Below are 144,179 nucleotides of genomic sequence, written 5' to 3' on the forward strand. Positions count from 1 at the left end.
CTTGGTGTTTATTTCTCTTTCTCTGACATCAAAGTGAGAGAATGTATGTGATAATCCTGCTGAGTACCCATGTGAGAGGAGAGGCTTTAGGATGTTTTCCTCTTGCACACAACAAAAAAATGAACTGTGCTTTTGTTTCAGAATGTATCAGAACTGGTACAAATTAAGCACTTTTTTTGTAATTCGGAAATGTGGTGGAAACAAATAATTAAATGCATGAATTCACATCAATGCACTAGGTTATCATTTGTGTGCAGAAAAACTGTATTGTGGTGCAAATGTAACACAAATTTCAATTGCAAATGTGTTGTCTGTAATGGCAGTGCGCTACCACACCATACATAGTCCACCTTACGCCACTCCACAACACAACATGGCACTCCACTCCATACGCCACCATACCACCACTTCACTCTACCCTACTCCACTTCGCTACAATCTACTCCATTCCAATCTACCCCAGTACACTCCAATATACCCCACCTTATTCTACCTCAACACACTCCAATCTACAACACTTCAATCTAACCGACTCCACTCCAATCAACTCCACCCCAATCTACCTCTCTCCACTCAATCTAACCCAATCAACCCCAACTTACTGTACTCCACTCAAATCTACCTCAGTCTGCATCAATCTGCCCCAGTCTACCCCTACTCCACTCTACTCCATCCACCTCACTCCAATGTACCCCAACCCAGCCTACTCCGCCCCTATCTACTCCAATCTACCCCAGTCCAATGTTCTCCACTCCATACCAATTTACCCCACTCCACTGCCAGCTATCCAACTCCTCTCCACTCCAGTCTACCCAACTCCACCACAATTTACCCTCCCTCAAATCTACCATGATCTACCCACTCCACTCAAATCTACCAAACTCCATTCTTCACCAGCCTACCTCACTCCCTCCAATCTTGACTCCACTCCAATCTATCCAACTCCACTCCAATATACCCTTCTCCAATCCACCAAATCTGCCCCACTCCACCCCAATCTACCACACTCCATTCCAATCTACTCTACTCCAATCTACCGCACCACTCAACTCTATCCCACTCCACCTCAAAATACCCTACTCAAATCTACCACATCCCAATGTGCCCCACTCCAATCTACTCACTTCACTCCAATCTACCCCACTCCACCCCATTCCAATCTACACCACTCCATTCTACCCCACTCCACTACAATCTACTTCTTCCCACTCTACTGCACCCACCCCTATACACCACACTCCAATCTACCTAACTCCATGCCAAACTACCCCATTCTAAACTAACCCATTCCTTTCACCTCCACTCCATTCCAATCTACCCTACTCTAATCCACCCAGTCTACTCCACTCCAATCCACCCTACTCTAATCCACCCAGTCTACTCTACTCCATTCCACCCACTTCACTAATCTAATCTTTCACACTCCACTCTTCCACAATCAATCTCACTCCACTCCAATCTCAACTCCACTCAATATGCCCCACTCCACTCAATCCAATCTACCACACTCCATTGCACTCTACCCCACTCCAAACTACCACACATCACTCCAATCTACCCCACTTCAATCTACCCCTCAGTCAACCCACTCCAATCCACCCCATACTATCCTACTCCAATCTACCCCATCCCAATCCACTCCAGTCTACCCCAGGCCAATCTAACCCACTCCACTACAATCTACCCCATCCCAATCTACCCACACAATTCTATCCAGCTCCACTACAATCTGCCCAACTCCTATCTATCCCACTCCATTCTAATCTAGCCCACTTCACTCCAATCTACCCTAGTGTAACCCACCCATCTACCCCACTCCACCCTAGACCACCCCACTCTAATCTACCCCAATATATCCCACTCCACTTCGATTTACTCTACCCCATCTACTCCACTTCACCTCAATTTAATATACCCCACTCCAAACTGCCACACCAATTCAATCCAAACCCCCACCCCAATCTACTTCACTCAACCCCACTTCACTACAATCTACCTCACTCCACCCCAACTCAATCTACTTCACGCCAATCTACCCAATCGACTCTACTCTAATATGCCCCACTCTACCAGAATTTCCCCCTTTAAGCCACACCACTCCTTCCCAATCTACCCCAGTCCCCAATCTAGTCCACTCCAATCTACCTCACTCCAATCTACCTCACTCCAAATTACCAGAATCTACAATAACCTGCCCAATCTACTCCACACCAATTTGTCCCACCACACTGCAATCTACCCCAAAATATCCCATTCCACTCTACCCTGATCTAGCCTACTTCTACCTACCTCACTGCAACTACCCTACTCCATCCCCAGTGCTTCAAATGGAAATATAGAACTGCAGGTACTCCAGTGCTTAAATTGTGGTTGTTGTTTCTGGTGCGGAGCACCAGCAATTATTTTTGAGAGCCTGCACTTATTTTTCTGCCTCAAGCATTTACTGCCAGCAAAAGACACATATGGGACAGACAGAGGAAGAGAAAAAGTAAAAAAGTGTCAAAAAGGGAAAAAGCAGGAAAGCTGCAGGAGTGAGCTGAAGGGGCAGGGAGAGGCTATAAACAAATTGAGGCTTGAGATGGCTTAAGAATTATGCAGTGTCAGTATTCCATGCTCGCACATTTAATTGCAGCAGCCACGTGTTTCAGGGGAGAGCTCTGAGCACTAGCACATTTCTATTTACAAATTAAGCACTGATGTATTCACTATTTGGAGTAAATGTTAGCTCCAGAGAAGTGCTGGTACTTTACCCATTACATGTATTTAATCAGAGCTGAGAAGTGCAGGTGTTCCCCCTTTCAAATTAAAGAAGTGCAGGTACTCAGTACTGGGCAGTAGCTGCCCATTGAAAGCACTGCCCATCCCAATCTAACCCAGTACACTCAAATTCAATCTACCCTAACTCCAGTCTACCAGGCCAATCTACCCCAATCCCCCCCTCCAACCTACACCAATCCACACCCACTCTACTCTACCCCACCCTAGTAAATTTTAGTCATGCTGAACAGCAGCCACGCTAGTGTACAATATGGCTAAACGCATTGCCGATAGCTTTTGCATAGGAGAGACCCTTTGGTTTCTCCTCTTTTTCACTTGGACTATACCACCCCAGGCAAAACTGAAGGGAGGGCCAAAAACACACCACTTCCCACGAGTAAAACAATGGATTCTTCCACTTCCAACACCACAGAGGCTTGGAAAATCACAGAAAGAAGTTTTAAATAACGATACCACCTGTACGGTTCTGTTCACCAGGAGCAGTTTCATCACAAAGGTCCACCCATCTTACAGGATTACGATGTCTTGTCAAAACTTGTTGCTTCAGTTAGAAGGGGAAATATGTAGCGTCCCTTTAACATTGACTTGAAAATTACTGTTGTACTATTTTGTGTTTATCATTAAACGTTTATCTATTTTCCGTCTGCTTATCGTGATTCTTCCAGACCTCAACAACACAGTGCCACGAGGAACAGACTCTGTCCAGTCAGTCATGCCACAAAATATTAACAACCTGTCTGGAATGCCATAGGGCAGGCTGCATTTGAGGCAGTTTCCAGCGTCCTTTACAAGCCAGTACCCCGTAACAAAAAGAACATCCTGCGTCAATAAATGTTAAAAATCCCATCTTGTTTTAAAGAAATAGCATCCCGTGTGGCCCTGGCCTCGTCGTCCCGTAAGAAAAGCACAGGCCCAGTCACTGGCCAGATCTATCCAGCCACCCACAGGCAGCCTTTAACCCATTCTGTGCCGGGGACATAACGGTTACGTCCACCGGCACAGTGCTCTTGTGCCGAGGACGTAACCATTACATTCCTGGGAACTGAGCTCAGAGGGAGCACTAGCGCTCCCTCTGTGGGCTTCCCTCCCACCCGCCAAAGGCAGGGATGGAAGGGGAAGCCCTTCCCATTCCACATAGCCCCCCCCTTTCCCAATGACGTCAGCGTGCAATTGCGCGCTGACATCATTACAGGATGCCGGTCGCACTGGAAGCCATTTGCTTCCAGTGCGCATCGGAGAAACAGGTGAGTTTCTCCTCCGGCGGGTGGGGGGTTTGAAACAAAGAGGCATCGGAGGAAAGGAAAGGGTTTTCCTTTCCACCAGTGTCTCTTTGAACATTTCTGCTGCCCGAACGCATTGCGATCGGGCAGCAGGAATGCCCACTAGACCCCAGGGATTTTTTTTTTTTCATTGTTTCTGTGTGTTTCTGTGTCAGGGAGCGGCCCCTTGGGCAAGGGTCACCCCCATTTGGGGGCACGTGTACTATGGCCATTTCTGCCCTCCTTGGGGCAGATCAGCCTATTAGTTTTAGGCTGATCCTAAACCACTAGAACGCCAGGGATTTTTTAAATATGTTTATTAATGTGGGGGGTGCCCCTAGGGCAAGGGGCGCCCCCCCCAAGGGGGGCATAGAACTGTTGGCCACTTCTGCTCCCCTTGGGGGCAGATCAGCCCATTTTCTTTAGGCCCTTCTGCCCCCAAGGGGGGGCAGAAGCCACTTAGACAGCAGGGATAGTGTCTGTGTGTTTAGTGGATGTCGGGGGGCGGCCCCTTGGGCAAGGGTCGCCCCCCTTTGGGGGCACATGTACTATGGCCATTTCTGCCCTCCTTGGGGGCAGATCAGCCTATTAGTTTTAGGCTGATCTGCCCCCAAGGGGGGCAGAAACCACTAGAACGCTAGGGATGTTAGTTTATGTTTATTTATGTGGGGGGGCGGCCCCTTGTGTAAGGGGCGCCCCCACAAAGGAGGCATAGAACTGTTGGCCATTTCTGCCCCCCTTGGGGGCAGATCAGCCTATTTATTTTTAAGCCCATTGCCCCCAAGGGGGGCAGAAGCCACTTAGGCACCAGGGATAGTATGTGTGTGTGTGTGTGTTTTTTTGTTTGGGGGGTGACCCCTTGGGCAAGGGTCGCTCTCCATGGGGATACACTACTAAAGGTATTTTCTGCCCCCCTTGGGGCAGATAGCCCTATTTTTTAGTAGGCCCATCTGCCCCTATGGGGGGGCAGAATCCACTTAGGCACCAATTTCTAAATGCTTGACGGTGGGGTGTTTGTCAACTGGCAAATTATTTGCATTTGTGATAAAAAAAATGTTCTCCTTTTTGTTCTAGTTCAAAGCTTTTGCTTTCTTTGCTGTGGCTCCTTGCGGTTTAGGCGGTGGTTGACCTGCGGTTTGCATAGTTGCATGTTTTAGGTAAGTAAAAACAATTTACTCCAAAGGAGTATTGTTACCACGCATGAATGACATGTTTGTAGGTGGTGTACTAAATGCAGGTTTGTGTGTGAAATTGTCCTTAGATTTGTGCACAATGATATTTGTGTTGTCTTATTTCTAATTTGCTTTTCTTTCTTTCTTTTTAGTGGGATATCATTGGTGATTGCTTTGTCTGTGCAGAGTAGTTGCTGGTGAGTCAAGCTTTTTCAGGAAAGTGAGCAGTATAGTTTTTGAGTTTATAACTCTTACTGATAAAGCTACACTTTATTACTTCTCTTACACAGTGCTGGTTGTTGGTGGTGCATTTGTCCATTTACTTTTCGTAGGAAAGATCATGGCTAAACGCAGGATGACCGCTCAGCAGGTGGTTGGTTGTTCTTTTTGAGTCATTGTCTAATCATGATTATGAGACGGACTCTGCATCTGAGGCGGAGGTGGAAGTGAGATATTCTGGCAGTGAAGTTTCTGTCGGAGAGGAATCCTCTGAGGAGAAAGCCACTCTCAGTGCAGATGAAGGGCCTGTTTTAGAAGAGGACACTGATGTGCCACTAGTGCAGCAACCTGGGGCTGAAAGGTTTCCCTTTAGAAGACCTGAACTCTGGGTTGCCCCAAACATGGAGCAGCCAGAGTTGCCTGCCTCTACTGGACTCCCGGGGTGTAGAGTCAATACAGAGAACTTTTTGCCTGTCAATTTCTTTGAGTTATTTCTGGATGATGTGTTTTTGGAAGAGATTGTTGAGCAGACTAATTTGTATGCGGAGCAGTATTTGAGGGACAACGCTGCTAGACTTAGGATACACTCTAGAGCTACCCAGTGGATTCCCACAAATTTGGAGGAGATAAAAAGGTTTTTGGGTTTGACTATTTTGATAAGGTTGACAAGGAAGCCGTCACTGGCTTCTTATTGGTCTAGTAGTCCCTTGATGGCAACAGCTATATTTCCTGCAATCATAAGTCGTATTCCGTATTTGCTTCTTCTTAGGATGCTGCATTTTGTTTACAATGCATTAGCCTTGCCACGAGATCACCCTGATTCTGACCGTCTTTTTAAGATTAGGCCTGTCCTTGATCATTTTGTAGATCGGTTTTCAGAGGTCTATGTTCCAGGCAAAGAAATAGCTGTGGATGAGTCTTTGGTCCTCTTCAAGGTCGTTTGGTTTTTAGGCAGTAAATTTCTAGCAAGAGGGCACAATATGGAATTAAATTGTATATACTGTCTGAACGTAGTACAGGATATGTGTATAGTTTCCATGTCTACACTGGTAGGGATTCCAGTATTGACCCCCCTGGTTGTCCTCCCACTTTTGGAGTTAGCGAGAAAATTGTGTGGGAACGTGGTAGACGACTGTTCAACAAAGGTCACCATTTGAATGTAGATAACTTCTACACTGGAGTGCAGTTATTCAAGGAATTGTTCAGAGTGGACACTGTTGCTTGTGGCACAGTTCGTTGTAACCAGAAAGGCTATCCAAGGGAGCTTGTCTGTAAAACTTGAGAGGGGACAGTGAAGTGCCTTGCGGGATGATGAGCTGCTAGCTTTGAAATTTTCAGACAAGAGGGATGTCTACATGCTAAGTACCATCCATGATGAGAGTACTTCCCCTGTGACTGTTTCGGGCCAGGTTGCTGAAGTGTGCAAACCTGTGTACATTTTAGATTATAATATGCACATGGGAGGTGTAGAAAGAGTTGATCAGAGGTTGGAACCTTATACCAAATGTAAGACTTACGAACAGCAGTATAAGAAGTTAGCAATTCACCTCTTCCACTTGACAACTTTTAATGCTTTTATTGTGTTTACGGATAGGTCTCCAGAGTCAAAGATGACATTGTGAACCTTATTGTGGTGGAACAGGCAAGAGTTCTTAGAGAAGCAGTGATGGAGGATGTGGCTAGATTGAAAGATCGCCACTTTGCTGAGCACATTCCTCCCATGCCTAAAAAAGACTTTCCACCAAAGAAATGTAGAGTCTGTGCTCGAAGAGGTATCCGGAGGGAGACTCGAATGTACTGCCCAGATTGTCCTTCAAAGCCTGGGCTGTGTGTGGGTGGTTGTTTCAAGAATTACCACACCCAGAAGAATTACTGGGAACTACCATGAGTGTAAACTGCCTGTTTTATAGTTTCATGTGTTCAGTTTCATGGTTGGCATTTCTGTCATGTACTTAGTTAGAGATTTTGTGTTTGTAGTTTAGTAATTATTTCTAATTAGTTAGTGGTTTCTTTGTTTTTAAATTTAAAAAAAAGTGAAGCCATTGTGTGTGGAGTGCCGCTTGGCTGACGGTGTACATATTGACTTGTTGTTGGCTACTGCAACAAACTGCCAGCCAAACAACAGTCCACACACTCCCACCACCTGGTATGATTGTTGTATCAGGCATGTGGGCGTGTGTAAGTGATGGGCCCTTGAGTGGCGCTGTCTGTCGATGCGAGTGTTGTAACGTGCTGGGCCTGTGGCTGGCGGTGTGAATGGCGTTGTGCATGTCATGTATGAAATGTGTGTGAATGGACTGTAAAGTGGTTGGTGCCTTGCCGTGGCTTTACAGCTCACGAGCTGTGAGTCATTGGTTCAGTTTTTTGGCCTTTCAGTTATTAACAGTGCATTTCATTTTTGTGAAATCTCTTGTTAATAAAATTTGATCCACTGAACCATCACTCACCCTCGTGCCAAATCCAACCAGTATGTGTGGTAAAAATGACAAAACCTGCTCCGCTGTAATCAGGCGTCGCAGCACACCTGTGACACACTAGGTGTCTCGGGTGGGAACCCGATGATGAAGCATGCCACCAACTTGGTTGGGGGGTGAGGGGTCTTTTAAACATAACCTAAGTGCGTTTCTTTTCACAATTTTAGTGTTTGGAACATCACATAAGTATGTGGACACACCAAAATGATCTATTGCAAAACTACCTGTGTTTGTGGGGGGACCTATGTTTTTGGTCCCGGGTGCGGCCTTCATCTAGGGAAACCTACCAAACCCAGACATGTTTTAAAAATAGAAACCCCAAGGAGTCCAAAGAGGTGTGGCTTGCCTCAATCCCCCAACATTATTTTCTTACCCAGACTCATCTGCAAACCTCAAATTATGCTTAGAAAATCATATTTTCCTCACTTTTCTTTGTAGGATTACCGCTGCAGCGCAAATTTCCTACCTCCCAGCATTCCCCTCAGTCTCCCAAGTAAAATGATACCTCACTTGCGTGGGTCCCCAAAGCAGAGTCAGCCTAAAAGATGTGTAAAAGAAAAATATGTGCCTATCAACTTGCTGTGCTATCCTTTCAATCTCTACAGGTTGTTGGCATTTTTCTGTTGCAGGCACCTGGGCCACCCACGCAAGTGAGGTATCATTTTCATCGGGAGACTTGGGGGAACCCTGGGTGGAAGGAAATTTGTGGCTCTTCTCAGATTCCAGAACTTTCTGTCACGGAAATGACAGGAAAAAGTGTTTTTTGTCCAAATTGTGAGGTTTGCAGAGGATTCTGGGTAACAGAACCTGGTCAGAGCCCCATAAGTCACCCCATCTTGGATTCCCCTAGGTATATAGTTTTAAAAAATGTGTAGGTTTGCTAGGTTTCCCCAGGTGCCGGCTGAGCGAGAGGCCAAAATCCACAGCTAGGCACTTTGTAAAAAACAGCTCTGTTTTCTTTGTGAAAATGTGATGTGTCCACGTTGTGTTTTGAGGCATTTCCTGTTGCGGGCGCTAGGCCTACCCACACAAGTGAGGTACCATTTTTAATGGGAGACTTGGGAGAATGCTGGGCGGAAGAAAATTTGTGGCTCCTCTCAGATTCCAGGACTTTCTGTCACCGAAATGAGAGGAAAACGTGTTTTTTTGGCCACGTTTTGAGGTTTGCAAAGGATTCTGGGTAACAGAACCTGATCAGAGCCCCACAAGTCACCCCATCTTGGATTTCCCGAGGTGTCTAGTTTTAAAAAATGCGCAGGTTTGCTAGGTTTCCTGTGGTATCCTTGTGTTGTGAAGGTGTTCTGTGTGCGTTCTGTGCACGAGTGAGAGAATGAGAGAATGCTGTGGAAGTCAAGAATGGTGGGAGGCGTTTGGAAGAGAAGCGGTTGGAGACAGAGAGTTGACGTGGAGAGATGAGGACGTGGTTGGAGTAGGGCTTTTTACCTAACCTATATCTGAATAAATCTTCACTACTTCAAACATCCGCTGGTGTTCCTCTGACTCTTGCTCGTCGTTCCGCCGACCATCTTACATTGGCGACGAGAGACTGGAGAGAGCGACTAGAGACCTGAGAGAAACGGGCGGACCGTAGCGGAATCTCTGGAGACGAATGTTAGCTCAGCGGTGGAAGAGAAGGTGTGAACTCAGCAGCCCTAACAACACGATCCTTGAGGTTACTTTCATCTAAGGTACTTCATACTTGTACATGTGTGTTTACTTTGGCTCTCCACTCGCCGCGCAACCCTAGTTACGTGTCTAGCACTGTGGCACGAGAATCGCTACGCGCAACCCTAGCAACACCTAGCAACGCGTCTACTCTGTGGCACAAACCTCGCCGCCCACAACCCTAGCAACTGTAACCACGACGGGTTGAGCCTTTGCGTCTTCTACTGAGGCACGAAACTCGCTGCATTCAACCCTAGCAACTGTTACCCTAGCAACTCTTACTTCGCCGCGTTTGATCCAACGCGTGTTTCACCGAGGCTTGAACTCTGCCTTTTGCACACCTTCAACTGGAAGAACCAAATAAATAAAGTGCCTTTACACCGAAAATGCCACATTGAAAGTCAGTTTAAGATGAAAATATCTAAAGACTCACCAAGAATTATTTCATTGTCTTGCAGCTTCAATTTATGTTGTTAACTACATTCCAATTCGAGATTTGAATCAGTGGCAAATCTGTTGTTTTATCTGTAGCTGTATCAACTCAGTTGGTCTTTAACGCTAATAGTCATGCAGAACGTACCTGCTGCACTGTTTTTTTTAACCTCTCCCGGTGATCCACCCATTCCATGGCAAAAATGGAAAAAGGTTTTTAACAACTATGCTAGGGTGTGCAGTACTTCTTTGAGAGCCAAAAGGAAGACATCACTATTAATGCACTGCTTAGGGACCGAGGGCCAAGAAGTCTTTGAAAATCTTCCTGAGCTTTCAGATGCAGACTCAACAGGTCTCAATGAATTTGAGATTTCGTTAAAGAAACTGGATCTGCATTACTTACCAAAAGTAAGTACAGTTCTAGAAAGGTACCAATTAGGAAAAAGGATGCAACGCCAAGGTGAGACGATGGAACAATATATAACAGAGCTCAGAAGACTTGCTTCTACTTGTACTTTGGAAATTCTTATGAGGAACGTTTAAGGGATCAATTCATGCTTGGGTGCTCCTTGGAGAAGGCAAAGGAGAGCATGTGGCAAAAAGATAATCCATCCCTAGATGAAGTCCTAGTATTGGCCAGAACCTGTGAACACTCCAAGAAATGTGTTGAGGTGCTTCGTAAAGACTCCATTGTGTCGGACACAACAAGGGAAGAAGGAGCTTCTGTGAAAGCGATACGATGCAACAATACTGACAATAAAGGTGGTGGAGAATCAGCAATGACGAAAAAAACTTTCGCTGGGAAGTGTTTTAGGTGTGGGAATATCGGCCATATGGCCAATAACAAAGATTGTCCTGCCTGGAAAATACTCTGTAGAAACTGTGGTAGAGTTGGACATCTTGCAAAATGTTGCAGGGTGAAGAATAACACAAAAAAAATAAGAGAAGTGTGGTGTGATAGTAACACAAATGAGGCGGAAGCAGTGAATGTTGTTCAGGTCTTACAAACAGGTGTTGGGTCTTTTGATGGTCCTGTAGAGTCAATCTTGGTTAATGGTAAACCCCTCAAAATTCTCTTTGACTCTGGGGCAAAAATCAAATTAGTACCAAAAATATTTTATGATCGGCATTTAAAAGGGATGGTTGAATTATCAAAACCAGATGCGATACCAAAGGGTTATGGTGGTGAACCAATAAAGCTGTTGGGTTACTTTTGGGGAAGTATAGAATTTAAGGAACACCTTATTCCAGCAAAAGTGTATGTCTCTGTAAAATGGGACTCTTTAATTAGTTGGTTTCATCAACGTGATCTCCGAATTTTGCTTGATCCAAATGAAGACCCTCCTGTTAGACTTAAGGATAACCACACGGTTCAATCTGTTTCAGAAGATGTGTGTGTTTGGGTGAAAGAGTTTCCAGATGTATTTAGCAAGAGATTAGGCTGTCTTAAGGACTATGTACATAGAATCAGGCTTAAGCCTGGAGCACAGCCGAAGGCAGCGAAGGTAAGGAATGTTCCCTTGTTGGTAAGGGACAAAATGAAAGCTGAGATCGAAAAACTCATCGCAAATGGGATCATTCAAGAGGTTGAGGCTTCAGAATGGGTGGTGCCAGTGGTAATGGCAAGGAAGGCCAATGGCGATGCTAGACTCTGTGTTGACCTCAGAGATCTAAACAAGTCTGTCATCATAGATCACTATCCACTCCCAAATATTACAGAGTTGTTGTGTTCGCTCTGTGGGGCAAGGCACTTCTCAACCCTAGATTTGACCTCTGCTTACCTTCAGATTAATTTGCATAGTTCTTTCCAGGAACTTACCACTTTTATTACACCATTCAGCACATTCAAGTTCCTTAGAATGCCGTTTGGGTTGATTTCTGCAGCATCGGTTTTTCAGAGGGCCATGGAAAGAATTTTGAGGGGCATGGAGGGGGTGAAGGTGTATCAGGATGATCTTCTAGTCACAGGGACCAATCTGGTGGAACACAATGAGAGATTGAGGATGGTTTTAGAGAAACTACGAAACAATGGTCTAACGCTCAAGGCTGAGAAGTGCAAGATAAACATTCCCAACTTTGAGTACTTGGGTCATGAAATTTCGGCGAAAGGAATTCGTCCCAAGGCGAGTTTAGTCACCACTATTAAAAATTTGCCTAGTCCACAAAATAAAGAAGAACTTGTAAAGTTTCTAGGGATGGCAGAGTTTTATAATAAATTTGTCCCACGCTTTGCAGAAAGAACCTATTACATGAGACAGTTGTTAAAGAAAAGAGCAGAATTTAAGTGGGATCAGGCATGTGAAAGGGTGTATCAGGACATCAAAGCCAGCCTGGATAAGGCAGCAGATTTAGGGAGTTTTGACGCACATGATGAAATTATTCTGATGACTGACGCCAGCTCAAAGGGTCTTGGGGCGGTCTTATTGCAAAAAAAGCACGGTCAAATGAGGACAATTCTGTTTGCATCTAGATGTTTGAAGGGAGTAGAATTCATTTATTCTGTTGTTGAAAAAGAGGCGCGTAGTGTGTTTTGGGCAGTGAGAAAACTGAGGACATTTTTGTGGGGACATAAATTTCAGATAGTCACTGACCACAAGCCTCTCATAGAGGTATTTACTAAAAAAGGAATAGAGATGATCTCACATAGAATCAGGAAGTGGGTAGTGGCACTGCAAGAATTTGTGTTTGTGATTTCCTACATGCCTGGGACATTAAATGTTCAGGCTGATTGTCTTTCGAGACTTTGCCCAGACACGGGAAAAGATGAGGAGATCATTGAAGGAGGGTGTTTTGCAGACATGGTAGCTGATGAAGAGATAAAACTCTGTATCGTTACGGAGGGAGCGATTTCAGAATCAATGTGGGTGGATGAGTTGTCTAAAGATGTCACGTTGCAGGAAGTGCTAAATAAAATCATAAATGGTTGGGGTGTCAAGGAGAAACTAGGTGAAGAAATGTCAGGTTACTGGCAGGTCAGAAATGAATTGTCTGTGGTGGATGGACTTTTGATGAGAGGCAGCAAGTTGGTTCCTCCAGCTAGCTTGAGAATGGAACTCGTGAATCGTGCTCACTCAAGCCACATGGGCATATCCAAAACAAAGGAGAGATTAAGGAACGCCTACTGGTTGCCTGCCATGGACATGATGGTAGAAAGAGAAGTGAGGAATTGTCATGAGTGCGCGTGTTCTGATAAGGTATTAAAATGTAGGATTCAACCCATGGTCATGCGTGAGGAGTCCTCCGGTCCCTGGGTTGACATAGCTTTGGACATTTCAGGTCCAATTAAACTGAAATCTGCTGACCGATATGTTTTAGTCTGCATTGACATGTTTTCCCGTTGGCCTAAAGTCAAGTTTGTGAATTTGGTCGCATCGAGAGACATAATTAACTTTCTTGATGACTTATTTGAAAGAGAGAGATTCCCCTCTACTTTACTGACTGACAATGGAGTGCAATTTGTCTCTGATGCAACAGAGTCTTTCTTAAAAGAAAGAAATTTGGTACATAAAAGAACAGCTCTTTATCACCCAGAGTCTAATGGAGTTGTTGAGTGCTTTACAAAGGTGCTGAAGCAATGCATGCAATTAGCGCTTGTTAATGGTGTTGAGTGGGAGAGTGATGTAAAGAAAAAGGTTCAAGAATATCGACTAACGCCACATTCCACCACAGGGGTGACTCCTTTTCGGTTGTTCAAAGGTAGGGCACCTTACAGTGAGATGGAACCTAGGTGGGTGAAGGAGAAAAGAAAGGAGGTTAATGATCAGGTAGATAACATTGAAGGTTGGAGAGAGAGAGAGAGAGAGAAGTGAAAAAGAAAAGAAAGTTGAGGTATGATCAGCGGAAAGCTGTAAAAGAAACGGTGTTGTGTGAAGGCGATTATGTTAAAATAAAGTCTCCAAGGAAGGAGGGGAAATCATCTAAATTCAAAAGTCCATTTAAAGTCATAAAACTATTCAAGAATGCCGTGAAAACCACAGAGTATGGAACTTGAATAGGGTGGCTAAATGTTTGGGACCTAATGTAGGTCAAAGCATGTCCCCGGAACTTACTGCTCGAGAGGCTTGAATTGCCTTAAGTGTTCCCAGCATACGAGACCCAACTGAGACTCGGCCAAAAAGAAATGTATCAACGCTGTCATGGTTTAAAGACTATGGGGGTCATTACTACCCTGGCGGATGGCGGAGAACCGGCGGTCAGACCGCCAACAGGCTGGCGATCTTACCTTGGAGTATTATGACCATGGTGGTTACCGCCATGGTCAACCGCCGGTTCTCCATCCCGCCCGCCAGGGCGGAGACGACCGCCGGGCTGAAGACCTGGGTCTCCAGCCCGGCGGCCGTCAGTATACCGCCGGCGGTATTTGGACCCGGCTTACCGCCGTGGATTTCCAGCGGTTTCAACCGCCATGAAATCCATGGCAGTAAGCACTATCAGTGCCAGGGAATTCCTTCCCTGGCACTGATAGGGGTCACCCCCACCCCGACTCCCTCCCCTAAACCCCCACCACCCTTGCCACCCCCCAAAGGTGGCAGGGCCCCCCTCCCCACCCCGACCCCCAACATAACATTACTCACACACACCCGACACGCATGCAGGCACCACCAACACACACACTCACACACCCCGACATACATGCCTACATCCACACACACAGTCAGACACGCACACCCACATTCAAACGTACACGCACACATCCATACAGATATACCCACAGACATACACGCACTCATTCCCATACACACAACACCCCAGCAAACATACATGCACTCACACACCCCCTCTACATACACACACGCACACCCCCATGCACGCACACAACACACAACCCCCCCCACCACCCTCCCCTAACGGACGATCGACTTAAATGGTCCGTCGATCCTCCGGGAGGTGACGGGAGCCATGGGGGCAGCTCCGCCGACACCACACCGCCAACAGAACACCGCCACAGCGAATCACAGGACGTGATTCGCTGGGCGGTGTTCTGTTGGCGTGGCGATGGAGGTGGAGCAACCTCCACTTCCCCGCCGCCCGCAAGTATGGCTGTTGGCGGCTCTCCGTCGGAATAACGACAGAGAGCTACCAACAGTCATAATACGCTGAGCGGCAAACCGCCTGCACAGGCGGTCTTCAGCACGGCGGTCCCTCAGCGGTCTTGCAAAAAGACTGCTGAGGTCGTAATGACCCCCATAGTAACGTGAACCCCAAACTTTGTTCTTTCGTCATGGATTTTGTGATGCTATGTTCAGCCTGTTTTGCTTTGGTTTGTATACAACATAATCTGGTTATTGTTTAAGTGAAATTACCATGTAGTTCTGTTATATGCTATATGGGGAAGATGGTGTGGTATCCTTGTGTTGTGAAGGTGTTCTGTGTGCGTTCTGGGCACGAGTGAGAGAATGAGAGAGAATGAGAGAATGCTGTGGAAGTCTAGAATGGTGGGAGGCATTTGGAAGAGAAGAAGTTGGAGACAGAGAGTTGACGTAGAGAGATGAGGACGTGGTTGGAGTAGGGCTTTTTACCTAACCTATATCTGAGTAAATCTTCACTACTTTAAACATCCGCTGGTGTTCCTCTGACTCTTGCTCATCGTTCCGCCGACCATCTTACATTTCATCAGGTGCCGGCTGAGCTAGAGGCCAAAATCCACAGCTAGGCACTTTGTAAAAAACAGCTCTGTTTTCTTTGTGAAAATGTGTTGTGTCCACATTGTGTTTTGGGGCATTTCCTGTCTCGGGGGCTAGGCCTACCCACACAAGTGAGGTATCATTTTTATTGGGAGACTTGGGGGAACGCTGGGTGGAAGGAGATTTGTGGCTCTTCTCAGATTCCAAAACTTTCTGTCACTGAAATGAGAGGAAAAGGTGTTTTTTGGGCCAAATTTTGAGGTTTGCAAAGGATTCTGGGTAACAGAACCTGGTCAGAGCCCCACAAGTCACCCCATCTTGTATTTCCCTATGTGTCTAGTTTTCAAAATTGCGCAGGTTTGCTAGATTTCCCTAGGTGCCGGCTGGGCTAGAGGCCAAAATCCACAGCTAGGCACTTTGCAAAAAACAGCTCGGTTTTCTTTGTGAAAATGTGATGTGTCCATTTTGTGTTTCCTGTCGCGGGCGCTAGCCCTACCCATGCAAATGAGGTACCATTTTTATCGGGAGACTTGGGGGAACACAGAATAGCAAAACAAGTGTTATTGCCCCTTGTCTTTCTCTACATTTTTTCTTTCCAAAAGTAAGACGGTGTGTAAAAGAGACGTCTATTTAAGAAATGCCTTGTAATTCACATGCTAGTATGGGCAACCCGGAATTCAGAGATGTGCAAATAACCACTGCTTCTCAACACCTTATCTTGTGGCCATTTTGGAAATATAAAGGTTTTCTTGATACCTATTTTTCACTTTTTATATTTCAGCAAATGAATTGCTGTATACCCGGTATAAAATGAAAACCCATTGCAAGGTGCAGCTCATTTATTGGCTCTGGGTACCTAGGGTTCTTGATGAACCTACAAGCCCTATATATACCCGCAACCAGAAGAGTCCAGCTGACGTAATGGTATATTGCTTTAAAATATCTGACATCTCAGGAAAAAGTTACAGAGTAAAATGTGTAGAAAAAAAGCAGTTTTCTTACCTCAATTTCAATATTCTTCTATTTCAGCTGTTATTTTCTGTAGGGAACACTTGTAGGATCTACACAAATGACCCCTTGCTGAAGTCGGAATTTTGTCTACTTTTCAGAAATGTTTAGCTTTCTGGGATCCAGCATTGGTTTCTCACCCATTTCCATCACTAACTGGAAGGAGGCTGAAAGCACAAAAATAGTAAAAATGGGGTATGTACCAGTAAAAGGTCAAAATTGTGTTGAAAAATTGTGTTTTCTAATTAATTCAAGTCTGCCTGTTCCTGAAAGGTGGGAAGATGGTGATTTTACCACTGCAAACCCTTTGTTGATGCCATTTTCAGGGAAGAAACTACAAGCTTTCTTCTGCAGTCCTTTTTTCCCATTTTTAGGTGGAGCATTCGAGGCCTCTTGTATATACTTTAGTATATACTTCTATACTTCTTTGTGGGGTCTCTGCTTTTTCACTGGTTTGTTTCAGTGTCCTTAAAAAATCCTTACTTGCTAGTGGTCAATCCTTGCTCTTTGTCCCACCTTTTCCACAGTTGTACACTCCCCTGGAGCATGGCCCTAGTACTTGCACCCTTCCACTTGTGCCTATGAAGCATGTGCTTAGGGATTACTTTGTTCAAAGGCTAATAGCATTGGACCAGAGCGCTGGATGCTTCAGTGGCCCCAGTCTGTTTCTTTTAACAGGGCTCTAGTCTATTACTTACTTTTCATCTGCAGTGATGTGTGACTTTGTTTATTCCATTCATTACTCTCCCTCGCACATTTTCTGTTCTTGCATTACAAATGCTTGTTGCTTTTGTCTGTCTCTGCGAGTTCAGCAGCGCTTTGAACTGGCTGCTTATGTCAACTGTTTTACTTTTTATTTTCAGTTTGTGGCAAGAAAGTGCTAATAGCTGAAACTCGAGCGAACACGAGAGCTATTGCAGTTCAAATGTTTGTTTTGTTTTCAGTCTGTGTAGAAATAAAAGTCCAGTCAGTAATTTACAACGCTATGAGCTCTAACTCGAGCAAACACGAGACTATTGCATTCCAAATGCTTGTTTCTTCTGTGTCTGCAGGCGGCATGGGAAGCCTGCCTGATTGCACAGCTGTGTCTCCTGCCTTTTGATTTCACGCATGATTGAAAACAGGCCTGTAAATGTTGTCATGGCGCCTGCTTTCATGCTTTATTTTATTAATTTCCTGTTACTGATGTATTTGCGAAGCAAATAATGCTCTCAGGACATTTTAGTCTTCCACATTTGAAAGTACACTCACAGTTACTCAACAACAAACAACTGCGGTTACCAAACTTTTTTACACACTAAACAAAAATTCACTTAATTTAATGCTCCTCTTTCCACTTTGTTGTTCCCCAGAACTGCACGAGAACACATTGTCACCAATTAAAACATCGAAAACTAGGATTCTTTGAGGGAAACAGAGAAGCAACGTTACTTGCAAAAACATATTACTAACTGTAATTGGCACAGCTCCACTGAGAAGTTGTTCATGCTTTCTCTGTGTACTCAGAAGCTGCTTTGGATCGCTTTCCATCCGTGTTTTCATCTTGGTTTGCAGCTGATTTGGGAGTGTAAATTCGTCAGCAGGTTTTCCTCGCTCTGGTGCACATGCCATACATACACAGGCTGCTCAGTAGAGACACACTCCTCTCCCCCCTCCCCGAGTCACCTAATTCCAGCCATCTTGATTGCATCACGCTCAGAAAAGCCCCCACCTCCCCTATCTTTAAAAGCCTTAACTTTCACTTTGAAAGAGGGTCTTTGGGGCATGAATGTAAATGATGCCATGTTCTGTGTGCAGCTCTGTGCATCATTTTTCGTTCTGGCATTACATCGTTTCTAAAGCATTATTTAATTCTGCAGTAGCCTTCTTCCTTGTTTAACAGCGGGTTGAAGTGATTGTGGCCTGACTCGTAGCATGCTTCTGGAGATAAGCGCAATTAAGTTTTATTTTACCAAAATATAGTATTCAGACTGTTGTTTATTCTCTGCCTGTTGTCTATGTAAGTAGGCCTCACCACCATTGGGATATGCAAGGCAAAGTGGAAAGCTGCCTATAACTTGTCATTGAGAACTCTTTATCTGGCTAACCAGACAATAAATATTCAATACAAAATATATGTTCACACACATACTTAGCTTTATTTGAGTTGATCTTTTGTCTATTAAATTGCTACATACATGTTCCTTCCACTGTACCTGATAACATTTTGATTGTGCACAACATCCTTCAAAATAGTTCCCTTTAGTGCCTGTCAAAGTCTGGCTTCAATACAGTCAAGCAGTGCCAAAACAACTGGTCTGAGAGTTCAGTGTGTGGGCCAAATTTTTGCTTGTTCATGGGTCTTTTCTATGGTATGCTTGGGTTTTTACTGTTCGTTTCGAAGATTATAAAGCAAATAATGCCTGCAGCAAGCTCAATGAAGTCTTTTATAAGTCACAAGCAACTTATGCAACAAGTTTGTACAAGTTCAAAACTGCCTCTAATTGCAAACAATGGCTACTTTTGTACCTATCTAATTTGATTAATGGGGTGCACTTTTATTTTGACGCCTGGGCCTATTTACTGTACCTGTCTGACCCTGTGCCAATGCTGGTTCAACAATGTTTTTTTTTAAATGTTGCTTTCCTTTATAAAACTCGCTTTTTGTGAGGACACGAAAGCTCCCCAGAGAATGGTACACTGAAATAGTGCACCCTGACACACACACACACTATAAAGAACAGAATGTAGTAATTGTATAGCTCGTCATTTCCTGCTGGCACAGCACCCTGGATAATCAGTTACATAGCTACAAACGTATAAGGTCCAACAGGCGAGATCTATGGCTATGCCACATACAACACCACACAATTCCACACAACACAATTCACTACTACACAATTCAACACCACCCAACTTAATTAAACTCCACGTAATAATACTGAACTCATTATCAATCAACTCCACATAATTACGTTCTACTCAATACCACATAAATACATTACAGATAAAATCACTCTATGCCACATAGCAACTATCCACATAAATACACTCCACACCATGCCACATAATGCCAACCAGCATAATTTCACTTAACACCACACAGTTACATGCCACACAATTCAACTTCACACATTTCAATTCCTCACCACATAATTCAACACCAAACCACATAATTCAACTCAACAATAAAATTACACAAGATACCCCATACATTCAATCTGCATCACAGAATTGCACATCATGCCACAAAATTCAACAGCATACCACATAATTACACTACACACCACTTCACAGCACAAAACACCATTCCACATAATGACCCTCAATGACACACAATCCCACTCCACATAATTCCAGTGCACTCAATACCACATAATTACTATCCACATAATTCAACTGCACACCTTGCCACATAATTCCTCTACACAACGTCACTCCACACAATTCCATGCCACATAATGCCACAACTAACAATTCAAGTCCATCCCACATAATTCTACTCCACACCACATACATCCACTCCACAACATATGGGTAAAAGACATTGGGCCTGATTTATAACTCTGTGGGGGGAGAATAATGGGATTTAGATTTCAGCAGACATGATATCAGACAGTTGTGACAGAGTAACCCTTCCACTGAGTTCTAAATCAGTCCCATTGTCATTTACAACACCTATAGCTCTGACTCTTGCAAAAGCGAGACCTATTGGCTTTGCCAATGCTTGTTGTTTTTTTTAAACAAAATGTTCGCTGTATTTTGGCTAATTTCTTGGTCTCCTTCAGGGGAACCCCACAAAGTCTGGGTACCTCTAGAATCCCTAGGATGTTGGGAAAAGGGACGCACATTTGGCATGGGTAGCTTATGTGGAGAAAAAGTTATGAGGGCCTCAGTGGGAACTGCCCCAAATAGCCAAAAAAAGGCTCTGCGCAGGAGTAGAAAAGGCCTGGCAGCGAAGGAGTTAAACCTCCAACTAAGCTTCAATGCTCGCCCAAAACGAGGCAGCATCCACTGGCACTGGCTGGCAGACTTCACAGCCAATCAGCAGTTCCAAATTCTCTGACACGTACTAGGATTGGGAGAAGCGGCTCAAATCCTAAATCGCCTTACACATTCGCTGTACCGCCCTTTCCTAAATGACTGACAAAATATGCTTAGCCGTGGGACTGGATGTTATTGACCCGGATGTGCTAAAAGTATGGGCAAATAAGAACCCTTAGAGATCGCGTTTAATTGACGGATTGTTAGTGCAGTTCGCGCGCAGGTAAACAGTGTCTTGTGGTATCTTTCGCTTTTCTTTCATGAAGTTTACAAATATTTCCTGAACCTCCGCTTTAATTTATTTTGTGCGTTTCTTTTTAAAGTTCCCTTTCCTTATGTTCCATGCCTTATTACCCTGCTAGTCTATCAGCAGTTTATGCTATGCCCATCCCCCGTCATAATTTATTTTTATTTATTTATTTCTCATACTTCCAAACGTTCTACTGCTTCGTAGGTCTCTTTTCTCATACGTTTTCATTTTGATATGTTCTATGAAGTAAATAACTTTTGTCAGTCGTCCCGCTTCATTCTGTTACTGTTTTCGCCATGATTTTACAATGGGAAAACACAGAGTTGATGAGATGGTGCACTCATCTGGTGAATGGAACTTTTTTCCTGTTTAAAAGTCAGAGTTGGTCAGTTAGCAGCCATTTCATGGCCTTCGCACACCAACCTGACGCTTCCCAACAAACGTTACGTTATTTATAAACCATAATTCCAGTTGAATGATGTTAGGCACTGCTTGTCCAGCGGCATAAATTCATGGCAAGGTGAATGTGCTGCTACCATGCTTACTTTCCAAAAGGAACCCTGTCTTTCGAGACGTCTCCAGCTGATCATGTTATTTAAGCAAATAGCATGTTGCATTTTGAAACTCGTAGATTTCTGTTCTGAGTTAACCCAACATCACTACCTGTTAAAGATGTCACATATCGAAGCTTCAGTTATGTTAAGAAAATATTTCTGAGTCTTAATTTAAAACCAGCAGCAGTTTGGGAGTTGGGAAGCAGCAGCAGCTCCAACTTTTGTTTTATTTTTGTATATATATATATTTTTTTTAATGTGGGGCTGTTCCAGTTTACCCCACCTCCACTGATTAAAAAATAATGGCAATTAGTACGTAATTCAGTGCTTCTCAGGCCCATCTCCAAGATCTTAGTAATGGCTGTAAACCTTAGACCAGTGGTTCTCAACCCGTGGTCTGGTGATCCCTGTGGGGTCCATGAAGACTCTTCAGGGGGTCCACAACCGCTTGGAAAAATAAATAATACTAAGAGATTAGGCCTCCCAGCTTTCAGTAGTGACTCAGTGAGGGGGTCCTTGGATTCCTATAATGATTCAGTTGGGGGGGGGGTCCCCCGGGTTCCAGTAATCGTAAAGTGGGGGTCCACAGAAGTCAAAATTTGGGAGCCACTGCCTTAGTCTAAAGCCAGCTTCAGTACTTTACCAACACAGACCCCATCTAATGTTTTTTTTGTTAAAACAGCAATCGGATCTGCACTCTTTAGCTATGTAAGTAAGCTAACTGTATATAATTGGAGACGAGTGGATTGGAATGCAGTGAGATGGATTGGATTGGATTGGAGTGGTGTGTATTTGAGTGGGATGGATTTTTGGAGCGGTGGATTGGAGCGGGGTGAATTGGATCTGAGTGGACTGGATTTGACTGGTGGATTGGGCTAGAGTGAATTAGATTGGTGTGGGGTGGATTGGAGTCGGGTAGAATGGAGTGGCATGGATTAAGGTGAATAGGATTTGGGCGGTTTGGAGTGGGGTGGGATGGATTTGATTGGGTTACACTGGATTGGAGTGAGTTAAATTAATATGGATTGGATTGGAGTGGGGTGGACTGGACGAGTGGAATGGATTGTGACAGATTTGGGTGGATTGGATTGGTGTGAGTTGGAGTGGGGTAAATTGGATTTGGCTGTATTGGATTGGTGTGGTGTGGATTGCGGTGAATTGGAGAAGGGTGAAATGGGATGTAGTTGGGGTGGATTTGAGTGAGATGAATTGGATTGAGTGGGGCTGATTGTTTTGGATTGGGTGGGGAAGATTGTTTTTGGAGTTGGGTGGATTGTTTTGGATTGGAGTAGGGCAGGCTGGAGTGGGGCAGATTGTTTGGGACTGGAGTGGGACAGATTGGAGTAAGGCAGATTGTTTTGGATTGGAGTAAGGCAGATTGTTTTGGATTGGAGTAAGGCAGATTGTTTTGGATTGGAGTAAGGCAGATTGTTTTGGATTGGAGTAAGGCAGATTGTTTTGGATTGGAGTAAGGCAGATTGTTTTGGATTGGAGTAAGGCAGATTGTTTTGGATTGGAGTGGGGCAGATTATTTGGGATTGAAGTGGTGCAGATTGTTTTGAATTGGAGTGAGGATCATTGTTTTGGGGTGGGGCAGATTGTTTTGGATTGGGGCAGATTGGAGTGGGGTGATTTGGGAGGATTGGAGTGTGGTGTATTGGAATGGCTAGGTGTGAGAGGTTTGATTTGGAGTGGGTGGATTTGATTGATCTAGGGCCAATTGGATTGAGTGCGGTGGATTTGATTGAGTTGGGGTGTATTGGAGTGGGGTGGATTGGCATGGTTTAGAGTGGGGCAGATTGGATTGGAGTTGGATGGATTGGGGACTACTGCATGAAGCATAATTTCTGAAAACAAGTATAAGAAAGATTTAATGTCTTACTGCAGTATTTAGAACAAGATAATCCTCATCTTTCGAGAAAGGCGCAGAGGAGCAAAAACAAAACATGAGTGCAAAAAGGGAAAAGATTTGGCAAAAGAATTAACTATAGAAAATAAAACTATGAAGTTTTGTTTGCCTTGCCAGGTATGTTTTGCCAGTTGCGTCCCTTCTGTTTGCAGGGCCCTGGAAGTTAAAAAGAAGTGCTTTGATCACGTTGGGAGCAGCAGACAGGCACTGATTAAGTTGAATCAATCTGTGCTCGCTCCATGATCCACAGACAGGAACGGAAATGATGCTAGGCCTGCAGCGACCAATTATGAGGCTGTAAAGAAGAGTGCTAGGCAAGCAAACAAATGGTAAACATCAGATGGGCAAAAAGCTAATTTTAGTTAACAGTCTCAAGCGCGGGTTCCTGGTTTCACCTTGTGCAGTTCAGCCACTAGATGTATATGCTCAATTTCCCCCTACACCCACTTTAGTGTAACCCCACCACCCGGAGCACCCCTCCTACTGTCCGCCCCCCTGCTGGCATCAGTGCAGTCCTTGGTCACATCACACACCAAACGTTTTGGCCCCTGGGAAAATGTTAGCGAGTAACCATGGCCTAAACCTTCCTTCCAACGTTAATCACCTTCGTTTGAGTTCTGATGCTTCTGCTTTTGGGTCTGAGATGATCAGAATCCAACGAAGTTACTGAAGAAAAACACCTTTGGCACTCAAGAAATGTAAATTCAGTGCTGTGATGGCCCACGCACCCCACATGGGTTTCCAGCGCGATTACTCCACTGTGACAGGAAGATGCCTCTAACCGGGTCTAAAAGGCAGCAGTGTAGGTTCCCAAGACCATGCCTGTTATTGATAGAGCATACCTCAAGGTTGGCTCTTTTGTTTGCACTATTTTAATTTTATCAGGTGGTTGTGAGAGACCTGTGGGTGGCATGAATTTGCGTGACAATGTTAATTTTCTGCAGTTGTGCGGTTACATCATGAGAGGTGTGGCACTTGGACGGGATGAGACAGCTCCTTTTGGTCTACTCACTCCCATGCATTTTTGCAAACAAGAGGCCGTACAAGGTCCATTCTACAGTCCTCAGTGTCTTGAAATTTTCACCCATCAGATTTGCAGTACTGGCAATCATACTTTGCCTTAATTGACCAAAGGTTGATCGTTGCGTTTTCCTGCCAGTCCTGGGCGTTCTGCACCTCTCACTGTGGTTAACATTGCCTCGGACTGAGCTGTATCTGCAAAGCTGTTCATTGTCACATAAAGCCAGACAATCCAGCCAAGGCCTTTAATTTCGAGAAGAAGCCTTTAAAATATCTCCAGTTTTTACTTTATCTTCTCAACTTAAGACAGCTCAGAGTTGAACAAATGTGGTGTGGAGCCTTCTACGTAATTGTTGACCTAACTACTCTCATTTATAATTGCCAGTTATATTTTGGCTAGTTAAGTATCTCACAAATCCAATAGACTGCGTTATTTCACAGTTTACACACACTTGAATTGAAATTTCAACATGGCACAGTTTGAAGTTAAAAAAAAAAAAAAAGCAAACGTTTTTCTACATTCACATTGTGTTTAGCACAGCATGAGCCAACACATTTCTAAAACAATGATGAATTCTGTTGTCCTTGTTGCCCACTGAAATTACATGTCCCCTGGATGCTCAGATATATTCTGTACTTTAGGCACAGGTGGCTATGTATGCTTATAGAACCCAACAAAAGGAGATTGTTGGTGCTTACAAATAGATGACATTTATTACCCAACTGAATTGTGCGCCTTATATCTTCCCTAGAAGGCTCAACAGCTTGAGTTGGTCAGGCACATCACATCTAGGTTTAACAGTGGGTACATTACCCTCAAAATTAGATCTGGTTGTGCCATTATACACCTCTTTATCACCTAGATGCACGGATCCCCATCTTAAGATTGAAAGAGACCAAGTTGGTGCCCTCCCTCTTTCCTTCATATTCCCAGAAGGGATCCCTCCGATATACAAACACACTCAACTATTATCTATGCATGGTGTAAACTTTGCTTTTTTTTTTTTTTTTTTTGGGGGGAGGGGGGGAATTCGCTGCTCTTCGAATATACTACTAGTCGACAACCCCCGGTTCCCACTCACTTGGAGGAAACTGGTTCAACTTTTCCTTCACTGCCATGGAGTGAGCACGGTGAGAGATTTTCCCGGATGGCCAAGAGCTCTCACACGCAGATACAGTTCGACTCAGTCGCCTTGTACGTGGACCATTTCATACTTGGGTGTCTCCACCATACGTTACGCTCCGGGTTGCCCTCCCATCCTTTGTCCCCAGCTGATTTCCCACCTCTAACAGTGCTTATATCTGATGATGACGGCGGAGGACTGATCTCTACACCCTATCGTACTTGCCTTGCCTTGAAACCATACTCTTCTGGGTGGGTGGGTGGGTCCTGATGCCCTGGGAGGCCATCTTGAGTAGCCCACTGTTGGTTAAGACCTGGTCATGCTGTTGCTCCCAGCCCAAGCTTGTCTCTATCAACAATAAACATAAACTATTGCATTTTAAATTCCTCCACTGGGCCTGTTCCACACCCAAGGCCCTAGCGCACATCAGCCACACTTGTTCATCCCTGTGCTTCAAATGCCACGCCTCGAATGCAGACTTCGCTCACCATACTTGGACATGCCCTCTCATCAGTCACTACTGGTCCACTATCTTCTCCCTCATCTCCACCACAATCAACACCGCACTCACACCCACTCCCCTGATGGCACTACTATGGTACACGCATGACATCACTAGGCACCCAACGATTTACCTCCCTTGTCCTCCTGCTCACGAAGCAGGAAATAGCGCTCCACTGGGGCAGCAGGCACTGCCCCAGGGAATCTGCCTTGCTGAAGAGCATGTCACAATACGATAAGATTAGCGAAGTGTAATAAAGTGAATCCACACCAGATGAAGATATGTGGTAGGAGGTATTTATTACAGCCTCAACCAACAGCCAGCATATCAACTGTCATGCAGAGAACCCTGCATCACAGAATCCTCAGAACAAGCTGGTTCCATGCCCAGTGTTCTGGCATGGAGCCATGTTACATCATTACACTTCTTCCTCTTTACATTAGAACAGAAGTAACATGAGAACAAAAAACACATTTGAACAGAAAGAAAAAGAGGGTAGAAAGAACTACACAAAATCACGCAAATGTAAAGGAAACCTGCGTGTTCTGACACTCCTACGAGTATTATCAGACCTTAAATCAATGTCCGAGGGAAAACGATAAGAAGTATCATCTCTCCTGTCGGCCACACCACACCCCCCAAAATGTGCTACACGACTATGATTCCAGATGCGACCATCATCCGTCTTGACAGCATTTTTAAACAGCTTAATGATAGTTTTTGGAGAGGTATATTTTGACCAATTTTGACACCCAACAGGAGCTTTGACCTTTACTTTATCTCCAACCTCAAAATTTGTAACTTTCGCATTATTCCTTTTATCAACATAAATCTTCCTTTTGCTTTGCAGAGACACTTCTTTGTCTCTCCATTCCCCAATACCATTGTTTTTCAAACCCTTCCCAGCAACCATCCAGCCAGGACACAAACAAGTATTTGGAGACCTTCCCCTGAGCAGTTCAAAAGGAGTCTTCCCCGTTGATGCATGAGGAGTGTACCTGTAAGCTGTTATACGACCCTGCAGTTCTTTTCTCCAATCTAAACAGTTTACCTTTGCTAATTGTATACTCTCTTTTAAAGTCCTGTTAAATCTCTCCAAAGCACCATTCGCCTCTGGATGATATAACGCAATTTTTTTATGTACAATTCCACATTTTACAAAATACTCCTCCATCTGAGCAGAACAGAACTGCGGACCATTGTCAGAAAGAATAGAGTTAGGAAAACTCTCGCGTTTGAACACAGATTCTAAAAAACTGATCACAGATTGAGAAGTGATCTCTCTCACCAAACTCACCTCCACCCATCGTGAATACAAATCCAGCAACACCAACAGGTAAGGAGTCTGATGTTCTCCATGCAATGGCCCCACAATATCGATAGCTAATTCATCCCATGGACTTTTTGGTAAACTTCTACAAACCATAGGTGAATATCTTGGTTTGAGCACCTTTTCACTAGCTTGACAAGGTGTACACTCCCTAACAGTACGTTCCACCATCAAATCTAATCCAGGCCACCAGAAATCCTGACGGATGCGCTCTTTGGTTTTAGAAATGCCCATATGCCCTTCATGAGCCATGTTCACGATGACTTCTCTCAAACTCAATGGGGGAATCATTCTTGTGCCCCTCATTAGAACACCATTAACAACATCTAACTCATTCGCAACTAACGACCAAGGTTTAACCAGACTTCGAGACTTATGCTGTTCCAAAAGAGACATCACAGAACACAATTCACTATCCTTTTGCAACTCATCCCTCCATTCATCTTCCTTTACAGCCCCCAGCGTAACATCACAAACTCTTATGCCACACTCAGCATCACATTGATCATTTTCATCCTGAGATTTATCATTCTCTACCACCTCCACCAATCTCGACAGACAGTCTGCCGTTACATTTGTCTTTCCAGGAATGTATTCAAACATGAAGTTATACTCCTGTAAGGAAATGACCCATCTCCTGATCCTCGAGGAAATTGAGTCCAAACCCTTCTTCTCAAAAATTTCTTTCAGGGGTTTATGATCAGACCTGACTACGAAAGAAGATCCCCACACAAATTTTCTGAACTTGTTTATGGCCCAGAAAATTGCCAACGCTTCCTTCTCTATAACAGAATACCCTATCTCTGCCCCTTTCAAGCATCTTGAAGCACAAGCTATTAGCACCTCTTGGCCCTTCCTGATCTGAAAAAGAAGAGCACCCAGCCCCTTTATACTCGCATCAGTAACAATGAAAGTGGGATTCCCAGGTACAAAGCTTGTAAGTTTGGTGCATTCCTGAGATCATTTTTTACTTGTTTAAATTCTGTACCACACTCTTCCGTCCAAACAAACTCTGCATTCTTACACATCAACTTCCTTATATTTACTGTCTTATCTGCAAAATTTCGTATAAATTTGTTATAAAATTCTGCCATACCTAAGACTGCCATACCTAAGAATGAAGAAACCTCATCTTTTGTACACGGTTCTTTTAACATTTCGATAGTGTCCACCAAATCCTTTTTAGGACTCACCCCCTGCCGTGAAATATGATGACCCAAATAGTCCAGTTCAGTGACTCCAAATTTACATTTGCTTCGCTTAAGAGATAACCCAGCATCAAGCATCCTTTTAAGCACAGCATGCACCCTCTCATCATGTTCTCTCACGTCTCTCCCACATATTAATACATCGTCCTGGTAGCACTTTACGCCTGAAATGCCTTTAAAAAGATCTTCCATAATCCTCTGGAATACTGAGGCCGCAGAAACCAGCCCAAACGGCATACGCAAAAACTTGAAGGCCCCCATTGGCGTAATAAAAGCCGTTAATTCTTGACACTCTTTACTCAACAGAACCTGATGGTATGCTGATGCCATATCCAGAGTGGTAAAATAACAAGCACCATCCAACGATGATACTAATTCCTCAATATTGGGAAGGGGGAACTTGTCAACCACCACTTCTTTATTTAAGGCACGAAGATCCACACATAGACGGATTTCATTATTTGGTTTACGTGCCACAACAATGGGAGCTAACCACTCCGTTGCCTCTACAGGCTGTATAACACCAGTGGACAACAATTTATCTATCTCTTTTTGTACAGCGTCTTGGACACAAATGGGAATGCGTCTAACTTTTGCCACAACTGGTACTGCGCCCTGTTTCAACTTAATATGGTGATTGTACCCCTTTAAACACCCCAAGGTGTCACTGAACAATTCACCAAAAGCTCTCACAAACTTGTTTTCATCACCCTCAATAGATTGTACCTGAACAGATGGATGCGCATTAGGATTGAGAATGACACCCAAACGTGCTTGATGACTCCAGCTCAACAAATTATCACCCCTCTCAGCAACATAAATCCTAGCATCAGTGAACCTACCATTGTACTCAATGCAGTCATCAAAATAACCTAATAACTTAATTGGCAACCCACCATAATCCGTAGGTTTAATATTAGGTTTGAACAGTTTCTTCCTTCCTTGAAAATTCTTCATAAAAAAATCCTTTGAGAGAAACGTGATGTGAGAGCACAAATCAAATTTCATTTTGACTCTAACATCCCCTACCAAAACCCATTCAGAGGGATGTTCCACCTCACTCTCACTAACTTTAAAACTGACTTCCTTTATTTCTGATCTAGAATCTCTCCTATTCCTCATCCTACAATTTTTCCCAAAATGTCCTCTTTTTCCGCAAACATTACAAGTAATCCTATTAGCAGGACACTCACTTGTATTAGCCATGTGTCCAAATCTTCCACATCTGTAGCAATTTCCTTGAAAAGGTGTTGCAAACCTCCTATTCCCCTGTGTCTTTTCTGCGCTATTTTCTATTACAACACCTTTCTCACGGACACCCACATACTTTTTTTTCTTCTCATCTTTTTGTATGACTTGACACTCCACTTCTTGTGCTTTTACACTGACCTTGTCTTCTTTATGTGCTTTACTTAGTTCTCCAACACACTTTAACATATGCTTTACCCTTTTTGCAATACTAACAACCTCATCCAACGGTGGCTCGTCCTTTAGCCAGAGTTCTTCCCTCACTTTATCACTGCAACACCTCAGCACAAACTGATCTCTAATCCTTTCTTCTACCAACGCCCCAAGTTTACAACTTGAAGCCAACTTCCGTAAAGCCGTAATATATTCTTCAACACTCTCCTCTTTCCCTTGCCCCCGCAAGCCAAAATGGTACCTTTCCATAATAGTACTAATCTTTGGCAAATAATGTAAATCTAGTTGTCTTGCACATATTTCATATTCATTCAACCCCCTCTGATCAGCTTGCGACAATGGAGGTAGATTTTCCAACACCTCCTGTCCTTCACCCCCTAAACAATGTAACAAAAGTGCCTGCTTCCTTTCACCACTCAAATTCGTACCACACACCCTGGCATAATTCTCAAAAATCTTTTTCCATTTCTTCCACTTAATAACCGGTTCTCCTGGATCTGACAAGAAAAACGGCAGCGCCGTAATATTCTGCATACTCACAAGAGGTGTAAAACACTTCTTCCCCACAATATATTCCAAACCCTTCTAGTTGCTAAAAGTACTTAAAGTCCAAAAGGTGTGCCAGTCACCGTATGTCCCAGTACGATGCCGCTATATCAAACACGGGTCTTCAGGTGTGTTTGTCACCGCAGAGACGACCTTTTCAGTTTAATTCATTTTACGACGCCCAATACTTGTATTCCACAAGTGCAATAAAGTTTCCAAAGAAATGTATATTCCCGTGACCACAAACCAATATAGTGATCCTTATCCAGTCTCCGTCTAAGTTTCAACTTCCAATAGACCGTCGATGTTCTTCTTCGATGTCCTCCAACAATTGCGCTGTAAAAAAAAAAATTTTTTTAAAATAAAACAAAATTCCTTCCTCCTCATCTAAGATGGCCGCCACGAAACATTTAGTCAGTTTTCTTCAGGCAGTTGGGCTTGCTTTCTCTTTGAGCAATCTCGGATCGTTTTCCTCACTCAAAATGGCCGAAACCAAACATCCAGTCTATTTTCTTCAGTCAATCTGGCTTGTTTTTCTCCTTTCACCACACTCAAGATGGCCGCCAACAATTCCCACAGCTTACAGTCCTTTTTCAATTGCTCACTGACCTTCTGACGTCGTGAAGCATACAGAGACCACTTTGATCCTTAGTAAATGCTCAAACTGCTTTCCACAAAGCCCCTACAACCACAATTTCACTCTTTTCTCCGCTAGAACATGCTGCAAGATGCTCGATCCTCTCCCAGCACGTCTCTGTAAGTTATCTCCGTTCTTCTCTTAAATAATCCAAGCTCTTCCTTCTTTGTTGTTGTTGAGGCTGTCCCTTCCTCTGGGTTCCTTTCTCCGCCCATCCTCGTCGCCAGTGTAATAAAGTGAATCCACACCAGATGAAGATATGTGGTAGGAGGTATTTATTACAGCCTCAACCAACAGCCAGCATATCAACTGTCATGCAGAGAACCCTGAATCCTCAGAACAAGCTGGTTCCATGCCCAGTGTTCTGGCATGGAGCCATGTTACATCATTACACGAAGATTATGCACAGCTACAACCTCATACCTCTCAGCCCAAAGACAAATGGGTACCGTTGCAGGATTACTTGGTCTCCTAGGAATCCAATGACTCCGATTAGCCTGCCGACCCTGGTCCTTTATACCCACCTCATCTTTGTTTTGGGCCTATAGTCTGGGTCGATAAGCAGCAGTTACCAGTACAGCAGTGGGTGTTATGGAACTTTGCCCCCTCACCCTTTTGGTTTATGTGATGTCTTTTACCTACCGTGTACTATTCCAGCTCTTCCATATGGGAAAGACTGTATGATGTATCTTTCATTACCGCTTACTCATGTATCCTGTCTCTATTGCTTATAACCCTAAGCATCTGTTCTTTTGCATGTTCTGCATTTTTTATATCTCTTAAATAAAGTTAAAAGAAAGAAAAAACAAAATTGGGTTCTACCTGCAGCTCAGGGGTAAATCAATCAATCCACTGAGAAGTCTTCTAGGATTCATTCTTGTGACCTGGAGGTTACATACAGTGTTCCAGAGGAGACGCAAACTACCTGAGATCATGGACTGCTAGCATTAGAAGCAGACCTGCTGGATCCACACACCACTTCGTAGAGGGCAACTTTACTGAGTTATATTATCAGCTGATACCAAGGCTAGCAGATCTCATCATTTAGTTAGTTACGGTTCCTTTTGTGGAAGTTGGTGGGAAACTTGAAGGGGACAGGCCCAAATGTTGTGGCCCTCTCACCTTTTTCATCCTTCCAGTTTTGGATAATATCTCTAGACAGTGCAAGATTGTAGTAAGAATTACCATGAGCATATTTACTGTGTGAAATTAGGTGCTGGCACATGGGTGTTACTTAAAGCAAAGGCTTTGCTTTTAACTCTGGCGGTAACTCTACCCAAAGTAATCCCATGACAGCAGTCCCTGCCTCTGGCTGTGCTTGGACTTGAGCTCTGGAGAAGAAATAATGGTGAATGAAGAGACCGGCTTGTAGTAGAAATGGGCGAAGAGACCCTGGACTGTTCAATAACTTGCCCTTCTTGGTTTTAATCATCTTATCCTTTCAGCTCAAGTCTGTCAGGAGACAGACTGGTTGACTAGTGGAGGTGATGTTGAGATATGCCCTTGCTGATTGCAAATTGTGCAACGCTAACGGTGCGACCAAAATAGCCAGTTAATAAAAATTGAATGTAAAAAGCTAAATTGACAGCATATCACATATTTTTTTGAGTACGGAGGCACCTTGTTTCAATCTAAATAATTTCAAACGGAAGTTCAACTATACCAGCACTAAGTGATAGGACCCTCATTAAAACTTTGAAAGATTAGGGGATTTGCAGCAGACAGTGGCAAGTAAACTGGGGAGAGGATTGCATGGATATGTATTGTCCTAGTGTGGAACTGGCCCTGTGGCACTGGTATTTGCGGAAATACATTCACTTTAACTAGGCTAAGTGTCCTATTTGAATCTTCATATCTTAACTAACTTGCTGGTTTGCTCATTTAAAGGTTTAATTTATTGTTTTTTCGGAAAGTTTAATTTTATTTTTACGCGTTGTTTTTCAACTTAACTTGTTTTACATTATTAACTGCATTTATCCTCCATATCTGCACTATCATTCTGTACCCTCAGCTATGCTCAGCACACAACTAGTCATGCCCTTTGGATCGGATTCTGATCATAGCCAGCATGGCCTGGGCCATGATACTTGATACGATGTTGATTACTCATCTCACTATTATGACAACAACCTCCATATGGATTTAAGACATCAGTGGTCTGGACACTTCTCCTGACACTGGGTTTTGTTAATGCCCCATTGCCTCTCAGTCCCTCGAAAGAAGAAACCGCATAATTTCTTGTAATAATCAGGCCTGCGGCCTAAGTTTTAGACTTGCAGCTAACATTCCAGAAAAGGCAAAATAAATGGCTTCACAGAGGTTCTGCAGCCTGGTCTGACTTTCACAGACATGTTAATGGGCACTTGGCCCAAGCCTTGCTCTTCCTGCCGGTAAACAGACAAGTTACAGATGCCACAGACCTGCCCCAGGTAGGCCTGCCTTCTTCACTTAATGTCTCGTGCCTCAGAGCTTGTGGTTCAGGCATATAGAAGTAGGGTGAACCCTCACTTGTTTCATGAGACTCCATACCATGATTTGATTTGCACCAATGTGGTTTCTCAGGTTTCGCTTTTCTATTAATTTACATGCGTCACTGGGAAAAAATGTGTACGCTTTATATTTGTTAGTGCCCCACTCCAGCTTCATGTAAGGGCCACATACCTTATCTTTTTCTGTGCTAACTTTGGTTAAAGTTTAATATGGAAATCATTATTGGACGTAGATGTTACAGCCTTGTTGCAAGTGCCCTGAAATAATCCTTTGCCCCTAAGATTATTGGTTACTGGTGCCTCTGTAATTCTGGTATGGGGAAATAATTAAGAGTACACGTTTTGGGGAAAAAGAGGCAGAAAACAGTCGCCCTGCATGTTTTTGCTCTGGTGTTTCACATGGAGACCGCAGATACTTCCTGCAGTTGAAATCTGTGTGAAACAACACTGTTTGTAATACTGATGGGACTGGGAACATCTGTTCCTGGCACAATTTCCAAAACCTGGGGATCTCATAAAGAGCGCCCTAATAGATATTCCATTTAGATGGTTCTGCTTAAAATTTTGCACATAAGCAATACCTTTTTATAGAAACTTAATCAAAGCAAATGTTTCCATGAATCTGTTCCTGTACCTGTTTTAAAGCAACTACTCTTAACTTGGGTAGTCTGTCCTTTGTGATGTTGCCTCTTCAAGGCTTTGCAGTAGAAACATGATTTGCTAGTTAAGTCTTTCCTTCGTAAAGCTTTAGTAGGCTAAATAGCAAAATGTAGTTGGGTATTAGGTTTTAGTGACTAGCATGGAGGTTGTTAAAATCAATGTTTAGATGACTAATATTTGGGCCCCTATTATTAAACTGCATATGTTATGGCACCAGCCTGCATTTTGCTGCAGCTCTCAAAATGTTTGTTTTTTATCTTTACAGTGTACTGTAAGCAACATTTAGAAGGGAACAAATAGGTCAACTGATCCAGCATGTCCGAGTCTGGGAGTGTGCCACACTCTGTCATCAGAATTGACCTGAGCTCCCTACAGGAGGCCTCGCAAGATCCAATGCACTTGTTGCCATGTGAAATTGAATATGATGGCAGTGCCGGTGTAGAGAATTACTTTACCCCTGCCATCAGACAGCGTCCAACAGGTAAGTAGTAAGTCTTGTTCTGCTTTTTTTATTTTTTTAAATTTATTTTATGTCAGAGACTAATTTATTGTAATGTAAGTAGTTACTGCCTCTAATCTTATTACGATTTAATATTATTAGTTCACTTAAGTGGTACCTTGCTTCTGTCCTACCCTTCCTCCCTTCTCCTAACTGCTTAGACTATTTGGGTCTGGCGAGGGGAGCTGCCTGAATCTAACAAGTTTGTGATTTTGCAATAAATGGACCCTTTTCTTCAGGCATCTTTCGTGGTCTCTTCTTCACTGGTGATGAGTATTTCCTGCTGGGTGGGGAGGGGGGCAGTTTACTTCACTAGCTCGGACTATTAGTCATTACGTCAGTGTGAAAGCTGCTTACTGTGGCACAGTTGCTGCTCTGGATCTGCAACAGTTCATGGTTAGGAGTCTTCCACCCTTTGTATCATAGTGTTCTGGCTTTCCATTCCCATTTATCAGATCCACTGGTGGGCGTTTGGGACAACTTACTTTTACTCCATGGATCCCATTAGCATTCACATATACACTCTCTCTGCAGTTTGAGGGCTTGCCAGTGATGTTCTGTCTGCATATCAGTCATCAAACCGGCCATCCAACTCTCACTGGCAAAACTATTTCCCTTTTCACACGTTGTCTCAGTGGGATAAATGAAACCGTGTTGACCTCTGAGGAAGCTTCGAGTTGTGAGCGAGGGGAGTGCTTCCTTGCAATTAGAGAGCAATGCAGATGTGTTGGGATGGTAATGTCCCCTGCATGGTGATTGGGTGTGTTCTCCTTCCCCAATCCCACGTATCTGATATCCTGACTTTTTTTTTTTGGGGGGGGGGGGGGGCTTGGCATCACACTGATCTAGTATGCTGGAGGCCTCTGTCCTTCCCAGTTTAAGCAAGATACTAGGCTTGTCCTGTGACTTGGAGTTGGGCCCCAAGGGTGCCACTGTTTGCAAAATGGGATTACTGTCCCTGTCAGTAGTTTTAGTACAGAGTTGTTGTAGCAGGATGCAATATTTTAGTGTGAGCAGATAATTTTAATCTGTGTCACTGGAGTGAAGGCCTACTTGCCCACTTCTGTAAAATTCCTATTCTATGTTCTTACCAGCCATTGCTAATGTCCTGTGGTTGAATGTGTGTTAAGCATGTTGGTGCATGTGTAACCAGTGTGGTATATCAATGGTATTTGAGTGAGCTAGAGTAGTGGAGGCCTGTGGTAAACATTTTCGATACATGTGCAAAGATGGAGGATGATAACTCTGCTTCCAAACTGTGGAAGTGTATTGCTCATATTCCTGCAGGTGGAGGGAGGAGACCTAGACACTGAAGTCAGGAGTATAAAAACAGCACTTACTTAGATGTTCCATGAGGCCTTTTGTTTAGCACGGAGGTACTGTTAATTTCCTAACACTATTGTTAACGCGTCCCTTTATGATAATTTATTACACATCAGGACTTGTTTCAGGCCAATGAATCTTTTGACCCAGTTGAGAGACACCTTAGGACGAGATAGCTAATCAATATGTCAATCAATACGTCAATGTCATCAATATTTATCATAACAATACATTTCACTTTAGTCAAAGTCATCATTTAATTCAAGACACTACCATGAACTTGCAGTCATGAATAACCACACCAGTTTAGTAGAATTTTATGAAGTTTTATTCCCTATTGATTACAATTCCAAAAGCAGATGCGTTAATCTCGAAACCAAGAAACATAATAGCATAGTCATGATATGGCAACTTTGGTAAGATTTCATTAAGGCGAGAATCACAAACATCAGAACATAACACGGTGTGAACATAGATCAATTTAGCAGTGTCAATAACGCGTCAGTTCAACAAAGCATAGTTTCGGTCGTTTGTCTATTTGCGTCAGTTTAGTGAACACCTGTCCTAACCACTGATTAGCATTAGCATGTTGGGCCTCATGCAAAACAATTTTAGAACACCAATTTGAAAAACATATAACTATGGTCTCTGTCAAAAGTAAGCAGTTGGTACCTAGAAAGGAAAAGCAAACAGACAAATCACAAATGCATTGTCATAATTACCCTCAAGTTTAGGTCCGCGCACAGGTTCAGTCTTCGTCTTCAGGACATCAGTCAAATCGCCATCAGTCAGAACTCCGCTCCGGGGCAAAATGGGGGCACTTTCCTCATAAGGAGGTAAAGTGTAAAATGGACAAATCTAAGGACGAGGATGGTTCTAAGCAAACCAATAAGTCACCAAACAGAGTGACAAAGTTTCTGGATAAGATCAATAGCAGTTCCCTAACCCCTCCCCCCCCCACCTCCCCCCCCAAATGGCTCCCCGTGTCATGGGTTTTTATCCCTTTTTCGTTTTACATTCCCCCAAAATCCTATTGGACATTTGTTATACCCCACTATCTTTATCCTATTGGAGAACAGATTATGTCATTATTCTTTCACCCCATTTTATTTTACAAGCTTCTCATTGGTTCTTATGTTCGATGTCTTCAAAGGTAGCACGTCCACTATGATTTCATCTTTCTGTAATTCTTTGCACATCTTTTGGTCAGTAGCTCCATTGTCTTCACTGGTTTGAATGACCTTGTACATTACATTAATCTACACTGTTGCATTTTGTCTAATATAACTCTACAAGCAATGAAGAATTTGTGAGAACGGATCTACTATGGTTACATTCAGCTTCTAGTTTGAAGGAAAAAAAGGGGTCATGTCCTTTTGCGAGTCAGCACACTGCAAGATAGGAAAAATACATTTAATATGAGAGCCGAGCAGCTAAGCTTCGGCTCATGCTAACTTAAGGCCTACAAGGATTTCAGCACAAATTCAATAATACAATTATTAATTATTACTATAAACTTATTCAGTATAATAATTCATAAACATTTTAGTTATCATAATTAGTCAACGTATACATTGGCGGCCACTCCTCGTGGTCACATTTCAAGTGCACGTTTAAGCAAAATTCACTACATCTGTTTCTATGCAGCATTATCACACATTAATTCATAAACATTGCATGTTAATATAGATTATATAAGCTACACTCTCTCACTGCCATTTGGTGGATGATAGTTGGGGAGGGAGTTCAGTGGGGCTTGCCCTTTTGTCTTTCCCATTACTCCTTTATTCGGGCAGATAATAGCCAGATTCGGAAACCTCGCCCTTTTTTGTTCCTCAGCTGTGTATGCTCGATGATGTAGACAGCTCTGCTGTGGTAAGCATCCCTTCACACAAAAGTTTTGACTGGAGAATCGTCTGTGAACGATGCTCAAAGAAGAAGCAACCAAATCGGTTCCGTGGCTTGTCACAGTGGATCCACTTCTCTTGTCTGCCAGATCTGAATAAAAGTGAGATCCAAATGGCCCAATTTTGTTCCAGTTCCAAGTCTATGATAAAGGAAGTACACCTCAGAGTACTCTGAGGGCTGCTGTGCAGTGCATCCAGGGTTGCTGTCTGCCTGACAGTTATTCTCCCAGAGGTGAGGGGAGATTACCTGAAGTCTGGATCTCTTGTTGGACGTTCTGTGTATTGGTCTTGAAGTGACTTGAAGCCTGTCTGCTGGTAGACAGAAGGAGCCTGTCTCCCCTGCAGGAGGAGAGACTCTCCATGAAGAATCGAGGTCCAGCACGTCGTCGATGACTTTATGACATCCACACCGCCTTGTAGAGATTGATCCTGAAGAACACTGGTGTCAGAGGCCTTAACAGACCTTACTGTTTGTTCCAGGTGTGGCTACTTGATAAGTTGATTGCCGAAGGTCCAGTCGGGGCTGTAATCATGTGTTGCCGAAAGGATATGCAGGGCTAATTTTTCTGTGATGCTGAATGAACCCTGTAGGGCTTCACCTGCCAAGATGTCAGAGGTTCATTTGATGCTGTATCTACTGAGGTGCTAATCACCATCCATCCCTACTCAAGCGATCCCCAACAAGGGCATCAACTGCAGATTGTGAGGATCCCCGTGGGTCTTTGTGTACTTAAGGTCCAATTGGGACCATGCCATCTCAGATCTTCAGGCGACTGCACCAGTGCATAGCTAAACGTGGCCTTGTGCCCAGTGCTAAAGAATCTCCACTAATGAATGACGGTGTGCAACTGCTCTCTTGTGCGCAGACATGCTAATAGAGCTCACGTATCCATTTATGGGTTATTGAAATGGTGCCTAAGCCTTATTCTTGGTGCTCTTTGTGTCTCTGGAGAAGACCGTTTCCACCTGTAGGGTGTGAATTTATATCATTTGGGGGGGGGGGCTGGGCTATGGCTAAGATGAGCTTTTAGAGTGCATCTTTGGGGCACATACAGGCATGCTAAAAACAGCACTGTGATTTTACAGAAAGTAAAGATTGTAGATGAACCCCCCTCTCACAATCAGTAAAACAAAAATTCAGTCATGTTCAGGATGAGCTAAAGTGTCAGGGTTCTCCAATTAACATTGCTAGCCACCTCCCTATATTTCTGAGAACTAAGTGCTCTTAGTTGAAAAGCCAGGACTGTCTAGGCGTGTCATACATGATATGGAGCCAGTTGGCAGCTGGGAAGAATATAATGACAAAATAAAAGGAAAAGAAGAACCTCCATTTTTTTTTTTTTTTTCTTTCGTTTTTTTGTCAAAGGTTCTTTGATAGCCTCTCAAGTCCCTTGCATGTTTCAGTTCTTTTATGTACAATATTTTTCAGTTTCTTCTTCCAGTTTTTATACTAAGTAAGACTGAACATAGCATGTGGAAAATTCTCACTTTAAATGTTTTTGCGTATGTTTTTTTACCCTTTATCTAGCATGCAAAGTTGAAAAGCAGTACTGCTAACCCAGTTCTATCTATATTTATTACACCACATGTGCTCAAACACCATAAAATCAATTACCTGGCTTGGAACATTTAACATTTTGTAGAACAACTTTATTTGCAATTTTAGGGGTCATGGTGAAATAATTTAACTGTGGTGAGGGTGCTCAACCCTAAAATGTTTGAAGACCATTTCTCTAGAGAGAGGGGTTAGCTAAGAACCAGCGAAGAGAGGCTAGAGAAATGCGGACAGAGGGAACAGGATAATGTAGCCACTGCCAACTGACTCGTTGATTATTGTCAGATAATATTTTCTTTGTTGCAAAGATAAGGAGTGGGTTGGACATTCATTTTATTGGGTCTTATTATGGAACTCTAAGCTAGAGTACTATCATGCAGGGGTGTGGAATTTATTAAAATATCTACTTGTCCAGGGGACAGGTTGCTTCTCAAATCTACTTGTCCTGTAAAAAGATCTACTTGTCCCTTTGGTGCCATGTAGTGTGGCGCCAAATTATGGCAGCAATCTCATTATGTAAGAGCACTGATAATAGCCTCTCTGATTATGCCAGGGCTACTACCATAGTAGGGCTTGAATACTTGCAGTTTCAATCCCTACTGTAGCAATTTCCTTATTTTGCCACCTTTCTGCAGATCTGCATACTGGGGCTGGAGGAAGCAGTAAGCAATAGTTCCAGGGCTGGAATGCCTTTGAGTCTGCAAACCTACTAACCTGCATGTTTTAAAGATTTTCACCAGCTTCTCTCTAATATTTTCCCATAATAAGAAAGGTTGGACATTTACTCCTGACAATGGCAGAATTAGAACTTCTTCCAGGGTTGGGAAGAAAGTGGCTGGAGGGAAAATGAACTTGCAAATGCTCAATAGATTTTCACATGAGCAAATCTACACATGCGTATTTACCCATGCTAAAATACAGTTCCCAAATATTTTATAGGGTACGACATATACCATGGGTGCACTTTTGTGACTTTCTTCAAGAATTTGGGGCCACATGTAGGTAGGTTCAGATTTGCGACCCGCAAATCCGAATGTAGGATGGTGTCCCTGACAGCATCTGTGATTCGCAAGGGCTTCGCAATTTGCGACCCCCTTGCGAATGGTGGCCCTCACAGGGCTGGTGGCCTGCTGGAGACAGCAGACCACTATGTCGGTGACTGCTTTTCAATAAAGCAGTTTTTTTTTTTTTGTAATGCAGCCTGTTTTCCTTAAAGGAAAACGAGATGCATTACAAAAACGAAAAATGAAATGTTTTCGTTTCACTTTTTCAGAGCAGGCAGTGGTCCGCAGGACCACTGCCTGCTCTGGAAAAAATGTTTACAGTGACATTCACAATGGGGACCCCTTCCCTTTTGCGAAAGTGTTAGCACCCATTTGAAATGGGTGCAAACTGCGATTGGTTTGCGTTCGCAAAACAATCCTACATTGCACTGCGAGTCGCAATTAGGAAGGGAACACCCCTTCCTAATTGCGAGTCGCAAACCCGTTTTTTGCGATTCGGTAACCAGGTTACCGAATCGCAAAACTGGGTTTGCATCGCAATGTGCTTTTGCACGTCGCAAACAGTGAAAGTCGCTGTTTGCGACATGCAAAAAGCTACCGACATGTGGATCTTGGTCCCTAATTAGGTCTGGTGTTAACAAAGACATTTTGTTTTTTTAAACTTCTATTTCTCTCTCTTTCGGCTGGCTTTACTGTGAGTGATCGCATTCTGCTCTTCCACAAGGAGCATATTGGCACACAAAGTAGTTTTTTTCAGTGTCAGGAACTACAGTGGCAATCAGTGACATAACGAAAATGGAGGGTGCCCCTTTGCAAAGAACATGGAGGAGCCCCCTTTCCAGACTCACTCAGGGCAGGTGCTGTGCTGAAGGGCGGCTGCGGGGCCTTTGTTATGCCACTGGTGGCAACGTGTACTTTTAGAGTTCAAAAACGTTTTTTTTTTTTTTTTTGCCAGTGTTTGTTACAATGTTGAGGGCCTGGTAGCTCCCACAACAATAAAGTGTTACAAAAGCCATGTCAAAACAAGACACGCATTGATGAAACTAAAGGACTTATAAAAATATGTCAGATCAGTTGGCTTTGTCAGTGTTTGTTTATTTTCATGCTTCCCATAATCGTGTTGAAAATGGTTACACTGATTTTCCATTAGAAATATTTTTGGGAAATACTAGAATGCATCAAAACATTTTACTAAATGACACTTCATTTGCATCTAATCAGAGAGCATTCTGGGGGCATTATACTTAGCCTCATAGCCTTAACTTTTCAAACATGTGTATACACTTTTTTTTTTTTTTTTTTTTTTGTACTGGAACCAACGTCAGTAGTGAAGTGTGACCTTAAAACATTTATTTACAGCACTCACCCTAATAATGAAGGCTTTCAAATAATGAACCATAAATACAAGTTCGAACAGCATTATCTTTTGGAAACACATTACCTCAACTGCAGAGAGTTCCACTCTCTGTAAACAGGCAGCTAAAGGGTTTGTGCTGCAGAGGGGTGGGCCTACTTGTCCTAAGGACAAAGTAAACATAAAAATTTGTTGCCCTTGACCCCAAACAAGATGTCCCAGGCGTCGGGCGATAGGAATTCCACATCCCTGATGAGTGATTGCGCGGAAAGTCAAGTGCATAAAGGGTTATACTTGGCCTTATTTCCAGTCATAATAAGAATGGCCCTGGATCACCAGAGCCAGCAACATTAAGTCCCATAGTTGTGGCTTACTGGCCCCAGCCTGATCCTGTAAAGAAACCGACTGTTTCACCACACCTGTGGAGTGTGCGCACAGAAGGTAATCTTTTGCACCATGGTCAGCTGAGGGGATCAAAGCACGCCTGAGGTTTCTCTGACTGCTTCCCTGTAGCTTTGATCTACTTTCTACTTTCCTACTGACCCTTCTTGTCTCTCTCCTCTACATGAACTCTGCCTTTCGCTGTGCACGGTACGCATAAGCAGAGTAACTGGATTACCTTCACTCGTCTACCTTCAAACATACTTGTTCTCTGGAACATTCAGCTGCAGCAGTATTCGTGTCAGAGGACTGGACTTGTTACCTTGTACTCTCCATTAATGCCCTACCGCTGGTTTGAAGCATTCCTGTTGATATTCATACTGCTGCGTTGTACGACCACTCTGCGACTACTGATCCATTTTTAGACTTCCTTGTGTATTGACCACCTTCCACATCACTACATCCAGTAACAATTGGCAGGACTCAATCCCCTAATTTCCTTAATTAAGTAGGAGAGCCCGCCTTTCCCTTGGAACAGTTGTTTTTTTTTAATTGTACCTCGTAGCTTGTAAAGGTGAAACATTTTTTCCATTTTGCAAACGTCATTTTACTGCATCACCTTGGTGTTGGGGGAGAGGCAGGGGAAAGATGTACAGATGTTTTCTGGAACGTTACATAGTGGTGTTTCTCTGTTAAACACCTCTGAATTCTAGACCCCCTTGACAGATCAGTTAGTCCGATGCTTGAAAAACCCATATATATACAAGAGAAAAGTGAGTTGTCTACACAGTAAAGCACTGCTCTTCATGTTATCCTCCGTCTAAACCAGAACTGACAGTGTTGTGTTGGGTTTAAAGTGTTATTGTTGTGTGAACTTTAGACAGTAAGATAATGATGTTGTACACCCAGTGAGAAACCCATCATGTGGGAAACGCTATAGGTGGAGATATTTTGCCTGAACCTTCAGGAATTTGGAAACAGAAATGTAAATGTGGTGACGTTGGAGTACATAGAAGATGATAAAAGAATGGACTTGACAGCACAAACCTGCAATTCTGTAATTGTGAGGTTACATTAGACATACTAGTAAATAGTGTACTAGTTGACTCTTGTTGCCCATAAACTTTGATAGTGGTGTTTTCAGGGAGAAATGCAAGATCAAGGAATATATCCTGAAGAAAGCTGTTTTCTAACCCTGGGAATACCAGGGACCTCATTCCTTAGGAGAGCTGAGTGAAACTGAGGATATTTTTCAGGGACCGGTCTAGTTTACTAGGTTTTCATAGCCCAACATTGTTACAAAATATAAGGGAGAGACAATGCAAGGAGCTTGCATTTGAACTGGAGCTCAGCACTTCTGGCATGAAACCCTAAGAATTTGTTTGAAGCCATTACAAATGCCCCTGCATTGTACAGCAGCGAGGAATCAAAATCATTCTTGGGTCCATTCTAATACTGCTCCAAATTCGTTAAAAGATTTGCAAACATAATTGACCCCTAGTGTTCACTTTCCGAAATGGACATGCATTGCTTTTAGAACATGAGCTGCCAGATGGCTTTTAAAAACATTAAAGATGCAATATGCTATGCCTCTCTTTTCTTGACAATATCATTGTTCTGAGACATACACCTGTGACCATAGTTGATTGTCGTTTTAAATCAAGTTCCTTATGAAGCTTGGAACTTGAACATTCTGTGTTGGAGGGATGAGCGGTTCCATTTTATTGTCATTGGTAATTTTAAATTCCTATTTGGCTTACCTTCCATGTTAAGAACTGACCACAAGCCTCTTGACCATATCTGTACATTTAAAGGCTTGGAGCAGGAAACATTGAGGATGGCCTAGCGATCAGAAAATTGTCTGCTGATGCAGGATGATGTTGTACTGAAGTGAGCATGAGGACAACCAGTTATGATTGATCCCTTGTGGTAGAATTGGCAGACCTGGAAAGGAACAAGTGGAAGCTGGTTTAAAGAGTGTTTTTCAATGAGTGATAAGTAAAACCCACGACGGTTGGCAAAACAAATATACAGAGGTTGGCAAAACTTTGAAACGTTTTTGTGAAATAAGAGAGGAGTTAAGTTTGACAGAAGAGGCGAGATCTTCAGAGGAGGTAAAGTAATACTTTCTTTCTCTTTAGGTAGTAAAATTGTAGATCTTGCTCATAAGTCACCTTGAGAGAAGTATAACGAACACTATGATTAGGACTCTTCACTGGTGGCCAGAATTGGACACCTCTGTAGAGTATGTGGTCAAAAGTTGCATATTTTCTGCTATTAACAAAAAAAATCAAAGCAACCAGGTCCTGATAGTAGCGCAGAAAACCATTTGCACAATCTTGTATTGGACACCGTTGGTCCTTTGAGTCAGGCTAGTCTCGCAGGTAAATTCACACCGATTCTGGTCAGTTATTTGACCCATTGGATGATTGCCAGAGTAGTACACTACACCACCACAGGCGTGCTTTTCAAGTTTTTGAGAGACTTGTTTGCTCTTGAAGCTATCCCGTATTTGCTTGTTACAAACAACGTAGATCATTTCACTTAGGGTTAGATGGAGTTTTTAAGGTAAATGCAGACATCGCTTCACAGAATGTCACTGCGTGTTCCCAGAGTCAAACGTTTGTGAAAGAGTAAATTGAAAGCTCAAGAAGACTCTCGAACCTACCTGCATGTCAAGGTTGAAGATGTTAAAGGTAGTCCACGACATATTATGGTTGTATTACACCTCCCACCTACAGTGGTAGGTGAGTCTACTTTTGTCCCCCTCACGACGCTGTCCTAGCACCACTTTCACCCTTATGGTTCAGAATGGGCCTGCTTGGGTAAACAGAAGTAGTAATGGAAAAAAGTGTGTTCCCACCAAGAAAAATATGATCGGAAACCTGGAATAAAAAAAAACGTCATGGCATGCAAGTGATGTTGAATTAAAAAAAAAAATAGTGTTAGACACTGTTTTCATTGCCAGTAAAAATTGTACAAGACGAGCAGAATGTTGTTACAATGTTGGATGGGCAGACATGGGGCATGGGCTCGCCACACAATGTTCATTTGTCTCTGGTAGGCCTACTATATAGACATCCTCTGGAAAAAGAGGTTTGCGCTGCAGAGTATTCTCAATACAGTAAGCCTGAGTTGAGAGAAAAGCCAGTGATCAAGCCTCTAGGCCTGATTGGTTCATTAGTTAACGTTATGTTCGATTCCATAGGACTGATCAGTTTATTATGAAAAGGCTGCAGACCTGACTTATTTCTTGCGAAATGCGTTTGTTAAAGAAATTGGGCCATAAGGGAAAATGTGTTACTTTTTGTTAAAGCTGGTCAGCCAGTATTGTTGCTTGGCTCCACATGCATTCGCATAGTAGGCAAGAGTCTTGGGTCCGTTTTAGCGCCCTCTGACAAACCGGGGGTAGATTTGCATTCTGGGAATGCTTGTTAGTAACACTTAGGAAGGGCTGTATATTGTTTTACGGGCTATAATGTGTACAAATTAGTAATTTCATGCTTCATATTTAATTGTGTGTGTATTAGAGTACTTAGTGTAAATCTGACCTGACCCTTTTAGTTGTCTGTCAGGCTTGTGTAATTAGATGGATGCATAAAAATACACACAAAGGGGGAATTTGGTGAGCCTTTTTCAGCCATTCAAAAGTATCATTTCATTTTGCTTTCACCAACGACAGCACGTAGCACGGCCACTCACAGGACAGACATTAGCAGAAGGTAGCCAGCTTGACCCAGTGCAGCGTGCTACATGCAGTCAGGCTACTTCTGCCATTGTCTCTCTTGTCCTTTGAGTGACTGCCAGGCGCCTGTTGAGGCAGAGGACAGACGAGGGCTGCTGGGCCACAGCTATTATTGAGGATGTTTGCCACTGGTGTCCTGGGGCCTGTCACATAACTGAAAACTAGACCTGGTACTCCACGTTTCCGCACAGGATAGCAAGGGTAAGCAGTCAAATGCTCCTCAGGGAGGTAGTATGGAGAGGTGAAGCAGTCTCCGTAATTAGTAGTTAACCAACAGAAAAAGCAAATCACTGTTCATTCCAATTGTTGTGTTTTTTTTTTTTTGTAAAAGAAAGCAGTTTACAATTACAGCAGAATGGATTAAACGATCTCACTCATGGGCTTTTAACAAAGAACTGCAGCTTCTATTGGTGCCCGCCTTTCACCTCTACAGTGGGCCCCAATGTGTATGTTGACCTCCCTGCAGTCGATGTTTGCAGTGACATCCTGTCCTTCAGGCTCTTCAGTGCTGGCCGCTCAAACTTTCTTGTACACAATTGACCTCTAGAACTACTGACTGGAAGACACTTATGACACAAGTCAGTCTCAATGACACTCCTGCTGGCAGTCGGTTTCTTTTGGATGTTACACGCATCCAGAACACAACTGGGCTTCTCGTTGTGAACAGTGCCTGCCCTGCAGGGTCAGGAGCTCTTGTGTCGCTGAACAGGTAGGCTTCTAGGTTCTAGGAAGACCCACAGCTTCTCCAGCAAGTTCCACAAACTTCAGGTAATGCCCCCTCGCTCTGGTACAGTGGTTGTAATGATTACACCAGCTGTGGTCTCACAGCAGCCATTTGAGTATTCTCAGTAGCACTCCCTTCCTCGCTCAAGAATAACTTTGACCCTGATCAAAGTGGGGCTGTATGGATTACACGTTTATATTTTCTTGACATGAGTTGTTGATTCACTGTCTAAGGTCCTGGTATTGGTTTGAAGTGGTTTCCCTTTAAATGTAATTTTCTGGCTTTAATGAACTGCCCTTGAGCAAGGTGATGGCTCTCAAAGTAGGTAATAATCGGGAGTATTTAAAACACCAGCAAAATGAAATGAGAAGACTTCACCTGACTGTCATCAACCTTCCTGAAATAGCAGTGAGGAACAGACGAAAGGGCTGGCCATGCCTAGCAGAATTGCCACCTTTAAAAACCGAATCTGCTGACTCCCCACCTCTCCCCTACAGGTTTTTCTTTATAGCAGGCTAACCTTATCCACTAATAATAACTATTGCAAGTTCATTTGTTTCACTTCACTACCTTGATAACACTTTAGATTTGAAGCGTTTTTTCGTTCAGAGTAAAACTGTACACTTAAACAAGCTTTCCTCACAGCTTCACCGAAAATGGTGGTCCATTGTCAAAATGCATAAACATAATATTGCATAGCAAATTCTTTTAATGTTAGGACTTACAACAGTGTTAATATTCTGAATCCTTTTTAGACCGCTCTTCTTGGAGGGTACAACTTAATCTTACTAATGCATTCTGTTCAGCAAAAGTTTTACTCATTGCTTGCCTATTACTATAGGCCAAGAGGTTGGTTCATTATTGTATTTCAAGATGAGGAGGAAAAACCAATGCAGAGTAGCCCAACGATTAACAAAAAAATCCACTAACAACACCAGACCTATAGGCTTTCGCATTCCATGTTTAAGAAAAGCAAACCTTTTTGGCTTATTTTATTGTTTTTGTAATTTTTTTTCTTTAGTTCATAGCGCCAGGACATCATTCCACATGCAGTGATAACGGACTACACTTACCACCTATTTCATCTGCTTTATGCCACATCATGCATGGCAATGTTTCTAAACCAGCCAGGTGTCTTAGAATTAATCTGTCCGTATTGTTGCCTTGTTTTACAACTACAAGATTGCTGACAATTCACAACGTGACCACCATGTTTTAACTTTAAAAATGATGCTCTATCCACAGTAACACTTAAAGACGGCTGCCCACTATTACTACTATGTTTAATTCTTTGTTTTGTATGCGAGCATATGCTTGCCATGTTTACGTAGCATCTTTTTCTGCTTTTGTGCCTTTAGGCTTACATATGCTTATGCAGTGTCTGTTGTATTGTGTGAGTGGGTGAATGCGTGAGTGCAGAGGTAAGTAGTAGAGTGTATGTATGATGAATTACCAAATGGGGTGCATACAGCAAGCTGTCTTTGCTACCATGATGTATCGACTTAAAGGAGCCTCATAATGAAAAATATCAAACCCAGCCTGTTGCGTAACCCAATGCATTCCCCAGCTAAAAGGGATGAGGACACCAGGAGAAAAGGCTTGCAAACTCAGTTCAATAACTGATGCTTTCCATTCCCTGATGCTGTCTTGTTAATGCCCAATAACACTTGCTACATCTCAGCTCAGAGATGTAGGTCCTAACTCGTGATAAAACACTGGCTCTTACTTCAGTTTGCTCACCTAGAAGTATTGAAGGTTACACCTTGTAAAATGCCCAAATCCTTTCTAATTCCCACATATTTTCAGCGATTTATAGAAATCGTGCCGACAGCCCTTAGCAAATTAACGGAAAAATCCTTAAATCCAAAATAGAAAAAATGCATAGTATCGTTTTAAAATCCCACAGCTGTAAATATGCAATTTACATTCCTGATGACCTCTTAAGAGGGCCAGAGTCGAGTAATGTTCACCCACAGAACTGCCCTCTATTTGCACACAAACTAACACAATTATGGTGCCAAAGGAATTTAGCCATGTAACCCATAACTCCTACAATAGGTCGGGCCCAAATTTAAAAAAACTGAACAAGATTCACTTTCACTGATCATGGAGAGTCCCCGAGCCTATTCAACCCCAGAATGTTTAACTCTGAGACAAAGAAATTCATATTGACAGAACTCGTGAGTTTAACAACACAATCTGCTGAAATGACAAATTAATCACCAAAATCACAAAATATTTCTGCGCATTCTTTAAGGTGGAGCAAACGAAGGCTACATAGGTCTCCAGTTCTATATTACTTCTGTAAACTTGACAAATTAACATACTTTAAAATGCCAAATTACGATTATGGCCTACAGTGCACGTTCAAGTCGCACAAATTTTAAAGATATCTTTTCAAAGTATCAGATTTTGCACAACCCCTTCAAAGATCTAGCGATGATTTGATTGACATCTTCTTCACATCGTCATTTAATCCACATTGATTTTGACTTAAATTGTGATACTAGCCTTAGATAACATCTTCATATTTTTTTTTTTTTTTGCGATCAGCCTGGGAGCAGGTAACTCAGGTTTAACGTGCTTCCCAGTGAAGCCTGCATAACACTACTTGCCCCTGGTTAGGGACTATTATGAATACTTCATTTGTAGTGTGCTTAGATAGTACACTATTGTTAGTCACTATATTTTCTGCAGTTAATTGCACTTCCTATTATGTATGTGTGTGTAGCTTTCAACCAATATAAACTAACAAGCTGGAGGTAGTTATACTCAAGGGGGTGTTGAAAAAGGAGCCTCTGTGATGAGAATCTTGGATGATGTCTTGGCGCAGCTTCACTGCCTCTTAAGAGGGGCTAAAGCCTTGCGATTAGATGCCATTTAAGGAGTCCACCCTTGCGTGTATGTGCTTTCACACAGGGAACAAGGACACCATGGACACCATGAATACCATTTGTAGTACAGCCCTGTGGGATAGAGTAGTTAGACCAAAAGCTCTGGATGTGAAATGCCTGCCTTGCCATTTGTGAGCAAGAGCTATGGCTGTTTTATGAAGAGAGGAGTGACACTTACACCTCCGTCTGTACCGTGCAGAAAATACCTAGCATTCACATTTAGGTGTCACTATGTGAATTTCCACAAATGGGAATTAGACAGACATAAAACTCATTGTGTTATCAAGAGATTGGGTCTGTGAAGCATAAATCTGTTACCACTAGAATAAAACAGAAAATATCAATATTACACGCCCAGGAACCCAGATAAGTTGGTAAAGAACCTGTGCTGTGCCTTTTAACCAAAATCATGAATACACAATATGATTAAGAAAATGAGGACATTGTCATGACTAGGATCTCAGTCTGCCCAACATTGGAACAACAGATCTATTTCTCCACTCTACTAGAGGCTCTGTTGTTTGCCACATGAAAACTAAAGTCCATCACCAAAATCCTTATGAGTGTCGCCAGTGCTGCCATCTCCAGCCTCAATGAGGCACAGCATAATGGCTCCTTACATTCATAAAGTATGGATACTGTAAACCTCATCCGTATGTGAGTAATACCCTTCACCTGCACAGTACAGTGCATTGTAATTCAGCTGTGGGGCTTAGCCAAGGAAGGTCTCTCTTTTGCCTGAGTTAATTTAGCTGTCCTTAAAATTTGCAAGAAAATACAGCGGAATTGATCATCAGTATAACTTAGCTAAATATTTTTGTGGAAGGACTTTAACCCCAGTGACAGCATCTAAATCTCAATGGGTCTGTACATGATACTCAGCAGACTCGTATGTGCATTTCTGTGAGGTGGTTAGAGTACTGCCAACGTACAATGGGCTTCTGATCAGTATACCAGTGAGTCACAACTATTTGTCTCTGCTGTTGAATTCATCACTCCAGTCCTAGTTTTACTCAGGTCATAAACTTCAGCATTGCAACTGAGGCCCAGCACTCTGGATGTTATTTTGTGACCTGGGACTTTTTCCTCCTGGTGTATTCATGCACTGTTTTCTAGAGGGCATCCAGAAATTCTTTCACTTTCAATGGATTCTTACTGAACCCAGGGTTCTTTAGATTGGTTACAAGTGGGTCCAAATACGAACATTTGGTATGGGTTTTTCTGTACATCAGTTATCTCCTTCTGATGAGATAGGAAATGTAGAACTAAACATAGGTCCATAGTGAGCATCAGTGTAAATCCTTATCAAGATGTAGACGGGTAAGAATGATGCTAAGAATAAGTGGATCAACACTGCCCTCTAGTTTAGCTATCCTATATTGAAAAATTGCCAAAGAAAGATTGTCCAGCCCATTAGCACTGTTGCTGGGGAGTGCAGAGAAAGTGAAAGGGTTGCCCAACCAATGGGAGTAACATGGGAAAACTTGCTCTCCTGATAGTGACTCTTGAAGAAATTAAGATAACACCCAATAAATTGGATTTAGGCTGTGGAAATAGGAAAGTCATTTGGATCATTCTAACAGACTCAGAATGTAACCTTAGTTTAATTCTAGCACCAAATCCTGTTCCGAGGTCAAACCCTAATCAAATCAGGCTGACAAAAAAATGTAATATGTTATTGGCTAAAATGGAAAACCTGACGTACTTGCTTCCAAAATGTCTCCCTTATGGTATTCGTTTACTTATTATGCTCTGCTCTGGTAATAATGCTGTTCTCCAGGCTCTTTGTGGGACCCGAGAATATGAATTGAGTACGAAGCATGGTATGCCTTTGATTAGGCAGAAGTGTTTTGAATCACCACATAGGAAGTTGTTGTCTCTTGCTATGGTCAGTGCAACTCGTGTGGCGTTTGCCTACCATTCAGTCAGGTACAGCCCTGCCTTGATTAGGTGGACGGGCTGGTTCGGTTCTCAACTGTTTCAATGAATTTGAAAATGCTCCTTTAATATATACTTTGGGATCTTTCTTGAAGGACCAAAATCAGTAATGTATTGCTGATTCGAAGCCTAGCATTAACTTGTTCTCCATGTTTTAAAATTGTGTAAGGCAATAGTTAAGTGTTCATAGATATGGATTACAGAAAGTTGCGTTTTTCAGTACGAACTTCCTTAGATAGTGTGGGTCATTTCCCATGAAAGGTTTACCAGTAGTCAACTATTTATCACTCATATGCTTTCCTGGTTTTGGTAATATCACCACAACTTAGTCATGTATGCTTTACTTAAGGCAACAAAATATTACTAACAAAATTAATGTACCAGAGTTGTTTTAAAATCTAAACTAAGAATCTAAATCTGGATTAAAACTGGTTTTAAATCTATCCAAGGATATGCTAAAGGGCTGCAAAGAAAACATTTTAAACTGAATGGCTGCAATATCTTTCCTGTGAAAAAAAGCTGCACTGAAATCATTTCAGAATAGAAGACTATTATATTCTTTCTAACTGCAATGTTTCCCCGTGTCCTGTAACCCACCAGCACTATGTAAATCCCTTAGTCTTGAGCAGGGACGAATTATTTGGGTGAGGAGAACCACAAGGAGTCTTTCTGGTAAATATCTCTTAATAAAAATGGCACCGGATAATATCCAGACTAACTAAATGAATTTATCTGCAGTACTTAAATAATTGCTGTTTAATTGTCTTCAGAAAATCTAGCCAAAGAGGCTTCTGCCCTTTTACAGTTTACATCTGGTAATCTGGCTGAAATATGGAGAAACGTGGTATGAGTGACCAATATTCTTGCCCCCGAGCTTCAATATTCTTTTTTAAGAAAAAAGTAACCACCAATAAAATGTATTTTAATGCTTGTGATGGTATAGAGTCACATGCTTATTTGTATAATTTAGTAGATTGGTTTGTCAATTACAAATTGTTTTCTAAACAAATGTTTTGTGTTGAGGGTGAAAATCAGTCACGAGATGTGTCTGTAATGACATTCAAAGCAGCCCCAAGTGGTCTATTTCAGCATAAACTTTAGATTTGTTTTTCTGCAATAGAATTTGTGTCCTGTGTGTGTGTGTGTGTGTGTGTGTGTGTGTGTGTGTGTGTGTGTGTGTGTCTCAAACGTTTCAGCCTCTGGGTGCTGCTCAGTAAGTTGTATATGATCTCAAGCTGCACAACTATTGTTACAGATAGTGTAAGAAATTGGGTTATTAGTTGCAGAGGATGCGAGTCCTTCAGAAGTAATAGGCCTGCCTTTATAGGGAACCAAGTATTGGCACTTGACTTTCTCAGGGTAGTGAAGCAGCGCAGTCCAAAGCCTACTCAAAGGAGGTTGTCGGCTAGCAGTCCTAATTCACTGGCATGTAGCAGCAATACACAATTCATTGTCTAGTCAGTGCTTTTTCAAAAATGCAAAAGTACTTTTACTACACACACTACTAAATATTATGAATTAAATTGCAAATGTATACAATCGGGTAGATGGAAATACCTTTGACACTGCAGTGTCACATTACAGTTCCAGTGGGTCCTGAACCCCATTATAACAAACCCCCACCTATACCAGACGCAACATCACAATATGCATGTCATTTTAAATAAGGCAAGCCTTTGTTAGGGTTTTACCACATTAATAACAATCGCCAGATGTTATACTTTATCAATGTCAATCTATATAAAGCAGGTCTACTGGCTTTGTCAGGGTGTAACCATATCAATAGAATCGGTCACGTGTCATTTTTCTAAAACTTTAATACTATTAAAAATAAGCACAGCATTAATAACCATTAGCATTCTTTATAATGTTAGCTGTTACTTGTTCAATACCAATATTGTCAAAACATTTGAGTTCCAGTACTTATGTGTCAGTCTTTCCTCACTGTCTACAGGCAAATAATGTAGCCATAGGAGCAATCACTGGGCACTCCATAACCAAAGAACAATAGCTCCAGCTCTAAGTGCTTTAAAACAATGAAAGCCTCTCCTGGTGGTCATCCGTACAATATCCCATAAGATTTAATTATTTTCTAACCCAGAAGACTTGGAGTTAATTTCGGAAAAAAACACTTGCGGGGGAATGCTGCTACGCTCTTTGCACCCGTCTGCCCCCCCCCCCCCCCCCCAACAACACTTGAGAAATGCCCTGGCGGTGCCCTGTCTCTCCTTGAGGCACAACCAGGAGAGATTCGAATTTCAGCCCCCTTTCTGAGTGTTATGGAGCGCTCCCTAGTCTGCAAAATGAATGTTTATGCAGTGGTTTCCCCCACTGTTTGTGTTAGGCTGTGGCCTCGCACTGCAGTTTTCTTTGTTGCATCCTTTTTTTAATGGATTCCCCAGTCGTACTTGGAGCACCCACAGCAGCACAAATTGTTGGAGGTCCTGCTGTATGCAGCACTTCTCTTGGTGCTGTACAAGAGCCAATAACAAATCTCTGCACCTGTTGGGCAGGAATATCTTTTCAGCTTCGCGGTGGGATCCATGCACAGTCTCCTGCCTTCAGGGAGAGGAGAGGCTGGCCTGATGTGCCTCCCCACCCCAAACTGGGCCTCTGACTTCTTGGTCCCTTGAACCACATCCCCTGGGACAGAAACAGTCATGTATTTGGCCGTAGGGGATGGGATCCCAGGGCCAGAAATCCTGTGTGGAAAGGGCATGGACACACCCTTTTCCCATTTAAAACGGAGAAATGGGTTTGTCGCCTGTCTGGCCCTTGCCCACTAAAGGGCGATTTTAAATATATAATGGCGCTCCATGCGCTCAATCTTTGTTGGCACCTTTAAAAGAAGAATCTTCAAGCCCGACCTTCTCTGGCACCACTGGGCCACTTTTCATCATCTCAGGCTCTGTTTGCTACTGGTAAAGGGCAAGTTGTTGGCGAGCTGGGTTTGTAGGCTCTCTGTGTCAGCCTTGTCCTCTGGCAGGCTCCTGGTGCTCATCTCTTGCTAGTGGGGGCATTGTGTGAATCCCCTCCTCTACCAGCCTGCAGAAGACTCCCCTTGCTGCTTTCCCCAGCCCTGAGAGCCTCCTGGCATCTTGGAAGGCGCCCCAAGGAGAAAGGGTGGCAGTGAACTGATACTCAAGTGGCATAAGGGAACCAGCACCACTGGCGAGACCCAGCACCACTGGCGAGACCCATTCTAGTTATGAGGATAAGCTGAATTCAGTCCTCAGTCCAGCCTTGCAGACATAACGTGTCTTCTTCATCCAGCTGGGCATTCTTTTGCTGTCTTCGTTCCCCAGGTCCAGGGTCTTCTCAACTGCCTTCCTTGTGCAGGGGTTTTGAAGTGAAGGTGGACCCCTTTTTTTTTTTTTTTTTTTTCCTTTTAGTGTGCAGGCAACTCTTGCAAATTCTATATCACATCATCACTCCGCCTGTGTCACAACTCTCCTGTGCAGCATTGTGTGCCAATCCAAAATAGCGACTACGTTTTCTCTGGTATGTTTTGCATGAAGGAAGTGCACCTCCCATTTGTGTAATAAACAGTTCCACACATGGAAAAATGGTATGAACTAGGTGTAACTGCAGTGGTTAGGAGTTTTTATGTACACTTTATTGCTTGACAAAAGAGGATACAGTAGTAAGAGTCATTCTATTCATGTTTGTCAGTATAGAACACGTTGTTTTTAGTGTATGAAATATTTTGCATTTTATAATTGTGGGCATGCTGGCAAGCTAATACGGGAGATAGAAATTTAATTTTAAAGTACATCGGATTGTGTTTCTCTGTACTGACTAAACATGTATACAATTCAAAGAGTTCGAAATCAGAATAGTGTACGGTTTAATTAAAAAGCGAATCCTGTAATACCCTTTTTTGTAACTGGTTCAATAGACAAAAGAGCATGCCTGACCTAGAAACTTCCTCACCTAACACGGCTGAAACTGCAGTCCCACCTCCCCTCCCATCAAATAAAAGTCAGTGCTCAAGTGGAACTAATTAGCAGCTGCTTGCTAAAAAAAAAAGTCTAAATGGAATTTCTAAAGCTAAAACTGTTTCCATCTTACCCACTCCAATGTTTGGATCTCCACCCTTCAACCGCAAATTACACACTTCAACTTAGCAGTTATTTCTTAACCATTGCCTCTTGGGAAATGTATTTTCATGAATTAGTTGAGAGATGTTGATTGGGGCCATTGACAGTGACAGTCTTGATCATATTTTATTTTATAAATGCTTTTAACTCCGCCCTAATTTGCCTGCAATCACACAGTTAAGTCACAGTGTGCAAGCCTGGACTGGCACCTGGGTGAGACCAAAGTCGTGAAGTAAGTTTCCAGACACTTCTCCTAGGCTGCAAGAAGGTGGTATGGGGTTGCTGGCATAGAGTGGGGGAAAGCATAGATTTCCTAAAATGCAGCTACCTCTAGAATGACTGATTTGCCTTGTTGTCAGACCCCATTGGGATTTGGAACTCTGGGCAGATGGAGGCCACTGGGCCATAACCATAGTTGTTTGTGAGTAGCATCTTGGAGTCTGTCCGACCATGGCTCTTCAAACTGGGTCAAGTGCAGCGCCTTCTGCACTTCCTTTGCAAAGCGAGGGAAACCAGTCACCGGCTTCTCAGTGAGCACTGTGGAGATGCACAAGCACAAAACACAATTATCTATCAACAAACACAATAACTTCAGTATCCAGTCCAATGTTCCTTTTTACAGAAGGCATTTTGCAAACAAACAGCAGTATTAAATACTGCATAAGTTAAGTACACTCAGAGGTGATCCTGGTCAAGATTCTCCCTTTTGCTACGACACCTACTGATTTAGCTCGTGCTAATCCTAAATAGTGATCATGGACAGCTGGTCCACCGAGCAGCAGTTTAGACAGTAGAATAAATCCGGTGCAGGTAAGGTGTCAATTAACCCACAATCAAATGTGCACTCAGTCCACGTTTCTCAGGGTTCTTACCCCCTGGTGGTATAGAGAGTAATGTGTTTAGTTTCTCAGGCTCCTCCTGAACGGATCCAGAAACTAAACACATTTGGTGCCTCCCCATTCTTTCGCAGGAAGATCCTCCTATTGAGCAAAGAGTGTCTCAGGAGCTGCTGAGGAGGCCAGACAGGTCACCTCTGGCTCAGCTCAGTGGTGAGCAGGAGGCCTGGATGCTGTGGCGGTGTGCAGCTCTGAGATGGGAGTTAGCCCCAACTGAGCTAGTCAGCTGACTCAAGTACATGCTCCTACTGGGCCTATGCAGTCGCCATGGTAGTTATATCCACCTTTGAGCCAATGCACTCATGAAGGTTTGAAGAGGTTTCTGCTAGGAACCTTTTTGAGGGACCACAGCATCCTTTGCAACACAGGTCGCTCTTGGCTTTGATCTCAGATAATCCCCTTCCTCTGGGTGTCCCTCAGTCCCTCTGACCTTCTGGGCTTCTCCTCCTGGAAAGCCAGGCAGACTGCTTCCCTCTCTCAGCAGGCTGACCCTCAAATCTTCAGCAGAAAATGTAGGCTTTAGATGTCTCTTCACCTCTAGGGAAACTGATTTCTTGAAGACACAATCCCTGATAACAGCAGTCCTTTGAGTACTCTGCGGAGCAGTCCCTTCCTTGGTCATGAAGTGGGCTGGTGAACGTCTTACTTTTACACACATTTTCTAGACCAGGGTTGTAGATCAAGTGTCTCCAGCTTCAGAGTTGCTTTGGAGTGGGTTATCCTTCCAAATGTTCTTCTCATGCTGTTACCCAGGCACAGCCTTTCTGTACAGTGATACTAACACCAGGGCTTTCACCAGCCTGGAACACTCACGCAACTGACACAATAAATAGTGAGTTTTCTGCAGCAGCCTGTCAGCCTGTCTGAAGCAGTAATCTGGGAGCACTTGAACGGTCAGGCCAGATACTGCAGCCCATATTTCATGCCTATCATCACCAAATGACAGTGCTCACAAACCACTAATCAGCAGCCTCTTGCTAACAAACGTCATTGTGCAGTTTATAAAGGAAAGCTTGTCCTCATCCTCCTCACTTTAGTATCTGTATATCCACTCTCCAGCCACAGGAATACACTTCTACTGTCCGAGGAAGCTGTCTTCACCCTCTTTCATGTGCTATGCAAAACCAGGGTTATCCAGAATGGATACCTTGGCTTCAGTATTCAGGCTTAACTGCACTCCGCTCTTTACAACTGCACATGTACTGCATGCACACTCCACATGAACTTGACATAGAAACAGGATGCCAGCGCAAGGATCTGGGCATACACATAACAGAAGAACTTTACACCAAAAGGATCTGTAGGTTACAGAGATAGTGGCTTGTTGCTATCAATTTCAAAACATTGTGTGCTGCCACCACCTTTTATCTGCTATACCCAGAGCAGAGACTAGAATCCTCTGTCCACTATGATGGCCCACTAGGTTCACCTCTTTAAGTCACAGGATTGGTCCACAACCTTGCATAATCTGGGACAAGCGCATGCATCTACATACATGCTTGATTGGCATGCTGTGGGGCCCAAATAAGTCTAGACACCAGCTACACATGCTTTTGTGCCCTCATGGCAGGGGAAAATGCCTGTATACCATGCAGTTTACGTTCATGTCCCAGCAGATGGACAACCAAGGATGCTTATCTGACATAGGACTGGGTGGTAATGGATGGTTTCCCAAAGGTGATGCCAAAGCTAGAAATGATGGAACGTTGCAAGTTGTGTGCCTCTACCATGAGACTAAATTTTCTCTTGCCGGCTAGCCTTCTCTTAGATAGTCTAGTACACCTTTGACTTGAAAGTGAGAGATGTCACTTGGTTGTTAATGAGTTATGTAGACTATCTTGTGCCAGGATGCAGCACTAGGTTGTTTAACGTAATAGTGGGCTTGAGGTAGATAGCTCAGTAAGTTCCGATTATAGTGCTGGGGTCCTGTGTAACCCGCACATCACAGGTTTGAATTCCTAAAACCAGCCTGGAGTGTTGTTCTTTTCTGGAGGGGCCCTCACTTGGCAGTTGAGTATGGACTGATCCGATGAGGAGCAGGCTCAGTGTTGATTTGCTTAAGACAGGCTTTTGCCTAGAGTGGCACAGTGGATGGAAAAAAAACATAGACTGGAATTCTACCCCAAGAACCTGCCAGTGGTTAAATTATTTTCAGGTATTCCTCCCATCATTTTTTGTGTGTTTTTAAAGAAATTGTAGTAGCCAGTGCTATGTTGAGCATGTTAATAAATTCATTCACCACATGTATCCCTCAGTGGAGCAGAGGAAGTTACCTTAGTTCTAACAGGAAGTAGTAGTAGTTATATTGTCTCATTAAGATGGTCAGATATTAGACTATAAATTATTGGATTGCAAATAAAGTGCAGACTTTTTGTTTGTTTTTTTTGTTTACCTATCATTGTCTTTAACCCCTCTGCTGCCAGGCCTTTTCCCCCTCCTGTGCCAGGCCTTTTTTTGCCTATTTGGGGCAGTTCGCGCTTAGGCCCTCATAACTTTTTGTCCACATAGCTAACCAAGCCAAATTTGCGTCCTTTTTTTTTTTCCAACATCCTAGGGATTCTAGAGGTACCCAGACTTTGTGGGTTCCCCTGAAGGAGGCCAAGAAATTAGCCAAAATACAGTGAAAATTTATTTTTTTCAAACAAAATTGGAAACAGTGGCTGCAGAAGAAGGCTTGTGTTTTTTCCCCTGACAATGGCATCAACAAAGGGTTTGCAGTGCTAAACTCAGCAGCTTCCCAGCTTTCAGGAACAGGCAGACTTGAATCAGAAAACCCAATTTTTCAACACAATTGTGGCATTTTACTGGGACATACCCCATTTTTGCAATTTTTGTGTGCTTTCAGCCTCCTTCCAGTCAGTGACAGAAATGGGCATGAAACCAATGCTGGATCCCAGAAACCGAAACATTTCTGAAAAGTAGACAAAATTCTGAATTCAGCAAGGGGTCAGTTGTGTAGATCCTACAAGGGTTTCCTACAGAAAATAACAACTGAAAAAGAAAAATATTGAAATTGAGGTGAAGAAAAACAGCAATGTTTCTCTACGTTTTACTCTGTAACTTTTCCCTGCAATGTCAGATTATCGAAAGCAATACACTGTTACGTCTGCTGGACTCCTCTGGTTGCGGGGATATATAGGGATTGTAGGTTCATCAAGAACCCGAGGAACCCAGAGCCAATAAATGAGCTGCACCCTGCAGTGCGTTTTCATTCTATACCGGGTATACAGCAATTCATTTGCTGAAATATAAAGAGTAAAAAATTGCTATCAAGAAAACCTTTGTATTTCCAAAAAGGGCACAAGATAAGGTTTTGAGGAGCAGTGGTTATTTGCCCATCTCTGAATTCCTGGGTGACCATACTAGCATGTGAATTACAGGGCATTTCTCAAATAGATGTCTTTTTTACACACACACCTATATTTGGAAGGAAAAAATGTAGAGAAAGACAAGGGGCAATAACACTTGTTTTGCTAATCTATGTTCCCCCAAGTCTCCCGATAAAAATGATACCTCACTTGTGTGGGTAGGCCTAGCGCCTGCGACAGGAAACGCCCCAAAACGCAACGTGGACACATCCAATTTTTGAAAGAAAACAGAGGTGTTTTTTGCAAAGTGCCTACCTGTAGATTTTGGCCTCTAGCTCAGCCGGCACCTAGGGAAACCTACCAAACCTGTGCATTTCTGAAAACTAGAGACCTAGGGAAATCCAAGATGGGGTGACTTCTGGGGCTCAGACCAGGTTCTGTTACCCAGAATCCTTTGCAAACCTCAACATTTTGCTAAAAAAACACATGTTCCTTACATTTCTGTGGCAGAAAGTTCTGGAATCTGAGAGGAGCCACAAATTTCCTTCCACCCAGCGTTCCCCCCCAAAGTCTCCCGATAAAAATGATACCTCACTTGTGTGGGTAGGCCTAGCGCCCACGAAAGGAAATGGCCTAAAACACAACGTGGACACATCACATTTTTTCATAGAAAACAGTGCCTACCTGTGGATTTTGGCCTGTAGCTCAGCCGGCACCTGGGGAAACCTAGCAAACAAGCGCATTTTTGAAAACTAGAAACCCAGGGAAATCCAAGATGGGGTGACTTGCGGAGCTCTGACCAGGTTATGTTACCCAGAATCCTTTGCAAACATTCAATTTTGGCCAAAAAAACACTTTTTCCTCTCATTTCGGTGACAAAGTTCTGGAATCTGAGAGGAGCCACAAATTTCCTTCCACCCAGCGTTCCCCTAAGTCTCTCGATAAAAATGGTACCTCACTTCTGAGGGTAGGCCTAGCGCCCACGAAAGGAAATGGCCCAAAACACAACGTGGACACAACATATTTTTTTCACAGAAAACAGAGGTGTTTTTTGAAAAGTGCCTACCTGTGAAGTTTGGCCTCTAGCTCAGCCGGCCCCAAGGGGGGAGGGGGGGCAGAAATGCCCTAAAATAAATTTGACCACCCCCCCCTGCCCGGGAGCGACACTTGCCTACGGGGTCGCTCCCCCTGCGTAACTTTATTGCCAAAAAACAAATCCCAGGTGCCTAGTGGTTTCTGCCCCCTTGGGGGCAGATTGACCTAAAATCGCCCAATCTGCCCCCAAGGGGGTCAGAAATGGTCTAAATACAATTTGCCCCCCAGGGCAGCGACCCTTGCCTGATGGGTCGCTACCCATCTCTAAAAAATAAAAAAAATAAAAAAAAGCCCTGGCGCCTAGAGGTTTCTGCCCCCAGGGGGGGCAGAAATGGCATAAAATAAATTTGCTAAGCCCATAATCATGGGTTATGCGCCACCACCAAATCTTCTTCCCTGTGTGTGCGCTGTGATTACAGTACAGCATCTGAGGTCCTACAAAGAGGAAGAAATGCAGATTCCCCTAGCCTAGCCAATAGTGAAGGAGAAATCTCATTTTGTTAAAGGCTAAGTAGGAAGGCATTATGTAGTCGTTTGCCTCACTGTTCATTGTATACAGCCTTTAAACACACTACAATATCCACAGTCCTGAACACCCAGGCAGGCAGTGGCATAAACAGAAACAGTCAGTCCACCATATAAATAGAGCTAATTACAGATTATTTCATCTTGTCTTGATGCATCCATGAATACTACAAGCTGTGTTTTAAAGCAAAATAGTAAACCAAAGCCTCATTCGTCCCCCCGTCCTTTTCTCATTTCCTCGTGCAGTGGCTGCCCACACCAAGAAAGTAATCTTTTTCAGGCCATTCAAATTCTTTCATTGTATCCTGTTTGGTTAGAAGCCTCTCACTACAAATAATCAAAACCATTTTGACCACTAATTCCAGGGTAAATTATCCATCGGTGGGATGATACGTGCTTCCTTTGTTTTGTAAAAAAAAAAAAAATAGCAGATTCTCCTAGCTGGTAATGAAGGAGAGGCCTGATAAAAGTTAACACTCTAGACCAGTCTTCAGCATGTTCTCTAACGAGCCCCAGCCCAGAATACTGTAAAGCTGTAGCATCATTAACTAAATGTGTGCTATAATGTCTTGTCTATACCAGCCAAAACCGTCCTTTTCATATTCTCATCCTCCTGTCTAGTAATAACATTCATAGGGCACGTCCTAAAGAGTGGTGTGCACTTATACAGTGCTCTGTATGTGAAAGCAGTGTTGAGTGATGCCCTGGTTGTTTGTATTTGTGATGAAGGTAGCACTCCATGTGAAATGTACCTGTGGTGTGTGCACTCTGTGATCTTGCACTGATGGTGACATGATGTACCTGTACTGTGTACATGCCTGTCAGCCCATTGGCTTCTGAAGGAGTTTGAGGTTCAACAATTGAGATGGGTATCATTAAAGGTAAAGAAGGCTAAATCCTTTTAGAACAGTGTTGAGGGTTTTCAACGAGGATGAACCTATTGATAGGAACTTTTGGAAGGAGGGGGGGAGGGAATATCATTGGGGGGAAAAAAGCTGACACCGGCCAGGTGAGGGTGGGCCGCTGGAGGTGTGTTTTCAATGGGAATCTATACTGCTGTTCCCTATGCTTCTTTCCATTGGTGAATATAACAAAACTCTTACTGTTGCTTACCTTACAGTGTTTTAGTATGCAGGGCCACTGGAATTATGCGACAGATGTGACCAAATTATGCAAAATAATGTGGAACTTTTTTATACTAATGTTAATATTAGAATAGTCCATGCACACAATGATACATTCACATATAAGAATAAAGTTCGTCACACCTATTAGATTCCCCTTTCATGAACTCTCCGTCAACCCTGGCACGAAGATACATGGTCAGCCAGGCTCTGAGACCCAGGCCTGAGGTCACTGACTGGCAAGTCACAGCTGTGGTGGGGTGTAGCCAGCAGACAAATGGGCAAACAGGAAACTTGGATCAGATCCCACAGATGGGTGCAGCGACACCACACTGGTCCCAGGAGATTGGCCCCAATAAAATGCACATAGCCAGAGGGGTGCGTGCATTCCCAAACACCATAAAGTTAGATGCCACATGTAGTTAGGAACACTTAACCAGACAGAACAGACACGAAGCATACACACTGGCCCACATTATGTCCACGGCAGGTTGAGGCCCACCTGCATTTATCAGGACCTTATTTATGAAAACTGTTCACATTCTTAACCAAGAAAGGGATCTTTTCATTATTTTAAGGCAACAATCTGATATACATCGAGAGACCGTCTGCAGACACAGTTTCTGTAACTGATCTTCCGGCCGTAATGTTTAAATAAACAAACTGCTTCTGTTTTGCAGGTGCCTCTCGTCTTCTGTTTAAGGAAAACTAATTCGAGTAACACTGGCTTCATTATTTTGTAATTTTACACATGGTAATACTGTCTGGACAAGGATTTCACATCCTTAATACCAGTTTAACAACCACATGCAGGAAAAAACAACCGAAAGGTGATCAGTTAACCTTTGCAAAGGGCCTTTCACAACACACAAACCCATGTCATATTTTCAGTAAGTTTTGAGCCAGAAACAAAACTTTGCATTAAATCCTTAGTTATGTGAAAAAACTGACTGCGGAATCGTTTAATACCAGTGACCCTATTAATATGTAACTAAATGTAAGTGCTGGGACAAGGTTTTTCTTAGGAGCCAAAGGATGCCAGGGTAGCATGGTCCTGATTCCAACTCATGAATCTTTCTAGCGCTGCATTATACTTCATGTCTCTTTATATCTCTTGCAGGTTCTTTTTCATTCTGGCTTTCTTCCTTTGTCAGTTTTCCCTTCCTCCTCCTTGCTCCCATTTCTGCCTTTCTCTTTCTTGCCCTGGATCAGATTCTGCCAAAGAATAATTTCCCATGCTCAAAAATCAGTACAGCTGCCTATTACTGTCAAAAACTGAGAAGTTCTCTGCAATCGGTCTAGTCTGTGCTCCTGGGAATCTGGTATTGCTGCACTTCCAGTTCTTTTGGTGTAGAGACCTGCACTGTTGCTGTCCATAAGATAGCTGTTTTGTGAGAGAAATGTAAACTACTGCCGTCCTTGATGCTCCTTTGTATGTAACAATCAAGTTTAAGAAAAATCTTTTCATGATACAAAACCTAAATCCCATGGTGTTGTCTTTTCCCATAACATAAGCTTTTAAGGCTTCAGCATGATTAAAAAGGAGCATTGGCAAAGCCAGTATGTCTCGCCTATGCGAGAGCTATTGGCTTTGCCAATGTGTTTTAGCCATGTTGTACACCAGCATAGCTGCTGTTTAGAATGGCTAAAAGTTAGTGGCGTAGAAAGAGTGGCATGGTGTGGAGTAGTGTTGTAGAGTGGTATGGAGAGGCATACAGTAGAGTGTAATACTTGGTGTGGTAATGCACTGCCATTACAGACTACACTTTTTCGATTGTACATCTGTGGAACTGTAACTAATTTCAGTTTTACTGTTAAAACTGTTCGATGGCATCTGTCGCTGTAGATACACATGGTATGCATGAGCTCGCCATCTGGTGTTGGGTCGGAGTGTTACAAGTTGTTTTTCTTCGAAGAAGTGTTTTCGAGTCACGGGGCCGAGTGACTCCACCTTCTGTGCTCATTGCGCATGGGCGTCGACTCCATCTTCGATTGTTTTCTTTCCGCCATCGGGTTCGGACGTGTTCCTGTCGCTCCGAGTTTCGGACCGGAAAGATATCTGAAGACGGAAGATTTTCGACGGTATCGTTGCGATCCGGTTAGAGATAGACACATACGACGACGCGTTGAACATCGAAGCGCTTCGGTGCCCTTCGGGGTAGATTTCGGCACCCCGTCGGGGCCTAGTCGGCCCGACCGCGTGGAGGACAACGCCGATGGAACGGACCCCGTTTCGATTCTGCCCCGAATGCCACAACAAATATCCTTATACGGACCTACACTCGGTCTGTAATCTGTGCCTGTCACCCGAGCACAGCGAAGAATCCTGTGAGGCCTGTCGGGCGTTCCGGTCCCGAAAAACTCTGCGCGACCGTCGAGCGAGAAGACTGCAGATGGCGTCCACGCCAAAAGAGCGTCGACAGTTCGAGACAGAAGAGGAACAGGAGGAATCCTTTTCCATCCAGGATTCAGACTCCGACGAGCTACACTCTACAAGAACTGTGAGTAAGACGTCGAGATCAAACCTTAAAAAAGGAAAGAAGGCCCAGGGGACGCCACTGCCAACCGGCCATGGCTCCACCCAAATTCTCGGTGACCAACAATCGGCACCGAAAAAGGCCCATTCAGTGTCGAGATCGTCCGACTCCGGTCGAGACACCGGCACGCAGCCTCCTCGAGACCGAGAGAGTGCTAAACAGAAGCATCGACACCGAGAGTTCGGTGTCGACACGGATCGACGCCGAGACAGTGGCGCCGAAGACCATAGAGGCCCAGAATTTTCGGCACAGAAAAAGAGGAAGGTTACCTCGGAGCCGAAAAAACAATCGACAGGGTTTTCGGAGCCGAAAAAAGCGACATCAGACCCTGTTTCTGGCTCCTACACTGAAGAGCATTCTATGTCTTCTCAAATGAAGAAACATAGATTTGAACAAGAACTGCAATCCACTGACGTGGATCACACGCAAAAGCGTATCTTTATTCAGCAGGGGACTGGGAGGATCAGTACCCTTCCACCTGTCAAACGAAAGAGAACGCTTCAGTTTACTCCTCAGCAACAAACAGCACAAAAGGTAACACCTCCTCCCTCGCCTCCACCTGTAACTCCGGCTTCGCCCACTTACACCCCGTCACATTCGCCAGCTCACACCGCCATAAGCCACGATGACCAAGATCAGGATGCGTGGGACTTGTACGACGCACCAGTGTCTGATAACAGCCCAGACACATACCCAACTAGGCCATCACCACCGGAAGACAGCACAGCCTACTCACAAGTGGTGGCTAGAGCAGCACTATTCCATAATGTGCAACTACACTCGGAACAAGTAGAGGATGATTTTTTATTTAACACCCTCTCCTCAACCCACAGCTCCTACCAAAGCCTGCCGATGCTCCCAGGCATGCTACGCCATGCAAGGGACATTTTCAAGGAGCCAGTTAAAAGTAGGGCAGTGACGCCTAGGGTGGACAAAAAGTATAAGGCGCCTCCTACGGACCCCGTATTCATCACCTCTCAGCTGCCACCAGACTCTGTGGTGGTAGGGGCTGCCAGAAAACGGGCAAACTCACACACTTCTGGGGATGCACCTCCCCCAGATAAAGAAAGTAGGAAGTTCGATGCAGCCGGGAAGAGGGTTGCTGTCCAAGCAGCAAACCAGTGGCGCATCGCAAATTCACAAGCGCTGCTAGCGCGATACGACAGAGCCCACTGGGATGAGATGCAGCATCTCATTGAACATCTCCCAAAAGATCTGCAAAAAAGAGCAAAACAGGTTGTTGAGGAGGGTCAAAACATTTCCAACAATCAAATACGCTCCTCCATGGATGCAGCAGACACGGCCGCAAGAACCATTAATACGTCGGTTACCATCCGTAGGCACGCATGGCTCAGAACGTCTGGATTCAAGCCAGAAATTCAGCAGGCAGTGCTTAACATGCCAGTAAACGAGAAACTTCTGTTCGGTCCGGAGGTCGACACAGCCATAGAAAAGCTCAAGAAGGACACTGACACTGCCAAGGCCATGGGCGCACTCTACTCCCCGCAGAGCAGAGGATCTTATAACACCTTCCGCAAAACACCTTTTAGAGGAGGGTTTCGGGGTCAGGCCACACAAGCTAGCACCTCACAGTCCGCACCGCCCACCTACCAGGGACAGTACAGGGGAGGTTTTCGGGGCCAGTATAGAGGGGGGCAATTTCCTAGGAATAGAGGAAGATTTCAAAGCCCCAAAACCACTACCAACAAGCAGTGACTCACACGTCACTCACCCCTCCCACACAACACCAGTGGGGGGGAGGATACATCAATATTACGAAGCATGGGACAAAATAACTACAGACACATGGGTCCTAGCAATTATCCGACATGGATATTGCATAGAATTCATGCAATTCCCTCCAGACATACCACCAAAATCACAAAATTTATCAAAATACCATTCACAGCTTCTAGAGATAGAAGTTCAAGCACTACTGCAAAAAAATGCAATAGAATTAGTACCAAGCACACAAATAAACACAGGAGTTTATTCACTGTACTTCTTGATACCAAAAAAGGACGAAACACTGAGACCAATTCTAGACCTCAGGGTAGTAAACACATTCATCAAATCAGACCACTTTCACATGGTCACACTACAAGAAGTGTTACCATTGCTCAGAAAACACGACTACATGACAACCCTAGACCTCAAGGACGCATATTTCCATATACCAATACATCAATCACACAGGAAATATCTAAGGTTTGTATTCAAAGGAATACATTACCAATTCAAAGTATTGCCTTTTGGTTTAACAACCGCTCCAAGAGTATTCACAAAATGCCTAGCAGTAGTCGCTGCACACATCAGAAGGCAGCAAATACATGTGTTCCCGTATCTAGACGACTGGCTAATCAAAACCAGTTCGCTCACACAATGCTCAAACCACACAAATCAAGTCATACAAACCCTCTACAATCTAGGGTTCACCGTCAACTTTGCAAAATCAAACATTCTGCCAAGCAAAGTACAGCAATATCTAGGAGCCATAATAGACACAACAAAAGGAGTAGCAACGCCAACTCCACAAAGGATCCACAATTTCAACAGGGTCATTCAACACATGTCTCCAAACCAAACAATACAAGCAAGAACAATACTACAGCTCCTAGGCATGATGTCCTCATGCATAGCCATTGTCCCAAACGCAAGACTGCACATGAGGCCCTTACAACAGTGCCTAGCCTCACAGTGGTCTCAAGCACAGGGTCACCTTCTAGATCTGGTGTTGCTAGACCGCCAAACTTACCTATCGCTTCTATGGTGGAACAGTATAAATTTAAACATAGGGCGGCCTTTCAAAGACCCAGTGCCACAGTACGTAATAACAACAGATGCTTCCATGACAGGGTGGGGAGCACATCTCAATCAACACAACATAAGAGGACAATGGAACATACATCAAACAAAACTGCATATAAATCATCTAGAATTATTAGCAGTTTTTCAAGCACTAAAAGCTTTCCAACCAATCATAACCCACAAATACATCCTTGTCAAAACAGACAACATGACAACGATGTATTATCTAAACAAACAAGGAGGAACACATTCAACGCAGTTAAGCTTGTTAGCTCAACAAATATGGAAGTGGGCAATCCACCATCAAATTGGTCTAATAGCACAGTTTATTCCGGGGATCCAGAATCAGCTGGCAGACAATCTCTCTCGAGATCACCAGCAAGTCCACGAATGGGAAATCCACCCACAAATTCTGAACACCTACTTCACACTCTGGGGAACACCACAAATAGACTTATTTGCAACAAAAGAGAACGCAAAATGCCAAAACTTCGCGTCCAGATACCCACACAAGCAATCCCAAGGCAATGCCCTATGGATGAACTGGTCAGGAATATTTGCTTACGCTTTTCCTCCTCTCCCTCTCCTTCCTTACCTAGTAAACAAATTGAGTCAAAACAAACTCAAACTCATTTTAATAGCACCAACGTGGGCAAGACAACCCTGGTACACAACACTGCTAGATCTGTCTGTAGTACCACACATCAAACTGCCCAACAAACCAGATCTGTTAACGCAACACAACCAACAGATCAGACACCCGGACCCAGCATCGCTGAATCTAGCAATCTGGCTCCTGAAATCCTAGAATTCGGACACTTACAACTTAGCCAAGAGTGTATGGAAGTCATAAAGCAGGCCAGAAGGCCATCCACTAGACACTGCTACGCAAGTAAGTGGAAAAGATTTGTTTGGTACTGCCATCATAATCAGATACAACCACTAGAGGCAACTCCAAAACATATAGTAAATTACTTGCTCCATTTACAAAAAGCAAAGCTAGCCTTCTCTTCTATTAAAATACATCTTGCAGCAATATCTGCATACCTGCAAACTACATATTCAACTTCCTTGTATAGGATACCAGTTATCAAAGCATTCATAGAAGGGCTTAAAAGAATTATACCACCAAGAACACCACCTGTTCCTTCATGGAACCTAAACGTGGTTCTAACAAGACTCATGGGCCCACCTTTCGAACCCATGCACTCTTGCGGAATACAATTCCTCACCTGGAAAGTTGCCTTTCTCATCACCATCACATCTCTAAGAAGAGTAAGTGAAATTCAAGCGTTCACAACACAAGAGCCTTTTATACAAATACATAAAAATAAGGTCGTCCTACGACCTAATCCAAAATTTTTACCAAAAGTTATTTCTCCATTCCATCTAAATCAAACGGTAGAACTACCAGTATTCTTCCCACAGCCAGATTCTGTGGCTGAAAGAGCACTACATACATTAGATGTCAAAAGAGCATTAATGTACTACATTGACAGAACGAAGAACATCAGAAAAACTAAACAGCTATTTATTGCATTCCAAAAACCTCATGCAGGTAACCCAATATCAAAACAAGGTATAGCCAGATGGATAGTTAAATGCATCCAAATCTGCTACCTTAAAGCAAAAAGACAACTGCCCATTACTCCCAGGGCACATTCAACAAGGAAAAAAGGTGCTTCAATGGCCTTTTTAGGAAACATCCCAATGCAAGAAATATGTAAGGCAGCCACTTGGTCTACGCCTCACACATTCACCAAACACTACTGTATAGATGTGCTATCCGCACAACAAGCTACAGTAGGTCAAGCTGTATTAAGAACTCTATTTCAGACAACTTCTACTCCTACAGGCTAAACCACCGCTTATGGGGAACTAACTGCTTACTAGTCTATGCATACCATGTGTATCTACAGCGACAGATGCCATCGAACTGAAAATGTCACTTACCCAGTGTACATCTGTTCGTGGCATCAGTCGCTGAGATTCACATGGACCCACCCACCTCCCCGGAAGCCTGTAGCAGTTCAGAAGTTACCTTCAATCCTTTAATAGATACATACTTACATTTTTTCATTGCGCGGGCACTATTACTATAGTACAACTCCTACCTCACCCTCTGCGGGGAAAACAATCGAAGATGGAGTCGACGCCCATGCGCAATGAGCACAGAAGGTGGAGTCACTCGGCCCCGTGACTCGAAAACACTTCTTCGAAGAAAAACAACTTGTAACACTCCGACCCAACACCAGATGGCGAGCTCATGCATACCATGTGAATCTCAGCGACTGATGCCACGAACAGATGTACACTGGGTAAGTGACATTTTCAATACAGCACGCAAATGATAATGTATAGAAAATGGCACCAGCTAGTGTACTGATCAGTTTTGATTGTATTAAAATATTTGTTTCCACCACACTTCAGAATTACAAAAAAGTGCTTTACTAATTCTCATATTCTAAAATATGTGCAGTTTGTTTACTGGCATTTAAATGTTGTTGTGTGCTAGAAAAAAATTACATGCTACTGCTTTAGTTGTATCTCTTCTTCCACCACCCCCCTCCGCCCCAAGACCCAACAAGTTTGTCACATAAATCCTCTCACTATCCGGGTAGAGAAAGAAAAGTAAACGCCAACCTCCCTCAGAATACAGATCCTAACACACTTGAGCTGTGAATTTGAATGCCCAGCAAATGTGACAACATGTAAAGGCATTTTATTGCTCATTCACGCCCCCCCCCCTCCCCGAATAAAAAACCATGCCCCAAAACGTCCGTTCTTCCACTGCCTAGCGGATGGGTGTGAAATTGAGGAAGAGGATTTAAGTTATGCTATTAGTAAAGAGAGCTGACCAAAATAAACATGTTCATAAACAGAGCATTGTTTCTCACATGCAAGATTAGTGGCAAAGGTAAGAAAAATCGGTGAAGCAGAAAGACCGGATGTAGGAAATCTCTTCCTATTAATAAAGCACATTTACTGCTTCCTGAACTAGCTTCAAAGGGAGACAACTGAAACCAAATGTTCTCCCATGAAAAAGAGGAAAAAGTTTCTGAGCACTCGTGGAAGAATGCAAGGTCAGAGAGGTGGTAAACAGGCTATGCTCCACAGCAGGGTCAAAGGCATACGGGACAGCCTCAAACAAGTAAAGCTGGCAAACAGAAAGCAAATAAATGTGAGTTACAAAACACCAAGCCAATAATAAGCAATGGACAGAATGCATTCTTAAGGAAGCTTTCAATATGTACCCAATGAGGATTATTTTTTTTTTTTAATATATTTATTTTTTAATAAAGAGCTGTCTTTTCCCCTTCTGTAGAAAAGGTGGTGTCCTTCCGTGGAAGGTGCTTGCGAGGGCAGGAGGTGGCATTGCCAGATGGCTATGTTGGCATGGTTTTAAAGGAAGACCACAAGCCCTGCTCTGAAGAGGATGTAAGTTACAAGTAAAATACATGCAGAAAGTGGATGTTGTACAGATTTTACCAAGAAATGTTCACTTCATTAGAGGGTGATCAACTCCTCTGTGTTAAGTGAGTTTTATACGTTCTAAACATAAACGTCCAACAGTATTTAGTAAATGAGCTAAAAGACATTCAGTTTGTAACATGGACTGTTAATGTTGTAACGGCTATGTGGCATTTGTATAGCGTGCAATGTTATTTTTGGGGAATTGCTGCACTTTTTGAAATTCAAGAGTGACTTTTTTCAAAATACTGTTTTCATCGCAAACCAAAGTCTGATGGGTGACTTCATTTTACTAAATCCTATTTGTATTTTATTTACTTTTTTGTATAGCAGAAATAATGAATTGAATCACTTCTAGCGGGTCCTTTATTTGACCGATAGGTAAAATGGGTCACGTTGTTGTAAAGCAATTGCACAAGGTCACACAAGCAAAGGAAATCCTGGTCGCCGAGTCTGTAGTTTTGCTCCTCAACAATATTAACTCTCCTCTCCTGACCAGTTGCTGGCTTTACATTAAAGGACAGCACTTTCTTTTAGAGTTTTTTTTTATAAGGGCAAGTTATTACAAATGTCAATGCAAAATTTTGTGTGGAAGGTAAATAAGTTAATACACAGTCATGGTATGAAAATCATAGCAAAGTTTATTTGCTAGAGCTTATAGGCAGAAGACTCAGCTCACAGTAACACACTGTGTCGAGCTCTTCAAAAACATCGTCATCAGAGGCTTTTTATTAGGTTCAGTGCTCATTAGTTTACATTACAAGCACTATTTCACAAGCTACGAAAAGCTGTAGAAACATACAATTGTCAGCAAAAGTAATTATTCTTTAAGGGAAAACAAGCTTATTGGTAAAGTAATTTACGAAATGGTGCCTCCAAGAGGGCCTCCTTGTCTCAATTTCAAAGTCCCTTTCTAGGGCACATTGGATTTCATGTGTAGCGTCCTAACCCCACTAAGTCACATTCCAGCTTCGTAGTGTAAGAAGCTATAATTCTGTAACACATGTCACTTTTATTTTCTCAAACACCCTTGAAGTTCCATTTACAAAATAACCAATTCTTCCTCTAAGTCGTCAAAGGTTTAATGATTTGCGACTGCACAAAGCTGAAAGAACACTGTCCCTACACCACGTCTGCATTTATAATTCGAATACCGAAGACGAGAAAACCTCACGTTTTAGCTCGAGGTCATACAGAGGACTGTACGCATGTTTGAAGAAAGCAACCTTTAAACAGTACCCTAAGTGCAATTGCTAAATGCTTGGACAATGGTTCAATTTCTCATGGTAATTTTATTTTGCTTTCACACAACATGTTCAGAACTGTTGAATTGTAATGTGCACAGCTCAACATCTAAAACAATTATATTCTTTGTGTGTGTGTGTGTGTGTGTGTATGTATGTATATATATATATAAATATAATGTGTGTTCAAAAAATTAAGCAAGTCTTATGATTACACCCCAAGTGGACAAGCACACAGAAGAAAATGAGTATTGTTAAATGTAATAAAGAGCAATCTAGAAAGCTTCAGAGATACGGATGACGTTAAAGCAATTCTAAAAACTGGTTTTAGAAGTGCCTTTGTTCTCAATGCTAAACATTAGTAATGAAGGGCCCTCTATTTTATGTTTGTCATTGGGCTCTCCCGACATTAGACCGTGTTTCTCAGAAAGTCTTGCACCTCAATAGAAGCAATGAAATGGTCTAGCAAAGGTTTACAAAATAGACATCATAAATAGTTTGCTTTTAGGCTAACACCTTTCAGTAGTAGATCAGGTCTTCAAAGTAAGTTGTGGTTGCTCCACGTCATTGTCCTGTATTTAAGCTAAAATTTCAGTGGAGGTGAAAATGCAACTCTCAAGTCTTATGTATGCTTGTGCTGCTCAACACATGCCAGTTTTAGAAAGAAAATATGCAGTGCCTTGCTAAAGGAAGGGGATCCTACATATCTATGTTTCTTATCAGAACTGCATTAAAGAGAGGAGAAATGGGGCAGCACCCCGGTACAGGGATCAGATCCTCGTTCAAACCTACTCAGAGACAAACAAATACCATAAATGTGCCCTGAGCCTTCCTTGGCTATGCCACCTCTGGGGCACCTTGCACCCTACTGAAGAGAAAAATACAACTATTGTAAACTGCGCAAAGAAAGGTATTTCAATTGATGCCCTAGACTAGGGGTCTCCAACTTTGTATGTAGCAAAAGTTACTTCTGATCACTGAAAATCATTGTGAGCTACTAAAGGCTAAACAACTCGCACATTCTTTCCAGACACCCCCATGCCCAGCTTTGTTGAATTTGAGCTTAATGCCCATAGAACCAGAATCCATGGTTGAATAAAATACTTTGAATAGAGGCACTAGGACAGGGCTGCCATATGTGTCGGAGATCGTGGTCTTTGGGGATGTATGAATATATGTGCAAAAGAATGGAATATATGTGTATGGGTAACTGAGAGCCTTTGACATATGGACTTGTGACATTGGACATACTTTTCGCCATATGTGGCACAGTTACATGCATAAAACAAACATATGACCTTCCCCTTTTTTTTTTTTAATGGGAGAAATTTAAAGTGCAACAGTATTTATAATGTAGAACTTCTTCTGCACTTTTTCTCCCCATTTAAAAAAGGCCTGCAACTTGTAAATGCAACACTTTGAGAAAAAAATGTAAAACATTATAATGAAAAGTTACCTTTTATATTTAAGTTAACATTTCATTCCCATTTTAAAAGCATTAGGAAACATAATTTTGTTCCCATCTCCAATACTGAGTTGACAAGGACTTTTATTTAAGAGTTAAATACCTTAGTGCTTCAATTCTACGCCTCTGTACCCAGAGTCATAAATCTGAGCCCCAGCACTGCTCCTTATAAGGATCTGCTATCTGCAGCCTGATGATCATAATGTAAAATAAGCACATCCTTTCCCTAACTTTAAAAGGAAAAATGTGACCCTGTGCTTTTTGAGCATTTGCAATGCAATGGGCCCCGCATTTGCTCGAGTTAGAGCTATTAGCATCGTAAATTCGTAACTGGACATTTCTTGCCGCATAAATTGAAAATGAAAAGTAAAACAGTTGACATAAGCGCCGGGACACTCCTCGAGTAGCCGTGTGCTTTATTAATCCCTTCTCATTCATTTGAAGAAAACTGCAGTTTTCCTATCCGTTCAGTGAATGAAAGAATTGGGAACTATTTCATGGTTTATTAACTTTACTTCCTTTTACCTCTTCAGGACCGGTGTGTCCGGGTAAAGTCCACTTTCCGCGCTTTCATGTCCTGGAACTTGGAAACGCCGCCTTCATCAGATGATTCCGTCCTGATGTCAATTATGTGGCCGAAGATTGCAGAGGCGGTAAGTAGTAATGTTGTCCCAGTCATTCTTGATATGTCTGTAAAAGGGGGTCTTCAAACTGGAGGGCGGGCACCCCGGGGGTTTGAAGTGATAGGGTGGCGGGGGGGGCGGCTTAGCAGTCTCTGATCAAAGGAAGCATTATTCAGGTAACAGTGGTTTTGTTTTAAAGAGCACTTTTTTTTTTTTTATTATTTTTTTTTTTGTATTTTTAAAAAGGTAACAGAACATAATTGCAAGGTTTAAATAAGTCCAGACGGGTTTAGACATTGCCAACCTAACAGAATATGTGTGAAAAATTCTGTTGGGGGGGGGGGGGGCAATCATTCCAACTCTCTCTTAAACCACCCCCCCCAAGCCCCTGGGAGGAAGGGGGCATTAAAAAGCTGGAAAACTTCTGAGTCTTTATGTATGTAGGCTCACTCACAGTACAGGTTATTATATGCTTCAGATTACATTATTGAGGTGCTGTTTGTACCTGTGTAGTTAAGTTTGAGATGCAAGTTTCACAGGGGAGGCACTTTTTGCTTTGTTTGTAACTGTGGCCCCTTTGATCTAACTTTCGAATAAAGTTGAACACTATGCCTTGGATTTGAGGGTCACAATGACTTAGTGAAGAGCGTGGTGAAAAGCCCCGTTTTGGTTCAGTGACTGTTACCTTTGGCCAAAGACCATTTATGGGTGGCTCTGAGGCAATGGGCACAGAGTATCAGTTAAAAGCGTTGCAGACCTCCTTAAAGTTAAGATAAAGTTGCATCGGAAGAAGTTGGACAATGTAACAAAACCGTTTCTACAACACAAAATCTAAAAAGTCTTGAAATTCACCATTTAAGAGGGCCATGCAACAGTGACTCACAGCCCTCTTACTGCAGTGCACACTGCTCACCACAAGCTGGTACAGATGACATCACTGGTGATTTCACATTACCTAGAACATCTGTGGCATTACTTAAGTTTCTCTGATGGTACTGGTACTCCGCGCAGGGCTGTTCGATTACAAGGTACTGCATCCACAGTGTCTGTGCATAGCTAGGGCCAACCCACAGGGCTTTAATAGAGGGGATCATCAGCGCCAGTAACCCGCTGAAGGTCAGGCTCAGCACCCATAGCTTAGTGAGCATGGTTGAAGCATTCCCTGTGAGCTGATAACAAGTTTCTGTTGGGGACTCCTAAAAGGTATCGGGCACATTCTGTGATAAAGGCTGTGTCCATTGGGTTCCTATGGTAGAGGACTTGAATGCAGTAAAAGGACTCTGTACCCTCTCTCCTGCATCCACGTCTGTGTGCTCCAAAACTCTAACGAAAGGTAAATGTTCCAGTGGACTGTGAGTTACAGAAACAAAGGGTGGCTTAGTGAAGATTCCAGTGAGGTCAGTGATGATGCGATGTGGTGTCACCAGGTATATTAACCCCTTCGCTGGCGTGCCTTTTTTTGCTATTTGGGGCAGTTCGCGATTAGGCCCGCAACTTTTTTCCACATAAGCTACCCATGCCAAATTTACTCCCCCCCCCCCCCCCCCCCCCCCCCCCCCCCCAAAACAGTATTGGGATTCTACAGATACCCAATTTATGGTTTCCCCTGGAGGAGACCAAGAAATTTGCCAAAATACAGCGAAAATGTTGTTTCTTTAAAAAAAAAATATATAAGGGGGGGGGGGGGGAGAAGGGCTGCAGAAGGAAACGTGGTGTTTTCCCTGAAAATGGCATCAAAAAAGGCTTTGCAATGCTAAAATCCCCCCAACTTCCCAGCTTTCAGGAACAGGCAGACGTGAATCAGAAAACCACATTTTTCAACACAATCTTGGCATTTTACTGGGCTATACCCCCATTTTTACTATTTTTTTGTGCTTTTAGCTTACTTCCAGTTAGTGACAGAAATGGATGTGAAACCAATGCTGGATCCCCGACAGATAAACATTTCTTTGAATTCAGCAAGGGGACATTTGTGTGGATCCTACAAGGTTTTCCTAAAGCAAATAACAGCTGAAATAAATAAAAAAATTGAGGTGAAAAAAACAGCCATTTCTCTCCACGTTTTACTCTAACTTTTTCCTGCGATGTCAGATTTTTAAAAACAATATACGTTACGTCTGCTGGACTGTTGTGGTTGCAGGGATATATAGGGCTTGTAGGTTCATCAAGAACCCTAGGCACCCAGAGCCAATAAAAAGCTGCACCTTGCAAAGGGTTTTCATTGTATACCGGGTATACAGCAATTCATTTGGTGAAATATAATTGGTGAAAAATAGGTATCAAGGAAACCTTTGTATTTCCAAAATGGGCACAAAAGAAGGTGTTGCGAAGCAGTGGTTATTTGCACATCTCTGAATTCCGGGGAGCCCATACTAGCATGTGAATTACAGGGCATTTCTCAAATAGACATCTGTCTTACATTTGGAAGGAAATAAATGTAGAGAAAGACAAGAGGCAATAACACTTGTTCTTCTATTCTGTGTTCCCCCAAGTCTTCTGATAAAAATGGTGCCTCACTTGTGTGGGTAGGCCTAATGCCAGCGACCGGAAACGCAACATGAACACATCACATTTTTACATTAAAATCTGACACGTTTTTTGGAAAGTGCCTAGCTGTGGATTTTGGTGGTTAGCTCAGCCGGCACGTAGAGAAATCCACCAAACCTGTTCATTTTTTAAAACTAGACACCTAGGGGAATCCAAGATGGGGTGACTTTTGGGGCTCTCACTAGGTTCTATTACCCAGAATCCTTTGCAAACCTTAAAATTTGGCACAAAAAACCTTTTTTTTTTTTCTTCCCATTTTCAGTGACAAAGTTATCGAATCTGAAAGGATCCACAAATTTCCTTCCACTCTGCAGTTTCCCCAGGTCTCCCGATAAAAATGGTACCTCACTTGTGTGGGTAGGCCTAGTGCCCACGACAGGAATTGCCCCAAAACACTACGTGGACACATCAGAATTATCAAATTCAAAACTACCCGTTTTTGGAGGTGGGGGGTAGGGGGCACCTGCGTTTTTGGCCCTGGGCTCATCAGTCATCTAGGGAAACCTACCAAACCCAGACATTTCTGAAAACTAGACACTGAGAGAGTCCAGGGAGGTGTGGCTTGCATGGATCCCAGAATCCTCCGCAAACCTCATTTAGTTTAAAAAGAGAAAATCTCATTTTTCACACATTTGTGTGTGGGATCAATGCACCAGCACAAATTTCCTACCACCCAACGTTCCCCCTCAGTCTCCCGGTAAAAATGATACCTCACTTGTGTAGGTGGGCCAAGTGCCTGTGACAGGGAAGAGACAAAAACTTGTCGAAATTGAGGGGGAACCAAAGCGGGTCCAAAGGGGCAGGTTGAAGACAAATAAAATGTTTTTTAGGTTGACAAGTGGGGCAGAAATTTTTATCAGTATAGATGCAACAATGCTGGGTGATAGAAATTTTGTGGATTCCTGCAGATTCCGGAAGGTTCCATCACAAAAATGTGGGGGAAAATGCGTGATTGAAGCGAAGTTGGAGGTTTGCTAGCACCCCCCACACACACACAGACCCTCCCCCCCCCATTGGTGCCTCCACTCTGAAGCCAAGGTGTAACAGTTACGTCCTTGGCAGTTAAGGGGTTAACGCATTAATTTGTTATTTAGTTATGGAATGGCAGAGAGAAGTGCATGGCCTGTAATGTGAAGGTGTTTAGAGTAGATCAAGTTATTGGAGGCCTAATGTTTTGAAAGGTAAAGCCCTTTAACTTGAGCGGCTTAGTGCAAAATAGTTCTCACTTAGTATAAAAAGTTGACTTGCACAGTTTTCTCTGTTAGAATGTCATTTCAGCATGCAGTGATGTAGACCTGAGCAGACATTGCTAGTGCAAGAAAGTACTGCAATCTGGGTTTAGCAAAGCCAATAGGGTTAGTCTTTAGGAGTGTAAGCCCCAGAATTTTAAGAAAAAAATGGACAAGGCTAACTAGCCATGCATGTACATAGGAAACTCGGCAGCTATGTTGGTAAATTAAACAAAAATAAATAGAAAAAAACTGCTTTCAAGGCAGATGGGCAGGAAGCAACCTGCTGTGTAGTCCTCCACACAAAAGAAAATATTAATAAAACATTTTGTGAAAGACAGTGTGGGCAAAGGGGGCAACATTGAGGAGCAGGGAGGGGAAATGCAGCATCTCGGAAGAAGCACAAAAGTGAGCAATCTCAGAAGTGGAAGGCAAGCTTGCACAAGGCAACAAATAAAAAACAAGCTAATGAGAGTGACAATAAAGCCAACCAATAGTAAACAATGGAACACTTGCTGTAAGTTCTCATAAGATCTTTCACAAGACCGCTGACTGCTTGGTAGGTGGGACCCAGAAATGTCTTCAGCGTCTGTATCCCTGATTCTACTCAGTCCTCTTTCTGAATGACTTATTCCTTAAACAGGAATTGTTGATGTCTCAGGGGTTGAAGTGTTGTCAGTGGTAGAGTTTGATAATAAGGGCCTTTGGCAAAATTAAGATGTTGGTTCTTACACCTCCCTCATGACTGAGAGAGTTAATGAAAATATTACACCCTAGGGGAGTGGGTTCCAAGATCTGCCAAAGCATATCAAATAAATAGTTGATTATATAAAAACAATGGTGTTGTCTGTTTAGAAGGAAAATGGGGTTGTACCTACATTTATCTGTTTTCCTTTTTTTACAGATCCATGCACCTGTTGATGAAGAGTGAGACTGCTCCCCTCCTCCATTTAAAGCAGGCTTATCCAAGTGGGCAGCATCAGGCCAAGAATCAACCTGAATCTTTTGAGTTGGACATGCTGTACATCTTGGCTTGTAACACAGATTGAGGCTGCGTGAAGTTAGACCTTTATGTGGTCACGTTGTTACTGCTCTTGATTTCTGGACAAGCGGTCTTGATAGCAAACAGTCTCAGGCCATCAGATCTCATTGGTTTTTAGGACTCCTGATTCTTGTGGATGAATATTTATACAGTTCCGATTGGTCTTTGTGTCTGCCATCTCTGTAATTTCGGCTTGTCTTGGGGGGGGGGGGCCTTCTCCACGCAGTGTGCTCACTCTTAAGCAATTATTTCTTTATTCACCTGACCCGTCTCTAACCATACCGAGCAGTACTCATTGTTTACAAATTCTGGCAGCATTCTGAGGCCTCGCCAGTTGGTGCCCTTGTCAAGCACTACATATCCTGTCTTCTCCAGAGAAGAAAATGCAGCCCTCTTTAGTTCTGGCAAGCACAATAAAAAGTATGCATATTAGCCACCCTTCTTCCCTTGAGCGGTGCCAGACCCATCTCCTTACAAGCCAGAAATTATCATCACTTCCTGTTTTAACTGCATTATTGAGACACTTAAAGATGGCCTTTGGATGGTCTGTTACATACGAATGTGAAGTTTTGTACACAAATGTGCTTTTAAAGGGAAGTTATTAAATTTCAGTTTTGTAGAAATGCCGGTCTGAAATGCCTGTAATTTTGGCAAAGTATTTAAGTTCAGTACTCTGGTTAATAACAATCCCATTTCTACGCAGTCTGCCGAGTATGTCACGAGACAGACCCACTACTATACGTGTTGCTAGGCACTCACCCCGGAATTATAAAATGACTTAATATTATTGACAGGTATGGCGATGGATGATAATTACTCCTCGGACTGTAAAATATCCAAATCCATACACACGTGTGTAAATGGAGACACCTGAGATATGCAATTCAGATTACAGAAATCGTATTTGTTCGCATTGGACGAAGCTTAGTTTCAAGGGAGAATCCACGGCTTGTGTGCATCAAAGTTAATTTTTAACTTGTGAGAACAAATGGATTAAATGGGTGACACCTAACAATACACATTAATGTCCCGCGATGTTTTAGGTTTATATAATATTTAAAACATTAAGGTTCCTATGTCCTGTGCCACATCTGTGAAAGGACACTGCACCTTAACGTTATTGAAATTGGAGGTTTGCACTGCTGGCTTCTTGCATGCATCACTGTATGTATAGGGGACACACCTTCAACTTCTTTCAGACGGAGGCCTTGATGGTGTTCTTCCCTGCACTTCCATCTGGGGGGGACGAGTTCATCAGTGCATGGGGAGGACGGAACATGTCACTTACGTGCTCAAATGCGCATAGCTGCCTCCGTGGTGCGGGACACGCCCGGGCCAATCATAGACCACCAGAGGCCAGGCCCATCCTTTTGGTTCTTAGTTCCGTTTTGGCCTTCTCAGAAAACTTGCCGGTACATGTACGTTTTGATTCTAATTCATGCAAGCTTTTACCTGAAACAATACATGCCCTTAGGCAACATGGGTAAAAGGAAGGCAAATTTGGTGAATACTTCAGATACTCAGCACCTGCACCCACCCTAACGCACAACCATTGATAGTTTCCTGGTGAGAGCAGTGGACCTAGTGACTAATGAAATAAAACTTGCTGAGTGGTGTCTCACTAACCACAGAAGATCTTGTCTCATCACATGTACCATCTGTTATCACATCTGTTTCAAACACGAATGTCATCTCTTATAGTGATGTCAGCGCACCAGATGGGATTGACTTACCTTCCACTGGGTGCTTGGGTGTGCATGCTATCGATTCTTTGACTGTCCATGACCTAACTTCTTCTACTACCTCTCAAAATTCCTCAAACGCCGTCCCTTCATCAAAGCGTAGGAAAAAGATGCCTAAACAAAAACTGATTAAAATCAGACAACTACCCGATAGTCACAGGAACTGTGAACGAGATCCCGCTCCATCTAACTGTTGACCCATGGGATGGTTTAAAAATGTATTTTAGCGACCTCCTCGAGCCTAAATTGTCACCTGTTTGTGATCGTCTTTCTTCCATTGAGTCTAAATTATGCCATATCACTAATCCTGTAGAAGAGGTAATAGCATCTTCGATTAAGATTCCCCCTATCAAGCCAACGATATCCACCTCCGCCAGATCACTGTAGCCCCAGCAGTGCAACTATCTAAAGCTACTACACAGTCACTTGATACCTTTAGGGAAATACAAAATGGTGGGGGGACTGACACCTCCATCATGGCTTATAACCCTAACAGGGGCATCAATTCAGTTGTTCCCTCATACGTCCCTGCTCTAAATGATAGGCCATCAACCTCTGTGCATCATCCTGAGACCCAGGATGGGAATAGCTCTCTAAGTCCAATCCCCTTATCTGTGATAAATCTCCATTCAGCTTCTTGCCCATATGTTGTAATTCTAACAAATGTACCCTGGATGCCACTAGGCTTATTTGAATCTCAAGAGTCCCTTAGGAACAAGGTAATGTTTTGGTTAGAGTTCTGTTAATTGCCAGTGGGACTTCAGTAAAGAAATGCTACTTGTGTGAAGAATTCAAAGCATCAGGACTATGCAAAAACGTATTCAGGAGATACTGTTATTGTAAATGTCTATAACCCAACCGTTGCAGGAGATATTTTGGCCCAAGCAAGAGATGATTGATATCTATGGGAAAGACCATTCAGGCACCAAATCTTCCTAGCTCAGGAGGAAGCGAGTTGGCACCAGCAGTAAACCCATCTCAACAGTTTGACTCGCCTACAGATGTACAGAGTATCTGTGAGGTAATATCTTGTGGAATGTAGCTGGGATTGCCCAAAAGCTTCATAACGAGGATTAGTTATCTTCTGTTGAGGGATTTGAAACAGTAGACATGAATAGGTTTAAGTCTTACTGTATACCTGCTACTCCGTCCAGTGCTGGAAGAGGGAAAGGGGGGCTCTCCACTTTTGTGGCTTGTACAGTTAGCAATCTGGAAGTGGACATTCTAGCCCCCAGGCCATGGTTTCAAATTTTAAATCTGCACTGGTCTAATCAATTGTAATGTTTTTTAATTATTTGTATTCCCTTTTTGTTCTTTTTTTTTTTTTTTTTTTTTTTCTCCAGTAGATATCATAGCTGAACTATGAGATTTAGTTACGTAGTCTGTAAATAAAGGCCTGGGTTTCTCAAAAATCCTATGGATGAGGGATTTTAATATTACGAGATGGGGAATATGTGGTTTTGTTAATATACAAGGTGAAGAGACCGGTCACTTTGTACTTTCAATCTATGGGGAATCCCTAAACCAGCTGATTTTATCCCACGATTTGACCTCCTCTGATCTTCAAACAAATGGGAAATTGATCTTACCCACATTTGCAGGAAGAGGGAAGGGAAGTATTATAGATTTTGTTTTGCTCTCCAGGGATCTAGAAGAATATTTTGTGTGTCTGCTCCCATATAGCACTCACAATCCCCTCCACAGTGTTTTCCCTGATAAGATTACACCCCAAGTTGATTTATTCTGCAAACAAAGGAGCCAGGTTTAGATGGAGTCCCTTGATTTAAAAAAAAAAAAAAAAAAAAAAAAATGGGGGACTTGATTACATCAAATCTTAATAAGATTTTGGGCTGTCTGTCCATGTAGATGACCCAGAGATCATTTTGAACAGTTTTTCAGGGATTTGTAGGACCGTTTCCAGCAGACTCAGTTTGGCGGCTACAAATTCTATCCCGCGTAATATCCATAAATCAGGTAAGCTAGATCCAAATATAAGCAGATATTACAACTTAGGAAAGAGCATTTTAGGGAGCTTGCATGGGAATGTCTTATCAGAGCGGCACAGCTAAAAGACTGCAGGCTTTTCTGCGCGATGGTTAAACCCCCCCCCCCCCCCCCCTTTTTTTTTTTTTCCTCAAGTAAATCTATCCACAAAGATAGACTGTCACATCCCAGAGTTAGTGGGTCAATTATTATTCCCTAGATTTAAAACGGGACAAACCAGATCCCCAATTAATCGGGGATAACAGACAGGGTTTTTGCCCTATAAATGATCAATTGATTGATTATCTTGAAGATCTTGCCTCTAACACAATCTATATTGACTGCCGCCTGATGGGGTGCCAATTGACTTGTTCAAAGCTAATGTTGCACTTTGGGCCCCATTGGTAACAAACTTGCTGAGGGCAGCTGTGAAAGGAAACCTAATTGACTTCTGAGGAGGCTCTATAATTGTACTAATTTTTTTAAATCAGCAATAGGCACACACCCACCTGTTACCGTCCAATACTGCTAATAGATGTGACAGCCAAAATGCTAGGCTGCGTTCTTCTAGGCAAATTAGAGATCTGGGCAGTTTAATTCCTACCCACCACCAGTCCAGTGTGGCTTTAGATCTGGACTGAGAACCGTGGAACAAACCCTTAATCTCACTCTTATTACAGGCAGGAACATCAGACCATGCACATGACATTCATGTACCTCTCCTGTGCCTTTGACCTAGTGGATAAGAACTTACTATGGGATATGATGTAGCAGACTGGAATTGATCCCCCCCCCCCCCCCCCCCCCTACTTGCTCTTATAAGGCTTTTGCATTCTGACCATATTGAGTACGATACACTAGATCTGGCGGTTGTGCTGTGCCAATAAAGGATATTAGAGGGGTCAGGCAAGGCTGTATTTTAGCTCCTTCCTCTTCTATATTAATTCCCTTGATTCGGTTTTAAAATCATGCAGTAAAGATGTACCCAGAATGGGCTTTCAGGTGGTACCAAAATTGCTGTACACAGATGATGCCGTCCTTTTAGCTCGGACAGCTAATGGTTTACAGAAACTTTTAAATGGTTTTAACAATTTTATGGTTGGTCTTAAACTTAGTGAACCAATAAAAATACTTTTTCATGTCATGGGGCCCCAGACATATTCAATCTAAAACGTTTTGCATAAGGGTAGCCCTATTAAGAAAGCGTGCTCTTTTAATTATTTAGGAATTTTATTGTCCACAATGGACAGTGGGATAGGCTAATGACCCCAAGAAAATCGAAGCGGGCAGTGAAGCAATATATACATTTGGAAAACAAACTAGGTCAGAAGCTGATTCAGGAGATGTTCCAGCTGTACAAGAGCAAATGTTTAGCTCTGGGCACCTATGGGGCCAGTGTGTGTGTGTTTTTTTTTTTTGGGAAGTGCCAACAACCATTGCGAGTTTGATCACACACATGGAACTGGGTACAGATGTTATTGCAGACCAAGCCAGCCTGGCAGCGCTCCTTTTATGGCTAAAGGTATGGAACACCCAAAGGGCTCAATTTTCGCAATACGTAATATAGCTGGTTGCCTAAACTTGGGTAACATGAATAACGTTCCATGGTTGGTGTATGATAAAAACATATTCCGCAACCTGGGCCTTAGTCATTTTTTTTTGACAACCCTGGAAGTATTGATTGTGTTGCAAATTAGAAAATCAAAAGAGCCTATAGAGTTTTTAGAGGCCAGACTTGAAAATGTATTGGATTTTTTTTTATCTGTTTCCAGAAATATGCAGATTTCAATATCTATAGGACTAAAGCCTTATTTAATCTAGATAACCAATTCTGAGTACATGTTTACATCACTAGATTAAGACTTACCACAATCCACGTTCTTGGGAATTTTCCTATAGCCCAGTGGTTCCCAAACTGTGCGCCGCGGCACCCTGGTGCGCCGTTAAAAGTTGCCAGGGGCGCCACGCACATTTTGGAAACATGATATGAACATTTAAAAAAAGATTTATGCGTGCAGTTTATAAATTACCTGTTTATGACAAGTTAAAAGTATTTTGCGCCGAGTAACTCTTTAGCATTTTATGTGGGGGAGTTACATAAGCCCCACCGGTCAAGGTCTTTGCCTCTGCAGCATGGTTTCACCAAACGTGATTAGTTCTTAAATAAAAGCCTTCGTCATTGCCAGCCGGTCAGAAATTCAGAAGAGAGCACTGGAATGTTATTGCTCCTGTGGGATCCTCTTGAAGTGCGCACATCGGACGTGTTCCTTGTTGAATTTACAATAATCAGGTAATTATAATTATTATTATTATTAGGATTTCTAGGGTGAGAGAGAGGGCACGGCAGGACCGGAGATCACAGGAATGTGCAGGAAATTCTCCTAAGCAGCGCCGATATAGTAATTATAGTATTATTATTAATAACTAATTTTCTGTTTTTAAAACAGATGGATATTTCCAGGGGCGAGCACGAGGCCCCTGTGTAGTTTCCGGACAGGAGAAAACTGCTAACAGCTTTATTCAGCACACACACAGAAGTTGAGTTTGTTTATTTAGGTTAGAAGACATTATTAGAATTATTAGTTCCTTGTTGATGACAAGTCCAGGGGAAAATTGCAGCATTTCTGCTTTGTGAAAGATTAACCTTCCACCCTTTTCTTATTATTAAGCACACCTTTCCTTTTTTCCCCATTTGTGTTTACTAAATGCTAGTAAATTGTTAAAAATAAATTATAAGACCACAGTCCTCCCTCACTTGCATGCCCAAATCAGATTACTTACTGAGTCTTACTGCCAGGGGAAGGCAATTTTCGTTGGGATGCCAGAAAAACGGCTATGAGAGGTACAGACCAAGTGGAACTTGGAAAGCACAGTTATCAAAAGCTGAAGCCTTTGAAATAATTTAAGGCAGCGGTGCCTCCTAAATTCTCAAGAAACTGCAGAGTGGGAGTGTGAACGGCAGTGCTTAATTTGTAAATAAAAACGTGCCGGTGCCCAAAGTCCTCCCTTTAAACATGTGGCTGCTGCAATTAAATGTGCGAAAATGGAATACTGAGGCAGTGTAATACTGAAGCCATCTCAGGCCTCTTCAATGATTTTAAAGCCACTCCCTGCCCCTTCAGCTCACTCTTGCAGCTTTCTGTTTTCTCCCATTGTGACACTATTTCGTTTTTCTCTTCCTTGCTTAGCACCGGAAACAACAAGCACAAATTAAGCACTGGTGAATGATCAAGTACTGTTAAGTAGTTTTAGAGGAGAAAGTGTCCAGATTGAAGGCAGAATGTGTGCACCAAAGGTGAGGTGTGAGATGTGTGTGTGGTCAAGGCAATGTAATGACGTTGTAAACAGAGAAGAAAATATACGTGCATGGAGGACAACAAGTGTGACACAGGGGGGAGATGTGGCTACATTTTTTAGACATTTAAGAATGAGAGGTTGAATTGGAGGAGATGTGGTCTAGCAGGAAGGAGGAAACATACAAAACATCCATGTTATGCTTGTTGATATAATTAAAGTACTCCCGAGGCTGGGTTTACATCGCCCAACCGAAAAAAAAAAAAGTAACATAATGGGAGCCGCGGGCAATGGCAAATATAGGTGAAGGGAGCCGCGGGTCGAAAAAGTTTGGGAACCACTGCTATAGCCTGTAGTTGGCATACCTTTCTCCATTGTCCATGCGATGTGGCTACAGCTCAAAGCACTATGCACTTTATGCTCTTTTGCACATTGTATAAATCACTCAGACTCCGCTTTTTGCGTCCAGTCCTTTTAAGTAAGCATTTTGCATCTGCTAAAGAAGAGCTTGTATAGCTGCAAAATGTATGCTCCATCGAAGTATGTATAGCTGTTCTTATATTACTGCTGCAATTAAACTAAGCAAAAATTATGCACTTTAACAGTTGGTCAGATTTTAATTGTTTAACCAAGCATTATTTTAGACTGCTGTTTAAAGGCCTGTTTTCATTTGTTTTTTATTTTAACTGGTAATTACTTAATGTGCTTAACTATGTTTTTATTGATGACTCAGACTATCCCTGTTGGCGGAGCGGACCCATTTGTGAGGGTTTTGATTCCAGGTTACTGTTATACTAGACGCATCTTTGCACAATCCAGTTATTGTTTTTATGGAAGCCTGGAGCCTGTTATTGCACTTTAAAAAAAATATAATCTATTTTTTGATTGGCTATTGATGTACTTTATGGCTAACTTTAGCCGAATAAAGATAATTTGTCTGTGTTTATAGGTATACTCAACTCTTAATGGTGCATACTCCTATCAGTTTTCTTTATCCACTAAATGCTTTGGCCTGGAACTTGGCTCTTGAACATTCAGGAAGTAACTACCACAAGGTCACTGTTGTGCTTTTGAATAGTCTATTCCTCATCATCTTGCAGCCTAAGCTACAATGCACTGGATTTGTGCATGTGTAAAGTGTCAGCAGTAGTTTGCAGGTGCTGACTTGCGTCTCACAAACGTGTCCTGTTTTGAGCAACAACCATGCTGCACACACCAAAGCTCTTTGCGGTTTACATGGTTAAAAACTGTTAAAACTGACTAGTATGTGGTTAGTGCAAGTGTTTCGAAACCCAGTCTGGTGCCTGCCAATACTTCTGTTTGCAGGGATATAATGGGCATCCTATATGAAGGCTGTATCGTATGTGCTTGTCCTCACTGGCCAAACACAGTAGATAGTAGTATTAGTGAATTCCTGTGGTTAAATAACTTTTTTGTTCGAGATTGACTTGTTTCTAGGTTCGGGAATAGTTGAATCCAGCTTAAGAGTGGAATACCCTTTAGTGGCCATCCATCCATCCATCCCACTCCATCTATCCATCCCACTCCATCTATCCATCCCACTCCATCTATCCATCCCACTCCATCTATCCATCCCACTCCATCTATCCATCCCACTCCATCTATCCATCCCACTCCATCTATCCATCCCACTCCATCTATCCATCCCACTCCATCCATCCATCTATCCATCCATCCATCCCACTCCATCCATCCCACTCCATCCATCCCACTCCATCCATCCCACTCCATCCATCCATCCCACTCCATCCATCCCACTACACTTGTCCATTTCATTAAATCCCTCTCACATTAGAGGTCTTGCATGACTCCAGCACCCTCCCAGAGTTTTCCACAGTGGGAAGCACTGGCACCTGCCAAATCGACCCATGCAGTCAACATCCAAATCGGTCAGATGGGACAATTTATTGTGTTCTCTGATCCACCTTCGTGAATTCAGGAGTAAATGTCCCCAGATTCTTCTCAGTTCCTGAAGATTGAAAAGGGGCAAAAATGTAACTCCCTATTCCTTACGACAGAACCTCATCCCAAACCCTTCATCTCTAGTGCACTAAATAATTACAGCTGTCCCAGGTGGACAGCCCTTTGTCCGGGAATCTCAAGCCTATGGAAGGCAGTCAGATTATTCTGAACACTCTAAGAATCATCCAGATTATGCCACTTTGTCTTCCCACTGGTGCCGACTCTTAAATCTCATGAGTACCAGACTGTGAGTTTGAACTGCATCACCAGCCCCAGCCCCTTTAAGCCCTGCTTAGCTTCGGTAGGAAAAAAGTACTAGACTATGCATTGGCTGAAGCCTCTATATTATAAAAACACTAAAATGGCCCACGAAGCTGAGCACGGAGGCTGGAAAAGAAACTAGCCAGAGAAAGGCAATGAGTCAGGGAAACATCCGAAGAGCACTGCAAGGAGCATACAGGGAAGGCCAAGCCTAGCCCGCATCCCAGGAAGTAAGAGTTTGGAATTCACCTGTCCTTTATTAAAGAGGTCCACACCCAGCCTGCCCTGCTAGTATGTATGTATGTATGTATTTATTTATTAGTAGAGTGCATTCTGGCCGTAGCATCGAAACGCTGAGCAGCAGAGAGTGAGAGCAGCACTAAAAATGTGGCAGACAGCTGCCAGGAACGGAAAATAATTAATTGGGGAAAAGCCAAGTTTTTAGCTGCTTCCTAAAGGATAGGAAGTTATTGTACTTCCTAATGGACAGAGGAAGAGTCTTGCAGCTGTGGGGAACAGAATCAAGTGGAGACCCAATGATCTGAGGTGACGACCTGGCAAGTCCCACTGTAAAGAAGAGCAAAGGTACTCTGAGCCTTCAAAGTGAAGTGCCTTATGAGCCAAAGAGCCTTAAATGTAATGCGCTTCTCGACAGGTAGCCAATGCGATTGTCTCAGGCTGCCGCTAGCTGGAACTGAGCGTGGAAGATCTAATATCAAGTGGGCAGCAGTGTTCTGAATCAGTTGCAATTTGTCAAGAAAACTTTTATCGATATTCAACATCAGCGTGCAGCAGTAACCTAGATTAGAGATCACCAGGGCCAGAGTCACCGAAAGTCTAAGTCCCTTCTGGAGATAGGGGAACATATTCTTCAGGGTTTTTAGAATCTAGTAACAAGTTTTAGTGGTCGAATTTACTTGGAGCTTGAAGAATAGAGAATTGTCAAACTCAATCCCAAGGTGTCTAGTTGATGCTATGGGGACAGGCAATTCGCCGCAAGATTGCGGGCCCCGAAGAAAGCTCCGCAAATCACTGCAGGAGTCAAAGAATAGGATTTCTGTTTTGTCACCATTCATTTTAAGCCAATTATGGCCCATCTGTTTATTAATCTTTCTCATACTGTGATGGCAGGAGGGGGTTGAAGTGATGGGATGGTGGGTGCTCCTGGTGGGTGGTCCACATCCTTTGACAGCAGTTCATTCACATCAAAAAGCCACCATAGCCAAAGTCCATAATGGAACCAAGCAGCAGAACCTAGGCCACCAGGGTTCCGGGAAACCAGCAGGAGCCACAGATGGAAGACCCACACCTGTAGAAACAAGAAGAAAAGGCCAAAATATGACCTAAAAGGCAATCTGGTGCTTCCAACCCCAGAGAGGAAACACCTGCTCCCAAAAAAGACAGATGAAACAGGAGGTTTGTTGGAAAGATATTCATTTAGAGGCACTCTGGGAGGGGTAGTATTCCCCCGTACCCCCCCCCCCCCCCCACTCCCCCCCAGCTTGTGTCTCTTTTAAGTAGGTGCCTGTTTCCAGGTTGTGGGAAAACTTCATAGTGAAAGGACTAGGATGTGATGATTAAGTAAAACTGTAATGTAGAGCGGCTCATTGTGTTTTGTGCTCCCAAAATGATACCTTATGCACAGTAGTTGTGACCAAGGGTTAGTGGAGTCAGCTGAGCGATGTGCTAAAAGAAATCTCATGGTCGTACCATACAAAAGCCCTCCTTGAATATACTGTCAGCGTATTGTCTTAAAAGTGAGGTAGTGGTGGAGCTGATGATTTAAACCAACAAGTTAGTGGAGAGCTACAGAGGAGGGGAACAATGTCTATGTTGAACACTATCTTTTTTCAGTGAGATGGAAAGGGAACACAAATTGGTGGATTTGGGAAATAGGTGATCTTGTTTGCTTTCCTTTCACTTTTGGGGAGGCTGGAGTGTACTGACAATAAGAAAAAGGGGTAACTGGAGCCTTGTCAGTGATGCCAGCAGAAATTGGACGCTGGCACAAAGAGACGGCAGTGTCATTGCAAAATAAGGCAAGAGAGAACTTACATCAGCATCACTTTTTGGCAGGAGGTAGAGATGGCAACCACAATATCCTGGCAAGGAAATCAATATGTTTAAGCATTCAACAGTTGTGGGGCTACCACAATGCTAACATCTTGACTTCGAAAGCTCATTTGGGGAAAGTAAGTAATCTAGCATTCTCTCATGTCGCTGAAGGATTTGGACAACTGACAACATTCAACCGACTTGAGTTGAATAACAATTGTGGGCAAAAAGGAAATGGTAGTAGGAATGACAGGTTGGGAAGCCTGGTAGACGAGGACCATATTTCAGATTAGCTAACTGGAATTAAGGCCCCCTCTCTAAAAGTACATCCATCAGAGGGAGATAGAGAGTATATACATGGCAGCACCGAAAATGCTGGAGGGATTGAATACATTCTAAAACTGGTTTGGAGGACTCACATATTTAGGAAGCACATAAGTGGGTATACTTCTTTCTGAGCATTGTTTTAATATATATATGTATTTTTTTTAATTCACCCACTTCCCCCTTCAACACCCCCAACGTTTTGTAAAAGTTGGTTGGGGAATAGCTTTAGCACCATCAGGCTGGTGGCACATGTTTAATTAAAAAAAAGCAGGAGGATTCTCCAGTATTGGATCTTTCATATATTCACATGCTTGCATCATTCCTCATCATTGAAGTTTGTGTCCCATGGTAAAATTGTAAAGCAGTACAACAAAGTACACATAGCCTGTAATGGCTAGAAGACATCATTTTGAAAATGTATCCACATTATTTATAAGGAACCGAACACCAGCCACTCAGGCAACCGCACCTTCTAAAACACTCCCCCCATAGAGGCATTGTTCCCTCAGATTTTCTACCGCACTTCGTGTGACTGGAGTCTCCCTGAGCTCTGTCAGTTTATCAACAATTGTTCTTATTTAAAACTCTCATCAGGAAGGCAATAAATACAACTGCTAAAATCTGACTGCTCATTTTTTCTTTAAATGTATTTTATTGGTTTATGGCAAAGTAAAATAGTACTAATAAGCAAGAAAATTATGCAAAGTATCCATCACCACCAATTCTCAGAGTAACCAGACGTACTGAAGAGTGAACTTGTGGACAACAAGTATACATACAGTGACTTAAACAAGAACATATTTATTGGGTGTAAAACAGCTCAGTGGTCAAACATACTAGTAACATTTACAATAGCGATTTGTCCTATGCACACGCCCTCATGGGTCACCTATCCTTTGGCCATTACGTGGCGGAGCGGGGAGAGAAATACGTTGCACATGGAGTAGGGCAGGCACAGCCGACCAGGACCACATATTCATTCATTTATGGACCCCTATCACCAGCCATCCACACCACCCTCTTGTTAATCCCCCTTAGTATGAAGCACCTCCCAGTCCGGAGAGCACCTGCAGGCACTGACCATAGCCCATGTGGGCAGTGAAGTGTACACTGAGTTCAGGGAGGGCATTCATCATTCTTTGCTTCAGTTTTCTGATGTAGATGCCCCAACATCCCCTGGCCACTGACTCCGCTTGAACCCATGTCAGGAGCGTTCTTAACCACCCCTTAATCTCTGGGGCCGTGGGTGCCTTCCATGTCATAGCAATTTGGCATTTAAAGAGCAAGAAAGCCAAGTCTATAAGCTTATGCATATATTTGTCCCCTTTTGCTGTGGGGGGGGGGAAGGGGGTTTAGGGGTATCCTCAACACACAAGATATGGGGGTGGGTTAAAGTGTCATCCACAATTCCAGCTGTGATTTCAGTTACCTCCCTCCAAGTGTGCTGTGACACCGCACATTTCCATATCATGTGGTAAAAGCTGGGGTCTTGCACCTGGGGCAGTCCCAGGAGGCCCCTGGGTACATGCTTTGAAAAGGGTGTGGCAGTGAGGTATGTTGGGTGTAAATCAGAATCTCTGGTTGTAGGACACCTCCTTGACATGCTGGAGTGCCTAAACCCATTTTTTGTCCGTCAATGGGTGGGATAAAACTGTGTTCCATCTGTCCTGGGCTCTCCCGGACCCGTCCCTGTGCTATGGACTGTGCAGTATTGTAAAGGACTGTAATGGTGTATTGCATGTCCCCATAGGACAACAGGGCATGCAGCAGCTGGGATTGGGGTGTTTCTTTCCCATTTGTTCCCCATATGATGTGTATCCCATGCTGGCTCGCATTGTGAGCTAAAAATTGCCCTACTGCCATTCCCCTAGGTATCCATAACGTTCTGAAAGGACATAAGATTTGCCTCCTGGTAAAGATCCCCAAGGATAAGTATCTCTGAGCCTTCCATGGCGCCAAGTCAAAGCAGCATGTCACTTCTCGAAGGTGTGGCATCTGCCAGATGAGAGGGGAATAAGGCAGTTGAACTCCCAGACCAAGATCTGACTGCGCATAATGTCAGAATCAACAAAGAAAGGACTTTTCCGATCTTGTGGAAAAAAAAGAAGCTTCATTCAGAAGATCCACATAAGGAGTGCATTCATTGCTTACATCATTTTCAAAAGATAAAGGATTGTGAAATCTGCAGCACTTTTACCTCTAAAGGTCTTAAGGCTAGAGAGGGGAAGCTTCTTACATGGCTCCAAAAAATAAAAATAAAGTAAGTTATGTTGTCTGAGGAGGATTGGGGGGGATTCCTCACAAACTGAAGTAAGGGTCAGAAAAAAGGAAAAGGTTGCGTGACCATAGGTCATTGGGGCCACCAAAAAGGCCTTAAAAAACTCTAAGGCCAGAACACACCTCTCCAAGCAGAGTTTCTCCTCTCCCACCAAGTCACTTGCTAGGAGAAGAGGATTTGGACAATGAAGGACCACTTGGAGCAGCCCTCAGTCTTCTGAACTAAGGGCCACATGTACAAATGTCAGGTTTTGCAGCTTGCAGATTGCGAGTCTTAGTGACTCTCAATTTGCAAAACCTGATGTACAGCAGTGTCTCAGTCACTGTTAGCGATTCCCAAATGGGTCGCAAGGGAATTGCCTCATTAATAATCATGAGGCAGGACGCAACCTGCTAACCATTTGGGAATGGCAGCATTCACAGGGATGGTGGTCTGCTGGGGTCAACAGACCACAATGTGACTGCTTTTTAAATACTTTTTTTAATTTTATTATTATTATTTTTTACTTTTTAAATACAGCCTGTTTCCCCTCAAGGACAACTGGATACATTTCAAAAATAAAAATGCATTATTTCAGCTTCATTTTTTTTTTTTTCTTTTTTCTTAGAGTAGGCAGTGGTCCATGGGACCAGACCACTGCCTGCTCTGAAAAAGTGTTTGCACCTCAGTCACAAAGGGGAAGGGGCCCCGTCCTGTTTGTGAATGGGTTAACACCAATTTGAAATTGTTGTTAACTGCAATTGTTTTGGGACTTTATTCTCGGTCACAAAACAATTATACATACCACTGAGGCTCGCAAGTAGGAAGGCATGCCCTTGGCATGCCCCTTCCTAATTGTGACTCACAAACCTATTTTGTGATTCAGTAAACAGATCACTGAATGGCAAACTAGCATTTGTGCATACCAAAAATGCTTTTGTTCTGTGCGCAAATGGCCTGGAAATTAGCCTGTTTGCACATAGTAAAATGCTTTGTCCCTGAATGTCAAATACTAAGTTGACGATGAAGAGGAATATGTGATTATTATTATTCCTCAGAGCCACAACAATACACAGTAAAACCTGGGTAGTACATGGAACCGTTCCAGCATTATAGTAATCTTCCATGTCAGGAAGGCATGGTTCAAGAACCGCTAACTTTGATACAAGACGTCCAGGGCATGTTACAAGACTACCACAAAAGATTTCTGGAACCTACGAAGGCTGTATTTCCTTCACAGACTGTGCCAAATACAATCCCCTCACATACAAACCCCCATTCTGAGGAGTCCGGTAGCTACACCTCTAACATGTAGTAGAACTCCAGCTTTCAATATAGCAGTGCCTCCTGTGGATGAAGCAGTCTACTTGCATGAGGACAAAAAAGACTAATCTACTCCAGATGAATGGGACAGATATTTAATTCCAGCAACATATCTGCATGTACCTCAACCAGTGGACTGTCCACCTCATTACATATGAGGCTTTCATATTCTGATGGAAAGAGCTGCAAAAACCTTTCAGTTACCATTGACTGTTAAACAGTTACACTGTTTTTAACATAATTTTAAAGAGCCTGCTAAAAAATAATTTAAGGCAATTCTGATAGTGGATTTTATTTGGGAACAAGTGGTCAAGACGGTGAAAACCCCTTCAACAGTCTTTGCTGTTTTACCAAGGTTAGACAAAAATTACAAGCCACCAAAAAACTCACCAGCTTGCCTGGTTGGTCATCCAAAACCATACTGTGCTGACACAAGCAGCTTAGCATTGGTACAAGAATCCTTTTACGCCCATCTCTACACCACCGGATAAAGAAGGCAGGCACCTAGACAACATTAGTAAATGTTTTTCAACTGTCAGCAACTATTGTTCGTGCTGCCAATTCTCTAGCTGTACTTGGCCTTTATGGCAGACAAATGTGGTCAGACAACTTACAGAGATCTCTTGCCTGACGACGTAAGAGGGAACGCAAAGAAGACCCTTCAAGAAGGTGAAAGAACCTCTTACTAAGCGATGGATATTGCGTTGACAGGGTTTCAGCAGTTAGCGGGAGCCGCTGTCCTTAGTCGATGGTTGAAAGCCACTTCATTCAAGCTGGAAGTTCAGAGCAAGATACTGGACAAGCATGTGGATGATGCCTTACAGGTGATAAAAGGAGACACAGATACAGCACAATCCTTAGGTACCCTGCAGATGAGAAAGATGCCTTTTCGAGGTGCAAGAGGAAGATGTTTGTTTGAATATAGAAGGGGATATCAGCCATACAAATACCAACAGTATCAGCCCTTTCAACAACAGTATTGGCCTTTTTATCAACAGCAGCACTGTAGGCCTCTGCCAGCAGCAGCTATACAAAACAAGCACCGAGAAGGAAACTAGTCCTCCAGGCAGGGACACTGTTAGAAAACAGTGACACGCTAAGGTTGCCAGTTATGAACTTTCCATACCATCAACATCTTGGAGCCAAATATATCAAATTTTATACACCAGTGGAAACATAACATCGGACAGGTGTGGGTTAGACTTAATAACCTACTGTCATAATTTCAAATTTATCCAGAGACCACCAAACACTCCACCAAGGGAAGCACCCCACCTCATCTACATCGATTCCAACTAGAAGTACGGTCTGTGCTACAGAAAAAAGCAATAGAGAAAGTGCCCCACTCCCAGAAAGGATTGGATTTCAATTTCAGATTCTTCTTAGTAAGAAAGAAAACTTGATAATGGTGACCCATTTTGGACCTGCTGAAGCTAAACGAGTTCCTGAGAAAATCTTTTCTAATGGTAACTCTTCAGGACCGCCTGAATCTTCTCGGTCACTGGGATTACATGTCAGCTTTGGATCAACAGGATGCCTACTTTCATATCCACATTCACTCAAGACATTGCAAATTCTTGAGATTTAGGGTGGTGTAATGATATCTGTATTTAACCACTTCCATCTTGACCACTGACTCCATTTTGTGCTTAGCTTATCTTCACACACCATCACATTGGTGGCCACCAGCTCCATTTTAATCCCAGACTCCATGTTGTGCTTAACTTAGGTTCAGCCACAGGCGTTAGAGGTGCAGGTATTTTTCCGTGCACAAGTTATGCAATGTGTTTTTCGCTCATGTTTTCACTCTTTGTGATCTTTCTCACCAAGGGCTAGAACGTAATATGGAGGGGTATGGGTTAGATAAGGATGTGCCAGGATGATATTTATGGTACGGCAAGGAACGGTTTGATCTTGGAAGAGCACCTTGGGATGTGGCCAATTTAACATGCCCTTCTCAAAGCTAATCTGCTTTGGCCAGCGTTTGAACAACAACTCTCTGGTTGAAAGGAGGGATTTCTAGAATTCTGTTCTCCAGCTTGTTTAAAGTATATGAGGAGGAAACTAGGCGCTGTGGAAATATTGAACTCTAGTCGGGATGGGGACGCCTGTGCCCGTCACTCTCCCTCAAGGGTATTTCTCTCTCTTCACGGTCGACTGCGTTCACAGCCTGTTGCTGGCAAGGAGATGAAGCAAGCGAGCCCCATGGTGGTGAATTATTTTTTATTATTATTTCTAGCTTTCCATTGTGTCTAAATATATATTCACTGTATATGCATATATATAATCTATGATTAAAGTATTGCATTTTCATTGTTTGTTTTTATGAGCATTATTATCCTACAGCTGTGATTATTTTTGGAAGTGTATTCATGTTGCTGCATTTGATCTACATGCTTCCTCTATTTGAAAGCCAAACAGTGTTTTAATAAACTTATTACTTAGACTTAGAGCACTGTATTGTTGGAATTCCTTTTATTCGTGTTTCCTCTCCGTTTAAAGTAAAGCTGTACACTTTTATTTCTCTGCGGTGACTTTCTTCAAATGTGCACTTATGTTGTACATAATTGACCTTCTTATCAAACCTTGCAAAGTCCCTTGATAAATGTGTTTCTCAGACTGAAAGTGTTGCATACCAAAAATTCCTTTCAGTATTTTAGTATTTCTTCTTAGTCTACAGTAAAGCAAAACAGATAGCCAGCACTTATCGTTAATTCAGAGTTCTCCTTTTTGGACTCAGTTCAGCTCCCTGTATTTTTACAAAAGGTTTAGCTTCAGTGGCAGCTCATTTAAGACAGAGGTGTTTCCAGGTATTTCCATACCTTGACAACTGGATGATAAAGGCTTGTCAGGCAATAAAGGCAACAACAGCTTGTCTAGCACTGTAGAGCGACTTAGTTGTTACCATCAATAGTCACAAATCATTGCTAAATCCTTCAACATATAACACGAGAACATTCCTGGGAGCAGATCTGGATAAAATTCAAGACAAATCATTATCACTAGAAAGACAAATAAGACTCCAACTTGGCACTAAGGCTACTGAAAGGAAAGACAGTTTTGGTATGCCAGTTCAAATCACTTCTAGGGATGATGTCCTCTGCCATTTCCCATGTGCTGTTTTGCCGCCTCACAATGTGACCTTTTACAGGAAGAGTTAACCAAGCAATAGATTAAAATGCAGGGATCATTTGATGACTAGATCTGTATCACTCAGAACATTACAGCCACTTTACCTTAGTGGACAAAATATGGTAATCTGTCGACAACTGAAATTCCTACCTCAGATACCCAAATTTGTTATTACCACAGATGCTTCCCTAGAAGGATGGGGTTCCCACCTGTAGAGTTTAAAAATAAGTGGGAAATGGTTTCCGCAACAAATGAAAATGTATTTAACCTAGGATAAAAGGCTCTTCATTGTTAATCCGCATAGATGACACCACCAGCATGCATTATGTAAACAAGCAAGGGGGCATAAGATGTCTGGCTGTATCCTAGAGATCACAATAAATCTGAATATGGGCTCAACAGCAGCAAATAACTATGAGTGGAACATCTTGCAGAGACGAGCAAAGTTCAGACAGATACATTGAGCAGGACCAGAAAACTTTGGAAAAATCTTCAATCAAGAGAATTGAAAATACCAATTTTATGCAGGTTGCCACCCACAACTGGGTTTGTGGGGGAATGTGTTTTCAAGGAGATGGTCAGGGATCTTTGCCTATGCTTTTCCTCTGATCACCTTGATTCCACGACTTTTCAGCAAAATGAAGAGAGAACCATGCTGAATAATTCTGATTGCTCCAAGATGCTCCATATCTCACTGGGTTACTGAACTGTTACTCCTATCAGAAAGGACTCTCATCCAGCTGATAACACCTCTCTATGTTACTGACAATGAACTACAACTAGCTACTACATCTGGACCAAACCTGACACTTATCGGCCTGGCCCTGAATAGAATGAATCTGCGAGTATGAACATCCCTCAAGACTGTAAAGAAATTCTTGCAAAAGCCAGAGCTGTTACTAATAGGAAGTATAAACTGAGATGGAAGTTTCTGTTTTCTGTTTATGCTGCCAGAAATCAAACATTAAAATATAGATGTGTAGGAAAGTACCCTCTTTTTGTCATGTTTACCCCCACTTTTTGTCTGCTGTGAGTGTGATTTGACTGTATTCACTGGGATCCTGCTAACCAGGACCTCAGTGACTGTGCTCTCTCCCTCTAAAGTTGGTTGTTTGGGACATCACACACCCCACATTTGGCATACAGGTGCCCCCATATAGGTCCCTAGTATATGGCACCTAGGGCATTGGGGCACCAGGGGTTCCCCATGGGCTGCAGCATGTATTATGCTACCCATGGGAGCCCATGTAAAATGTGTCTCCAGGCCTACCACTGCAGCCTGCATGAAAAGGTGCATGCACCCTTTTACTTCAAGTCACTGCACCAGATCACTGTAAGTCACCCCTAAGGTAGGCCCTCGTAGCCAAGAGGGCAAGGTGAAGGTACCTGTGTGCGAACTCCAGCTCCCTTTTGTTTGGACTTCGTACGTGCAGGACAGCCATTTTACCTGTGTACTGGACACCTGTGCCCAGCTACATAATAGTAACGCTGATCCTGGGCATGTTCGGGATCAAACATGTTGGAATCATACCCCAATACTGTTGCCAGTATTGGTGTATGATTCCATGCACTCTGGGGGCTCCTTAGAGGACCCCCAGCTTTGCTCCTACCAGTTTGCAGGGTTTTCCTGGGCAGCCTGTGCTGCTGCCATCCTACAGACCGGTTTCTGCTTTCCTGCTGCTTGACCAGCTCAAGCCCAGGATGGCAGAACAAAGGATTTCCTTTGGGACAGGGAGGCAACACCCTCTCCCTTTGGAACAAGGTGTAACATGGCTTGGGAGGAGTAGCCTCCCCAAGCCACTGGTATGCTTTGAAGGGCACATTTGGTGCCCTCTTAGCATAAACTGGTTTGCACCAGTCCAGGGACCCCCGGTCCCTGCTCTGGCATGAAATTTGAAAATGGAAAGAGGAGTAACTACTCCCCTGTCCATCACCACCCCAGGGGTGGTGTCTAGAGCTCCTCCAGGTGGCCACTTGATTCTGCCATCTTGAATCCTAGATGGGCAGAGGCCTCTGGAAGCATCTGAGTGGCATCACAGCCCCCTCCTGATAGGTGGTCACCTTGCTAGGTGACCAATCCCCCTTTCTGGGCTATTTAGGGTCTCCCTCTTGGGTGGGTTCTCAGATTCGATGTGCAAGATTCATGCAGGATTCCTTCTTCCATGACATTTGCCTTTGCCAGGGCTTGTTGGTGGTTTTTCCCACACCACTGACCGACTGCAATCCTTCCGGCGTGGGACGTCGACTGCATCACTTCAGGAACTCTTCAGCTGCTCCAGTGTTGCACTGCTGACCATCTTGGTCCACAGTCGACCTGGTCCTGCATCCACAGATGGGTGGGTAGAGGCTCCTGCCACCACTGGACACTCCAACGTGAACTGGACTTGGTCCCCTTCTTTTCCAGGTCTTTCGCTCTCAGAATCCACCTTTGGTACCTTGCAGTCTTGTCCGAGTCTTGCATTATCTTTTTCTGAAGTCATTTTGGTGAGTTTGGAGAGAACCAGTTTGTTACCTCTCTTCTTCTGGTCACAGGCGGGGCACTCTGGTACTTACCTTTTGGGGTTCCTAATTCCTCCAGTTCCCCTCTACTGATTTCACTTTCTTGAGTGGGGGCCTGACTTTCGCATTTTACTTTCTTAGTATATGGTTTGGTTCCCCCAGGGCCTTCTGTTCTTACTATTGCTTTGACTGTTTTCTATTGCATTTTATGCTAATTCCTGACTGTAGTGTGTTTACTTACCTCCAGTTGGGGTATTGCCTATATAGTATTTTGGTATTTGTGTTACCATAATAAAGTACCTTTATTTTTGTAACACTGTGTGGTTCTTTCATGTGTGTAAGTGCTGTGTGACTACAGTGGTATTGCATAAGCTTTGCATGTCTGCTAGATAAGTATTAGCTGCTCATCCACAGCTACCTCTAGAGAGTATGGCTTCCTAGACACAGACTACACCTCACTAATAGGGGATACCTGAACCTGGTATAAGGTGATAACACCATAGGTGCTCACCACACACCAGGCCAGCTTCCTATGAGAAGATCGACTGGTTCACTGTCCTCGTGGTCTAGTAGGGTGAATAAACAGTTTCTTAAACTCCTTTTCAGAGTCTTTCCTCCAATTAAGGCATCACCTCCATCTTGGCAGCTCAATCCAGTGCTTCCACAACTGATGAAGGCTCCATTTGAACTTACCCACAAAACGGGCATTAAGTTTTTAATGTGGAAAATGGTGTTGTTGACCCTTACATCAGCAAGGAGACTAAGCAAGATACAAGCCTTGACAATTAAAGAGCCTTTTCTAAAGTCCAAGCACAGCATAGTTCTCAGAACCTATCCCAGATTAATTCCCAAAGTCCAGACTGATTTTTAGCTAAATGAACCTGTGCTAATGAGGACAGTCTTTCCGAATTCACAAACAGCAGCTGAAAGATCACTGTATACATTAGACTGTAAACAATGCCTGAAATTCTGTTTACATTGTACTAATCAGTTCAGGGAGACAGACCAACTGCTAGTTGCATATGGGAATCATTGTAAAGGTCTTCCAGTTTCTAGGCAAAACACAACTCAGTAGATTTCAGTGGTTATCCAGCTTTGTGACTCCAAGGCTGGAAGACCTCTGACTAATAAAGTTAAAGTGCACTCTACCAGAGTGGTTTCTACTACAGGTGCTTTATTTGCTGGGGTGCCTCTCGAAGACGTATGTCAAGCAGCATCATGGAAGAACAGGCATGCTTTCACACAGCATTATTGCCTGGAATCGTCAGAGCGCAGTGGTGCAGCGATGGGACAAGCAGTGTTATATGATTTTTTTTCACTAAGGTGAGCCTTTTTTTTCTATTCTGTTATGCCACGTTCTGCTTGCAGCCTGGCACTTGGCTCAGTGTCGCTCTCACCGAAAGGAAGGTCCCGAGACCACTCGCAGAGCCCACACTCGTCGTCCCATTCAAAATCTTCAGGGTGCTCAGATACGCATAAGAAGAGCAAATGTTCTTCAACCTCACCTCGACGGTGGGATGACACGAAGCAGAAAAAAGAGCGTTGTCGCTCTAGGCCTCCGTCTTTGGAACCTACTTCTGGGTCAGCTCCACATCTCCCCTAGCTTCTGGGAGACAGAGCCACCCCTGCCCAACTCCACGGGTTTTATGAGGCCATGCGCCTCATTTTTGGGCAGTCTGACCCTCCTGGGACACCTTCAACTTCCAGCCCCGCAGGGACAACAGGGGCCCCTTTGGATTCTACACCTGTGGCATTGGCTCCGGAGGACGCCCAGGGATCTGTTTCCAGATCTGCACCGGCATCGGTCGTGCCACTGCGACCTTCCCAGACAACGTTGCAGACGTCGACTCTTCCACTGCCGCCCAGGTCTGTGGTCAACATCCATCCCATACTTATTGCCGACACGGACACATTGCTCGATGCTGACTTTGACGGGGACCTTGCTCCTTTTCCTTATGGGTACAGGTATGGAGGGGTCGCTGAACCTTTTAGAATACCAGCTTGATGACCCCATGGACTGGGCTCAGGACCTGGGTGAAGCCAGTTGTCTCGACACTTCCCCTGACTCTGGCATGCTTTCTCCCCCTACTGTTGGTACGGAGGAGGGAGCGTCATATTCAATGGTGGTGAGGAGTGTTGCTGAGGTTCTGGGCCTCGAGCTGCCTTCTGTGGCTGTCAGGACCAACCTCCTAACTGAGGTGCTTCAGCCTGGAGCTTCCTCTTCGGAACCCCTTCTGCCCTTCAATGAGGCCCTCACTGATGTCCTGCTGGGCACTTTGTCCAACTCCAGCACAGGGGCTCCTGTTAATAGGACAATCGTCCACCGCCATAGGCCTGCGCCTCACAACCCAGTGTTCCTGACCCAACACCTCACCCTTGAGAGCTTGGTTATCCAGGCCTCTACATCCTCATGCACATTCCCTTCCGCACCTCCTGATAGGGAATCCAAAAGACTGAACCTGCTTGGGAAGAAAATGTTCTCTTCCTCCATTCTGGCATTGCGGTATGTGAATACCTCAGGCCTCATGGGTGGTTACTCCCATACCTTATGGGACAAGGTTGCACAGGTGCTGCCACAGGTCCTGGAGGAGGCCCGGGCCATATTCTCTCAAGCTGTTGCTGATGGGAGAGCTCTGTCCTAGGGCCTTGCGGGTGCCTCACCTCCCCTCAGTCTGGTTTCTGCCTCTTTTGTGGCTACAGTAGGGGTGCCCAACCACATCCCTTTCCCTACAGCCACCGGTGCTGCACATGCTGGCCAGCCTCTGCGTGGTCGGGGACTTGGATCCAATATCCTTGTGGATCAGGGGGTCAGCAGAGAGCTCAGTCCACCACTCCTCCTGCTACAGCCTCCAAACCTTCCTAGTCTGACGCTTGCCCATTAGGGGCCAGTCAGAGGCAGGATTTGCCACCACCTGTCCCACTGTGAATCAGTCATGTCAGAAAGGTGGGTTTTGTAAATCGACTAAAGGGGCTACTCTCTCCCTTTCGAGACTACTCCTCCATCCATGCCGCCATCGTACAATCAGATGACGGAGGATCACCTGGCACTTCTCTGGGAGGAGGTTACGGCTCTCTCGGCCAAGGGAGCCATAGAGAGGGTCCCTGTGGCAGAAGTAGGCCATGGTTGTTATTCCCACTACTTTCTGGTGCCCAAGATGAACCAGGGCCTCCGCCCTATCCTTGACCCCTGGTCCCTCAATCTCTTCCTCAGGAAGGGTGAAGTACGAAATACTCACTCTGGCTCAGGTCATATCAGCCCTGATCCCAGGAGACTGGATGGTGGGACTTCAGGATATTCAGGCTATGTTATTGATGTTTCAGCCTCTACCCTGGATTTCGGTGAGAATGGCTTGGGCTGCTAGGCCTCATGGCCTCCTGCTGGTGACACATGCCAGATGGCATATGCAGGCTCTGCAGTGGGACCTGAAGTTCCATTAGGCACAGCATCAGGGGAATCTCTCCGACATGGTCCAGATCTTGGAGGGAACTGCACAAGATCTGCAGAGGTGGCTTTTGAACTGCAAGAGGGTCAAAGGCAAATCCCTCTCCATTCCCTAACTAGATCTGACAGTAGTGACAGATGCTTCAGTCTTAGGATGGAGCAGCCACATGGAAGAGGTGGAGATCAGAGGCAGCTGGCCTCCAGCCAAGTATGGGCTCTATATCAATCCTTTGGAGCGCAGAGCGGTCAGGCTAGCATTGAAATCGTTCCTTCCCTCTCTCAAAGGAAAAGTGCTGCAGGTGTTCATGGACAACACCACTGCCATGTGATACTGCAACAAGCAGGGCCAGGTGGGGTCAGCACCTTTTTTTCAGGAGACTCTTTGCCGCTGGACATGGCTGGAACATCAAGGCATATCCCTGGTAGTTCAACATCTGGTGGGCTTTCTGAACGCCACAGCGGGCAAACTCAGCCGTCAATGCCTAGTCGACCATGAATAGCATCTCTACCTAGATGTGGCATAAGGTCTCTTTCAGCAGTGGGGAGAGCCTTGGTTAGATCTGTTTGCCTCCACAAAGAACGAGCAATGTCAGCTGTTTTGCATGTTGGAGTTTCTAAGGCGGCACTCACTCGTCAATGCTTTTCTTCTTGAGTTTAAACTCAGGCCTCCTTCTGCCCAGAGTTCTCAGGAAGATCAAGAATGACCAGGCCCAAGCCATTCTTGTAGCTTCGAACTGAGCACGAAGAGTCTGGTATCCTGAGCTCTTGAGCATGGCCATCAATCCTCCAACTAGACGGCCCCTTCCAGAGGATCTTCTGTCGCAGGAGCAGGGATGGGTCTCCACCAGAACCTGTCCAGTCTCCGACTTCTTGCTTGGAGATTGGGCGGCAGCAGTTGACAGCTTTTGACCTTTGACCCGAAGTATGTAATGTTATCTTGGCAGCCAGGCGTCCCTCCACCAAAATGGTCTACGCCTGTTGTTCTAACAAATTTGTGGCATGGTGTACAGACAAGTCTGTTGACCCACTCTGCCCCTCTTTCTGAGGTCCTTTTGTTTGTTCTCTCTCAAGCCTAGCAGGGCTCTGCTGTGGGCACCCTCAAGGGTTATTTGTCTGCCATTTCGGCATCTTGATATTACCTGACCAACCATTGTTCTTTAAATCTCCTATTGTTGGTAGATTCCTAAAGAGTCATACATGTTTCCTCCTTCTCTGTTCATAAAGCCTCAATGGGATTTGAACTTAGGCCCATATTTATACTTTTTTAGCTCTGCATTTGCGTCATTTTTTGATGCAAAAGCGGCGCAAACTTACAAAATACCATTGTATTTTGTAAGTTTGCACTGGTTTTGCGTCAAAAAGCAGCGCAAATGCAGCGCTAAAAAAGTATAAATATGGGCCTTAGTTCTTACTATCTTGATGTGTGCTACTTTCAAGCCACTTCATAACTGTCCACTCCGGTTTTTTATCCTAAAGACAGCCTTCCTGATCGCAATCACTTCTGCTTGCAGTCAGTGAGCTGCAGGCCATTTCCTCAAAGCCACCTTTCATTTCCACCCATCCTGGCAAGGTTGTCATGCCCTTTTATGTAGGCCAATCCATCACCTTGCCTACTTTTTACCAGCCCCCACAGCCTTTTAAAGGAGAAGAGGGAATCCATCACCTGAACCTAAAAAGAGCGTTGGCATTCTATCTTGATTGTACTAAAGAAATCAGAGTAGGTGATCAACTCTTTGTGAGTTATGTGGGTGCGCAGAAAGGTCAGACAGTGCAGAAGAGAACCATCTCTAGATGGGTTGTTATCTGCATTAAACTGTGATACGCATTGGCTAAGAAGCAACCCCTTGAGGGTTTGCATGCTCACCCCACCAGAGCAACAGATGCAACTACTGCGTTAGCACGCAAAGTTCCAGTCCTGGACGTCCTCCAGGTAGCAACATGGGCGTCATTGCACAGGTTCACCAAACACTACTGCCTGGACAGTCAGGTCTGAAGGGAAGGGTACTTGGCCCGTTCGGTCCTGCAGGACTTCCTAGTATGATCTTGGTTTGCAGACCCTCCTCTGGGGATGGTTTTGCTTGGGTATCTATTCCAAGGTAAGGAATCTGCAACTAGGGGTCTCAATCAGATGAACAAGTTAATTACCTTCAGTAACAAATTATCTGGTAGAGACATATTCTAGTTGCAGATTTGTTACCGACACACACATCCTCCCCGCTCTGGGAACTGATTTCTATGAAAAGGGACTTTCCTTGTAGTGACCTATTTCAGGCACACCAAGGTTAATGTTTTTCAGGGCTCCGCGCTTCTGGATGGAAAGTTGTTTAAAGAAACTGACGTCAGCGGGCTGGGGTGGTGCCTATGAGAAAATATGCTGTATGACCCCCAATGTCATTTCCAGTGACCACGATGCCAGCGACGGACGCGGAGTCGAGCGACGCCACCTAGGGGTGTACAGGGATACTGCTCAAGAAAAAATCTCCTGATCCAGACTGACTCCTGGGGGAAATTCTGAGGTAAGGGATCTGCAACTAGAATATGTCTCTACCAGATAATTAGTTACCAAAGGTAAGTAACTTGCTCTTTGTCCTCTTTACAATTTTACCTTGGGAATCCCACTTCAAAGACTGGGAATGATTCAAGCATGATGTAGGAGGCTGGCCTGGATTGTAGTGGGTTCCTAAGGTACTTACACCTTATACCAGGTCCAGTTATCCCGTATTAGTGAAATGTAGGCAGTGTCTATCAGCTTAGGCAGTCTAGGGGTAGCTGTAGCAGAGCAGCCAAGGCTGAACTAGGAGATAGGCAAAGCTCTTGCAATACCACTATAATCACACAGTACTCAGTGTTACCAAAAATAAAGGTACTTTATTTTAGTGACACAAGGCCAGAAATATCTTAGAGGCAATACTCCTTCTGGAGGTAAGTATTATACACAATTTATACACTAGTAACCAAAATCAGGTAAGTAAACAGCCATAGAATAGTACAAACAGTGAAAAACACAATAGATTGCAATGGGCCTAGGGGCAACACAAACCATACTAAAATAGTGGAATGCTAAAGTCGGATTCCTCCCTAGGAAAGTGTAGTGTGTAGAGGGGTGCTGGAAGTGTAAGAAAACACCAAGGGTAAGTAAAGTACCCTACCATAGAGCCCAGGAAAACAGGAGTAAAGTACAGCAATTTTCCTCAGAACACACTAAAAGTCATGGTGAAGGATTATTCAAGAACCAAGCAAGACTGCAAGCAACCAAGGATGGATTCCTGGACCTGAAGACCTGTGGAGAGAGGAGACCAAGTCCAGAAGTTGATGAAGAGTCCAGGAAGAACAGGAGACCCTGCCCACCTGGAAGAAGGTGCAAAAGTGTATTCTCTGGTTGGAAAAAAAGTACAGAAATGCAACAAAGAAGATAGCTGCGGGTTCCTGCTTGGTGCAAGAGATGTCCCAAATCAAGTCGTTGGATGCAGGCTGTTTGTGTCACTGGACTCCGCCAACAAGCCTTGGTTCATGCAATAACACATTTTGCGTCAAATAGGAGCTGCCCGGACCCAGGAGGGATCTGGGGGTCTCAACTCGGACTGAGATGACAGAGGTGACTCTCAGTACTCCAGAGAGCCCTAGGAAGAACATGCAGCACCCATGGAAGTCCCAGGACATGGGGACAAATGAGTTGCAAAGTGCGGTCATCGCAGCACTACACAGAAGGATCCCACGCCGCCAGAGAACAACTCAGGGAGCTGAGCGTGGCAGGATAGAGTGCTGGGGACCTGGGGTACGCTCTGCATGAAGAACTTTGGGGAGAACTGCACAGAAGCCCAAGGAGCTGCAGAGGACGCAATGCACATGGGTACTGTCTGGCACGGGGAGGCAAGCTCTTACTGCCACCAAATTTGGACAGCTGGACCTTTGGACAGTCAGGATCACTTCGGTCACCACCTGTGTTCCAGGGATCTTGCTCGTCGACAGGAGAGGAGTCCCAGAGTACCGGTCATCTTCGCAGGGAGGTGCCTGCTGAAGCAGGGAAGTGACTCGGTCACTCCACAGGAGATTCCTTCAGTTCTTCTGGTGCAGGGTGAAGACAGGCAGTCCTCAGAGCGTGCACAAACTGGAAACTGTTGCAGTTGCTGGCTGGAGCTGAAGTTGCAGGTCACAGTATCCTACCTGGATACTTTGTTGCAGTTACAGCGGTTCCTGGAGCGGTCTGCAGTTAATCCAACAGTCAGAAGCTGAAGCAGAGGAGTCCTGGTGGATTCTTGGAAACCGAATCTGAGAAAACACCCAGAGGACAGACCCCTAAATAGCCCTGAGAGGGGGATTGGCTACCTACCCAGGTATGCACCTATCAGAAGGGGTCTCTGACGTCACCTGCCAGCACCGGCCACTCAGATGCTCCCAGAGGGTCCCCACACCTTGGAATCCAAGATGGCTAACGCCACGGACACTCTGGAGGAGCTCTGGGCACCACCCCTGGGGTGGTGATGGACAGGGGATTGGTCACTCCCCTTACCTTTGTCCAGTTTCGCGCCAGAGCAGGGACGGGGGGGGGGGGGGTCCCTGAACCGGTGTAGACTGGGTTATGCAAAGAGGGCACCATGTGTGCCCTTCAAAGTAGTTCCAGAGGCTCTGGGAGGATACTCCTCCCATGCATGTAACATCTATCTCCAATGGGAGAGGGTGTAACACCCCTCTCCTAAAGGAAATGCATTGTTCTACCTTCCTGTGATTGAGTTGCTCAATCCCCAGGAGGACAGAAACCTGTCTGTGAGGTGGCAGCAGCTGGGGCTGCAGTGGACACCTCAGAGAGCTGGTTTGGCAGTACTGAGGGTCCATGGAATTGGCCTCCCAATACCAGATTTGGATTGGGGTTCAATTTCACAATCGTAGACACCTCACATGGCCATATTTGGAGTTACCATTGTGAAGCTGCATATATATATTGACATATATGTAATGCACGCTTATAATGGGGTCCCTGCACTCACGAAGTCCGGGGAAATGGCCATGGGCAACGTGGGGGCACCTTTGCTAGTGCAAGGATGCCCTCACATACAGTAACTTTGCACCTAGCCTTCAGTAACTGAAGGTTAGACATATAGGTGACTTATAAGTTACCTAGTGCAGTGAAAATGGCTGTGAAATAGTGTGTGCACTATTTCACTTAGGCTACAGTGGCAGTCCTGAAGGAGTGTTTGTATGAGCTCCATATGGGTGGCAAAAGAAATGATGCAGCCCATAAGGATCTCCTGGAACCCCAATGCCCTGGGTACCTAGGTACCATATACTAGGGACTTATAAGGGGGAATCCAGTGTGCCAATCAGAATTGGAATATGGAGTCACTAAACTATAGTGACAAATTTGGTAAACAGAGAGCATAAGCACTGGAGTTCTGGTTAGAAGAACTCCAGTGACACAGTCAAGCAAGCATACTGGCAACAAACATAGGCCACAAACTATGAGCACTGGGGTCCTGGCTAGCAGGACCCCAGTGAGACAGTAAAAACACACTGACAAATAGGTCTCAAACTATGAGCACTGGGGTTCTGGCTAGCAGGATCCTAGTGAGACAGTAAAAACACACTGACAAACAGGCCACAAATGGGGGTAACCATGCTAGAAAGAGGCTACTTTTTCACACATGAGAATCTATGAAAGATGTGAAGACTGTAGAACCATAGTTCCAGGTAAGTAACTTAGGGGCATATTTATACTCTGTTTGTGCCGAATGTGCATCAAAACTTTTGACGCACATTTGGCGCAAACCGTGCACCATATTTAAACTTTGACGCTCCGTGTGCGTAATTTTTTGGATGCGGGAAACTGCCTCGCATTAATGACATGCAAGGTAGGCGTTCCCCCCCAAAAAATTACTTTAAGGCCTGTGCGCCTTATTTATACTCCTGCGTCATTTTGACGCACAGGAGGGGGCGGGCCTTAAAAAACGTCCCCAGCCTGATGTGCGCCGCTTCCTAACGCCTGGGTGAGGGCAGGTGTTAAGGGACCTGTGGGCTCACTTCCGTGGTCTCTGAGCATGGAAGAAGTCCAGAGGTGCCCTTCCTTGCCCCCAGGGACACCCCTTGCCACCCTCGCCCATCCCTGGAGGACACCCATGGATGGGGGGGACCCATCCTAGGTAAGTTGAGGTAAGTATTTTTTTTATTTTCCCTAATTTGGGCCCCCCTACATGCCACTGTGCCCAATGGCCATGCCCAGGGGACAGAAGTCCCCTGGGCTTGGCCATTGGGCAAGGGGGCATGACTCCTGTCTTTGCTAAGACAGGAGTCATTTCAATGGGGGTTGTGCGTCAAAAATGGCGCAAGTCAAGTTTGAGGCATGATTTTTGCCTCAAACCTGACTTGCACCTTTTTTTGACGCACAACCCCCATTTTCCTCTACGCTGGCGCTGCCTGGTTTGAGTCATTTTGTTTGACTCTGACCAGTCCGCAAACAGATGCTGGAATCAGGTCCTGAGATGGCACCATCAAATTGTTGTGCACCCTCGCCATTGCCAGACTGGAATTATACATCGGCATTGGAACAGGCCTGGGAAAGGGTCCCTCAGGTTCAGTTGTCACTGAGGGACGGTTCACCAGCAGCAGTCCAACTGGAGCTCCTTGCTGTTCTGTACGACCTGAAGGAATGCTAAATGGAGCTGGATGCATATCAAAGAAGGGCAGCATGGCCTCCATGGAGGCCACACTCTGCAGCAACATCTATGATGTACCAGGGAGTTTGGAGTGCACCAGGAGCAACTGCTGAACCAGTTCAGAGCCAGAAGATGCTGATGGAGTAGAACCCTTCGATTGATGCTCTTGCACCTTCTTGTCAGATTTGGGGTGGTAGGACGGGGGTTGAATCCCACTTTGACTTCTTGCTTGGCTTCAACATCCTTTTAGACTTTGAGTGGCAATGGGACTTCACATGGGACTGTCTCCTCTTGAATGGGACCAAGAATGACCGCACAACTGGAAGTGAGATCTATATTTCAACCGCAATTTCTTTTTTTATGTTTGGCCATGCAGAGTTTCACCTCCCATTTCCAGATTGTTTTCAGGTGCACAAAGGGATATTTTAGCACAACACTGAGTAGTGGCTGAGGCCTAAGCACCAGAGGCATAAGTCTTGAGGGTCCTTGACTGACATCTGCTTTTGCAATCAAGGCAGAACTTCAATCCTGTCATTTTCAGAGGAGACATCATCCCAGGCTCGCTGTTTAACGTAATTTATATGTTGTGGAAATCTGACATAGTTAGAACTGAACCTTTGGATCTGCATTGAAGGGCAAGGAAACAAAGGTACTGACCTCAGCACACAGGGATGGTGTTTATATGTTACTCTATTTGTTGATTCCAGCACTGGTGTGTGACTCTTAACCTTTGTCAGCTTGCTACAGGCTTATGTCATGCTATTAAATTACAGAGCTGCAAGCAGTCAATTTGCAACCAGACTTTAAGACTTTGCCTTTATGCCATAGGTGCAGAGGCTAGTGACCTTATTTAGTTCTGTCTCTAACACCATTCAAAGTATACAGCATGTTCAACATGACACTGATGAAAACAAGGAGACTAAGTGCCTGATTTATACTTTTTTAGCACTGCATTTACATCATTTTTTGACACAAAAGCGGCGCAAACTTACAATATTCAATTTTGCATCAAAAAATTATGCAATGTGGCGCTAAAAAAATATAAATCAGGCCCTAAGATTGTCTCACCAGCTGGGTTACCTCTGGAAGAACATACTTTTTTTTTCCTTTCCGTAGTTGGACAAAATAAGACAGAAGTACTGGATTTGCGGTTACCCCCTATTGAAACCAAGGCAAAGTTATTAAATGAGATCCTTCAACCAAATTCAACTTCTTATTAGCCACCTTGGCAATTTAACAAGGCTGTTACACTGTTGGATGCTGTTTTTATAATGTAGTGTACCAATGTATGGGTACACAATGCAAAAAGTCTAGACAACCCTTATTGGTGTACAGGGGCTTACTTTAATAATCCCATATGCTCTATTTGTGGTAGTGTGGTCGAGCAGGTAAGGCTGATCAGAGGGGAGTGTTAAGCATTTGCTGTACACACAGTCATTAAATGAGACACACACTCAAGAAGAAATCCAAGACCAATTGAGAACAATAACACTGATTTTATATATATTTAAACACCAAGATCATCAATATTGGGTAAGTACTTTAGACATTATTGATGTTTACAGAAGAACAGTGAAAATAACAAAGCTGTCAGATTTCTGGCATGAACCTCGAAAGCGGTAATGTTATCCCATGGGAGAAATGTGCCCTGCATAGGTATACTTACAAGCGGTAATGTTATCCCATGGGAGAAAAATCCACTGCATAGGTATACTTGCAAACAGTTGTAGAGAGTATCCTTTTGGACTTAAGGTGCTGGGAGGCCAAGGTCCCAAGTACTACCAGCAGTTTAGGTTTACTTGCTTTAGTGTGTCTGGGTGCAGAGGTGCTGTTTGCGTTGGTAGCCTCAAGCGCTACTGTGGTAAAAGTTTAAAGGGACTTGTCAAAACAACAGAGTCTACAAGGGGGGACTTGGAGACAAGTCCGGCAGAACCCAACGTGGAGCTTGGCTTGTGGGGGCTCTTAGGTCAAGGGGACGCAGGCAGAAGGCTTGTACTCATGCTGGGTTGTCTTGGTGCAGAGGTGCTGGCTGGCCAGCCACTTAGAGCAGGAGACTACCACGGTTCTTGGTCAACCTGCAGAGGGGAGAAAAAACAAACAGCAGGGCTCATCAGTCTTGAAGTCCCTCTATATGCAGGTAAGTTTTGGCGGTGGTGGTGTCCCGGCTGGACAAGGAAAAGGCTTGGTGTAAGCATGTGTCTTAGTAGTCAGGGTATTTGTGTAGCGGGGCTTCTGGAGGGTCTAGCATCTTGAAACTCACCAGAGAGACTGGGCTGACCTCCCAGAGTCTAAAGAACCTCCTCCTGGAGTGCTGGTGCCTCAGTGGGCCCGATGGCCAAAAACACAGGTTATCGGACAGATGTAGTCTGTGTCTGCAAAGGCAGGGGAATGGCTTCTTTCCCCCAAGGGAGATGCCTGTCTGTTGAAGGGCTGGACAATCCTCCACAGCTTTGGGAGGATGCACAGCTTTTGGATGAGTCAGGTCGGTGCGATTGTCGAGGTTCCAGCAGCAGGACAGGGTTTGGCACCAATTAGTGGTTAAGTCCTTTGTTCTTGTGGTGTCTGCTCTTCTCTTTTCCTTCTTCAGTTCCCAGTAGACACACCTGAAGACCTGGTGTCAGGGAGACCCCTACATTCTGAATTTAGGGGTGTTTAGGGGAGTGTAGGGTAGGAGCCAATGAGCTACTTACCCCTGGGGTGAGTACCCCCCCTATACTTCCTGTGAAGAATGGGCATATTCCTGAACCACAATTCCTGGTTTCATCAGAAACAAGATGGTAGACCCTTCCTCAAGTGCCCACTTCAGGTAGACCACCTTAGGGGTGTGGCTAGCCTAGAACTGAAACACGCCTCCACAATAACTGATTTTCCACCTGCTCTGGTGCCAAACGGGCCAGGTCTGGGGGGAAGCCAGGGTTGTATATCAAAGATGGCAGGGGCTTTGAAGTCCCTGGTCCTGTTATGCTAAACCGCTGGAGGAGGTGTGATCACCTTCCACCGGAGCAGGCATTGTTTCTGGCCTCTGAGAGCGCAAGCTCTCACCTACAGGGGATCAGAAACTCGTCTGCGGTGGCAGGCTGGTCGATACCAGTCAGCCAGCACACAACGGGACTGGTAGGTTTTCAAGGGGCACCTTTAAAGTGCCCTCTGGGTGCATGTCATAATAAATCTGGTACTTACATCAGTAAGGATTTATTAAGACAAGGTGTTTGATACCAAATACTAGCACTTTCAGCAAAGCCATCATGTAGCTGGGTAACTCGTAGTGACCAGTGCCCAGTACATCCTCAAAATGGCTTCCTCAATGGCTTCCTGAACAATTGTAATATCTAGCAATGGAACTAGGCAGAGGTGCCCTTACATGTAGTATAATGCACCCTGCCCTGGGGCTCGAAGTACTTCCATAGGGGTGACTTACATATAACACATGCAGCGGTAGTGGACAGTGGCAGTCTGCGTGTGTTGGTTCCCTAGGGTGGCATAATAAATGCTGCAGCCCTTAAGGACCCTCTTTAGTACCCATGCATTGGGTACCATTGGTACCATTTACTAGGGACTTACAGGGGTGCTGTTAAAAATTGGTCTAGATGTGAGTATTAGTGTACCTATAATTTCTGTAAGGCACTGCACAAATACAAGTCCTATCCCACCGCTGATCATCAATGTTAGAAATTGAGTTTGTAGTTGGCAGAGGTATGCACCCTGTCCAAGTAGGGACCACAATCCTAGTCAGGGTAAGTCAAGTACACTCCCTATATTAACCTATCCTCACCTTCTGGTAGCTTTGCACAGAGCAGTCAGGCTTAACTTAAGAGGCTATGTATTAAGAGTTGTAATAAGGCACCTTACCTTGAATTCCACAGAAGCAGAAGCTGGACCCAGTGCCCCTCTACCAGTAACTACACCAACAAATAAGTATATCTATCTGCATAGAGCAGCAGCAGGGGGGAAGGGGAAGTGGAGATAAACACAAAAGAGACTGCCTTGCAGTAGAAGTTACTGCTTCTTTTCTGGTTTCCAGATACGTTCCTCTCTCATATGGGCGAATAGTTATGCTGCACCTGTATTCAAGAAATAAAGACAATAAATATACATTGCAACACATCTCTTTTTTCTAATATGTCATATCGAAATAGAATTTAAAAAACCTTAGAAATTCACTTTAAAAACCAAAGGTTACAAGGACATTATAGTTAGGTTCTGAATTTACTTGTACAAATCTATAGAAATTCAGCAGTTATAGTTAGTTCAAGTAACTATAACTCGCACCCTAAGATAACTATAACTTGCGCCTCCGCCATGCAGTTAACTGGTCAATAATTTTACTGCAGATGTTACAGTATCATTATCAATTATGTTATCAAAGATGTCATCAGTGTCTGAGTGGGTCTGTGAGTGGGTGCATCAATGTCTGAGTGGGTCTGTGAGTGGGTGCGTCAGTCTCTGAGTAGGCCTTTGAGTGGCTGAGTGGGTGGACAGTGTCTGAGTGAGTCTGTGAGTGGGTGCATGAGGCTCTGAGTGGTCTGTGAGTGGATGTATGAGTGTCTCATTGGATCTGTGTGGGGGTGCAACAGTGTCTCACTAGGTCTGTGAGTGAGTGCATGACGGTCTGAGTGGGTCTGTGAGTAGGTGCGTCAGTGTCTGAGTGAGTCTGTCAGTGGGTGCATGAAGGACTGTGTGGGTCTGTGAGTGGGTGCGTCAGTGTCTCATGGGGTCCATGTGTGGGTGCATGACACTCTGGGTGTGTGAGTGGGTGCATGAGGGTCTCAATGGGTCTGTGAGTGGGTGCATGAGGGTCTGAGTGGGTGTGTGACTGGGTGTGTGCGGGTCAGAGTGGGTGTGTGAGGGTCTGAGTGGGTTGGTGAAGGTCTGAGTGGGTTGGTGAAGGTCTGAGTGGGTTGGTGAATGGGTGCGTCAGTGTCTGAGTGGGTCTGTGAATGGGTGCATGAGACTCTCAGTGGGTCTGTAAGTGGGTGCATCACTGTCTGAGTGGATGACTGTATTTTTTTTTTTGTCACCGATATTCACTAAGGCATCACGACATTACACAGGGGGCCGTGCTGAGTGTCGCGATTTATTCGCGCTTATCGCAACACTTGACAAAAAACGTATTTTAAGGTCTTAATTAGACCACTATAGTCTCCTTCAGCTGTGGGGTCAGGGTAACTCCACCCTGACCCCTTAAGCCACTTTCCACTTCAAATTTCAGCCCCAGGGACGGCAACTTTCTAAACAGCTCAGCCCCAGCCAATCACAGCATTTCTGTTGTCACGTGCATTCACAAATACGTTGCAATCATTGTGAAATCGTTGTGAGCCCAGATATACAAATTTGTTTTCCCTTTAATATCTCCTAAAGTACTCCACGGATTTTCACCAAATAAGCGAAAGTTTAATCTGCGTAATGAAATCTGGCCTTCTGCCAGATTTCGTGTTATTCTGTCCAGTAGTTTGAGCTGTAGTCGTGTCTAAAGGTCCTATGGGAATTTACATGGGAAACACAATTTTTTGACCCCTCCCAAATACCCCCCCACCCCCGCCCCTTTTCGCCTCCCAAAACTTTCCATGAGCAACAAGAATCACCAGGGCATTTTTTGGGAAAATTTCATGAAGATTCTTCAAACAGTGCCAAGGATAAAGGCACGTAAAAAACTATTTTTCCTTGGAAACTAGTATATATTAGTTCTATATTTTACCCAAATTTTCCAAGGCTTGAGCTGCTCGGCTCTCTTATAAAATGGAATTGCAGGAATATTGTAGATGAAAAGATGACAAGCTTGTGAGGTTAAGTAATGGACTTTTTCCTGTGATATTTTGTCAGTTCCTTCAGTTAGCTCTTTATGAGTTTTGTTGTTTCTTGTATAGACAACTGGAGAGTTTATTTTTCAAATGTCAGTTAGATAGAGATATATAAAACTATTTACATTAAAGGTTCGCTGTTAATGCTTTTTGCCAGGTCCAAGCTACGGCTTTGAACACCTCTGTAGTTGTGCCTCAGAAGGTTGTGTTGCACGAGTTTTAATTGGCTGAGGGAATAAGGAAACGTTTCTGACCAAGTATAACATGGAACTGCTCACCGTGACTGAAAAATAATGCTGACTTGATTCTGTGCATAGCTGAGACTCTAACTGAAATCCAGCAGAGATTTCCAATCAGAATTTTCTTTTTGCATAGTCTGTTGGGTAATAGCACACAAAACCTCGCTGAGGAAACCCTAAGGACTGCGCTGAACAAGCACCAAACTGAGACACTAATCCGAAGTCGAATCATGCTGAATTTTATTGTCGGAAAGCGTGATAACAAGACCCTTCTCGCGCCTCTCAGAATTCTGTTGAAGTGTTCTGTTCTTTTCTGGAGAATGTGCCTTAAGAACTGGGGGGTGTTGGAACAACTTTCAATGTGGATATTTCTGAGCTCTCACCAATCTGACACTCTTTTCAGCCTAATGACCTGCCACACTGAGCTACAATGTTCCTGACGTATTTTGCAACACTTAATTACAGTAACACAGTTAAAGACACCACAAAATGACTCCACACCAGTTAAAAATAATAGAGAATATTTATATGAATAAAACAAGACTACAACAACTTGCATTGCGCCACTTTATAAACCTTTGCACTACATTATGTCTGTGCCAGGCATGCAAAGGGAGCATTCCCCCGCTGGGTTTTGCAGGTTTAAGCTGCAGAACCCACTTCTGAGGCCCAGGCCTGGAGAGGGGCTCTCAAGCAAGTGTAAGACTCTCTTTATGGCAGAGTCCAGCAGCACCAAGAGAGCTGAAAGCAGTCTTTGATGTCCCTGAGACTGCAGAAGAACAGTGGGCAAGCCAGCAAGTCCTTGGAGACTCTTGGATGTAGAGAGCAAGAAAGTCCAGTCCTTCTCAATGCTGGCAAGAAGCAACATGCCGCAGGCCAACACAGCAAAGCAAGTAGCAAGTGGCAGTCCCTCCTACAGCACAGCCATCCTTCCTGGCAGAGTGTGCATGGGTTCGGTAGAGACCTGATTTTGTAGAGTTTGTAGTCCAGTATTAATACTTTAATGTCCTGGTTCTGGACGGTGGGAGAAACTTCTAGGCCTTCCTTTGAAGTCCACATGGTCCCTGCCCTTCCTTACACGGCTCCAGACAATTTACAGGGGTTATGCAACCCTTTGTGTAGGGAGAGGCACATCCCTATTCAGGTGTAAATGTCAGCTCCTCCCTCCCAACTAGCCCACAAAGACTCATCAGCCTGGTGATGAGCCATTAGTATGCAAATGTCACACCCATGCTCCCTTTGTGTGTGACTGTCTAGAGGAAATGCACAAAACCCAGCTGTCATCTACCCCAGGTGTATATTCAGAGACAGGCAGAGGCACAGAAGGGTTAAAGTAAGAAAATGCCAACTTTCTAAAAGTGGCATTTTCATACTTACATTTTAAAATCCAACTTTACCATAAGTTTTGATTTGAAATTGTAAGTCCACGGACACCAAACTCAATATTTCTATGTTCTCAAATCTGGAATTTACACTTAAAAGAGGTTTTAAGGTTATTCCAAAGTTATCCTGCAGGAGAGATATGCCTTGCAACAGTGAAAAACTAGTTTAAGGGGTTTTCACTTCCTGAACATGTTAAACTTAATAGTACATAGCCACGTTTTTAAATACACTGCACCCTGCCCTTGGGTCTAACTAGGGCCTACTGGAGGGATGACGTACATGTAATAAAAAGGAAGGTTTGGGCCTGGCAAGTGCCAGGTAAAAATAGCAGTTTAAAAATGCACACACAGGCTTTATAGTGGCAGGCCTGAGATATGTTTGAAAGGCTACTGTAGCGGATGTCACGATCAGTGCTGCAGGCCCATTAGTAGCATTTAATGTACAGGCCCTGGGCACATATAGTGTAGTTTACTAGGAACTGACAGGTAAATTAAATATGCTAATTGTGGATAAGCCAATGTTACCATGTTTTAGAGTACAGAGCACCTTCATTTTAGCACTGGTCAGCAGTGGTAAAGTGCCCAGTTTCCTAAAGCCAACAAAAATGAATTCAGGCAAAAGTGGAGGGAAAAGGAATAAAGTCTGGGGATGACTCTGCAGAAAGAGCCATTTCCAACAGGTGCTACAGTCCTTGCCAATAGGGTTACAGTTGTTAGCACTTTGTTGTAAGGGAAAGAGCACTAGCACTGGGGCCTGGTTAGCAGGGAACCAGTGCACTTTCAGTCAAAAAAACATCTGTAGTAGGACAAAAGGTGGGGGCACTTTTCTACACACACCCTTAAGGTCACTTGGTCCGAGCCATGCTTAGGCCCTCTGGCCAGTCGACCAATTGTCAGGTGACATAGGCCAGCCCCAGGTCATCCCAATTTTCTGACAAGAGATCTTATGCCTGAAATTCATGTGGTTCAGGCATTGAAAAGTAAAGTCGTTCCTGGTGCCTTTCTGACCAAACCCTTGGATAGAGAGTTGAAACATATTGATTCCTTTGAGAAGAGAATGCATACTTCCATATTACTGTCCTGCGGTCACACAGGAATCTTCATTTCACGGTCAGATCCGAACACTACCAATTTGCGGTTCTTCCGTTTGGCCTCCCTTTTGCTCCTCAAGTCTTCACAAAGTCTTAAAGGATATTGTATTGACTTATACTGGGTGACTGGGTGCCTCCTTGTGTCTGGACAAGGCTAAACCTCTCTGAAGAGTTATAATGGTATCAAAACACATCAGGGGTTGCTTTGCTTTTGCTCATTCCAGGTTGGCTTGGATGTTATTTTACCAACAATGAGCTGTAATACTGAGTCTGGAATGATGAAAAACTTTTGTAATTTTGCAGTTTCATTGTGGATGCCATTTTGTTAGTCCTATGCTTAAATACATTGCTGTATAAATAGCAAAAGCCTTTGGGCCTGATTTGGATATTGCCATAGAGGTTACACTGTCACAACAGTGACGGATATCCCACCTGTCATTTTACAATCTTCATAGGCTATAATGGGATCATGCTACAGCAGATGGGATATCCGTCACATTTGTGACAGAGTAGCCTCATCCTCCAAACTGCAAATCGGCCTTTGTCCCTTTCTAGCTCGGCGTGGATGGCACTGTTCTAATGCTATGCTTAAAAACTTTGCTAGAAAGCAGACACTTGAGGTGAGCCAATTTAGAATGTTGCTAGTGTTGTAGAGTGCTCTTTACTGGAGCTGCTCTCCACCAAAACTTGGAAACTACCCAGAGTTCTATTCTTTTTTTAATAATGTATGCATCACTGTAAGTCTGAAAGGGTGTTGTTTTGATATATGCCCACCAGGGGGCACCTACAGCTTTATTTTCATTAAGGGTGGCTGGGGATCATCCTCCAAGTGTATAAGGTTTTTGAGCATTAAGTGCTCAAAAGCTACAGAAACAATTTACACCAAATAACAAAAAACACTCATTCTGGATCTAACTCTAAATTTGGTGTAAATCAGTTCAGCAATTTGAGCTGTAGCTATGCCTAAAATTCATTTGGAAAAATGAACAGGGAAACAAACACTTTGGAACCACCCCTTTTTCTCGGCCTCCGCTTGATGGATCACTCCAAAACTTTCCGGGTAAGAGCTGGGATGAATTAAAGGGTTTGTGAAGATTTGTCAAAATGCTTTTGTGGAAACACGATCCTGACTATAGCTACCCAGATAGAAATTCCTCAAATTTCGACATTTAATAACTTTATGCCCGTTTGATGAATCTCCACAAAACTATGCCATACCTATTGATTTTTCTAGACATTCAGTTGAGGCAAAGTTTTGTGGTGATTGGTCAAGGTGGTGACAAGAAAAAAGAGGGATCCCAAAACAGGTTTTTCCAACAATGCATTTTACATATGCTTTGTATTTGGGCATAGCGGGCAAATGACCTCCGTCGTACTACTTAGCAATTACTGCAGTCCTTAAATAAAAATAAGAAATAATAATTAAATATGAAAAAAAATTACAAAGTTAAAAATACACTGTACTAACCTATATTTCACAAATACAGTTTATTTTCACTTTTTTACATATTGAATTCTTTACAAAAAAGTCTACAGAGTACCGCCGTAATACTTACAAATTACAAACAGCGCTTCTTAAATTTTGTTTTTTAATTACATTTATAAAAAAATTAAAAATACACTGTACTCCATTATAGTGCACTATTATAGTGTACTACAGTGTATTTTTTTGAATTTTTTTTTTTAAACTATCACTGTACTTTCTAGGTGCTACTGAAGTACTACATAAACTTTAAAAAATATATATAGAAAAAAATAAATACATTTCCCTACTTATTACCACTTTCATAAAGTGCTCATAGGTAGGGAGGAACAATAAAACCTACAATTTAACTATATCTAAGACCACAATCCAGAAGACAGCCAAAGTGTGCTAAAAACATAATGGCTGCCTTTTAATTTTGTAAAAGCAGCCATTAGCCAATCGTATATTGCATTATCATCGGCATGTACTGCCAAGTTACCACGGTATACCATGGCTAGCCACTTCACTCTACGCTTTCCAGTGTACACCAAACCACTCTGCCCAACTCCACGCCAGGCCACTCCACTCTGCTCTATATCACTCTACTCTACTACACTTAACCACACTCTACACACATCCACTCTACCACATGGTACTCCACATAATAATACTCTACTTTATAATAGGGTACTCAGCCTATGCAAGTGTACCGCACTCTACTCTATGCCACTGTACAACACTCTATACAACACCCTCTACATCACCCCACCCCACTTTACTGCACTGTTCTCTGACACACTACTCTACTCTACTTTGCTCCAGTCTACACCACTCTACTCCATGCTACACTATGCCACTCCGCTCTACCGCACTGTATTACTCTATACTATACCCGCCACTCCACTCTACAACACTCTAATCCACTCTGTGGTACTCTGTTCTAGTCTACAACTGTTTCCAACACTGACACGCCAGTCCACTCTGACACTTTACTCACTGTACTCTATGCCACTCTACTCCACTCTACTCTATGCCACTCTACTCCACTCTACTCCACTACACCGCACTCTGACACTACACTGTACGATAGTCCTCCACTGTACTGTAAGACACTCCACTTAACAAAAAGAAAATTGCAGTTCAATAAAAAAACAAAGGTCAAACTTCAATTATAGTTTAAAAAAAGGTATTCTTTTTATACAAACCAAATGTAAACTACACAAACATTAGAAATTCTAAAGCTATAGTTGTGCCTTAAATTTACACATCTGACAGCTCACCGAGTTCATCGAAGCCAACCACATCCTCGACCCCTTCCAATCTGGATTCAGGAGCAACCACACCACCGAAACCGCAGTCCTAGCAGCCACGGATGACATCCACACCCTACTGGACTGCAGCGAGACAGCTACCCTAATCTTCCTCGACTTCTTCACCGCCTTCAACACCATCTCCAACACCACCTTATTCACCACACTACACAACGCTGGCATTCACGGCAAAGCCCTGCAGTGGATCCATTTCTTTCTCAAGGCCAAACCCAGAGAGTCAGGCTCCCACCTTTCACCTCGAAGCCGACGGAAACCAGATGCGGAGTTCCCCAAGGGCTCCTCCCTGAGCCCTAACCTCTTCAATGTCTACCAGACCCCGCTCATGGAGCTCATCAGACACCACGGGTTCAACATCATCTCATACACTGTCGACACACAGCTCATTCTCTCCCTCACCAACGAACCATCAGCAGCCAAAAATAACTTTCACGACGGAGTGAAGGCAGTCACCGACTGGATGAGGGACAGCTGCCTCAAGCTCATCTCAGACAAGATGGAGATGCTCATCCTGGGACACAACCATTACTGCCTGAAACAACTCCTGGTGGCCCAGTGCCCTCGGAACCGCCCCATCTCCGACTGACTACGCATGCAACCTTGGCATCACTCTCGACTCATCAGTGTCCATCGCCCGCTAAGTCAACGCCATCTCCTCCTCGTGCGTCCACACTCTTCACCTGCAGCAGAAGATCTTCAAGTGGATCCTCATTGATACAAGAAGAACAGTCATCCAGGCACTCGTCAGCATTAAACTCGACTACGGCAAAGCACTGTGTGCCAGAATCAACAAGAAACTCCAATCAAGACTCTAGAGAATACAGAACTCCGTGGCCAGACTGATCCTGGACATCCCCCACCACAGCCACATCTCTGCCCACCTAAGTGACCTACACTGGCTCCCCGTCAACAAACGCATCACTTTCAAACTCCTGACCCACACATACAAGGCCCTCCACAACATCAGACCTGCCTACCCCAACCACCACCTCTCCTTTTACACTCTCTCCAGGCAACTCTGCTTAGCTCAACTGGCCCTCGCCTCCATCCCTAGGATCCGGAGGAACACAGCTGCAGGAAGATCCTTCTCCTACCTCACCGTGCAGACCTGCAACATGATGTTGCTCCACCTCGGGCAGTCACCATCGCTGGCTCAGTTCAGGAAGAACCAAAAGACCTGGCTTTTCAACTGACCCCGCCTCCCAGTTAGTGCCTTAAGACCCCCCGGGGTGATAAGCTATGCTTTATAAATGACAATTGGTTGACTTCTAGCTGCAGATTCCTTACCTTTGAATTTTCCCCAGGCGTCAGACTGGGTCTGGAAGATTTTTTGTGAGCAGTACCTGTGCACTCCCATAGGTGGCGTCGATCAGCTCTGCGTCCATCATCGGCATTGCCTGCACTGGAAGTGACATTGCGGTACCTATGTAGGAGCCACCCAGCCACGCTGGTGTTGGTTCTTTTCTTTCCACGGCAGCCAGTGCTGATCCAGATACTGGCATGCTCTCTCCCCCTACCGTGGCTACTGAGGAAGGAGCTTTCTACGCAGTGGTGGTGCGGAGGGCAGCTGAGGTCCTAGACCTTTAACTACCCTTGGTGGCAATCAAGACTAAAACTCTTGACAGAGGTGCTGCAACTGGGAGTCTCCACATCCGAACCCCTAACCTTGTTCAACGATACCCTCACATACCTCCTTTCAGGCACGTGGTCCAAACGCAGCACAGGGGTCTTGTGAATAGGACGACTGACCACTGCCTTCACTCTGCACCTGGGGGACCCAACCTTCCTCACACAATACTCTAGCACTGAGAGTTTGGTGGTCCAAGCCTCAACTTCCCAAGGCGCTTTCCCAATCGAGACTAGACTCATTTGTGAAACAGATGTTTTTTTCCACCAGCCTGGCATTGCGATCTGTGAACACTGCATGCCTTTTGGGCCATTATTCTCACACCCTGTGGAACACAGTTGCACAAGTGCCCTCACAGGTTCTGGAGGAGGCCTGGAACGTACTCTCTCAGAGCCTTGCCGATGGGAGAGACGTAGCAAAGTTCACAATTCGTTGCTGACTCGACATGGCCAACTCACTGCACAGAGAGGTTACCATGACAGTGGTTCTGAGATACCACGCCTTGTTGAGGGCATCTGTCTTTTTGGGGTAATGTCCAAGCTTTCCTTATGGAAATGCCCTTTGATTGCAGCTGTGTCTTCGGAGACAAGGCAGATTTGGTACTCACAGGCTTTAAGGACTCTTGGGCTATAGCCAAATCCTTGGGCCTCATGGCGGCCCCGTTCACCCTCAATCTGCCTTTCGCTCCTTGAATGGTTGCAGAAGGAGCTTCCAGCCGTGCCAAATCCTGCCCAGCCACCGTGCCGTGCATGCTTCCCAGTCTCTGCATGGATGAGGGCGCGATACCCGCAGGCCTCGTGGGTCAGGTGGCTAGTGGTTTGATCAGTCCCCCACCACCCAAACTGCACCAGCCTCCAAACCGTCCTAGTTCGCCCCTTTTCCAAAATGATAAATTACTACAATCACTAGTCTGACTGGTGGTTGTAGTAATTTATCAAGGATATTGATTTTACCTTGGACAAGAATCATTGGTCATGATGATAGCCTACTTGTTGTGATTATTAGAATCCTTGTATATATTGTATATATATTTACACTACACCATTCATGAGCACTTAATTCACTATAGTCACCATCACTATTGTAATTTTGTGAAATGTGATTACTGTTATTTAATGTGTTTTTCTAAATACAGTTACGCATTGGGTACTCCCTTACAGAATAAGTGATTCCTTACTGTTTTATTTTTAATTATATGGTTGAATGGCTCCTTGTTGAGACATTCTTGCAGATACATACATACTCTCTACTTTCTGGTTCCCTCTGTCCTATTTTAGATCTCCAAACCCTCAACCTCTTACTCATGACAGATAAAATTCAGGAATGCTCAGGTCTTATGTGCTCTGGACGCAGGAGACTAGATGGTAGCGTTGGACTTGCAGGATGCATATTTCCACATTCCTGTCCTGCCTGCCCATAGACGTTACCTTCAGTTCACGGTAGGCCAAGAGCACTTTCAATTCACCATGCTTCCCTTTAGCCTTACCAGCACCCCTTGGGTGATGGCGGTGGTTGCAGCTTATCTGTGGAGATCAGGGGTGCCAGTCTTACCCTGTCTCAACAACTGGCTGTTGAAGGTGGGCTGGCCCCAGGCTGTCGTCTCCCATCTCCAGACTATGGTGAACCTCCTGCTTTTGCTGGGATCAATATAAACGTGCCAAACTCACACCTGACTCCCTCTTAAACGCTACCTTTCACCAGAGCTGCTCTGGACACGTGCATTTTTGGGACATATCCTCCAGAACAGTGAATCCAGGATATATAGGCTATGATACCAATGTTTCAGCCTCTATCCTGGATTTCGGAAAGACTGACTCTGAGGTTACCGGGCCTCATGGCCTCCTGCATCCTGCTAGTGACACATGCCCGCTGGCATATGCAGGCCCTGCATTGAGACCTAAAGTTCTAGTGTGCGCAGCATCAGGAGAATCTTTCCAACATGGTCCAGATCTCGGAGTGAACTGCAAAATATCTGCAGTGGTGGCTAATGAACTGTGATTGGCTCGGAGGCAGACCCCTCTCCCTTCCCCAACCAGATCTGACAGTGGTGACAGATGCATCGCTCCTGGGATGGGTCGGCCATCTGGGAGAGGTGGAGATCAGAGGACTCTGGTCTCCGGCATTCTGACTGGCATTGAAAGCCATTCTACCCTCTATCTAGAAAGGCTAGTGCAGGAGTTCACGGAAAACAACACTGCTATGTGGAATTACAACAAACAGGGTGGGGTGGGGTTGTTGACCCTTTGTTAGGAAGCTCTGCATCTTTGGACATGGCTGGAACACTAGGGCATATCCCTAGTGGTTCAACACCAGGCGGATTTTCTGAACACCAGAGCAGACAAACTCAGCCGAATATGCCTAGCGGATCCCAAATGGCATCTCCACCCGGAGGTGGCGCAAAATCTCTTTTAGAAGTGGGGAGAACCTTGGTTAGATCTGTTCGACTCCACCCCGAATGCTCAATGTCAGTAGTTTTGCGTGCTGGAGTTTCCAAGGCAGCTCTCGCTCAGAGACTCTTTAAGTCTTGAGTGGAATTCAGGCCTCCTCTACGCTTTCTGTCCATACAACTCCTGTCCAGAGTTCTCAAGGAGATCAAGAAAGGCTGGGCCCAAGTCATCCTTGTGGCTCCGGACTGGGCCAAGAGAGTCTGGTATCCTGAGCTACTAAACATGGCCATCGATCCTCCGATCAGGCTGGCCCTTTGGAAAGATCTTCTGTCGCAGCTACAGAGGGAGTGTCATTCACCCAAACTTGTCCACTCTCGGCCTTCCTGCATGGAGATTGAGCAGTGGCAGTTGACAGCTTTTGACATTGCCGAAGTCTGTAACATAATCTTGACAGCCAGGTGTCACTCCACCAAAACAGTATACTCCTGCCGTTGGAAGAAATGTATGTCATGGTGTAAAGAAAAATCTGTTGATCTCCTTTCTGTGCCCCTTTTTGAAGTCTTACCCTTTATTCTTTCCCTTGCCCTGCAGTGGTTTGCTCTGGGCACTCTTAAGGGCTATTTATCAGCCATTTCTGCCTTCTTAAGGTTTCATGAATAGGTTTCGTAAAGGGCTTACTCATTCTCTTTCCCCATTCATTATGGCCTAGTGCGATCTTAATTTAGTTCTACCTTTTTTGATATGTGCTCCTTTCGAGCCTCTCCACAATAGTCCCCTCAGGCTTCTCATACTGGAAACAGCCTTCCTTGTGGCAATTACATCTGCCCATCCAGTAAGTGAGCTGCAGTGCTTGTCATCTAAGCTACCATACCTATTGATATATCCTGACAAACTAGTGCTTTGCACAAAGGCATCTTTTCTACCAAAAGTGTTCACTCCACTTCATGTAGTCTAATCAATTAGGCTGCCTGGTTTTTATGCACCCCCACATCCCTCCAAGGAAGAGGAGAGACTCCACTGCCTGGGCCCAAAAAGAGTGTTGGCATTCTACCTTGACTCTACCCGTGAGTTCCTGGTGGACAACCCACTCTTCATGGGATACGTGGGTTTGACGGTGCAGAACCAAACCATCTCTCGTTGGGTCATACTTTGCATCAAGATCTACTGCGCAATGGCCTAAAAGCAACCTCATGATGGTTTGCAAGCTCATTCCACAAAAGCTAAAGCAGCACCCACTGCATTAGCATGCAGTGTTCCGGGCCTGGACATCTGGGGCTCTCTGTACATGTTTACTAAACATTACTTCCTGGACAGTCAGGTCTGTAGGGTAGGGCACTTTGCCCATTCGGTCCTGCAGGACTTCCTTGTTTGGAATTGATTTGCAGACCCACCTCCGGGGACAGTATTGCTTGGGTATCTATTCAAAGGTAAGGAATCTACAGCTAGATGTCTTGAATCAATGTCAGGTACCGTTAGTCACCCTAGCGGTATTTCAGTACATCTGTTTTTTATTTTGCTCAGTGTACCACAGGAGCCAGTCATATGCAAACTGCCATTGATTCTGCTCCCAAAGCAACAGTCCTGCCCAAACTGCCAGGTCAGGTCCCCTCTGAAAGGGAAAGCAAGCAGCTCCAAACCACTTTTAATCTATGTGGTCCTTGAGAGTGGGGCTCAAGTCCTTTGACACAGTGAGCTTGGGACCTACATCTTGGCACACCCATCGCACTTAAAGGGTCACACTGAAAAAGACAAAAAAGTTATGGAATTATACTTTTAAAAAGATGAAAAAGGCTTCAGCCATGGCAACCCTCGGCTTAGTTTACTGTAGCACTGGGTGTTTCACTCAAAGGCAAAACTATTTCCCTGCCACATGGACAATGACTTAAATCCTACGGGAAAAAACATTTACCAATCTGGCAGGCCTCTTCCTGGTGGGCTAGCCACAGGCTACAGCAATGGTCACATTACAAGTAGAGCGAACATAAATTTTTGTTGCACCCGTAACAAGCTGCTGACCAAATAAACTGCTAGAAAGCTCTGACTTCTGATCTAGTCATACATAGAAAGCCATAAGCCCAGGAAAAAGTATCCCCCCTTCATTTTTATGTATAGAACGTGTTTGATGACTCTACTGAGAATATCCTCCAGCAGGACAAAATGGAAAGAGTCCTATCTAAAACTCTGAGCACCATCCATCCTGTGCCACCATAGCAACTCTTATCCTTCAAGCTGGTAAATTATTTCTGCCTTTTTTAGACCAGAACATCCTTTGAATTCAATCCATGAGAAATTGTCTCTTCTTCCTCAGATTTCCCTGAGCAGTACATAAAAAGGGAAAAACAAGCCTGCTACTACACTAACACATGCCAAGAGGTCTCACAGGCTTTACTGGAGATCTTTTGCAATTGGCCAAATAGTGAGGAGGCAGAGGAAATCTTTAGTGTGGTCCAGCACACAACTTCCCCAGACTTACTAAGTCATACAGCAAATTGGTGTGCTGTTTCGCTGTGTGATCAAGAATTAAATGTAAACGTAAGGCCGCTAGCATACACAGATCTCAGGGGATTCTTACTTCAAGGATGCAACAGTCCTCACTCATCTAGGTAGCATGCTTTCTCATTGGGCTCACTCCTCACTGGGTGGATGCTTCAATACCCAGCAGGACCCTACTGAACATAATCAAACACCCATTACTACTCCTGTTTTGGGTCAGTCTTGTTTTTAATCTTGACACGGATCCTCACCAGGAATAAATCTTGAAAGTGCTGAATCCCAGGGTCAGGGAGTGAATGAGGACTTGCACCCTGACTGCCCAGAACAGAACGGGTACAAGATAAGTCTATTGTGGATTCCAGAGGACTTGCACCCTGACTGCCCAGAACAGAACGGGTACAAGATAAGTCTATTGTGGATTCCAGAATTCAAATCAAGGAGAGTCCAGGATACCTTAAATCAAGCCAATGCCCTTAAATTGATCAGAGCCCTTTCAGGACTGGAGCAGGTGGTGTCAGAGGCCTTCTTATCTTACATTTCTACTTACTTGAGGTAAGCAGGTATCAGAACCCACCCTGGTTACATTCAACTCCTTGTGTCATCCATCAAAAATATTAGAGAACAAAGACCTGTTGAAAAGTTGGGGTATAGGGATAGTAACATTCCAGGAAGATTGCTATCCCCCTTCCTTCTACAGCAAGTCCTCTAACCAAGGAGAAAAAAACACAAATTTGATACTGAAAAGTGCTAGCACCCTCTTGGCCCACCAGGGTGCCAATTCTAGCAAAACTGGACCAAAAGACCGCCGCACAGAGAAGAACTGTATTCAAGCAAATTGACTCAGAGTTGGAGCTGGCTTCCGTCAGCCCTGACGGTGGTTAACCCCAAAGACCGAATAGCGAAGCAACCAAGCATAAGCACAATGAAACAGGGTAACAAAAGTATATGTTCATGGAACCTGCGAGGACTTCTAGCAAAAACCGAGGACTCCCTCCAGTTAGATTACCTGAAAACCTTTGCTGTAATAGAGGTTAAAGAGACCTGGGCACTATCCAATATAACCCTGATAGAGTTTGTGGAATATAGCAGGTTTGCTCACAAAAGCAACACCTTTCGGAGAGCGAAGGGGGATTAGCCATTTATGCGAGTTCTAATCTATCCACATAGGTTACAGTGATGTACATCCAGGAACCGTGGCTATTGACTCTTCATTTGGATGGATGGTTGCAGCAGTTTGCAGAACCTTTTGATCCTTTCCAATGTCTATATTAACCCTAAAGAAAAACCTATGAGAGTGGATGAACTAATCAACCAGCTACAGAAGCTGAAGAGGGACTGTTGGGCAGCTAACCTGCTAATCAATGGAGACAAATTTAATTATTTTCCAGCCCCCAGATGAAGATCATGAGGATGCACTTGGGGCCTTGCCAGATCAAAACTATCCACTCCAAAGGCGTCCAGATAAGATCGAAGATACACTGCTGACAGCCTGTGAACTGGCTGGATTTAGTTTTGAATGGCTGCCTCCTGGGAGACATCCTGCCATTGTCGACCAGGTTGTCAGATAAAACTATTTCTTAACTTGACTGTTCTATGGTAAATTATAGTCTATATGGTCGAGCCATAGACTTTAAAATCAACCACTGCACTGAGAGTGATCATCATCCACAAACCATCTGGTTCAGAGCTAACACAAACAGACTCGGGCCTGCTAGAACTCTGCAAGAAAACAATCATACTGAAAATCTAAAGCACCTAAAGTAGAATGCAGATATCATCCATGACCTGTCGGTTGCTGCCGCTGAAATCCTCACGACACAACCAATGAGCCATATCCAATAGAGACCTGGGAGCGTTTCTCCGAGTGCTTGGTGGCAAAATCTCCAGCAAAAGGATAACATAAAGTTGCAAGCATCACCTTGAAAAGGAACTCTTGTGCGCTGAGGGCAATCCTACTAATAAGATAAAAAAAATCAGCAGATCTCTCAGGCAACTGAGGCGTTTCCCTCGCACCCATCCCTGTAAAAAAACGAGGTTTGGGATTTCTAGAAAGGCAGGCACGATACCCAATGGACCAAGCTCCTATATTTATCAAAACAAAAAGACCCGAAGATGTTCTGGAAGTTAATCAGTGATGACTGAAAAAGGCCCAAGGGGGTAAATAATGCAAACATCAGTGAGGGTGACTGGGTTGAGTATGTGAAGTTTCACTTAGTACGGAGCTCAGATGGTCTAAGCCCTCTTGTGCCATTCACAAAGGATTTCCACATAGCAAACAATGTCCCCGTCCCACTGGAATATTTTGCATCATTAGTAACTAAGGACCAGATATATACTTTGTGACGCAAAAGTGCGCAAACGCAGTTTTGCATCAAAAATTGTAGCACTGGCTAGCGTCATTTCTTAACACCACCTGTGCGTCATATTTATACTTTGAAGCACGGTGGCGCTAAGAACAGGTTAGAGTCATTTTTTCTGACGCTAACCATTGGGCCTTGTCGTAAGGCAAAATGACGTTAGCGCAGGAAAAATGACCCTAATCTGGTTTGCTACATAGAAAAACATCGTAAAACGGATATGTGTCATTTTTCACTGCAATAGTGTACAAAAGCAATGCAAACGCAGCAAGCAGTGCTAATGAGCCCCAAAATGGATCCCAGAAACCAGGAGAAACCCAAGGGAGACCCCACACAACCAGGAACCAGCCAGGTGGACACAGACAAGACCCAGGGGAGAGACCAGAAGAAGAGGAAGTGTTGCTTCAGTGCAGAGGAGCATGAAATCCTGGAAAGAGAGGTGACGGAGCATCAGCATCAACTATTCATCACCCCTAAATTAACAACTGGGAGGAGAGAGGCACTTAGGCAACAGATTGTGGACAAGATTAACATTGTGGCAGGGGTCAGGAGTGCCAGAAGCGCTGGAATGACTGTAAGCGCAGACAAAGAGAAAATGGCAAGGAACAGGAAGGCAGCACTGCAGACCGGAGGTGGGAGTCCAGCACTGCAAGAGGACCTAAAGGAGATGGAGGAGATGGTTGCAGCCGTCATCCCGGAGGAAATCGTGACTGGAATCGCAGGACAGCACAGACTATCAGGAAACAACACATATGCAGGGTGAGTTGCATGGGGGACAAAAATGCCTAAATGTCAAGTGCAAGAAGGGTGAGGCAGATACCTACTACACAATGCATGTCAGCCCTGAAAATCAGGCAGTGGGAAGGGCAAAGGGGCACAGCACGGGTGCAAGGGCTGTGCAGGGACATCCATGGGCACAGCACAACACCAACAACCTTTGCATTAGGGTACACCACCATGTCAAGGCTGGTGGAAATGCTGAAGCAGACGAGGAGGGTAAGGTAGAACATAAAACTGGGCTGCTGTCACAGGACAGCTGGTATTGTCAGAATGTAAACTAGAGGACAATGCACAGTCTCAGGCCACTGGCTCAAGCAGCATTTACCATTAACAACACTTGCCACTACTACCTGTGCTGTGTCTGCTGGTCAAGTAGGAAATGGCAGTTAGGTGCCCATGGCACAAACACACTCAAACTACGGGATCAGTATGACTACGTGATCAATCCCCATTAATCCTTATCCAAGCGCAACTCCTGTTAACTGCTCATGTCCATAGACTCAATAAACATCAGGCACTGTCACATACGTTATGAAGTAAACAGCAGTAATCTCATACCCATGCTGCCCATTCCAGGGTCTATCCCTGTGCCTGTATCACAATAGCTGCAATGCCACCATGCAACATCTCAGGTGTCATGGTGCCAAGACAACAGCATTGAGGGGGGAGGACATATGTGTGTAGCTAGGCAAACACACCCGCACATTCATAAGAGGAAATGGAACTCTGCCAGACCCATCATTGCAATGCAATGTAGCACACATACGCAAACATCAACATGAGAGACTACTAATGGTGACACCTGTATTGTTTCTGGGAAATGCAATACATGGTATGGTGCAAGGTCTCAGCACCATATAGGTGTATGTGAAAAATGATAGACTGGGATAGGGCCATATTGTTATGTGTGGTGCATGTGGCATCAGCACACCAACAATCAATGTAAGGCCTCACCATGCTAATGGAACCAAAAGGAGGGTTGATTAGGACAAGAAGGTGGTAAGCCACAATTTGGACAGAGCCCACACCTAGAAGATCTGGTGCAGACAATTCCCCAAACTGCCCACACTACATGTGACATGCAGGTGGGGCATAGGCCTGAGAGACTGCAAACATTTATGACAGGAACAATGCATGGGAACCAAGATTACAATGTACCACCAATAGGAAGTCCATGACATCACATTACAACTGCCACAACACAGTCACACTAATTGTACAATATCTCATTGCAGAGGACGATGGCTCTCCTGTCATCAGCTGGACTACCCTGATGACCTGGGTGACCAGCTGACAACCATCAGCCAGGAAACCCTCCAAGATGTCCAGGGAATCCTCCAGACACCACCTCCAGTTTCAAGGAGGAGCACACATGCAAGATCCATCCCTGAGGACCTACCCACCACCCCAATAGTACGACCTGCCAGCTCAAACACAGCTGAGGACTCTAATGACACTGGGACCACCTTTGAGAGGACAGTAGTGGAAGTACAGTGGGAGCTGGCCAAGGAGGTGCGGATGGGGATGCCAACTATGGCAGCCAGCCTTGAGGGGATGCGCATGTGCATGATGATGTCCGCAGAACAGTCAGCAGCCATACAAGTCACACAATCCCTACTGTAAGGAGTCCAACAGTGTGTGAGGGACCTCACCACTGCCGTGAGGGAGTTGCCACAACACCTGCCCTCGCAATCTTGCAGCTGCATGTATGACAACAGCTGGACTCCCTCAGGGCAGACATGGCTGCCTACCACAGGGATGTTGCTGCCATACTCAATGATCAGCAGCTCCTCCTTGCTGCGGTGATGCATGACAACAGCTGGACTCCCTAAGGGCAGACATGGCTGCCTACCACAGGGATGTTGCTGCCATACTCAATGATCAGCAGCTCCTCCTTGCTGCGGTGATGCCAAATCTAGTTCCACAGATGGCAGCTGCCGGGAATTTGGAGTCCACTTCTCCAACCACTGAAGTCTGTGATGCCCCCTCAAACCCACCACCACCACCATCAAGGGCAGAGGAGATGACACACACATCAGAGGATGAAGATGTGGAACAGATCATATTCACCCGTAGGAGTACCGGTATCACCAGCCCATGCCACATGGGCACTGAAGTTCATTTGTCCTGTACTTGACAGCATGTCAGTGTTGCTACAGTTGGTGACATGCACTCTTCACCAACACATTGTTAACCTTACCACTATGGACTGCAATTGTTTCTCACTACTCAATTGGCGATTCATGTTCCTCTGCACTGAATGACTCTTTATCTCAGCATGTCCAATTACATGTCCCTCAACCTTGCGCTTGTGTTGCGTCACAATAGAATGCTTTACACTAATGGGGTCACAAACCTGTATTATGTAAATATTGCACTACAGCACTTTAAAATAAACAACACCCACACAACCACTTTGTCTCTGTGTAATGTGACATATCTACTTTGCTGGAGATTTGTGATGCATGTAACATGTCAATAGTCACAGTGTCAATACCAGAGTGTAGAAATAATGTGGGCAGATATTTACGCACAAGGGCCATGACTTCCAATTCTTCTGCGCTGCTTTTGCCTCATTTTTGAAGTAAAAGCAGCACAAACTTACAAAATATCATTGTAATTTGTAAGTTTGGGCTGCTTTTGCGTTAAAAAAAGAGGCAAATGCAGTGTAATAATAGTGTATTTCTGGCCCAAGGCATCTACAAGATGAAACTCAATGCTGGCCACATCCCCTACAAGAAAGTCATTGTGTATGTGGCATTTGCTTCAAAACATACATGCCTCACCCACAACATACAGCAAGAATGGCTGTGTAGGAGTGTTTGGCCAAAAAAGTCAGTTGGGATTACAATTAAAACACATAGGCGTGAATTGTGAATACTTGAGCTTATCAGAAATTGACACTACTCAGCTTAGCAGTGTTCACATGTACATCGGGGCTGCAGGCAGACATCCCACAGTGCTCAGCATTCCAACCCAGGACCCAAACGATGACAGCTTTAAAACCACACCTACCTGTCCAATAAATGGGAACCATAGTCATGTTGAGTGGTGGGTACAATGGATGGCAGATGCATAGAGATTTAGATGTGTTGTAGCTGCCAATGTGACAGCTCAGTTGGAAGTGGGAATTAACATGTCAAGAGTGGGATGTGGATGCAGGACGGAATACACATGCCAACAGAAAATTGGCACTGTACACTCATGCAAAGACCAAGATCCCCAAGCATATGACACATGCCGTAAAGGAGTACCTAAAACTTTAATAACTATGTACAAAACAAAACTGAAAACTATGTCACACACCAATACTAACCTAATCTATTCTAACTATAAATTACCCACAACTGGGCCTAGCTACCCTATGCTAAACTTACTTACCACATTTAACAACACACTCTAAACATTTGCCCCCCACCGCCCTTATATGACGAGACAAATGTAGGACAACATATACTAACCTAAATAGATACTAACTAATACTAAACAAATATATATATTTTGTATTTATGATAAGTTTTATATATTTTTTTATTCGAATACACAAAAGCCCCAACATTAACCCCCACCCACAAACTAACATGTAATCATATGAAACCCCCCCACCTACTTATTCTATCTAAACTACTACCCTACTCTAACCTATCACTAAACCTACTAAAAAAACTGGAGAAGGAAAGAGGAGGGAGGGGATGGAAATAGGGGTGATGGAAGGCAGGAGTTCTGAGGTTTGCCCTCTTCAGAGTTTTCTTAATAGATTTCAGCCTCTTGCTATTTCTGTCCACATCCCGCTGGATAGTGTCAAACTTTTTCATGACTTTACGCATATCCCTCTGGAGCTGGGAAATGGTGGCCATGTCCAAAGCAGCAGATGTGGTGGTCTGTGTTCCATACGTAGTTGCTCCTGCAGGTGTGGTGGTCGGTGGTGCTGAAATGGAAGGTCCAGCAGGTGTGGTGGGTGTTGGTTTCCGAGGTTGAGGGTGCAGCAGGTGGGGCTGATCTTATGGTGGCTGCTGTGCTACTGGCTGCAGTTGTGGTGGTGGCTCCACCTGTCGTGGCCAATGCCGGTACCCCTTGGCTGAAAGCCTGCCATTCTCCTGTGGCTTTCTCTCTCCGATAGCGTCTTGCCATCCTCCGGAACCCAGACTCGACATCCAAGATGTGCCTGTACCTCACTGCCCACCTCTGAAAATCCCTGATCTCCACTGCATTCATGTTAGCAGCTGTAAAAATTAGACAGGCAACCATCAGTGTCATCATTGTGTGATGTATGTACAGATGATAATCTAACACTCTCCCTCAAATTGCACATGCAGTCCAAATCACAGTACATTCTCTAAGGAATGAAATGGCAACGCTGCCTAACCATCAAGTATTTAACAGCACAGCAAAGCACAACAAGAGGTGTACCAAATAAAGTGATCTGTGCATTGATGTAGTGCAATGTGTCACAATGCAAATGAAGCAAGTACTTCACATGGGCCAGGCTGACTAATCCTTATCATCTGAGTCAACTTCAAGGCACCCAAGACCAGTGATTTGTATATGTAATTGGCAGGATGGAATGCTGTTGCTAATCATAAGGGGTCAGTGTTGTTTGGGACACATGCATGCTTGAATGAGATGACTGTCATCTACACTGTGACCATCACATCTACCTACATATATGTTCTTCCCCTACCTCGTGCTTCAGGGGGGATGGGCATGCAATACATTATCACAATTGTCGAGTACAACCACAAAGCCATGTCCACCTGTATATGGATTTAGTGAGTGCAACACATGTGAGGAGGGCTGCCACCTAGGAATGAGGTATCCATTGGTCAATCACTTTTACATTCATGTTTCCATTTGTGGACAACCATCAACCACTGACCTGCCAACACAGTTCCAAAATCACCCACATTGATGATAGCACAAGTCTGGCCTTGACCTGCATGCATGCCTATTACATACCACATAAGTGTCACGTAAATGGAGTACATCATATGGGGCTAGATGCTGGGGAACAGTTACCCATACAGTCCTACATGTACATTACAATAGAGGGATGTGCAATTTTGTGTGGAAAACTGATGCATCACTGTCTTGTGAAAATGAGCGTATGACTCAGTGACAATATTCTGACACTGGAGCACTTCCAAGTCAAATGTGGACCTACATGTGGCTACTAATCACCTTGTTCACATGCTGCTGCCTATTGGGCAGCACAAGACTCCCAACATATGACTCTCTGCCTGTGAATGTCTAACCCTTGCATGGAACACTATGTCAACCTCCAGTCAAGTAATATGTCAGATCACGTGCCAGCTCATCATATCGTGCAATGAGTGCAACGCACAAGAGTCACTCACACAACAGCTGCAATCACTACACAGGACAGACATTTTCACACTTACTGGATACATCTGGGTCCTCAAATCGAGCCACTTCCCCGATGGTATAGGGGGCCGTTCCACCTGTAAGACATTGAAAGGAAATATCTGCTCAGTGTCCGATCACTGTACAAATGTGTGGACAACATATCACAGTGTGTAACATTTTATATGAGTGAGCTGCTGATCCTGCATGGAGACACTCCAACAGACATACCACTGCAAGCTCGCATTGACACTGACACTCTAATGAGTGATAGACACATATATGCACACATGCACTGGGCCTAGCAATCATGTGGTGCTAAACCTGATTACAAAGATTTGTGGCTAATCCATTTCAGATGGTACTCCATGTCATGATTTGTAATTGGGTGACAATTTCAATGGCACTTCCTGGTGCGCTGCAGTACAAGTGACTCAGGTATTGTGGCTTGTGGTTTAAGGGACAATGAATAACTGTGTGATGGACATATGCGTCAATTTTCAGTCAGCAATTATTGTGCATTCAGTGGTCCATAACAGATGTGGCACAGTTGTATGTAGGTAACAATTGCCCCATTGGCAGTGTCCCCTAAGCCGTATTTGCCCCCTTTGCCAACATGATGGCAGGGATTATGTGTGTTTAATAATGACAAAGTAGCGCTAAACATGGATAGCCCACTTTGCTGTTCCAAAACAGTGCAATGTGGTATGCTGACAGTGTCTTAGCTGATCCTCATTGACAGAATGCATGGGCACAGGTGTTGTCATTTCACCTGAAATGTGTTACTCAGAGCCACATGTACCAAGATCAGATTTTGTGAGTCACACATTGCGAGACTTAGCCATTAGCAAGTAGGATGATCTGAGGTACAACACTGTCAATGGCATTGTTTGCAATTCACAAATGGGGTGGAAAATGACCTACCTCATGAATTTTGATGAGGTATGTCTCATTTTGCAAACCCCCCTGGGAATGGCGGCATTCACAGGGATGCTGGCCTGCAGGGCTCAGCAGACCACCATGTCTGTGACTGCTTTCAAATAGGGATGTAAATTTTCATTTAATAGCATCCTTATTCCAGCAGGGGTAAACAGAAAGCATTTCAAAAACCAATATTATGACTGAAATAATTTTGTGGAATTAGTCAGTGGTCCGTGGGACAGCTTCCTGCTCAGAAACAATTTTTGGGCATGCATTCACAAAGGGAAAGGGATCCCATGTGGACCCCTCCCCTTTTGAAACTGGGTTAGCACCAACTTCGAACGGATGGTAACTGCAATTTTTTAGTGCCAGCACTTGTGCTCAAGAAAGAATCAGCAGACTGCGACTCGATAATAGGAAAGGAATGCCTCTTCCTAAATGCCACTAGCAAACCCTGTTTTGTGACTGGACAATGTGATTGCAGAATGGCAAAATTGGGGGGGGGTGCATTTGAATGAATATTTTTCCTGACGTAAACACAAAAAATCTGAAAACTAGGCCATTTGTGAAAAGTTATAAATAGCTTGGTACATGTAGCCCTAAGTAATAGTCGGACATACCTCAACAAAGCTGAGGTTTGCATTGTTAACATGTCTAAACATGTGGAATACATCTCAGTACTGGGACACTAACAGTTTGTTTTATTTGCATTCAACATGGCCACAAACATTGCATGCAGCACGTCAAGACATCTGCTACTGTCACTCAGGAGCATTCTACTGTACACATTTGTCAATGTGATACTCACCCACAGGGCCACCGATCACCACGCCCAGGTGGTCCAGCAGGTCCTGTTCTCGGGCCACCAGGTCAGCACAGCGATGCTTCAGCTGGTGCTAGTTCCTTAATGTGTTGAAGAAACGTTTGAGGTGGTAGAGCACCTTGCCCCAACGCAGCCACCTTGCCTCTGTGTAATAACCCTGTATCACACGCCCACCCAACTCCAGCATCATCGACAAAAGTGGCACACCAGCCACACAAAGGCCCCAAGCTCCTCCTCACCCATGCGGGTCAGCCTCGCCCTTCCCGACATGTTAGTGCACAACAATTTAAACAGAAAAAGGGAAAAAGGAAGGATAATAAATCTGAAAAAAGGAAACTTACACCCCAAACTACAAACCCCAACTAACCCAACTTATCTAAACCCCAAACAGCCACCCAACAGTACAAATACAATCCAAAAGACACTAGACTACACAAAAACACTTAAACAGGTACAATATCCAAATAGAATACACGAAAAGACACGAGAGACACCACAAGCTACAATAAATGCAATCCAAACACGAGCAACACCAAGACACAGCCACACAGTCAAGAAAAAGCACAGACTGTAAAGTGAAAGTGAAAGTACACCCACAGTACCATGTCTGTAAACAGTATTTCATATTACATCACTTCCTGTCCCCTTTGCAGCCCGTTTTCCGTCTTGTGTGTATTTTTTTTATGCATACGTAGTTTGCATGAATATATTTGACGCATAACCTACATGTGTGGCAAAATACCACGCATTACCGGGAAACTTCTATTTTAATGGATATCCGCATGCATAGGGTTCGCTGGTGGAATTAAAGCTAAGGGCCCATGTATGTTTAGTTAGCACTAGTGTTGCTTTTTGATGCATTTGCGTCAATTTATTTTACTCAAACTGTGTTTGTGTGGTTTTTCATTATTTAACATGCATGCACCCTGTATCAATATGAAGATAGGATGGTATGGCCTGTAGTGTGTGGTATAGTGGTTGGCCACATGTGGTAGAGCATGCAACTGCGGCCCACATTTATACTAGCTTTGCGCCGCATTTCCTTCATTTTATGACACAAAAGCGGCACAAACTTACAAAATACAATTGTATTTTGGAAGTTTGCGCTGCTTTTGTGTCAATAAATAAAGGCAACGCGGCGCTACAAAAGTATAAACCATACTCTGTGTGTGAATGAACTGTAACAATATGTGTGCTTCTGATGGAACGGCATGCAATACATTTGACGTAATGCTCATGTATGAATGTGTTACAAATAGGGTATCTACATCAGATGGCAATAAGTGATGTACAACACTCATGATATGTTTTTGTAATATGTGTTGACTCATTTGATGTGTGTAGTTGTTTGACTTTGGGGACATCACATTTCCCACGACAAACAAAACACAGGGAAGATTGAGGATGGCTGACGAGGGCTATGTCGGATATGTTACTCCTCATATGTCATTAAACTTGGCTGCGACTTCATAGTGACTTGTGTGTGAACTACCCACATGACGGCCATTTGTCCATGTTTGGTAGGTACAGTGTTTGTGACACTGTGCCTTAATTCCACTCATAAAACTTTATGTACATGTCAGTTTGACTAATGAAAATTACCTATGTTACTCATGTTGCTGTGGTGGACCTGCTGCCCTGGCTGCATGTGTTCACATATTTTGAGATGGGCACGTACAAGTGTGTGGGCATGTGTACCCTGTGTCAGTATCGGGCTCCCTGGTGTTATGGTTTCGTGCAGGTCGAGTCTGTTGGGGCAACCCGTGAGTTCACAGAGTATCTTGCAAGGAAGAAGGGTACCAAAGCAGAAGAGCAGCTAAAAGCATAGAAGGGGATAGGGCAGCTGTGGTAAGGCATATAATACAGAAGAGTGAATACAGAGCAACCTTAGTGTGGACAAATATGGAACGGGTCCGTAATGGACAAACATGCAGGGCTTATCACTAAGATTGTACACAGGGTAGGGCTCAGAACTTCCCACAGCAACAGGGAACGTCAGTGCCTCTGTGCAGATTAATCTCACAGCTAGTCCCCAGGCAAGCCCCATAGAAAGGTGGCAGCAGAAGTGAATCTGTGTCTGGACCCTTGGGGCATAAACAAGGACTGTCCTTACATACACAAGGCTAGCCCTTGTTTGTCGGGCTGGAGACACAGTAAAAATTCCTGGAATACAGCCATAGCACACTGTCACTGTTAGGCACTAATGACTACATGCAACACTAGACAAAGGATGGGGGCTGGATTAGTCTACTGGAAACCAGGCGCTAGAACAAATACAAAGTTAAACACTTCTAGACAGGTGAGGACTGATAGTACACTTACCAGACGCGATATCCCAAGAGGAAACAGAAGGCAAGGGAACCAACTAGGAGGCAAAGCCAGGCACAGGGAACAGGCTCTAATTGAGGCAAAGGCTGGAGCAGGTCTGGGTAACAGAAAGCAGGCTCTAGCAGAAACAAACATGAACAAGGCCGAGAAACAGGGAGCAGAGTCTGACTGGAACAAGCAGGAACAGCACTGTGTAAACAGAGAGCAGGTTCAGGCGTAATCAGGACTGTAACACAATCCAGCAAGGGTTCTGGAACACAAATGAATTGTACTTCAATGCACGACGAGGAGCATCAGGGAATGGCAGCTTCTAAGCAGTTCCAGACAGCAGCAAGGCCAGGGCAGAGTCACATGGCTGGGCTGCACGAGAGATGTCACAGTTGTGTGCAGCTTCAGTCTCTCACAAGTCCCGGAGGGGAGAATCCAGTATAAAGAGACAACCAGACTTTTCCCATAAGAAGCAATGGACAGAAGATTACAGGTCTTATCGACAACCAGGCAGTGCATTATGGGACCTGAAGTCAATGCAGGCTAATGTAGTTCTTCTATAGCATGCCATATGGAAAAGGGATGCAAACAGGAGTCAGAATGGGAGTCTGGGTGAGTGTTAATGATGATTCCCAGGGTACAGATAGTCCATTTACGGCACCACCTAGAGATGAGAGGGCAGAGACTTAACACATGACAGTGGCAGGACTTATTGCTAGGGATGAACTGCACAGGGCATGTGTTGTGACCATTGCTTGTCATACCTGGGACACTCATGCTATCTATTTTCAGAAATGATGCACCGAAAATGTCTCACTTACTAATGTCAGGGGTCTGTTCATACATTCCTGTGACCACTGATATGTCACATCCACTGCATCATATATGAGGCGCTTATTTACCTTATGATTGGAAATGTCATAGTTGTGTGTCATGTGCTACAGTAGACCATGTTGGCAAAGTGGATGTGTGTCATATGCTGTGATCCTATGATTTTGTCCCTCGAATGTGAAATTCAAAAGACGATTTGTTTTATATGTGTGTGATGTTTGCTGTACAATCATACGCATCACATGTGTTGTTGCATCAGAAGTTGTCAGATTTGTCTTTGTGACATGCTCCCTGAGGTAATACTCACATTCCTAAAGAACATGTGATGGAGAAATAGGTAACCAGAGCAGAATTGTGTGATAAAGTGAGGTGAAAGTTTTGAACATTCTGCTGTCTGCAGCGCATTCCTGCAGCTGTGTTTCGATGTTCCCCCTCATTTTCCCTGGCACCATCCTCCTCCTACTCAGGCAGTTCTTGCTCGGGTTCATGGGGGATATTCTTCCTCACACAAATGTTGTGCAGGATGGCACAAGTCAATATGATCTTGCAGACCATTTCTGTGGCATATAGGAGGCTGCCTCCTGTGATGTCCAGGCACCTGAATCTGGACTTCAGGATGCCAAAGATCCTTTCCAGAATGATGCGTGTCCTCTGATGTGCCTCATTATAGGCACGCTCTGCTGCTGTGCTTGGGTTGGGGAATGGGGTCATGATCCATGGCTGGATCCCGTAACCCTGATCAGCTGAAAAATAAAATGGGGTAACGTTTTTTGTTGGTGCTTGCACCAGGAATGTCATGTAGCATGGCAGTTGATATCTTATGTCGTCTGTGACTAATATGTGTTTGTGGCATTGTGTGAGATCCCGGCCTTCTGTGAGGTTTTTCTGCAGTGGGTTGTTTGACTTGACAACTTGTGTTTGGCTCATTGACCTGGTATCTATGAATGTGTTTCCAAACTGCTGGTCAGTATGTATGTACCATGCGTTGGGTAGTGAGCAACATGTTTCAGTGTGCTTTCAGTGGAGGGGACATGATACTTCCACACACACAATAGATTCTGATGTGGTGGTAACATGGTTGCACTACATGGCCAGGACATCCCATCTAATTAGACATATGTAATTTCAGATGAAATGCAACAGTGAGGTCCTTTGATTAGGCTTGGTGACAATGCACAACACATCTCCCTAAGTTGGCAGCACTGAGGTGTTCAGTATTGACAATGCACAATTGTCCCATGTGTGACTTGGTTCTATGCAAACCTTTGTAGTTCCCTGTACCAGAGGCTCATGTGCAACCATGCACCTACACAAGCAAACTTGCTCCAAGTAACCTGGCTAACTGCCTTGTGGAGGTGGATGCATCTGTGCAGGAAGGGCCATCTCCCTGTACATCTGTTATTTTGATGGACAATTGGCTCTTTCAGCGTGTGCAGGATTGTGTAGTTTGCATTAGTGGCACATCAATATGTGTTCATAGCACAGTTCACTTCCTTATTGCTACCTGGCAACGGCACCCCAGGAGTGATATATGATGTTGGGACTGTCTTAGTATTTCCGTGTCACCTACATGTGAGTCAACATCATCATGCTATGTGTCGCATCGTGTTTGACCTGCAGCAACACATATTGCACACCCCTTCCACAGTACTTATTGCTTGGGAGGGTGTGGGATTTACTATGTGGCTTAATGTAATAGTAAATGGTTCATCTTCCAAGTTGTACTTCCAGTGCAGGCCATGTCATTGTCACTGTGTGATTTGACATTGGTCCCTTGTAGCTCTTGGGTGGTATCTAATGTTATTGGCAGCCGTCATTTGCCCATAGGACTGTATCCCATTGTGTCAGGGTGTACAACATAACTACCTATGTCACACCTCAGTGTCTTCCTGCCCACGTGTCAATGTAGTTTGGACTCTTGCTCTGAGCAAGACTGCTGGTTTAAGGATGACAGTACTTTTGTTTGTAGGCGACTATGCCCTTCCTACAACAAGTCGCAACTGTTGTTCCAACCTTACCGGCTCACTAGCAGCACCTCACCAGAAACACAATAGTAAAAGGTGATTTATGGCAGCCGTTATGCATGGACTTGAGAATAGGACATCTCAGGGAGTGTCGTGGTTAAACGGAGATTACCCCTTTCTCACAGATATATCATGTCTCATACAAACACAGGCAATAACAAAGATGCAGTAGAGTTTCAATAGTTTTTATTTAACATAACTGCAATTTGAGATAAATTGCATGGGCTGCAATGATTAGGATAATGAATAATGCAAGGAACAGAATTGTGAAGACAAGAGTCATTATTACAAAGACCCCCACCATCTTGCAATATGTAGAAAAGACATACGAGATGTAATATGCCCTAATACCCTAATGTGAAATGGCC

At 44.0% G+C, this 144,179-nt stretch overlaps 1 protein-coding gene across 1 annotated transcript; it reads left to right on the forward strand.

Moving 5' to 3' along the window:
- Positions 1-20,749: 20,749 nt before the first annotated feature.
- Positions 20,750-80,266, forward strand: RNASEH2C (ribonuclease H2 subunit C). Its single transcript, XM_069207857.1, has 5 exons — positions 20,750-20,877; positions 34,571-34,786; positions 71,348-71,460; positions 74,736-74,855; positions 79,506-80,266. The coding sequence occupies exons 2-5, from the start codon at positions 34,621-34,623 to the stop codon at positions 79,530-79,532; spliced, it is 426 nt and encodes a 141-aa protein (XP_069063958.1). The 5' UTR covers positions 20,750-20,877; positions 34,571-34,620; the 3' UTR covers positions 79,533-80,266.
- The last annotated feature ends 63,913 nt before the right edge of the window (positions 80,267-144,179 follow it).

The sequence above is a fragment of the Pleurodeles waltl genome, chromosome 9 (genome assembly GCF_031143425.1).
Source record: "Pleurodeles waltl isolate 20211129_DDA chromosome 9, aPleWal1.hap1.20221129, whole genome shotgun sequence".
Taxonomy (NCBI): Eukaryota; Metazoa; Chordata; class Amphibia; order Caudata; family Salamandridae; genus Pleurodeles; species Pleurodeles waltl.

Bases quoted from the DNA above. Each gene is read 5' to 3' on its own strand.
- RNASEH2C (XM_069207857.1), top strand. From the start codon at position 34,621: ATGTCCGAGTCTGGGAGTGTGCCACACTCTGTCATCAGAATTGACCTG. The intron at 34,787-71,347 runs GTAAGTAGTAAG...CCCCTTCTGTAG, and splicing joins CATCAGACAGCGTCCAACAG to AAAAGGTGGTGTCCTTCCGT. The intron at 71,461-74,735 runs GTAAGTTACAAG...TTACCTCTTCAG, and splicing joins AGCCCTGCTCTGAAGAGGAT to GACCGGTGTGTCCGGGTAAA.